Source organism: Oncorhynchus gorbuscha, linkage group LG02 (genome assembly GCF_021184085.1).
Source record: "Oncorhynchus gorbuscha isolate QuinsamMale2020 ecotype Even-year linkage group LG02, OgorEven_v1.0, whole genome shotgun sequence".
Taxonomy (NCBI): domain Eukaryota; kingdom Metazoa; phylum Chordata; class Actinopteri; order Salmoniformes; family Salmonidae; genus Oncorhynchus; species Oncorhynchus gorbuscha.
The window spans coordinates 70,480,117-70,600,244 of NC_060174.1; the positions used below are offsets into that span (position 1 = coordinate 70,480,117).

The following is a 120,128-nucleotide window of genomic DNA, read 5'->3' on the forward strand; positions in this document are numbered from 1 at the left end:
CTTCAACCACTAGAAACTGTGCGTACGCATGGTCTAAAGTTTGCAGGTGGATAAGCACATTCCCACATCAAATTCAGTTTTATAAATGCCAACTCCTGCATGAAAATACTAAAGCTGATCTACCCCCTAAAATAGATATTTTTTAACATATACGTGAGAATCGTTTACAAAACGAGGTCACTGGTAGCCAGCCATCACAACTAATCAGAGATGAATTGACACCATCATCGGACATCTGCCAACTTGGTCAAATCTAGCTAATTTATGCTAACCAACGTATAATAAGAAAAACAGAAGCCATTTACTACTGTGAGGTGTGGGTAAAATGCTGCATGATTATTTGCATCAAAGACTGGCCATTTGTTTTGGTGGCCATTTGTTTTGGAGCTGGCCAAACTGCCTGGCTGGTGCGCACCTGAATTAAAATGGTTCCCAGAACTAAACAAATGGTCCCCTAATGTGGTTTAAGCATGGTTGTGGAGCTAGAAAAACAACAACATTGTATGTTCTATTTCTTTTATTTATTTATATTGAGACTGTTCTGAGGGCAAAAGATGAAACTCAATATTAGGAAGGTGTTCCTAATGTTTTGTACACTCAGTATATTACAATATTATTGATATAGGCCTATACCCTACTATATTTATACTTTAATGCAGTCATCTCAGTTTCCGTTTGAAAAATATTCTTATACAGTGCGTTCGGAAAGTATTCGGACCCCTTGACTTTTTCCACATTTTGTTATGTTACAGTGTTATTCTACAATGGATTCAATTGTTACTTCCCCCTCATTATTCTACACACTATTCCCCATAATGACGAAGCAAAAACAGGTTAGGAAAATTTTTGCAAATATCACATTTACATAAGTATTCAGACCCTTTAATCAGTACTTTGTTGAAGCACCTTTGGCAGCGATTACAGCCTCGAGTCTTCTTGGGTATGACGCAACAAGCTTGGCACATCTGTATTTGGTGAGTTTCTTCCATTCTTCTCTGCAGATCCTATCAAGCTCTGTCAGGTTGGATGGCGAGTGTTGCTGCACAGCTATTTTCAGGTCTCTCCAGAGATGTTCGATCTAGTTCAAGTCCGGGCTCTGGCTGGGCCATTCAATGACATTGAAACTTGTTCCGAAGCCACTCCTGCGTTGTCTTGGCTGTGTGCTTAGGGTTGTTGTCCTGTTGATAGGTGAACCTTTGCCCTAGTCTGAGGTCCTGAGCACTCTGGAGCAGGTTTCCATCAAAGATCTCTCTGTACTTTGCTCTGTTCACTTTTCCCTCGATCCTGACTAGTCTCCCAGTCCCTGCCACTGAAAAACATCCCCACAACATTTATATATGAATGTTTCTGCTCAGTGTTTGAGATCAATTGACACCCTTTACTAAGGAGCATTGAGATGTATTCTAAACTGCAAAACCCTTACGCAACACTGCACTTTTACATACCAGGGTTGGCTGGCCTTCTCTAGTCACTCGTAGGCTCAGTCACGGGTTTATTTTTATTTACAAAGCCAATTTGGGTTTACTATTTCATTCAGCCCTTTTTATTGTTCAGAAATGTGGTGGAGACTGATTCCCTGACCTGTCAATGTTTTTAATTTCCTGTTTTATGATTGTTATACTCTTGTGAATTCTGTTTTCTTACCATATTACCTGTGGTTTTTCATGTTGTCTGTCTGTAATTGTGTAATGACTTGGTGCTGCCCATCTTGGACAGGACACTCTTGTAAAAGAGATTTCAAATCTCAATAAGCCCTTCCAAGTTAAATAATGGTTAAATAAAAAATGTAAAATGCTGCCACCACCATGTTTCACCATAGGGATGGTGCCAGGTTTCCTCTAAATGTGACACTTCGCACTCAGGCTAAAGATTCCAATCTGGGTTTCATCAGACCAGAGAATCTTGTTTCTCAAGTCTGAGAGTCCTTTAGGTGCCTTTTGGCAAACTATTAGCGGGCTGTCATGTGCCTTTTACCAAGGAGTGGCTTTTGTCTGGCCACTCTACCATAAAGGCCTGATTGTTGGAGTGCTGCAGAGATGGTTGCCCTTCTGGAAGGTTCTCCCATGTCCACAGAGGAACTCTAGAACTCTGTCAGAGTAACCATCGGGTTCTTGGTCAACTCCCTGACCTAGGCCATTCTCCCCCGATTGCTCAGTTTAGCCGGGCGGCCAGCTCTAGGAAGAGTCTTGGTGGTTCTAAACTTCTTCCATTTAAGAACGATGGAGGCCACTATACTTTTGGGGACCTTCAATTCTGCAGAAATGTTTTGTTAACCTTCCCCAGACCTGAGCCCAATTTCAAGTCTCATAGCAAACGGTCTGAATACTTATGTAAATAAGTCATTTGTTTTATATTTTTTATAAAATTGCAAACATTTCTCAAAACTTGTTTTCGTTGTCATTATGGGGTATTGTGTGTAGATTTATGAGGAACATTTCTTATTGAATCGATTTTAGAATAAGGCTGTAACGTAACAAAATGAAGAAAAAGTCAAGTGGTCGGTATACTTTCCGAATGCACGGTATGTCGTTTGTTTGTATCAACTGCAAAGACATTGGCAACTTTGTATTTGTAGTCAACTTTGTTTTGAAGTTATTGGCGGAGATCTATGTTTAGTGGAGATCTTCTGTGTAGAAAGTGACACAGGAGGGCAATGAAAGCATCCAACAACTCATTTAGCTGTTCTACTATTGGTCCGAGGCAGGTGTTTGATTACGAGTGTTTTCAAGTGCAAAGTTAATAACAACGGTTTTGGGAAACCGCTCAGAAATTTAACAATGCTCCTATGAACGATGAACTTAGCCTTAAGATCCTTTTGGGGAAACTGGGCCCAGATCATTATCAATTATACACTTAAGTGATAATGCCCAAGAAGCTGGTGTTTTGGAGGATATATTTGCACGGGTGTTGTTAGGCCCGAGAAGAAGTTGAGGGCCGGAAAACCGTGCCAATATGTCCTACAAACACCGGCTTCAAGGGCATTATCACTTTTATTCAACTGGTTACCAACATACAAATAATGATTGACATATTCTCATTAAAAACTTTATTTTGTTGAATTTATTCATACTATTTGATCTTTCCACAAGATATCGTCCCGACACAACTCTAGGGTTGCTATCCAAGCCGGCTGATCGTTCTATCGGTTCGTTTGCCAGAGACGCGATCCAGTTGTTCAATGCAGAGTTGCAGTGAAAAGATAAAGACAAGACAGATGCTGTGTTTTACTCTGAAGCCTGAAGGTTGATTTGATCATTTAAAAAAATCAGTTGTGTGTTCTGTACACATGAACGTGGCATGTTGAATCCCAACGGATCAATCCTAGATGCTTGCGTTGCAGAAAGCAAAGAAGAAAAAAGAGCAGTGACAGCCATGGAGCTAGCGGAGGAGCTGAAGAACTGGAAAAGCCTTCCGCTTCATTTAAGTCTCATGGATGGGAGCATTTTGGCTTCCCTGTCAAATATGATGACGGAAGAAGGGTGATGGACAACACCATTACGGTGTGTAGGCATTGTGCTACAAGAAAGCCGTATGATCATGGAAATACATCGAACATAGCCACACATTTAAAGCGTCATCACCCTGGTGTGTCAGTGATGGAAGCCAACTCAGCCAAGAGACAACTTCTCACCGCGGCATATAAGCAGCCCTTTGCTGCAGAATCAGCACGGGTTAAAGCCATCACCAAATATATTGGGATGTTTATCGCTGCAGACATGAGGCCATACTCTGTTGTGGAAAACAAAGGGTTAAAACGTTGGGTGAAAGTGCTTGAGCCACGCTAGAAAATCCCCTGGCGCACCCACTTCAGTATGAAGATAATGTCAGATCTTTATGAACAGGAAAATATCAAAATTGTCCACAAATGATCCAAGGCATCCTCTGTTGCCCTCACCACAGACGGGTGGACCTCCAGGGCAACGGAAAGCTATGTGACTGTGACTGCTCAGTACACCACAGAGGAGTGGGAGATGTAAAGTCCGGTGCTACAGACACACCCCCTCTATGAGAGTCACACAGGCACAAATCTCGTGCAGGTACTGCTAGGAGCAGTAGCAGAGTGAAAGCTAGAGAGGCTTCAAGAAATATCCCAATTACCACAGATAATGCCAAGAACCAAGTAAATGCAGTGATAGATGCTGGACTGGGGCCACAGATAGCTTGCTTTGCACATGTGATCAATTTAGCATCCCAAAGGGGAATCTCTGTGAACCAGATGAACCGCCTTCTTGGGAGGATCAGGAAGGTGGTTTCCTTTTTCCACCGAAGCACAACAATGTGCTTAAGACCAAGCAAGAAATGTTACAGCTACCGACCAACAAGCTCATACACCATGTCACAACAAGATGGAACTCCACTTATGACATGTTGGAGCGCTATCTTGAGCAGCAGGCAGCTGTATACTCTGCACTGACAGACAAGACCCTGAATAAAATAAAGACATCGTCACCTTGTCTGATGATGACGTGAAAGTGGCAGGAGGTCCTCCAGGTGTTCAAACCCCTCAAAACGGTTACAACCCTATTGAGCACTGAGACTGTACCGTCTGTGTCCATGATCCTACTTCTGAAAACAAGGATTCTACAATCCATGGCCCCAGGTGAGGAAGACAGCACTATCACTAGAGAGGACCTGAACCCCAGATACCTCCCTAATGTACAGGACTACCTTCAGGTTCACGTCCCTGTCTCCCATAGACCCTGTCCTACACCGGAGGACATACAGTGATCTCACCACTTAGATTGTAGCCAATGAATAGGTTTAAAAAAAAGTGAATTACTTTATTTATATACTGCAGTCTAATCTTAATCTATACTATTGCTATTAGAATCATCCATTTTTGATTTGGAATAATAATGGCTTTTATCAAATGCTATTGCCACAATTATAGTTTTATGAAATATGAAAATAAATATGTAGTTGAATAGATCAAGTCATTTTTTCTGCAGTGTCAAGCCACAGAGCCAACAAGAGCAGACTCAGAGGCATCTCCTCCACAAAATAATTTGGTCATGAAGGAGCTTTTTGGGGAGACCTTTGCGAGCAAGAACACAGGCAACACCATCAAAGAGGAGGTGGTGGCATCCTACAAGGCAGCATTCAGGTGGATCGGGATCTGCTTTGCTTTTTCTTTTTGAACTTTTCTTTGATGACGTGGATACAGGCTATTTTTTCATTCACTATTGTTCAAAGGAAAAATCGAGTATTGAATGTTTTATTTAAAGATTTTATTTCAACATTGAAAAGTTCCTTGCTCCAAGTGTTCTTTAAGTAATAGATGGAAATAGATGGATGGAAAGCAAAAAAAATGATCCGATCCGTGACTCAGAACCGCGATCCGATCCGTGAGTTTTGTGATCCGTTGCACCACTAGTATCTATAGATGCGACCCATTCATTCGTTCTAAAATGTTCCATTGCCATACTGGCAATGTTCTTATCCCTTGCTTGCTAGCTAGCCAACTACGGCTAACTTACAGTCACGTCAAACAGTGCAGCCAGAATAACTACAGTAGCTGCATTTGCATTTGTTGAAGCTGTTTTCTAGTCACATTTATTTGGAAACATCCATAACAATCAGCTAATGAGGCACAATTTCGCCTGGAATAGAAAATGTGCTCTCGCGTCAGGACACGGTTGTTCACAGGAGCGAGCCAACATCACAGCGAACACAAAAACTTCAAACTGAAGAAAAAGACTGCAAACTAGCTGCATTTTACCTTTTTCCAATTGACATTTCTTTATATATATATATATATATATATATATATATATATATATATATATATCCATAAAAATGATGCCAACTGATTCATGATTTAGACTGGCTGAGAAACGTTGCCTGACTGTCTCGTCCAGACTCCCGACACGTTCATTACTATGGGACAGATGGAGATGGAATTTGAATATTGAAACAATGTTGCAAATGTCAGAGAAACAGACTGCAATGTTTATACAAATCTCCCCTGCTGAAAACAAAATGTTATTCTAAAAGAAATGTGAGATGTTTTTATAGTGGAGATAAAGGTTATAAATTGCCTGGCTGGGCTGATGAGACAGTGGATTGTGCAGTCAGATGGAACAGAGTAAATAGGCATTTTAACGTCAGATTTAGCCGGTTATAACTTGTGGAATAGACACCGGCTGGAATGAGATTTTAACCAATCAGCATTCAAGAATCGACCAACCCGTTGTATAATTTAGTATAAAACAAATTATTGCGACCAAATCATCTGCTGGTGCCACCAACTGAAAAAGTTTGTAGCACAATTGCCACCAGTGGGAAAGGTTAATGTAGAACCCTGGCCCAGTTAAGCCCATTGAATGATATACTGTTGTTTAGTACTCATATTAACATGAACATGCATACATTCCTTATTTTCATACAGTCAATGATACGTTTACATTCTCCTTTTTGACTGTTCAATTAACGTTTCAACACCACAATTGAAACCAGTCGGTTCACTGTTGTGCAGCTCATTCTACAGCTGACTGACTCTGGAATGATGAGGACGTTTTCCTATGATTAAGAGAAAACTGATGAGAGTATCCTAATAGATAGGGAGTAAACCATACTGTCAGTGACAGAACACCAGCAGAATGTACACTGTGAAGGAGGTACACCTAGCAGCAGCCCATTGCAAAGCCATGCCCAGAATATACACAAATCTGTCTCACGCAAACTAGGTCCATCTTCCATAAAGAAACAAATGTCTATCATCTTCTTTTTTGAATCCTTCCACACTGAACACACTCATGAGCTCTGATTCTTACATAAGACCTTTAAGAGCATTCTTCCAGCTCTTCCACCAACATCTCCTTCAATTTAAATCAAACTACAAGGTTGCACAGGATAAGAGCTAGCACTCAACTGTAATTTGATGCTTCAGTTGACTCTCGGTGAGTAGCGTTACAGTAGTCTGATGTGAACAGCTGATCCATCTTGCTCAAGCCGCTGAAGAAGAGGCTGTACGCTAATTTGAATTGCCTTCATTCACTCTTACATAAATACAAATGCTTAACTAGGCGCCAAGTACATGGGGAGTTAGGCCATGACAGACATTCAGTACTTTTTTATTCAGTGACAGCCCCAAGTGAACAATGTACACTAGTCTCTATTTTAGCACATCATCGACTTCCAGAGTCTGTCGGGAGAACATCTTGACCCATCATCTTTACACAAAGAACTTAATGGAGGACTCCTGGCAGTGGCCAGAGTGCAGCATAGCAGGCCGGTAGCCTGGGACAGAGTGTCTGCCTGCACACCACGGAGAGAGGAGAGGCCAGCGCTCAACAGCCACAGCTAGGGACACAGCTATGGATACACAGCTCCAAAACAGGCCAGGAAGCACACTGACAGCTCTGAGGAAGATAGGAAAACAGAAAGGCCTGTGCAGAAGAATACATCTTTAGCACCCTGTAGTGTAGACAGTGGCTGAGGTCCAACAGACAGACCCTTGTTTCCATTGATTCAGCAGCTGGTCCCGGGCCCCTGATTATCCATTACATAATCTCATTTGGTCCAAACATTCATTGTTGATCCATTCAGAAACAGTTTGTGCTAGACAACACGCTGTGAGCACTGGACATCAGTGGGCAATATCTTAAACCCAGCAGTGACAAGTGTGTTGGAGGAATTGTGTAGTATTTGCTAACAGCTTCCAGCCTGTGGGGAAGGTTTTGGTATGCAAGCTAAATGCAAACCATCAGAGAGCGGTAAGGCGTGACCGCGTGCACGGACGCACACACACACACACACACACAGGTGACCTTCTGAAACCTGTCTGGCTGGTTTTCACAAAACAGGCTCACTTGTTGAGTCCTCAATCACTGACTGTACAGTATATGGCGCTGCATATTGGCTTCCATGTCCCAAGCAGACCTCACATAAAATGTCATCTGTTGATAGTGAGCGAGAGCCATAAGCAGGTTTACACTGTCCAAAGATCATTGCAGGTGTATAATGTGGAAGTACATGGGTCAGCTACCCACTAGGCACAAACTGATTGAATTAACGTTGTTTCAACATAATTTGTAAATGTATTGTGACTTGGAATCTAAGTGGAAATGACTTGATTTGAAAAAAAGTCACGGTTGTTTTGAGGGTGTCATTTCAACCACAGGATTATGTTATTGTAACCCATTTTTAACAGACACAAACCTTGTATAAAATAAATTGAATTTGTACCTTTGATCTTAAAAGTTACAACCACTAACAGAAAAAAACAATAGGCTCAGCAGCACCTCCTACTGGTGAGTCAATTTACAGCTATTCATTTGCTCTCCCAACCAGGGTTTTAACCAAGCCCAGCTTTGATATGTCACTAACTACTACAAATGTGCAATTGTGAGAATGATTAGAGAGATCTCTTAATAACTAAATATATATTCAGTGTTGCTGTCAAAGTCATTCCAAAGGGTAGGTTTAAAGTAACCATACTTTATATGTCATATCAGCAATGATACTATTTAGTCCAATAGAGCATTTGCAAAGTCATCATCAGCTATTGTCTCAATTCAACCCAGGGTTCAACTAAAAACCAAAAATACATACTGTATAGGACATGCATTTCAATCTTTGGTTGATTTCCAAGCAGTCCACCAGTCCCTGTGCCCAAGAACACAAATGAAAACTGCCTAAATGACTACAGACCCGTAGCACTCACGTCCATAGCCATGAAGTGCTTTGAAAGGTTGGTAATGGCTCACATCAACACCCTTATCCCAGAATCTCTAGACCCACTCCAATTTGCATACCGCCCAAACAGATCCACAGATGATGCAATCTCTATTGTACGCCACACTGCCTTTTCCCACCTGGACAAAAGGAACGCTTATGTGAGAATGCTATTCACAGCTCAGTGTTCAACACCATAGTACCCTCAAAGCTCATCACTAAGATAAGGATCCTGGGATTAAACACCTCCCTCTGCAACTGGATCCTGGACTTCATGACAGGGCGCCCCCAGGCGGTGAGGGTAGAGAGCAACACATCTGCCACGCTGAGCCTCAACACTGGAGCACCCCAGGGGTGCGTGCTCAGTCCCCTCCTATACTCCCTGTTCACCCACGACTGCATGACCAGGCACGACTCCAACATTAAGTTTGCCGAAGACACAACAGTGGTAGGCCTGATCACTTGCACCATGTACTTTACATGTAATCTCAACTTCAATTCAGGTCATTTGGTTGTGCACAGTGATAACACATTACATTGTTATATAAATAAACTAAATATCTGACATTGTATTCCTATTTGAACTTTGATGTGCTTTTAAAATGGTTGAAAGCGCAGTTATAACACATTTAGGTGACAACTAAACCAAAAATCAGACATTGTTTTTCCATTGAAATTTGGTTGTGCTTTTTGTATTGTGATAACACATTGGAAATTCACCAAATTTCTGTCTGTCTTTTTGAGTGGGTGAATAAATGTTGAAATTTCATTGATCGATGTCTGAACCAAATGTTACCCACATTTCCACTTTGAAAGGATGTGGTGTGCCCAGTGGGTACTAGATAGTGTTCTGGATCTAATTTCCTCTTCAAACAAATCCTATCCATTGTATCCATGCCAATAGATACATTTTTAAAGTGGCAATTATAGCCTGATCATCCTTGCACAAATAGAAGTTGCCAGCCCATATTCAACAAAACAGAGTTCTACTTCCACAGCACTGACTTGATCTAGATCTTATTATAACATCCTATTAATAGAGCTGCTGGTTGGTTCTAGGTCACACTCTCATGCTATCATTTCTTACTGTTTCAAATGGCATGTCTCTGACGATCATGGTCATGACCAGTCTTATCTGGGACATAGTGCCAGGGACGGGGGTCCCTCAGCTGGTTATAACCAACACACTCCATAGACCAATTAGACCCCGGCATCAATAGGCTCCTAATGTTCTCTGGTTGCGATGTTGTGTGGTGGGATGGGCAGTTTGAACACTCAGAACAAACAGACTGCACCATGTTGAGTATACACACCTGTTTCATGGTTCATTCCACACAACTGTTCCTGACAGTCTTGTTCCTGTGACAAAGGGAGTTCCACACTCCAGGAGTCATACACTCCAGGAGTCATACACTCATACACAGCTCTGATGTGATGTGTCGGTTCAGACCAAAGTCTTCTATGGAGGAGATAAGAGGTTTAGAATGGAGAAACATGGTTTGTATGGTCAAAGTAGAGCTATCTACCCCCTCTTGGAGTTGACTGGAATTGGTGAAACCTGAAAGGCAGCCAGTAGAACTCAATCAAGTTAACAACTCCATTGTCAGGTTAAAACAGATCTAAAACAGGAGGCATTTGGAGCCATTTTCACAAGTATATGGTGACTTTTCAAAAGTCTTAGTATAAAACTCAACCGGTAACACTTGTAAAAGTTTTACATTGATTCCCACTGCGGTCACATACCAAAATGTGTGGACTGTCACTTTGGATGAAAGCGTCTGCTACATAAATTGCGAAATATTTATGTTTTTGTGTAGTTACCTTTTCAATTTAACTGCACAGGCACATTTAATTGGGAAGGTTTTTGGGAAAGCCTTTCCATCTTCCAGAATAGCGTTTAGGCCTATTGTTAGCTCCGCAACATGTTTTACTGTTCCTTCATTGTTTGAAACCTGGACCTTTTACATCACATTATGAGGCATGTTTTACCTTGCTTCAAAGTAGCCTACACCCAAAATCCCACCATTAAAACATGGAGGCAGTCATCATATGCACTCTCCTGTTCTATTGGTTTTCAAATTGCATTTTGGAACATTTGCGAGCAATGGGACCTGCCGCGCAGGAATCTCAGCCCACATAGAAGCACGGGATTAAACTTCATTCAACTTTCTAGAGCAGTGGTCACCAACCGGTCGATTGCGATCGATTGACATTCTGTAAAAAAAACAAAAGATAATGCCTTGTGTTACTATTTTTTGTTTTGTTATTAGTCTCAGGCAGTTGGCGGTAGATGCACCTAATTCAGCTGCCCTGACAGCCGGGTAGGAGAACTGTTGCCATTTTGATCCATTTAATGGATCTGGAGGTACAAACTCTACCTTCCAAGCGGGTCCAGAGAGCAAATCAAGTGCACTATAAGCCTATGCTGGCCAATCGGATGGCTCACATGACCGTGTCTGCAGTAACGTAGCAGACATAAAAGCAAGCTACAGAAAAGTTGACACAGATTTCAAAACATTTAGAACCATGAATAGAGCGCCTCTCGAGATGGGCAGCGGTGTAAGGCGGTGCACAATTGGCCTAGTGTCGTCTGGGTTAGGGGAGGGTTGCCCGGCTGGGATGTCCTTGTCCCATCACGCTCTAGTGACTCTTTGTGCATCCTTGTGCATGCACACTGACTTCGGTCGCCAGGTGTAAGGTGTTTCCTCCGACACATTGGTGCGGCTGGCTTCCGGGTTAAGCGAGCAGTGTATTAAGAATCAGCGTGATTTGGCACTCGACCTTCGCCTGTCCCTAGTCCATTGCAGCAATGGGAGTTGCAGCAATGGAACAAAACTAACTACCAATTGGATATCACGAAATTGGGGAGAAGGGGTCAAAAGAGAGACTGTCAACAAATACAGCAAAGAGATGCTGTTTTACAAGTGAGTTCATGTTTAAGTTCTTACTTAGCACTGTCAGCACTTTGTATTCAACACTTTTATGGCAACTGCTTGGCCTCTGACCGCAAGGCACCACAGAGGGTATTGTGTACGTCCCAGTATATCACTGGGGCCAAGCTTCCTGCCATCCAGGACCTCCATACCAGGGGGTGTCAGAGGAAGGCCCTAAGAAATTGCCAAAGTCTCCACCTGGCAAGTGGTACCAGACCTCCAAGTCTAGATCCAAAAGTCCTGATCAGGTCAGGTTACATGAGACCACAACCCTACAGATTATCTCTCAACCCCAACAGAGGAGGAGAGATCTAGGGGTCTGAAGATGTGTGGGTTTTATGACCCCTCATGCCCCTAGTAAATCTCAGGCCACAGACAAATTCCTTTGTCCCGTTACTATGGAGAACCAGCCTCAGAACATTAAACATGAAATAAAAGGGACTTTGGAACAATGGTTTTCGTCAGCCACAATGGTGGTCACATGACGATAGATGGAATATGAAAATGTATGTCATATTTGTTTTGTTATTAAAGGTTAATAGATGACGTTATTACGAAAACATTGTAATGTGAAGAGTCTTCCTAGTATATGTTTGATGTTTATACATTGTACGTTGTGTGGAAAATGTCCAAATCAGAGGGAATGTTTTGGTAAAGATTAAATGTTAAGTTAGTTGTCTAAAATTGGATTTGAATCAAATCTAGACCTTGCCTCGTTAACTTGGTATGCCCAGAGAATTGCCCTAAAGGCGGTTACGCCCACTTCTGACCCAAGGGTATAAAACCTGTGAGTATAGAATTTACAGACAAGACTACGTGATCCATGCTGCAGCCAAAGGTCTAAAAAGTCAACGAACCCAGAACGCAACACAAGTTCTAATCAATAGCCTATAATGTGTTTTGTCTATGTGTATCTTTTATCATCATTTTAGCTTTTTAGTAAATAAATATTCAACTAAGATTGGTGTGGTACGAACTCATTGGTGAGACCCGGGTCCGTGCAGATTCACGGGCTATACGATGTTCAGAACGAGATTGGTAGAGGTAACTGGTTAATTAGCGGCTGTTGTGAAATCGATATTCTGATATTCTTTGAGCTAATTTGGGAAATAGAAACTCAATAAAAACTAGTTTTCCCATGGTGCCCCAGGTTAATGAGTTAATAATTGCTTGATTCGGTTAATCACGCAATTAGAAACTTTAACCATTCGATGAACAACAGTCGTCACATTAACTAATACAACGTCACGACATAACCATGCAAGAGATTTTGTTGAAGACAGAAAGCATCGGAGTAGGATTCTATTGCATTGACACACACTACTCAGTCCGTAATACCATGGTCAAAACATGTCGATACGACAGTAGCCAAGATGGGGAGAAGTTTGTCCATAATAAAGCGCTGCTCTGCCTTCTTGAAAACACTCGAAAAGGCAGGTCCTACAGGCCCTAGTTTTGTCGCACCTGGTCATGTGGTCTGGTGCCACAAAGTGGGACTTTGGAAATGTGCACTTGGCTCAGAACAGGATAGCACAGCTGGCCTTTAAATGTACATGGAGAGCTAACAATGATATGCATCAATCTCTCCTGGCTCAAAGCGGAGGAGAGATTGACTTCATCACCACTTGTTTTTATATCACCTCTCATAAAAGCAAGTGGTGATGAAGCCACCAAACTTATGGACAAACTTCTCCCCATCTTGGAACATGTCGTATCGGCATGTTTTGACCATGGTAGTTTACAATCCAGGCTTACTCCAAGCAGTTTAGTCACCTCAACTTGCCCAGTTTCCACATTATTTATTCCAAATTAATGCACCGAGCAGTCTGTTGACACTACTACACTAGCACACAACTCGGACACCCATGCATACCCACAAGGCATGGCACCAGAGGTCTCTTCACAATCCATAAGTCCAAAACAGACTGTGGGAAGCGCACAGTTCTAAATAGGACCATGACTACATGGAACTCTATTCCACATCAGGTAACTGATGCAAGCAGTAGAATCAGATTTATTTTAAAACAGCAGCTAATTCCTAATAAAATACAAATGAGCGTGTGCACTGAGAGCTGCATGTAGCCACGTGTGCACATTTTGTTCATATCCATTGCTAGTTAGTGAGTAATTAGCCCAGTTATAGATCATTTGTAGTCAGCAGTAGAGGAGTGATAGCTTCCTACAATAGAACAAAAACATATACATTGAGACATCTTTGAAAACCAAGTCAGGTAAGGAGCATTTTTTTGTCTTAAAAGGGGCCCTGTATTTTGAGACAGGCTTGAATAAGCTAAGTAGCCAATAGGCAGAGGGTAGCAGACTGTCTGGTTCTCATAATAGTGGTATGTAACTAATAATGCATTTTATTTTGTAAAGTGGTTTCTTGCATCAAATACCACAACATTTTCAGTCACCTCCTTGTTTGAAGGACACGTGGATAAACAGGTTAATGTCAAGCCCTGTTGGCCTCATGGAATGTAGGCCTACATTGAACACCACACATTGGCTGCTACTTTAGGCTGAATGTTAGAACAGCTAATTCCAAGTGAAAATGTTATGGGATTCATTTTCAACCGGTAAGCTTTCTCCTTGACTAAACTAGGCTCGTAAAATACTATTTTATTCATATTTCCAGATCACATTCCAGTTTGTTATTAAAGCACATGAAACTTCACATGTTCATGAAGGGATTTCTGCAACAATAAATAAATAAATACTGTGAAGTAGGTACCAGCGTCAAACGCCCACCTTCCTGAAACTAGTTACATTTCTCCTTTTCTGAAATATCCTCTTTGATATTGTGGGAGAAATGTCTGTGATTTCAATCTGCCGTGTATTCTATCCCACTCTCTCTTTTTGTGGGGAGGAAATGTCAAGTATTTCCTGAAGCTGGTGTGTGCGGTTGTCAAGGAGAGGTACCTTGAATTCTCTTGATTTTCTGCCATTATTCTGAGTAATTACTTCTTTACAGTTTTTTAAATAGCTTTTGTTCAATATTCACAAGTACACTATATAATAAACTCAGCAAAAAAAAGAAAAAAAGTCCTCTCACTGTCAACTGCGTTTATTTTCAGCAAACTTAACGAGTGTAAATATTTGTATGAACATAAGATTCAACAGCTGAGACAAACTGAACATGTTCCACAGACATGTGACTAACATAAATGGAATAATGTGTCCCTGAACAAAGGGGGGTCAAAATCAAAAGTAACCGTCAGTATATGGTGTGGCCACCAGATGCATTAAGTACTGCAGTGCATCTCCTCCTCATGGACCGCACCAGGATTTGCCAGTTCTTGCTGTGAGATGTTACCCCACTCTTCCACCAAGGCATCGGACATTTCTGGAGGGAATGGCCCTAGCCCTCACCCTCCAATCCAACAGGTCCCAGACGTGCTCAATGGGATTGCGATCCTGGCTCTTCGCTGGCCATGGCAGGACACTGACATTCCTGTCTTGCAGGAAATCACACAGAGAACGAGCAGTATGGCTGGTGGCATTGTCATGTTGGAGGGTCATGTCAGGATGAGCCTGCAGGAAGGGTACCACATGAGGGAGGAGGATGTCTTTCCTGTAACGCACAGTGTTGAGATTGCCTGCAATGAAAACAAGCTCAGTCCGATGATGCTGTGACACACCGCCCCAGACCATGACGGAACCTCCACCTCAATCCCGCTCCAGAATACAGGCCTCGGTGTAAAACTCATTCCTTCGGCGATTAACGCGAATCCGACCATCACCAGAGGTGAGACAAAACCGCAACTCGTCAATGAAGAGCACTTTTTGCAAGTCCTGTCTGGTCCAGCGATGGTGGGTTTGTTCCCATAGGCGATGTTGTTGCCCTCAGTCCAGCCTCTCTCAGCCTATTGTGGACAGTCTGAGCACTGATGGAGGGATTGTGCGTTCCTGGTGTAACTCGGCAGTTTTGGCCAACCTGTACCTGTCCCGCAGGTGTGATGTTCGAATGTACTGATCCAGTGCAGGTGTTACACATGGTCTGCCACTGCGAGGACGTTCAAATGTCTGTCCTGTAGCGCTATCTTAAGCATCTCACTGTACAGACAATGCAATTTATTGTCCTGGCCACATCTGCAGTCCTCATGCCTCCTTGCAGCATGCCTAAGGCACGCTCACACAGATGAGCAAGGACCCTGGGCATCTTTTTTTTGGTGTATTTCAGAGTCAGTAGAAAGGCCTCTTTAGTGTCCTAACTTTTCATAACTGTGACCTTAATTGTCTACCGTCTGTAAGCTGTTAGTGTCTTAACGACCGTTCCACAGGTGCATGTTCATTAATTGTTTATGGTTCATTGAACAAGCATTGGAAAGATCTGTTTAGTTATTTGGATTTTTACAAATTATCTTTGAACGACAGGGCCCTGAAAAAAGAATGTTTATTTTTTTTGCTGAGTTCATACACAAAAGTGGTTATTTCAGCAACACCTGTTGCTGAGTTGTATGAAATCGAGCACACAGCCATGCAATCTCCATAGACAAATATTGGCAGTAGAATGGCCTTCCTGAAGAGCTCAGAGACTTTCAACGTGGCACTGTCATAGGATGCCCTATAACAGGGGCTGAGTCACTGTCTTACTGGTGCTCTTCCATGCCGTCCCTGGGAGGGGTTCAGGATGGTAAGTTAGTGGTTGAAGGTTGAAGATATCCCTCTAGTGGTGTGGGGGCTGTGCTTTGGCAAAGTGGGTGGGGTTATATCCTGCCTGTTTGGCCCTGTTTGGCCCGAGGGTATCGTTGGATGGGGCTACAGTGTCTCCTGACCACTCCTGTCTCAGCCTTCAGTATTTATGCTGCAGTAGTTGATGTGTCGGGGGGCTATGGCCAGTCTGTTATATCTGAAGTATTTTCCTGTCTTATTCGGGGTCCTGTGTGAATTTAAGTATGCTCTCTCGCTCTTTCTTTCTTTTTTTCTCTCTCTCTCGGAGGACCCGAGCCCTAGGACCATGCCTCAGGCCTACCTGGCCTGATGACTCCTTGCTGTCCCCAGTCCAACTGGTCATGCTGCTGCTCCAGTTTCAACTATTCTGCCTGCGGCTATAGAATCATGACCTGTTCACTGGACGTGCTACCTGTCCCAGACCTGCTGTTTTCAACTCTCTAGAGACAGCAGGAGCGGTAGAGATACTCTGAATGAATGATCGGCTATGAAAAGCCAACTGACATTTACTCCTGAGGTGCTGACTTGTTGCACCCTCTACAACCACTGTGATTATTATTATTTGACCCTGCTGGTCATCTATGAACATCTTGGCCATGTTCTGTTATAATCTCCACCCGGCACAGCCAGAAGAGGACTGGCCACCCCTCATAGCCTGGTTCCTCTCTAGGTTTCTTCCTAGGTTTTGGCCTTTCTAGGGACGTCAGCACAAGAACTGTTCGTCCGGAGCTTCATGAAATGGGTTTCCATGCACAATGCCAAGCGTCGGCTGGAGTGGTGTAAAGCTCACCGCCATTGGACTCTGGAGCAGTGGAAACAGATTCTCTAGACTGAAGCTTCACCATCTGGTGGTCCGACAGACAAATCTGGGTTTGGGAGATGCCAGGAGAATGCTACCTTGCCAAATGCATAGTGTCAACTGTAAAGTTTGGTGGAGGAGGAATAATGGTGTGGGGCTGTTTTTCATAGTTCAGGCTAGGCCTCTTAGTTCCAGTGAATGGAACTCTTAATGCTACAGCATACAATGACATTCTAGAAGATTCTGTGTTTGACTGGCCTGAACGAAGCCCTGACCTCAACCCCATCGAACACCTTTGGGATGAATTGGAATGCCGACTGTGAGCCAGGCCTAATCGCCCAACATCAGCGCCCGACCTCACTAATGCTCGTGGTTGAAGAGAAGCAAGTCCCCACAGCAATGTTCCAACATCTACTGGCAATCCTTCTCGGAAGAGTGGAGGCAATTATAGTAGCAAAAGGAGGACTAACTTCATATTTATGCCTATTATTCTGGAATGAGATGTTCGATAAACGGGTGTCCACTTTCCTTTGGTCATGCGGTGTATGTGGTACATTTCCACTACAAAACTCATAAAAGGCCTTTTCAAAACCCTAAGCTCATTTTCAATTGACTAAGTACAACACAAAAATCGTCACCTTTTTACCAAAATTAAATCAGTGTTCGATCTACAAATACATGTTTCTCATTGCAACATATGTATAAAGTCATAATGCAGTGCTCACAATCTTTTCGATAAGATTCTCTTTTCTTTTGTTAACATACATCTGACTGCCTCCTGAGTGGCACTGTGGTGTATGGCACTGCATAAGTGTTGCAGCATCACTACAGCCTGGGGTTCAATCCTGTATCACAACAGGCCATGACCGGGGAGTCCAATAGGGCGGCGCACAATTGGCCCAGCGTCATCCTGGTTAGGGGAGGGTTTGGCAGGGCTCATCGTGCTCTAGCAACTCCTTGTGGCAGGCCGGGCGCCTACAGGCTGACTACAGTCATCAGTTGAACGGTGTTTCCTCCGACACATTGGTGCAACATTTAAAAAGAATGTGGCCTTCCCTGGTCAGTATTGATAATATTTGCTGCCATAGATTTTTATAGACACAGCTATGGACAACTGCTAAAGTGATGCTACAGCGTTAAACAACATTGCTGCCCGGAATTTAGCTGGAGCTAAACAAAGGAGACGAATTCACAAAAATAAATGTGAAATCTTAAAGAGATGGGCAGGGCTAAGGATTAAGAGGGTGTGAACAATGATGAATGGGCGTACACAAAGAAGAGCTCTCTAGCTAGTGTAAAATTCTCTACAAAATCTTTCAGCTACTTTTTCTCAAAAGTTGGGTTACAAGTTGATCAACTTTTAAAGTAGCATAACTTCGCCCAACTACAGTGTATGATATATCAGTTTGAAACTAAGTCTGTACTTTTTTTAAATGCTTTAAAAAAGTTTGTGAAGAAAAGCCCAGATAGACTGTTGGTAGTTCGGTGAGCTTTGTCATGAAACAACTGTAGTTACATTCACACAGTAAAAAAAAAAAAAATATTTTTTAATGTTTACATATAACAATAGAAAAGGGGCCAAGAATAAAAACAAATATGATGCTAAGTATATTACAATGTTCACAGTGCCTTTATGTGTAAGCCTCTGAGCATCTGGTTGCCAGGTGTGTGGATCCTGCCTGTCAAGCCTGCGGTGGTGGCTATGGGAGAGTAACGAGAAACACAACACCTTCACACTGCTTGTTTATGTGCAGTCCAGAGGCACAAAGTACATTCCCACCCAACCCCATCCATTTAACTAGCGGTGGTGACCTGGTCACACTGGCAATATGGACACATACATTTGAGGAATTGTGAAATCAAATGGACAGTGCCGTATTCTGTGCAGTTCTATTTTTAAAATGTAGACTCTAGGTAGACAGGAGTACAGTGCAATGTCCACATTCCTGGGCAATGCAGGAAGAAAGCCAACATTCCACACACCTTGCCAAAAGAGAAGGAAATGGACTTTGATACTATAAATATTCTCAAAATGACATCTAGTGGTACAGCAACCAGAGAAAAGATCCTTTCTTTAGCACTCAGCTAGAGATCCATCTACCCAATCCATTCTAAACTCTCTGATTAACACAACGTGATTGTAAATTCCCCCTCCAGCTCCTTTAACCATCTGCAGAAAGTCACACATTCCCAGCACAACTCCATACCAACCCACAGCTTGCTGTACAGGACCAAGAGGACAATGGACACAATAAAAGGGTATGAAAAGAGGATATGATCAAGTACAGCACATTATGTAAATCAGAAGACCAGTCCAGACCTGTTTGATGCTGCTCTGCTAAGTCTACTAAATCTGACAACAATACCCCAGTCAGGGGTTTATCTGGAGACTGAGTCAGTGGGGCATCTGTCTGTAGAGGGCATGGGCCTGCTGGGTGGTTGGTACTAAGCTTCTAAGCTAACCAACCCACTGCCCTGACCCAGCAGGGTGTGTGAAAGATAGGGCACACATCTGGGTAGAACATCGGAATTTCCTTAGTAGTGAACCAGGATACAGACTAATACATACTCTGTCCAGGGAGTGGCAAAGGCTCGGACTGGACACCCTTCTCACATTTAGTCAGTAGATTTGAGTGATTTTTCCCAGGCTTTTATTCTGACTCTTGCTGAAGCCCTGTGTGCAGCAGGCATTGGGCACCAGAATAACAAACCTTCTGGTGACTGACATGGATATGTACCACCAGTCTAATAAAAAGAAGCTGTGATCTTCACTTCCTCTTCACACGAGGAAGCAAAAACACTCCCATTCAATTTCACTTCCATTTTAGACCATGTATTATGAGTCAGCAGGATCCTTGAATTAGTGATGATGTTCCTGTATCTCTACACAACAAATGGACCGGATTAGGACCTAATCACCAGTAATGAAAAGTGGATAGTAAAATGTTGGGGAATCTTGTCATATACAGTAACTGCTGGAGAGGAGGAAAAGAGTAGGAATGACAGGAGTCCTACTCTGGTAGCCTACCAGAGAGACAGTAGAAAGACCTGCTACACGGGAACATGGGACAAGTGTGTCGGGTTTAAAAGGTTATATTTATGAACAGAGCATAGAGTATTGACCAAAAGTCCATCAAATCCTTATAAAAACCATGATAATATGCTTCTCTTGTAACTACTGCAGTGCAACTTGAACCAAAAAGTAATGTAATGAGATTGTAGACAACTGCAAACTGGGCCTTCACTTGTTATTGCAACAACATATGGCCATGGGGCTGTTGTAATCTTTGTGCCATTGTCCTTCAAACCCCCCCAGCTCTTCTTTGTTTGGAGTCAAAGGGGGAGGTGGGTATGGGATTACATACACCAAACACACACACACAGGACAGCGTCATCAAGCCTCTCCACTGAAGACAGCTCCTCACAGTTTTATTTCACCTTTATTTAACCAGGTAGGCCAGTTGAGAACAAGTTCTCATTTACAACTGACCTGGCCAAGATAAAGCAAAGCAGTGCGACAAACACAGAGTAACACATGGAATAAACAAACGTACAGTCAATAACAATAGAAAGATATGTATACTGTGTGTGCAGATGAGGGAAGGAGGTAATGCAATAAATAGGCCATAGTGGCCAAGTAATGACAATTTAGCAATTAACACTGGAGTGATAGATGTGCAGATGAGGATGTGTAAGTAGAAATACTGCTGTGCAAAAGAGCAGAAAAACAAAAACGGGATGAGGTAGGTAGTTGGTTGGATGGACTATTTACAGATGGGCTGTGTACAGCTGCAGCGATCAGTAAATTGCCTGACAGCTGATGCTTAAAGTTAGTGAGGGAGATATAAGTCTCCAACTTCAGTGATTTTTGCAATGGGTTCCAGTCATTGGCAGCAGAGAACTGGAAGGAAAGGCGGTGGATTTGGCAGCAAATATGTAGCGAGGGTCAGCCAACGAGTGCATACAGGTCGCAGTGGTGGGTAGTATATGGCTTTGGTATAAAAACATATATAAAACCAGATGGCACTGTGATAGACACCCGGCATACAGAGAGAAACATGTCACCCTCTCTGTGAGGGGTGGCCACCCTCTCTGTGAGGGGTAGCCACCCTCTCTGTGAGGGGTAGCCACCCTCTCTGTGAGGGGTGGCCACCCTCTCTGTGAGGGGTGGCCACCCTCTCTGTGAGGGGTAGCCACCCTCTCTGTGAGGGGTAGCCACCCTCTCTGTGAGGGGTAGCCACCCTCTCTGTGAGGGGTAGCCACCCTCTCTGTGAGGGGTAGCCACCCTCTCTGTGAGGGGTAGCCACCCTCTCTGTGAGGGGTAGCCACCCTCTCTGTGAGGGGTAGCCACCCTCTCTGTGAGGGGTAGCCACCCTCTCTGTGAGGGGTAGCCACCCTCTCTGTGAGGGGTAGCCACCCTCTCTGTGAGGGGTAGCCACCCTCTCTGTGAGGGGTAGCCACCCTCTCTGTGAGGGGTAGCCACCCTCTCTGTGAGGGGTAGCCACCCTCTCTGTGAGGGGTAGCCACCCTCTCTGTGAGGGGTAGCCACCTTCTGAGGTGACTGTGGAACAATGTAGTGACTTCAGAAATTATTCACACCACTTTACTTTTTCCACATTTTGTTGTGTTACATTTTAAATTCAGGCTGTATCACATTGACACTGTGTCACTGATCTACACACAATACCTCATAATGTCAAAGTGGAATTTTGCTTGTAGATTTTTTATTTTATTAATAAAAAATGTAAAGCTGAAATGTCTTGAGTCAATAAGTGTTCAACCCCTTTGTTATGGCAAGCCTAAATAAATTGAGGAGTAAAAATGTGCTTAACAAATCGCATAATTCAACCACAAAAAACAGGGAGGTTTTTCAATGCCTTGCAAAGAAGGGCACCGATTAGTAGATGTGTGAACAGACGCTGAATATCCCTTTGAGTATGGAGAAATTATTCATTACATTTTGGATGGTGTATCAAAACACCCAGTTACTACAAAGATACAGCTATCCTTCATAACTCAGTTGCTGGAGAGGAAGGAAACTGCACAGAGATTAAAACAGTTACAGAGTTTAATGGTTGTGATATGAGAAAACTGAGGATGGATCAACAACATTGTAATTACTTGACAATACTAACCCAAATGACAGAGTCAATAGAAGGAAGCCTGTACAGAATAAAAATATTCCAAAACATGCATCCTGTTTGCAACAAGGCACTTAAGTAATACTGCAAATATTGTACAATCCAGATGTGCAAAGCTCTTAGAGACTTACCCAAAAAGACTGTAATCGCGAACTCAGGGGTGTGAATACTTATGTAAATGACACATGCATTTAATTTCAATACATTTCTAAAAGCATGTTTTTACTTTGTCATTATGGGGTAGTGTGTGTAAATGGATGAGAACAAAGACCTATTGAATCGATTTTGAATTCAGGTAGTAGCCCAACAAAAATGTGGAATAAATCAAGGGGATTAATAATTTCTGAAGGCACTGCAGTACTGTGCTTACTGGTTTCCTAACTGAGAGGCAGGCATCCCTGCTGACGAATGCCAAACATGAGAAAACCCACTCAGTATGGGGCTGTACAGCCATGCTTCACATTCCCAGGTGAGACAAGTGTTGAAGGTAAACACTACTTTTCTTAATGACAACCTAATACTTAAACAGTATTTAGTCATCAACTGGATATACAGGTCCAGAAACAGAGTCAACTCTTCCTGACACACACAGTTCAGTTCAATGGAAGGGTAGTGATAAGAGTTTGATAGATTGCTGGAAAATTGTGTTTAGAAACTTATGATAAAAGCAGCACAGAGCATGTGCAGTGCAGTTTTCAACCTGTAAGAAAATAAGATACCCACACTTCCTCATTAGGAACTGGCCTTTTCCAACAGGCCATTCACAAATTCTCTCAGGTACAGACTCACAGTCATCAGCATTCAGCAGAGTCCACTGATATGTGGAATCTATTACTGGCAGCACCTTGGTTGAAAAGGTTAAAAAGGCAAGAAAAATTAAGTACTTACATCGAAGGCCTCCCTGCGCAGCCCCTCACTGCTCCTCAGCCAGCAGCGGCTCAGCTCACTCAGCTCCACGATGGGCTGAACCTTTAACCTCACAGAGTCCCCAGACTGACGGATCTTCTCCACGATCTCGTCCCGGCTCTTATTCTCCACGTTGTGCCCATTGATCTCCACCAACCTGTCTCCAGGCACCAGACCCAGCGCCAGGTCCTTGGTCCCGGCTCCAGGCTCAGCAAAGTGGACCACCCTCCGGTAGACCCCACCGTCAGACCTCCGGTCCAACATGGTGGTGCGGCGCAAGGAGAAACCAAAGTCTCCTGTGTTGCGGCGCTGCAGCTCCAGTTCCCTGGGCTCAGGCATAGGTGGAGCCATGACGCCAGGCAGTCGCAGATCTGCAGGGAAGGTCTTCTCCACCACTTCTGGGATGTGAACCTTCTTCCCAGCCCTGCTGCGGACCTGGGGATGCTGCTGTGAACCCTGTCTGTGGTAGGTGTCAAACACCTTGTCCTCTAACTGGGGAGATGGTTGAGTTGAGCTTGATGTGGAAGCCTCAGAGGCACTCTCCTCTTTGCTCCTCTGGGAGAAGGAGAAGGGCTTCATGATCTGGTCCACCTGGGAGTTCTGCTTGGCCAGACCACCGAACTTGGCCGCCCGCTCCTTCACAGAGATGCGATGGGGGTCCTGTCCCCCTTCCCCCTTGATGTCATCGCTGGAGCTGGCTGCACTCACCTGGCCCAGGTCCAGGACCATGCTGCCACGGTTACTGAAGCGATCAGCATCTAGATCAGTAAGGCTGAGCTCTGTGTTACTAGCCACCTTGATAGGGATGGGGCTGGAGATCTCCAGCTTGACCTTGGAGTCCCTCTTAGAGCCTCCTCGGTGGAGGTTGAAGAAGCCCCGCCTCTGGCTCATCTCGTCCAGGCTCGTCAGCTCTGCCTGGGACATCCTCTCCTTTTTGTCCTTCCTGTCTTTTTTCTCCTTCTTCCTCTCATCCTTGTCTTTCTTAATTAGATGGAACATATTTGGCTCCAGATAGCAACCCCCTCAAGGTTGGTTTGTGTCAGTTTACACCAGGGGAGGTTCCATACACAAGTGAAGTATCAGTTCACGCTTTTGACCCAGGTCATGGAAACATCTGGGTGACACTTTGAAATGTAATCAGAGGGGCCATGAGGAGAGAAGAGACAATCAAGTAAGTATTTGGCCAGGCCATTATAATCCAACAATCATCCAATACAATGGCAATGAGGTATCCTTACAGATCATGCCCATGGCTAGAGACGATGACTCATCACAGAGAGAGTGTTTGTTACCCGGGAATGTCTAGGCTCATTTAAAGTAGCTGTCCAGATTTCTATGAAATATGACCTATAATTACAATGAGTGAAATAGTTATTTCCAACGTATACGTTAACGGCCTAGTGCAGGCAAAATCATGATTGTCCTGTGTTTTATATACAGTATATCCACACTATGAGGTTGGAATGATACAGTGAACATGTGAAAATTATGATCATGCCCTTTTAGTGTAAGAGCTGTTTGAAATGACTACATTAAATTTGTGCCAGTTTTTGTGGGATGCAATTTTGGTCTACCAGGTGACATCATGTAATCTAATTGTAATCTAAGTAATCCCCATAAGTAATATTTTAGCATAACAGGGTCATAAACAATAACTAGTAATGCTGCGTACACCAAAGGAAACATCTTTCGTGTAAAAATATGTTAAATTGCTGAGGTGTAGTCACTTTTGAGGACATAAGCTACACAGTACAAATATGATATAAAATATTTGTATGTATTTCCTATTGAACAAAACTGTATGAATAAGGATTGAAGTGACCGACTTAAGCTTTCTAAATATAATCAAATTATAAAATGGCCAAGTGTAAGAGTTCACCTTCCTTATAAATATAAAATGCATATTTGTATATTTTCTAAAGGTCTCTCTTGATCAAAATGTCTGTCCCAACTGTTTTGAACGTCACACCGAGCTCTGGCTTAGTTTTTTAACAAGTTCAGGTAGCCATTTCTGTTTGTCATAGAGAGACAATATTAATATGAGATAAAAGGAGAGTTCCTTTTATCTCATATTAATATTGTCTATGACAAGCAGAAATTGTTTTTGGTTACCATGTAAGGATTGCAGACGTGTGCTTTGTTAGACTCTGGGAAGTAGGGTTCAGCCAGGAGTCAACATCTTGAATGTAATGGCAAAATGTAGCATTCCACCTAACTAGACATACCCAAAAATAACAGCTATTCATGTGTAATTACATGGTTCTGACATGCAAAAACTTGGAAAGACGTCTGGGAGATGAGGAAATGATCAGAAGACAGGAGTTACATAGTTCAGAATACACAAGATCAAGTAAACATTAATATATATATATATATATATCAAAGTTATCAAACAAACTTGGTTACACAATTGTTCTTTATTAAAGAAAAAAATAGAAATAAGCTGAACCATTTACAAAATGGCATTTCTTTTACATCACAGGTGTAAATTATTAGATTTCCCTTTCACCATTCTTGTGCATGTCGTGATAGTCTCTGCCAGGAAACAAAAAGCAAACTGGTATTTCGAACAGAAGATCTGGCATTTCCCCATTTTTCCCTCCTGTGTTTGGTTCAATGCTTGCAGTTCTTCCTTTTGGCATGTGTGTTGGATAGTGGCGCTCACCTTGAGTGGGGGGTCTTGTGATGGTTGTGAGGTTGCTTTGGGCCTCCAATTCAGCCATTTCCAACACCAGCTGCTCTCAGAAGTGTCAGGATTTGGCCAGGGTTGTTCCGGTTTTTGGTCACTAGATGCCCCCATTGTGCTTTTTGACCTTTTGTTTTTTCCTTGATCCCCATTATTATTTGCACCTGTGCCTCGTTTCCCCTGATTGTATTTAAACCCTTAGTTTTCCTCAGTTCTTTGCTCTGTGTTTGTATGTTAGCACCCAGCCCTAGTATCCTGTGAACTCTTGTTGATCCCGGTAGACTCTCTTGTGGAATTCTGTTTTTTGTTCTTGTTTATTTATTTTTGAGTATCTTTTGAGGCTTTTTATGCTATACTTTCCACCTTGTGGATTTACCTTTTTGTCTTGGAGGATTACCTTTGTTCTTGTGGAATTCCTTTTGAGGTTGTGGAGTTACATGTTGTCCTGAAGAACTTCACTTTTTACTTCATTAAATACACTGCCTCAAGTACTGCTGTGTCTGCCTCATCTTCTGGGTTCTGCCGACTATTCGTGGCTCAGTTGGTTAAGTGACTGTTTCTCACTCCGGAGACCAGGGTTAGTAGCCGGGTCCTGACAAGAAGGCCAACCAGGAAACGGGTTTGACCTTTTGCTTTGGCCATCTGCTTGTAGAGAATGAAAACATTTACTGTAGCAATGTCCACAAAGTGGTCAAAAAAAGTCTTACCACTTCCTGATCTTGTGGAGTAGCCTATCAGAGCATCAGATACGTTGACACCCCCCATGATGGCATTGTAGTCCTTCACAGAAATAGGGACATTCTCACCCATGCCCCATTGGCATTTTCCCCCCTCCTTGAGACATGGTTGTTATTGAATGCCTTATGCGGTGTGGTGAGCATGGTTACTCTTCTGGTGTCCTTCCATTTCACAAAACGCAGCTTGTTAGTCCTGATCCGACATAGCGTCCCTCTCTCCAATGTCTTTGTCATGTCGTTTACCTTAGTCTTGGGGGAAAAGATTCTGTTCGGATGAATGGTGCCACAGGCTCTTATTTTCTTGTTCAGGAGGTCTATGAAAAGTATGGAACTAGTATACAAATGATCCACAAAGAGCTTGTACCCACTGCCAAGTAAGGAGAAGTCCATCAGCTGCATGACAGAGTCATAACTAAGGCCCTTAGTTATGTGGGTGTTATCGCCTTGCCTTCATAAATGAAAAAGTTCCATGTGTAGTCGGAGGCTGAATCGGCTGGTTGACCTATTTGTCATATATTGCTTCAATGAGGCAACCATGCGCTCATCTATAGATAGATTTTGAGCAGGCGGGAAGTAAGTTTTGCATGCCTCCACCATGTCATGATAAAGGGGCTTGACTCTTGCAAGACGATTGCAGCCCCCTTCTTCTGGACATTCCCTGATCCTTTTGTGGGTCACTCATGTGAAGAGTACGGTTGATGGTCAAGAATCGGTTTTCACTCATGATGGAGGTGGGGAACTTGAACCGATAGAGTGGGGACTCTAGTTGTCAACTAGTCTTGATACATTTACCAGTCCAATGTAAATCACCAAGGAAATGTAGTTGTTCATGTCACCCCTGGTGACAGGTTTCCAGGACATCTTCCTTCCCCCTGCAGCTTCATGTCCCCATACTTGTTATTACTAATTAGCATCCCCGGTACAGAGGTGGTAAAGTAGAGCTGAAGCATCTGTAAGGGGGTATATGTTTCATCACTAAACTTTATCTGTACAGTGACTCACAAAGAAGGTCTGAAGAACACACACAATGCAAAGAGTAACACTTTGGAGACAAATGCAGAGGTGAGAACCACAAATAAACAATAGCCATGAGAGTTTAGTGGCCTCTCCAAAGTTACCAGGATGAAACTTAGAACAGCAAACAGTGAACTAATATGAAACATAGACAATAACTACTTTGGAATTATATAACATTGAAATGACTTGTTACATAGACCTATGTAAGCTAAATCCAAAGCACAAAAAGTAGACAACTTATAAAAAATGAAATACATATAGTAAATTAGCTATACAAAGTCATGAAAATAATTTGCTTACAGATCTAAAAGTGGATCCTTCTCGAAAGCAATCTTCGTCGGCCAAGTCCAAATCCTCATTGTTGTCCAAATCGCTCCCCTGATCTGAGTCCGACTCCAGTATTTTAATCAAAGCTTCTGTCTGTGTACTTATTCATAGCTGCCTTCTTTTAAGCTTCCTGTTCAATATTCTTAGTTTTTACCTTTTTATTCCCCCGTGGGAAGCCATCTTTTATGCTAAAGCGATGAAATCTGTTTACAATGTAATGTAGCGTGCTCGGTGCGTCTCATCTCTGAGCCAGGTAGCAATAGTTTGCATTACACATAAAGGTTCTAAGCCTTGCTTTGTTCCACCCAGGTCAACTGTATATCCCTGGAAAGCTTTTCTCATTGGCTACAAGACTGTCAAGGTGCCATAGTAGCCAATCCCCTGTGTAATGGATGCCTACAGATGTGCAAAGAGTCAGTCGGTGGACACTCGATGTTGCCATTAAGTCATACATCATCAGATAACATTGGCAATATGCTAGATTTGTTTCTGCCAACCTAATGATTAGCCCCATGTAGCTTTAGCTCAAACACAGACCAAATTGAAGCTTACCTTGTAAGATGTTTACTGTTTGGTGAAAACTTTGTGTAAAATAAACATTTTGATCCTCGGGGCTGGTGATCAATAACAGTAGGTCACAGACAGACATAAGATATCCTCATGATCTGTGGAGTCCCGGCTTTCAGTGTGTATGACTGTATTCTGTGTTTATTTTGTTTATGCTCACAACACTAACTGGAATGTAGGTCTCAGCCCACTTTAAATGAGGTCATCGGCTCGGCCTCCACTTATAAATTAGTATGTCCATACATGGTAGTAAGTCACAAAGATTTGAAGGTACAGATCAATAGCCAATATACTTAGCTTTCTGCAGACACCCTGCTTTTGCAGATAGGGGCTACCGTTCTCATACTAGACTATATTGAATAGGGTCCCCAAATATGGGGACTTTACATTTAAGAGGTTAATGGACAGTCGGAAGAGAGACTGAAATTGTAGGAGAGACACCCATCTTCAATTGGTGTCAGAGTTCACGTCATACTTCAGAAGAAATTATACCCATAGACAGACAATGAGCAGAGAGGAAGAGGCTAAGCGAAAGAAACGACCAAAAGGTTCATGGCTAGAATGAATCCAGCTTTTGTGAATTTATCATCAGATTTCACTTTAATTAACCAAGCAGGTTAGAATAATTAGGTTAACGTTAGAAGAAGGCCAAAACGCTAAAACACAAACAATAAAATGAACTTTTGATGTTATTTTGATACAAGCTGGATCCCTTCTAGCCATGAGAGGCCCAACTCCGCAAAAATCGGTCTTCTATAAGCAGGTGGCATTGCTAGGTTTCGTCCGGTACCCAAGTGAGGAGTTTTTGTATGGAGGTCAAAGAGAGTCAAATTTGGTCAACAAAAAAATTGAAATGTCTTATTTGCTACGTGAGGTTTATTTGATTGAATAGAAGTGGACTAAGTTTTGTACACTTCACCTTTTCCCAAAGTTTAAAAAAGGGTGCTGTTTAGAAGTGCAAGAGCTAATTGAGTTATTGCACATGCGCACTTCACAGACTAGATGTTCCCTAATGGAAATAGATGCTTGAACACGCTAATAGGCTCTCGTTAGCTCGTGCTTGGCTCTGCTTCTTGATTGTTCTGCCCGATATGATTCATTTGCTCCCATTGGAAACAACAAGTTGTGGTCTATCTTGGGTTAGTTGTATATCCAAAGATTTTTACATCTGTGTCCGTGGGAACCAATAACTACCGCTCAATGCAAGCAATTATGATCTACGGTGTACACAGATCCATTTATAAGCGAAAATGTCAGTCGGAACCGGTACCAGAACCACGCAGGTCCCCTAAACAAGGGACTTAATATTGGTTTAATAGACCAATAACAAAAGAGAGTTCCAAACCTCTTTTCCAATAACAGCACATTTTTGCAGTTACTTCCAATTTAAAGATACAGTATATTATGCTGGAATATAGAAAAGTACTCTCATGAACATGCAAGTAAAATTTAAAAGACCCAATGCAGTGGTTTAATATTAATATCAATTCATTTCCCAGTAACAATTTAGTGCCTAACTAATATATTTCCATTAAAATTGGCAACAAAAAAAAAAGCAAAAAACTCTTTCTCAAGTGAAAATGTTGCTAGTGTAACGGATGTGAAACGGCTAGCTTAGTTAGCGGTGCGCGCTAAATAGCGTTTCAATCAGCGACGTCACATGCTCTGAGACCTTGAAGTAGTAGTTCCCCTTGCTCTGCAAGGGCCGTGGCTTTTGTGGAGTGATGGGTAACGATGCTTCGTGGGTGACTGTTGTTGATGTGTGCAGAGGGTCCCTGGTTCGCGCCCGGGTATGGGCGAGGGGACGGTCTAAAGTTATACGGTACACTAAGACTGTCTGGGAGTGGTCTGCGTGGGGAGGAGAAAACTGAAAACAAACTTTTGTTGGCAGATGGATTTGGAACTCTTTCTTTTTGGTCTACTAACCAATTTACTGCATGGTGATATCACCATGGAAAGCCGAAACTCCCACCCATGCAAACCCGCAGTTTAGAAGGTCCTGTGTAGATTCTATTTTCAACCAGCAACTATCAGGAAATAACACTAATCAATGTTTTTCCATCGGCTGTTGTACAACATGATACAAAACATAGGAAAACAGAATTTTGACTGCACTTGGCCTTTAAACTGTCAGGGCCTGGGAGTGGGTCAGCTTTACACAGCAATGCATTTCAATGTGTCAATTAACTGTCAGTCACCAAGGGCTAGGTAGAAGCAACCAGACACCATTGTTGTAGCGAAGGTATCAAATGTGTTGGAGGCTGCCTTTCATTAAATAACAATGTTGCTGCTTTTCTGTCAGTAAACTGTTCAAAACCACTACACTTACAAATGATGTTCCACAATTTCAGGCAGATTACTGTGGGGTTTCCAAAACAAGTTGGTATGCTGATATGACTTCTGTAAGTTTCCATTGACGTGACACAAGTAATGTTCTTTCCAAGTTGTAAGTGGGAGGGAAAAGAGAGTGTGTCCCTGTTGACCCTTCATTGAAACCTAATGTGCCGAAGAAAAAGGGACCAGGGTTTCCGAAGTAGACTCCCTTTATACCGGTACAGTCCCAGTCCTGAGGGGCCAAAGAGTGTGCTGGCTTTTATCTCATCTTAATCAATTATAATCGCAAAACAACTGGGAACTCGGATATCTCCGACTTCCGACTGGGGAAAATCATTTTGAACGGTCATCCAACTCGGCATCTTTCTAGAGCTCTGACTTTCCAACCTGAAAATCACAGACGTCATGATTTGACCTTCCTTTATACCGAGTTCCCATTTGTCTTTAAAGCATCATATATTGGATCATGTATGGATCTTCATCTTCCAATCAGGTTGCTGAATCAGGAAGCCATTCCCTTCCTGACCACCTCACTCCAACCACGCCCTGCAGCTGAAGGCTGTCAGTGAATTAGTGGGGATAGCGTTCTCTTTACTATTGCAACACATTGATAAACCACACTTGACAAAAATAAATAAGACACTGCCATTCTCCAATTTACATGGGAATATCATTAAAGTTACAAACTAGGCTACTGACCCTCCTCCCCATGCGTCTCGTGCCGCACAGCACTGCTATGAGAAGCCGTCATGCATGGACAAATTTGACCACTATCTAAAAACAAAAAGATAGCCTATAAACTGAATATGAACAGTAGCATATATTATCTGCGATATGATTGCCTATAGCCTATGCGAGCCATATGTCTAGTGGGAATTACAAACAAATTAACATAAATGTAAGCACCCAGGGTAAAAACTGGTTGAATTAATGTTATTTCCACGTAATTTCAACCCCCCCAAAAATCTGTGATGATGTTGAATCAACGCGAAAAACTGATTGGATTTGCAAAAAGTCAACGAAAGGGCATTTCGTTTTTTTTTTTTACCTAACTTTTAACCTAAATCCAATGACATGGTGACACGTTTTGTTGATATCACGTTGAATTCATGTTAAATTGACAACTCAACCAATTGTAAATCAAAACTAGACGTTGAAAGGACGTCTGTGTCATTGGGCTGTTCGGTTATACCTGCAACAACATATTCCTGACAGAATGTCAGAATGTACATTGTTGCTGAATTATTGCCTACTCGTATCCAACACGGTGAAGAGTTTATTGTCGCTGTAGTCACAGCTTGGTCATAATGCGCTCCCTTTAAGCTGCTTTGCCCTCATTCTTTATCACACTGGTGGCTTCACATGACCAACAGTTTAATCGAGAGCAGAAAGATGTAGCATACACACCGTGGTCTAATTACAAAATAAAAACGAATATTAAGTTACTCACCGCTCAGTGATATGCTGGTTTAGTGTTGGTGAGCAGTCCGATAAAGGGTTGAGTAAGATTGTAAGTAGCTTCAGCAGTTTTATTGCAGTGTCTGCGGTTGCAGGGCAGTCCAGTCGATTAAGGCATGACTTAGAGTCAGCTGGTTTGCAGTGACCCCTACTGGCTTGTTTGGGGACATTAGACTATAGGGACAGAGGGATCATATGGAAGACCAAACGTGCCATAATTAGAATTAAATTAATAAATGCACACAAAAATAGATACATATATGAATAAATAAATGCACAAATAAATAGATAAATAAATGAATGATTGCACATATAAATAGATTAATAAAATACTTAATTAATGGTTGCACATATAAATAGATAAATGAATGAATGATTGCACACATAAATAATTATTTAAATAATTCATCCCATTTTCTTTCATTTTATTCATTTATATTATTTAATTTATTTATGTATTTCTTCCTCCAATATGACAACTAGGGGGTGTCAAGCAAACATATGTGGTTGGTATCTGAAACAACTCAATGCTTAGGCACATTGATCAATTGCATTTGCCTGGGCTGCATTCAATATGACAGAACATGTTAAAAGTTTAAAGGCCATGTTTCGCAATTACACTCCCCAAACAATAATATGTAGCGCATATAGCTATGTATCAATATGATATGTAACTTTTGTGGGGGAAATTGGACGTAAAATCTATTATATGCTGCTGTGCTGCACGTGCACCATAAAAACACACAAAGAAACATGCTTGTCATAGAAACCGATGAACAGTTTTGGAACACTGAACCATCGACTCCCTGCCTGCACCAGGTGCCTGTGTTACGAGTGGGTTGCTTTTGACAATAAGGCACCGGACTACAGCCATATAGTTTTGAACCTAGAAGAAGACTAAGAGACAAGATGGAGTCGACCGGGATGGGCGAGAGGAATGTCCAGAAAAGCATGATAAGGTCACGTTACTGAGTATCAAGCTAGCTAGCTTGGCTACAACTGATAATGTCGAGTTGGCTAGCTAGCTGCTTTTTACAGCCAGACTCTCAGTTTTACACTTAGGTAGCTAGTTAGATAATTAACTAAATTGCAATTGTCATAAACCATTATTATCTAGCTAGCTACGGTACCTAAATATATGTCAGATGTAAAGCAAGCAGGATTGTGGCATGTCAGAAGTAATACATGTTGACTAGCTCACGTTAGCTAGATCAATCAATCAATCAAATGTATTTGTAAAGCCTTTTTTACATCAGCCGATGTCACAAAGTGCTATACAGAAACCCAGCCTAAAACCCCAAACAGCAAGCAATGCAGATGTAGAAGCACATGACTTGGAAAAACTCCCTAGACAGGCAGGTTCCTAGGAAGAAACCTAGAGAGGAACCAGGCTCTGAGGGGTGGCCAGTCCTCTTTTGGCTGTGCCTGGTGGAGATTATAAGAGTACATGGCCATTAAGGCCAGATTGTTCTTCAAGATGTTCAAACGTTCATAGATGACCAGAAGGGTCAAATAATAATAATCACAGTGGTTGTAGAGGGTGCAACAGGTCAGCACCTCAGGAGTAAATGTCAGTTGGCTTTTCATAGCAGAACATTCAGACAGCAGGTGCTGTAGAGAGAGAGTCAAAAACAGCAGGTCCGGGACAAGGTAGCACGTCCGGTGAACAGGTCAGGGTTCCATAGTCGGAGGCAGGACAGTTGAAACTGGAGCAGCAGAACGACCAGACTGGAGACAGATCACTTATTAAACAATAGTAGACACTTAATTAATAAGCTAGCAGCTAGCTAACTATAGTTAAATAAATAGGAGCATGTTTCGTGATGGAATAAATAACTAATGTTCGCCTTAGCAATTGTTACTGAGATGAGAGTTGTAAATTCACTTGTATGCAATGTCATTTGCTGATAACTACTTTTTTGAGCCAAAGTGTACTTACTATGCCTGTGATACGTGGTTGTATGCACTAACTGTAAGTCACTCTGGATAAGAGTAAATATGTCATAGCCATTATAACAAAATGGCTTGGATACTTTTAATCAGATCTATTGCTGTCATTTAAAGACATAAATGTGACATAGGTACTTGAATCCTAAATACAGGTACCATTTTCTTTTGTTAAGCTCTGCAGATTTGTCATCTGATTTCTGGAGCCTGGTGGAGATGGATGCAACCATACCACAAGGCAGGGAATTTCTCTGCATCTAGGTTGAGCCATGCTACCAGCAGGAACATGGTGCATCCTGGCAGTAAGTCATGTTTGTCACTAACTTCTATGGTATCTGAAACACAAAGACAACACTTAGAGCTTATGATTCAAAAGGTGTAAAGTAAATGCAAGTCTCATGTCCAGGGTGAATACATTTTTATTAAAGTATACCCCCCCCCCCTGCCCTGGCGTCCTACCTGGTCGCATACCTGGTTGACCGGGATGCCAGCGTTGGACATCTGCTATGCCTGGGTCCAGGATGTCCCTAGAGGGGAGGGCTGACCGGCCTCTCTTCCAGGTATGACGACCGCGGCGGAAGAACATCTGGTCCTAATGTAACAGTATAACTTTAGACCGTCCCCTCGCGCGAACCAGGGACCCTCTGCACACATCAACAACAGTCACCCACGAAGCATCATTACCCATTGCTCCACAAAAGCTGCGGCCCTTGCAGAGCAAGGGGAACCACTACTTCAAGGTCTCAGAGGAAGTGACGTCACCGATTGAAACGCTATTTAGCGCGAACCACTGCTAACTAAGCTAGCCGTTTCACATCCGTTACACTAACGTATGCCAACATCTTCCTGCTCAGGGAAGAGTCGGGACAAGGGGCGATGGACCCATGGCAGAGCAAGGAAGGGTGTTATGGGCGTATTCGACCCACACTAGTTGCTGGCTCCAGGTGGTGGGGTTGTTTTCCACCATAATTTGCAAAAACATTCATTCATCATTTCCTACAATGTGATTTTCTGGGGGAAAAAAATCTCATTTTGTCTGTCATAGTTGAAGTGTACCTATGATGAAATTACAGGCCTCTCTCATCTTTTTAAGTGGGTGACTAAATACTTTTTTGCCCCACTGTATCTCACATGATGACCATTGGGAAAAACAAAACAGATTTTTTAACACAATGGCATCCTCATCTGGACTGAAGTTGAATGGCATTTGGTTCCTCATATCCAAATGACCATTATTAAGTTCATACTGTATGTAGGTGTAGCCTATATCCTTCTTTGTTCTTTGCCTGTTTTGATTATATTTGTATTTTCATACATGGAACAAAACACAACTGTTTATCCTGGAATTATTTTATTCAATAATCTACTCAATCATGATAACATTGCATTGTTTCAGCTCAGTCAGTAGGGCTGAATCTGTTGTGAAAGTCAGTAAGATAAGCAAAAAACAGCTCAAATCAGCTCAGTAGCGATTTTATACAGCATTGATTAATGGCAGGGATGAAAGATGCCTGGTACACAGTATTTAAAAGTCAATGACATCAATTAACACCAAACAGAACATCTTCATGACACCCCAAAAAAATGTGTGACAAAAGAAATCCTGGAGATCAAATTTACCAAACCAGTGTTTGATTATGAAATGAGCTCCCAGTTCTACAAGGCATTTATTTATTTTTTTGTGACCAACTTTTTATTTCATTTTTTCAGAAGGGGGGTTACAGGTACAGTACAGGTATAACAAGTCATATACACTATCAGTCAAAAAATCTAGAACACCTACTCATTCAAGGGTTTTTCTTATTTTTGACTATTTTCTACATTGTAGAATAATAATGAAGACATCAAAACTATGAAATAACACATATGGAGTCATGTAGTAACCAAAGAAGTGTTAAACAAGTCTAAATATATGTAATATTTGAGATTCTTCAAATAGCCACCCTTTGCCTTGATGACAGCTTTGCACACTCTTGGCATTCTCTCAACCAGCTTCACCTGGAATGCTTTTCCGACAGCCTTGAAGGAGTACCCACATATGCTGAGCACTTGTTGGCTGCTTTTCCTTCACTCTGCGGTCAAACTCTTTCCCAAACTATCTCCATTTAGTTGAGGTTGGGTGATTGTGGAGGCCAAGTCATCTGATGCAGCACTCCATCACTCTCCTTCTTGGTAAAATAGCCCTTACACAGCCTGGAGGTGTGATGGGTCATTGTCCTGTTGAAAAACAAATGATAGTCCCACTAAGCGCAAACCAGATGGGATGGTGTATCACTGCAGAATGCTGTGGTAGCCATGCTGGTTAAGTGTGCCTTGAATTCTAAATAAATCAGATACAGTGTCACCAGCAAAGCAGCCCACATCATAACACCTCCTCCTCCATGCTTTATGGTGGGAAATACACATACAGAGATCATCCGTTCACCCACACAACGTCTCACAAAACACGGCGGTTGGAACCAAAATCTCCAATTTGGACTCCAGAATAGACTCCAGACCAAAGGACAAATTTCCACCGGTCTAATGTCCATTGCTCATGTTTCTGTCCATTGCTCATGTTTCTGTCCATTGCTCATGTTTCTGCCCCAACAAGTCTCTTCTTATTATTGGTGTCCTTTAGTAGTGGTTTCTTTGCAGCAATTCGACCGTGAAGACCTGATTCATACAGTCGCCTCTGAACAGTTGATGTTGAGATGTGCCTGTTACTTGAACTCTGTGAAACATTTATTTGGGCTGCAATTTCTGAGGCTGGTTACTCAAATGAACTTATCCTCTGCAGCAGAGGTAACTCTGGGTCTTCCATTCTTGTGGCGGTCCCCGTGATTGCCAGTTTCATCATAGCGCTTGATGGTTTTTGCGACTGTATTTGAAGAAACTTTCAAAGTTCTTGAAATGTTCCATCTTGACTGACCTGATCTTAAAATAATGATGCATTGTTTTTATTTTCTTATTTGAGCTGTTCTTGCCATAATATGGACTTAAACTTTTACCAAATATTCTGTATACCCCCCTTAAAAATATACTTTAAGGAAAATGTTTTTATATACAGTACCAGTCAAAAGTTTGGACACACCTACTCATTCAAGGGTTTTTCTTTCTTTTTACTATTTTCTACATTGTAGAATAATAGTGAAGACATCAAAACGATGAAATAACACATTCTTCAAATAGCCACCCTTTGCCTTGATGACAGCTTTGCACACTCCTGGTATTCGCTCACTCACCTGCTCTCAAGATACCTTGTTAAAGTTACTAAAGTAATCTTCTAATCTTCTAATCTTCTCTTAGATTTTCTAGATATTAGCATGAGGTAAAACTGGTAGTGTAACTAAGAAGAATATTTTATGACAAAAACTGCCAACAAAACACTTTTGTAATAATAACTTGATAAAAAAAAATTTTTTAAAGTTTTTAAATGTTTATTTAAATGTATATTATATATGTTGAAATTGTGGCAAGTATAATTTCCTTTTGAAACCATTTCATTGGTTAAATTATAGATGTGATATGAATAGTTGGGTCGTTCAACAATATTAGTGCTTTCTGCATCACTTTGACATTCTAAGTAAAGGTTTTGCACAAATAAAAGCCTGTTATATTTAATGAAGTGCCCTGTAACATAGACCACATGGAAAATTAAATCAATCAGATTTTGTATATGAATTCAAGACTTACTAAAGTGCCTCTGTGCATCCTCTGTGACTTTTAGGAAGATTTTAAAGATTTTTAACCCACTTAACCACAACATTTCTCCAAGTTTTCACCATCATTATAAAGCCCTGGTTATGTTAGAAAAGTCATTTCTGAAGAGTATTATTTATTTTATGTCATTAGTGATTCATTTTAAGATTATATTTTTTTAGGTCAACCCTGTTATCTCAACTGGACTGTTTGAGTATGGTTAAACTATTCAAAAGAGACACTGAACATGATCTCATAGTCAAATCATTGTGTAAATGCCAGTTCTACTCTTTATGACCATTTTCTGGTGTTTTGTGGTGGAAAATCAAGCAGGTCCAGCATAACACATCAATCCTAATACCCCTAGGTAGGCCAGAAATGATTTAACAATTAAAAATTTTTGGTGAAGCTTGCATTCAATTGCCCCTCCCTGTTGCACACAACAAGCTTCCATTCCCCCTGTCACAAGGGGATTTATTGCTGATTTAAGATTAAATCACCACCCTGTTACGGTCAACCTTGTTACTTTATTTGGCACTTATTAGGCACATACTATAGTCGTTTGTTTTATGTAACCTACTGAAATGGGCAAATGGGTTTTTCATTAGGCTGTACATGTGCTCTTTATGATAGAATGTTAAAATTAGGTGAAATAAAACTTCTCATTTTTTTTCAATACTCAAACGGCACCTAATTGGTGGAACGACCAAGTCACCAAAGTGGTTACATATTAAAGTTGATCATTTCTACCCATGTACACACAGAAATGTGAGCACATCCAGTTTTCAATGCTTTTGCTGGCTATGGGTACTCCTATGGAATTTCTAAAGATTCACTGCAAAAGACTCAAAGGACTATTACTTTTGCAGTCTTACTGTAAACAACTGTAATCCATCTTCAGTTGATTGGAAGAAGCAAAATAAGAATATTCAACGGAAAGAAAAAATACACAGTTTGACAGTTCACAGCCAGGATTTCTTGCCTCTGCCTATTTTAGTTATGTTGGCCAGTTTGGCCTTAGTGCGTTCTTTCTCATCTGGGCTTCTCTTGGAGGTGCACTCTACTGTGGAGTCAGTCTCAAAGGAGATGGCCGGGGTGTGGGTGGGCAACACACCACTGCTCTTCTCCTGGGACATGGGAGGGGAGGTCTGCAGGACCACCCTGCCTCGTAGGGAGTGTTTGAGCTGCAGAAGCAGAGGGTTGTGGTTGTGATACAGGTCCACAAGTTCCACTGGGTCCCTCTCTGGCTCGCAGCATGTAGAGCAGGCAGAGCACAGCACACGGAAAATATAGACCCAGCCCAGGTAGTGCAGCTCCACAATGTTCAGGATGAAGCATCCCAGGCTGATGCTGAACATGAAGTTGAGGAAGATGGTCTTCTCCGTGGCACGAGACACAAAACAGTCAGTCCAGTTAGGACAGGGGTAGGTCTCACAGCGGAACAGTTGAGGCACTTCAAAGCCAAACAGGTAGTACTGGCCCACTAGGAAGGCTATCTCCATGATGGAGCGCAGCACCACGTGGATGATGTAGGTCAGCAGCACTTGGCTGGACAGCTCGGTGGGATCCTTCCCCACCTCCCTCAAGTCCTCCTCCTGCAGGCTCTGCTCCACATACCCCCCCTCTCGGGCGCCCCACTCCTTCTCATAGCAGGGGTTGAAGGAGCGGTTGCTGGCCTCCAGGGAATCCCCATCCTCCACCCCTACATGTTTGAGACTTTCACGTGCAGGAGGAGGCTTGGCGACCTCATGGATCTTCTCAGGCTCTAACTTCTCATCCTTGGCTATCTTGTGCAACACATAGACAATGTAGAAGATAGACGGTGTGGAGACGAGCACTATCTGGAAGACCCAGAAACGCAGGTGTGAGACTGGGGCGAAGGTGTCGTAGCAGACGTTGTTGCAACCAGGCTGCAGGGTGTTGCAGGTGAACTTGGACTGCTCATCGCTGTACACTGCGTCCCCCACCAGGGTCACCAGCAGGATGCGGAAGATGAGGAGCATGGTCAGCCAGATCTTGCCGATCACCGTGGAGTGGTTCTGAACCTCCGTTAAGAAGCGACCAAGAATGGACCAGTCTCCCATTTCTTAACCTGGGGGAACACAGATGAAAAACAAACAGCAGAGGCCTATGGTGTGTTGAACCCACCACACTACAATATTATGCCCCACAGGCAAATCAACATTTGTGCTACAGTCTTTGAAGGAGTGAAACATGGATGGAACCTGCGCATCTGCGGCGCTGATGTATTTCCTTGTAATTTATCAAGGTCTTTAATGAGTGAGCCATCAGCACAGTTTAGTCTCACTACTGAATATGAAGTGTCTATTGGGGGAGGGGCACATGCTAAGTCAGCAGAACCATGAAGCCATAAAACAGGTCAACACATAATATGTCATCCAACATCCCATCCTCCAAGAGGGGCCTCAAAATACTTTCACAATGTCACACAACATACTTAAGACACAGTATACTGTAGACTATGATGGAACATGTCTCTATGTGTTATGTAGATGTACTTGGCTCAATATACAGTATGTGCTGTTTAAATTAGGGATCTGGAATATTCTAAATAATATGAGAAAATGCTTCATTTGATACATGAAATGATTATGTAGAATGAGAAAATTAAATATAGGTTATTCTCCATAATACCAACACAACTCTTCATTATCCCTGACAGACTCCGCTCTTCATTATCCCTGACAGACACCCCTCTACATTATCCCCGACAGACACAGCTCTACACGATCCCTGACAGACACATATCTACATTATCCCTGACAGACACTGCTCTACATTATCCCTGACAGACACCACTCTTCATTATCCCTGACAGACACCGCTCTTCATTATCCCTGACAGACACCACTCTACATTATCCCTGACAGACACCGCTCTTCATTATCCCTGACAGACACCGCTCTACATTATCCCTGACAGACACCGCTCTACATTATCCCTGACAGACACCACTCTACATTATCCCTGATAGACACTGGTCTTCATGATCCCTGACAGACACCGCTCTACATTATCCCTGATAGACACCGATCTTCATTATCCCTGACAGACACCGCTCTACATTATCCCTGATAGACACCGATCTTCATTATCCCTGACAGACACCGCTCTACATCATTCCTGACAGACACCGCTCTACATTATTCCTGACAGACACACAAACTACAGTACATCATGAACTAATAAGAACAATACCTCAATAATTGTATAAATCTCAATCATTTGTAAATGTAGCCTACCCCTCCACTCAACCTATTCAATAACAGTCCATAGTGAAAAGGAAAACACTGACTGCAGACTGTCATTGTCCAAAAATAAAATCCTAATGAGTGATTACTGGAGGAACTTACCTTTGGAAAATGTATTTCTTTCCGATCCAAATCTGGAAAAATGCCAAAGCAAGCAATCTGCATAACTATCTTTGAAGTGGGTGCTGGTCGTTGGACGTTATGGAGTCTATTGAGCTGGATGAGGAGAGAATGGGCTGACCACACATATTCCCTAACTCCATCTGAAACACTCATTGTACTGTATGTGAACAAAGGCGTTCAATGTACAGTGGGACAAAGATTTAAATGCACAATGGGGGGCACCTTTTCTAAACAGCCGTTCAGTCAAGCACAGAGTTCAAAGAACGTGCTGGAAAAATTGTCAACAATACTAATTCGTAAATAGATATTTGTTTGCCTTTAAAAGTTAGAGCTGAGGAATTGGAATAAAAATAAATCATATGCGACTGCTTATACACCCATACCTACTTTTACTCTTCTTTACTTTAAAAGGTTATGTAATATTGTAACAGTATAATATTTACCTCATCTATCATAAATGCAATAATCACAAATTAACCAATAAAACTAAGAATTATTATTAATGTTATTAATGACACTGTTATTAATGAGGCTGGGTTTGGGTCAATTTGGTGTACAGCGCATTCGGAAAGTATACAGAACCCTTGATTTTTGACCCGTTTTGCTACATTATAGCCTTATTTTAAAATGGATGAAATAGTTTCTTCCCTCATCAATCTACACACAATACCACATAATAACAAAGCAAAAACTGGTTTTCATAAAAAGTTAAATATCACATTTACACAAGTATTCAGACCCTTTGCTCAGTACTTTGTTGAAGAACCTTTGGCAGTGACTAGAGCCTTGATTCTTCTTGGAAATTATGCAAACAGCTTGACACACCTGTATTTGGGGAGTTTCTCCCATTCTTCTCTGCAGATCCTCTCAAGCTCTGTCAGGTTGGATGGGGAGCGTCGCTGCATAGCTCTTTTCAGGTCTCTCCAGAGATGTTCGATCAGGTTCAAGTAGGCCACTCAAGGACATTCAGAGAGGTCATTGTCATTGTCCTTTTGGAAGGTGAACCTTCACCCCAGTCTGAGGTCCTGAGTGCTCTGGAGCAGGTTTTCATCAAGGATCTATCTGTACTTTGCTCTATTCATCTTGCCCTCAACCCTGACTAGTCTCCCAATCCATGCCGATGAAAAACATCCCCACAGCATGATGCTGCCACCACCATGCTACACCGTAGGGATGGTGCCAGGTTTCCTCCAGATGTGATGCATGGCATTTATGCATTTAGGCCAGTTCCATCTTGGTTTCATCAGGCCAGAGAATCTTCTTTCTCATGGTCTGAGTCCTTTTAAGTGCCTTGGCAAACTTCAAGTGAGCTGTCTTGTGCCTTTTACTGAGGAGTGGCCACTCTACTATAAAATCCTGATTGGAACTCTGGAGCTCTGTCAGAGTGACCATCAGGTTCTTGGTCAAATCCTTGACCAAGGACCTTTACCACGATTGCTTAGTTTGGTCGGGTGACCAGCTCTAGGAAGAGTCTTGGTGGTTCCAAACTTCAACCATTTAACAATGATCAATGGAAACATTATGCACGTGAGCACATTTCGAGTCTCATAGCAAAGGGTCTGAATACTTATTTAAATAAGGTATTTCTATTTCTGTTTGTATACATTTGTAAAAATGTCTAAACATCTGTTTTTGCTTGTTCTTGAAGAGAGGTGCATTCCATATGGTTTAGTCTGACGGTAAGAAGCACGCTCTCTCCTCTCACCTGTGATAACACTTCCTGGTCACCTGTAGACCTGTGACCAATGACCTATAACCAACATAGAGATGGAAAGAGGTCTCAACTTTGTATCTGTGCCATTACCACAGACACAAATTAATAATTATGTCTAAACCCCACCTCTTTCTAAAATGTACTTTTTCAAATTTGATTTTAAACCAAACCCTAGCCTTAACCGTAACCACACAGCTAATCTTATGCCTAACCCCAACCTTAAATTAAGACCAAAAAGCTCATTTTAGTCTTTATTCATTTTTACGATAGACTTTGTGGCTTTGGTAACGAGTGACAACCATGTTAAAGTAGTCCGATTCTTCTTCTTTTATGTTTGAAAGAAGTTTAAAGCTAATATTGGTTATGTACCGTCACCTGCAGTGCTGGAGTCCTGAACCAGATCACACGTGTCATTAATTTATTGTGGCCAGTAGATGGCGGTGATATAGCTTAAAGCCATTTACAAATCATAGCAGGACATTGCTCTGATCATTGTCTGATTGCTCCCAACTAATTACTGTATATATGAATGGACCACGCCATTGACACCATTCATTCCTATATGAAGACACAATTAATTTATCCTTAACTTCTTCTTTATGAGATGTTTAAATAATCAGTTCAAAGACATACATCTGGAGTATTAGAAACTATAATTAGTACCATGATTGTCTTCAAGAACGGCTTTATCTCTTGAGAGGGGGCAGTCGTTCTCCCCTGCTCCCAACCCATTGTAATCCCCACCCAGTTGACTACTGTGCTGCATGGCTATGTCCATGCAAAAATGGGTCGTATCCAAGTTGATATCTCTATGCATATAAACCCCCTCCCTGACACCCAAAAGTGCTTATTACATTTTGAATGCTTAGCAGGACAGAAAATGGTCCAAATCACACACTTATCAAGAGAAAATTCCTGGTCATCCCTACTGCCTCTGATCTGGCGGACTCACAAAGTGTTGGAGTGAGTGTTGGAGTGTGACCGTGGCAATCTGTAAATTAAAAAACAAGAGAATTGTACCATCTCATTTGCTTAATATAAGGAATTTTTAATTATTCATACTTTTACTTTTGATACTTAAGTATATTTTAGCAACTACATTTTGATACTTAAGTATATTTAAAAACAAATACTTTTAGAAAGTGACTCAAGTAGTATTTTACTGGGTGCCTTTCACTTTTACTTGAGTCATTTTCTATTGAGGTATCTTTCCCTTAACTCAAGTATGATAATTGAGTACTTTTTCCTCCACTGCTATTTTATACATATAAATTGGATGACATATTCAGCAAATTACCAGCAGAGGGAGTTCCCTTTGAATCCATTTGCCCATTCACTGTGTTGGTGGTACTCAAAACATGTATAACTTCAGAAGTAGCAGAGAGCCCCACACTGGAAATGTAATGTACTTGTAGAGTATATTGGACTCATCATTATAGTGTCTTAAAGAAGGCCTGGGTAAGAACAAAATATTTTAAATTCCCCAACTTTATTCAATTATTTCTCAATAACACTTTTGGATACAGACTTCAAAGGTACAGTTGAAGTCAGAAGTTACATACACATAGGATGGAGTCATTAAAACTTTTTTGTTTTTCAAGCACTCCACACATTTCTTGTTAACAAACTATAGTTTTGGCAAGTCAGTTAGGACATCTACTTTGTGCATGACACAAGTAATCTTTCCAACAATTGTTTACAGAGAGATTATTTCACGTATCACAATTCCAGTGGGTCAGAAGTTTACATACACTAAGTTGACTGTGCCTTTAAACAGCTTGGAAAGATCCAGAAAATGATGTCATGGCTTTAGAAGCTTCTGATAGGCTATTTGACATCATTTGAGTCCATTGGAGGTGTACCTGTGGATGTATTTCAAGGCCTATCTTCACACTCAGTGCCTCTTTGCTCAACATCATGGGAAAATAAAAATAAATCAGCCAAGACCTCAGAAAACAAATTGTAGACCTCCATAAGTCTGGTTCATCCTTGGGAGCAATTTCCAAATGCCTGAAGGTACCACGTTCATCTGTACAAACAATAGTACGCAAGTATAAACACCATGGGACCACACAGCTGTCATACCGCTCAGGAAGGAGATGCGTTCTGTCTCCTAGTGATTAACATACTTTGGTGCAAAAAGTGCAAATCAATCCCAGAACAACAGCAAAGTACCTTGTGAAGATGCTGGAGGAAACTGGTACAAATGTATCTATATCCACAGTAAAACAAGTCCTATATCGACATAACCTGAAAGGCCGCTCAGCATGGAAGAAGCCACTGCTCCAAAATCGCCATAAAAAAGCCAGACTACGGTTTGCAACTGGACATGGGGACAAATATCGTACTTTTTGGAGAAATGTCCTCTGGTCTGATGAAACAAAAATATAACTGTTTGGCCATAATGTCCATTGGGGGGAAAAGGGGGAGGCTTTCAAGCCGAAGAACACCATCCCAACCACAGGGGTGGCAGCATCATGTTGTGGGGGTGTTTTGCTTCAAAACATTATAACACAACGTGCACAAACTGGTTGAATCAACCAAGTCTCGACGTAATTTGCCAATGTATTCTGAATTCGAATCTACATTGAAAATACATTTTGATTTGAAAAAAGTCATCAAAAAGTAATCAACTGTTGTTTTGAGCATGACATTTCAACCACAGGATTATGTAATCATGGTAACTACATTTCAACATAGACAAACCCTGTGTAAAATATGAATTTGTACCTTTAAAACAACAGCAGATTTTCAAAGTTACTGTATAAACACTATCAGAAAACAAAACATTGGCTTGTCATCATCTCCTACTGGAGAACATATCTATGTAAAGCTACCTTTTGGTCTTTCATCCAGGTACTATATCTGCTCTTAGCAACGTGGGTGTATTTACATACTCTAGTGTTGCTTTCAATTGTTTGGGTTACACAAAAACAGTCCACGGGAAGGCAGAAGTTAAATAATATTCTATTTCTACCTACAGGGCTGGTGGGCAGGTCATTTGGTTGTTATTGCAGGGGGATTTGAGACCAAAAAGAATCGTATTATTAAACAGACTTGTGGGAGAAATGTATTTTGACATGAGATAAGCAGAGATGAAGTGGGTTACTTTAAATGGATTAAAAATGAAAAGCTGAAATGTCTTGAATCAATAAGTATTCAACCCCTTTCATGGCAAGTCTAAATAAGTTCAGGAGTAAAACTTTGCTTATCAAGTAACATAATAAGTTGCATGGGCTCCTATAACATGATTTTTTAATGACTACCTCATCTCTCTATCCCACGTATACAATTATCTGTAAGGTCCTTCAATCGAGCAGTGAATTTCAAACACAGATTCAACCACGAAGACCAGGGAAGTTTTCCAATGCTTTGCAAAGAAGGGCACCTATAGGTATAAAAAATCTGACATTGAACATCCCTTTGAGCATGGTGAAGTTATTAATTACATGTTGGATAGTGTATCAATACACTCAGTCACTACAAAGATACAAGCATCCTTCCTTGCAGACAAGCTAAATGACTTCTATGCGCACTTTGAGGCAAGCAACACTGAAGCATGCATGAGAGCACCAGCTGTTCTGGACAACTGTGTGATCACACTCTCCGTAGCCGATGTGAGTAAGACCTTTAAACAGGTCAACATTCACAAGGCCGTGGGGCCAGACGGATTACCAGAATGTGTACTCAGAGCATGCGCTGACCAAATGGCAAGAGTTTCATTGAATTTTTTAAACTGTCCCTGACCGACTCTGTAATACCTACATGTGTCAAGCAGACCACCATAGTCCCAGTGACCAAGAACCCTAAGGTAACCTGCCTGAATGACTCCTGAACCGTAGAACTCACATCTGTGGCCATTAAGTGCTTTGAAAGGCTGGCCATGGCTCACATCAACATCATCATCCCAGAAACTCTAGACCCACCCTAATTTGCATAACAACAGATCCATAGATGACGCCATCTCTATTGCATGATCGCACCTGGACAAAAGGAACACCTACGTGAGAATGCTATTCATTGACTACAGCTCAGCGTTCAACACCATAGTGCCCTCAAAGCTCATCACTAAGCTAAGAAGGACCCTGAGACTAAACACCTCCCTCTGCAACTGGATCCTGGGCTTCCTGATGGGCCGTCTCCAGGTGGTAAGGGTAGGCAAAAACACATCTGCCACGCTGATCCTCAACAAAGGGGCCCCTCAGGGGGTGTGTGCTTAGTCCCTTCCTGTGTTCCCTGTTCACCCACTACTACGAAGCCAACCACGACTTTAACACCATCATTAAGTTTGCTGACAGCACAATGGTGGTAGGTCTGATCACCGACAACGATGAGATAGCCTATAGGGAGGAGATCCGAGACCTGGCGTTGTGGTGCCAGTGTAACGGATGTGAAACGGCTAGCTTAGTTAGCGGTGGTACGCGCTAAATAGCGTTTCAATCGATGACGTCACTTGCTCTGAGACCTTGAAGTAGTAGTTCCCCTTGCTCTGCAAGGGCCACGGCTTTTGTGGAGCGATGGGTAACGATGCTTCGTGGGTGACTGTTGTTGATGTGTGCAGAGGGTCCCTGGTTCGCGCCCGGGTATGGGCGAGGGGACGGTCTAAAGCTATACTGTTACACCAGGACAACAACCTCTCCTTCAACTTGATCAAGACAAATGATCTGATCGTGGACTACAGGAAAAGGAGGGGCGAGCACGCCCCCATTCACATCGACGGGGCTGTAGTGGAGCAGGTCGAGAGCTTCAAGCTCATTAGTGTCCACATCACCAACAAATTACCATGGTCCAAACACACCAACACAGTCATGAAGAGGGCAAGAGGGCCTATTTCCCCTCAGGAGACTGAAAAGATTTGGCATGGGTCCTCAGATCCTCAAAAAGTTCTACAGCTGCACCATCGAGAGCATCCTGGCTAGTTGCATCGTCACCTGGTATGGCAACTGCTCAGCATCCAACCGCACGGCGCTACAGACGGTAGTGTGTACGGCCCAGTACATCACTGGGGCCAAGCTTCCTGCCATTCAGGACTTCTATACCAGGCGATGTCAAAGACTCCAGTCACCCTAGTCATAGACTTATCTCTGCTACCGCACGGCCAACGGTACCAGAGCGCCAAGTCAAGGTCCAAAAGGCTCCTTTAACAACTTTTACCCCCAAGCCATAAGACTGCTGAACAGTTAATCAAATGGCTACCTGGACTATTTTCCATTGACCCCACCTATTTTTTTTACGCTGCTGCTACTCAGTTTATTATCTATGCATAGTCACTTTACCCCTACCTGCATGTACATATTACCTCAATTTCCTCAACTAACCTGTACCCTCGTACATTGACTCGATACCGGTACCCCCTGTATATAGTCTCGTTATTGTTATTTTATTGTGTTACCTTTATTTTTTACTTTAGTTTATTTAGTTCATATTTTCTTAACTCTTATTTTTCTTAAAACTACATGTTTGGTTAAGGGCTTGTAAGTAAGCATTTCACGGTAAGTCTACACTTGTTGCATTCGGCACAAAATAACATTTAATTTAATTTGAATAACCATTGAGCACAAATGTATTGCTCTGACAATGTTTAACGTCAGATTAGTTAACAAGTCTGTACTGAAAACAGAAATGAACTATTATTTCTGGAACATAACCTCCAGGCAGGGATGTATTCTAGTAGACCATCTAAATGTGGAAGAGTCACTGCTCGGGCAGCTCCAACATTATGCTATAGGCTATAACTGGAGGTATTTCACAGCTGGTACTTACAGGGCATAGGTGGAGAGAAAGAAAAAACTCCTGAGGCTAACCTATATGAAATTAATACTTGGGGTAGCCTTTTAAAATACTCTAGGGGAGATTGGGTCATATAGAAGGTCATTGTTGCTATTCTCTAGATCATTGCCATGCTACCCTGCTGCCAACATACTTGGGATCAATGAGTGAATGAGGGCTCCAGAGGGGAGAGGTGTTTAGCGTGAGTTATACGGATACAGAAGCCAGTGTCACAAAGCCTTACGATCAGGAAGGCAGCCAGTGACACACACATCTCTTACATTTTATTTTATGTAATTTTAACTCAGTTGCTGGAGAGGGAGGAAACTGCTCAGGGATTTCACCATGAGGCCCACTGTGACATTAAAACAGTTACAGAGTTTAATGGCTGTGATAGGAGAAAACTGAGGCTGTATCAACAACATAGTTACTCCACAATACTAACCTAATTGACAGAGTGAAAAGAAGGAAGCCTGTACAAAACATGCATCCTGTTTGCAACAAGGCACTAAAGTAATGCTACAACAAATGTGTCAAAGCAATTAACATTTTGTCCTGAATACAAAGTGTTATGTTTTGGGCAAATCCAATACAACATATAGTGGTGGCTGCATCATATTATGGGTATGCTTGTAATCGTTCGGGATTGGGGAGATTTTCAGGATTTAAAAAAATACAAAATGGAACTAAGCACAGGCAAAATCCTAGAAAAAACCCTGTTTCAGTCTGCTATCCACCAGACACTGGGAGATGAATTCACCTTTCAGCAGGACAATAATCTAAAACACAATGTTCCTGGCCGAGTTACAGTTTTGACTTAAATCTGCTTGAACAACTAAGGGAAGACCTGAAAATGATTGTCTAGCAATTATCAACAAACAATTTGACAGAGGTTGGAACAGGTTACTGGATCGAATCCAGGAGCTGACGAGGTAAACATCTGTCGTTCTGCCCACTGTTCCCCTGTAGGCCGTCATTGTAAATAAGAATTTGTTATTAACTGACTTGCCTGGTTAAAAAAATGTTTAAAGTGTTTTTATCAAAAGCAATTACTTGTGCATGTGAGAACATAGAATCATACTCATTGCATGCTTAATATGGCCTAGGCTACGTCACTTTTGTTTTGAGCCGACTTCGCCATGGACTTTGAACGGGGCACCTGGCTCATGCCCGGTTCAAAAAACTAATGCAACCCGTAGTCTGACGACTCCCGCTTAAATTATTCCGCTGCTTTGCCGTTCGCTACATACTTTCATTGCCGAGAATAAACTAACGTCCGTCGATGTAGTGTAGCGTTTGACCGGAGTAAGGTGTTTGTGTAACCAGGCAAGGTAGCCCGTACCAGTTAGTCGAATACCCTCACTGATCAACTCTACCATTTATTTAATGCCCCCTCACGTAGTTATATATTGTATTTAATATATGTTGGATATTCATTCTATATAATTACTATTTATGTGAATCCTTTGTTGTGCTAAAAATAAGTGATACACTTTGATATGACAACTACAGTACTACCCCCCCCCCCCCCCCAAAAAAAATGCTTTAGAAGTGGAACAGTCCAAGGGTTACAGGAAGTTGTAGCAGCTGCCATGTTTGGCTGCTTTGTTCAGGTTTCTTGAAGGTTTCCTGCAGATTTTTTAAAAAGTGTTGCAATGGAACCGAGCTGGAGTACATTTCTATTTCAAGTAAGTACCTTTTGATACCCGAAAAGTACGACAATTGGCGGAATAACTAGCAAACTCAAGACATTTATGGTTTGACGTTTTTCAAATGTATAATTTTAGGTAAAGCTACCCAAGCAAAACAATGGTAAATAACATCCAGGCTTCCAGCTGTGAGGTAGCTAGGGCATGACGCTAAGATAAATCAGTTATTTTCGCTTTCATTTTTTTGTACTACTATGGTGGTAAATATTTTTTTTAAACTTAATGATCTAAATAACTTAATTATTATTTAAGTTAGCTTGTTAGATCAACGCCGGCAAACACCAGGGATCACTCGCAGGCTCCAAGAACGCCACCGTTACGAGCCAGCCAATCTGAGTCTCTTGTTTTTAGTTGTTGCCCCGAACCATTGATGTTTTTTTGCTGTTTGATGGTGGGAATTTACTTCATAAACAACGTCTCCATATAGCTAAAATATTCGTCCAGAGATCACTCGAAAACGAAAAATACTTTACCGATTGACTTCCTTACTATTTCGCTAGTCAGCGTTGAACTTTTCCCTTACCACCTCAAGTCGAAATAGCCAACTAGTTAACTAGCTTAGCTAGCTAAACATTGTGACTGCGGGTAGAGAGATAATTCAAACTATGCACGCATGAAAGCAGTGTTGTTGCCCCATTTATTTCAGTGTGCGACATCCTGATTCAGTGATGGAGATTTCAATCTATAACGTCACTGTATACTTATATCCGATATAGCTAGACGAACTAACGTTAGAAGTTCAACTAAATTGTTCAACATGGGTAACTGGTCACATTTGTCTATTTTTGTCTTTGGCCTGCATTCAAGCAAATGACTTCTCTTACCAGTTTCCATTACTAGTCTACATCATACTCGCTGCACCAACTTGTATCGTATTTGGTTTATCATAAAATAGGACATGTTCTTTTTAGTGTGCATTCAGTCAAATGTTGTCCCCAGTTTAGTTTATACAGCTACTGCGTGTTTTGGCAAGAAGCTATAAACACAGGCATAACCTACAACTGTGGCAGTGAGGTGGTAAAAAAATCGATAGATACATCGGGATATTATTTTTAATGATAGTCAAAACTATTGGATATTTCGTAGTATAATTGTTGTACTAGTTTGCTGTGCCTGCACCAAAATTCCAGAATTTTTCCTTAAACTTTTCTCTATCTTCTATTTTAAATAGGGAGCAAATGTGTTTTCATCACTTATTTTGGTGACTGATAAACGTTTTCTAATGGCTCTCTTGTCCCTCTGCAATATGTTTGGAACATGGAATTGCAATAAATTCACTGTCAAATCGTGATACATATCGTATAGGCACTGAAGTACTGTGATATCGTTTTGTGAGGTCAGTGGCAAGTAGCAGCCCTAATATGTGGTGGAATGATTTTGATGAGTGCTTGTTTTTCAACAAATTAAGGTCAAGGAAACATCATAGCCTGGGATGTTATACATTAGCTGACTTCTTGTGTTTTGTCTATTGGATCCTTAAGGAGAGTTGTGGCAAGCTCCACAACAACAAAACTATTCAACCCATTAGGCCTACACATATATGGGCCTACAATGTGGCATTTCAAGTAATGGTGTTCAAACTGCTTTCAACCTGAATATAACATTCCAGATGGCTGATATACAGTTGAAGTCGGAAGTTTACACTTAGGTTGGAGTCATTTAAAACTCTCATTTCAACCACTCTGCAAATTTCTTGTTAACAAACTATAGTTTTGGCAAGTCTGTTAGGACATCTACTTTATGCATGACACAGGTCATTTTCAATTCTTTACAATTCTTTCACTTATAATTCACTGTATCTCAATTCCAGTGGGTCAGAAGTTTACATACACTAAGTTGACTGTGCCTTTAAACAGCTTGGAAAATTCCAGACAATTATGGCTTTAGAAGCTTCTGATAGGCTCATTAACATAATTTGAGTCAATTGGAGGTGTACCTGTGGATGTATTTCAAGGCCTACCTTCAAACTCAGTGCCTCTTTGCTTGACATCATGGGAAAATCAAAAGAAATCAGCCAAGACTTCAGAAAAACAATTGTAGACCTCCACAAGTCTGGTTCATCCTTGGGAACAATTTCCAAATGCCTGAAGGTACCCTGTTCATCTGTACAAACAACAGTACGCAAGTATAAACACCATGGGACCACGCAGCAGTCATACCGCTCAGGAAGGAGACAAGTTCTGTCTCCTAGAGATGAATGTACTTTGGTGCAAAAAGTGCAAATCAATCCCAGAACAACAGCAAAGGACCATGTGAAGATGCTGGAGGAAACCAGTACAAAAGTATCTATATCCACAGTAAAACGAGTCCTATATCGACAACCTGAAAGGCCGCTCAGCATGGAAGAAGCCACTGCTCCAAAATCACTATAAAAAAAGCCAGACTACAGTTTGCTACTGCATATGGGGACAAAGATTTGTACTTTTTGGAGAAATGTCCTCTGGTTTGATGAAACAGAACTGTTTGGCCATAATGAACATTGTTATGTTTGGAGGAAAAATGGGGAGGCTTGCAAGCCGAAGAACACCATCCCAACCGTGAAGCACGGGGGTGGGAGCATCATGTTGTGGGGGGGGGGGGGGCTTTGCTGCAGGAGAAACTGGTGCACTTCACAAAATAGATGGCTTCATGTGGAAGGACAATTATGTGGATATATTGAAGCAGCATCTCAAGACCTCAATCAGGAAGTTAAAGCTTGGTGGCAAATTGGTCTTCCAAATGGACAATGACCCCAAGCATACTTCCAAAAATGTGGAAAAATGGCTAAGGACAACAAAGTCAAGGTATTGGAGTGGCCATCACAAAGCCCTGACCTCAATCCCATAGAAAATATGTGGGCAGAACTGAAAAAGTCTGCGTGAGCAAGGAGGCCTATGAACCGGAGTCAGTTACTCCAGCTCTGTCAGGAGGAATGGGCCAAAATTCACCCAACTTATTGTGGGAAGCTTGTGGAAGGCTACCTGAAATATTTGACCCAAGTTAAACAATTTAAAGGCAATGCTACCAAATACTAATTGAGTGTATGTAAACTTCTGACCCACTGGGAATGTGATGAAAGAAATAAGAGCTGAAATACATCATTCTCTCTACTATTATTCTGACATTTCACATTCTTAAAATAAAGTGGGGATCCTAACTGAACTAAAACTGGGAATTTTTATGAGGATTAAATGTCAGGAATTGTGAATAACTGAGTTCAAATGTATTTGGCTAAGGTGTATGTAAACTTCCGACTTCAACTGTATGTCCTCGTTATGGTATCACACATTTTATACTTTAGATTATAAACATTCCTTGCAGTTGATCTCCCCCAGTGGCAAATGGCTCCACCTTGAAAAAGACATTATTTTGAATGGGAGCTCAGATTATTGGAGCGATTAAAATATTTACTCTCTGGGCAAGCTCTTAGCCCTGTTTCTGCTTTGAAGTTATTACTGTAATTGTCCCAGCTAACTTCTATTTCCAACGTTCAGACATGTGTAGCTGTTGCTTGCTAATTGTAATGGGCCCAGAGCCTGTCTAGGCTAAGTGGCAGTTTGTCTCCAAATACTGAGTACAGTGCAGCCATTTTGCTGAGTTTGGGATGGTGTTTGTGTGATGTGGTTATGCTAATGTCAACAGTCATTGATCATTGGGTGTTAGGAAGTGACACATGGGATGAAAGTTAATGCAGCACTCTTGCTGATTTCTCGAACACAACTGCTAGTGGTCATGAATCATTGTGTCTTGTATGTCATTTTCACATTCAGTGAGATTAAAGGACTTTTTCCTCATCTTGTGTACAGTGCAGCAAACCAAAATACTGTGCTTAGCGTAACATATGATTACTATGTCAGTTGTCTTTTATGTTTAATTGATTCATAAGCATTTTTATGCACATGCAATAACCCTGTAGGCGACCAATAACATTTAATTTGATCCTATTCCTACCAGATTATTTCGCCCATATGGAGCAGCACTGTTTATTTTGTTGTCTGAGTGAGCGTTGTCTTTTATGCTATCTCATCAGACTTTGAACCACCGTTTAGTCAAACGGTAGCAGCTGGGGGCCAGTGGGTTCAACTCTCCATCACTACTCAAGAGCAGATGGGAAAAATCTTTTAATTTTGATTTCCCATTTTATTATTAAAGTGGTGCTTGACAAAGGTAAGGTTAATGTGCTCTCTGAGAGAGCTAAAGTACTATAATCCTTTATTACTCACCTGCAACGGCACAAAATACAAGATTTGTTTGTGTCACTGGCTGCCTTGTTCCTGACAGAAAGGCTTTGTGACACTGGCTTCTGCATCTGCATGACTCACACTAAACACCTCTCCTCTCTGGAGCCCTCATTCACTCATTGATCCCAAGTATGTTGGCAGCAGGGTAGCATGGCAATGATCTAGAGAATAGCAACAATGACCTTCTCCTATATGACCCATTCTCCCCTAGAGTATTTTAAAAGTCTACCCCAAGTATTCATTTCATATAAGTTAGCCTCGGGAGTTTTTTCTTTCTCTCCACCTATGCCCTGTAAGTACCAGCTGTGAAATACCTCCAGTTATAGCCTATAGCATAATGTTGGAGCTGCCCGAGCAGTGACTCTTCCACATTTAGATGGCCTACTAGAATACATCCCTGCCTGGAGGTTATGTTCCAGAAATAATAGTTCATTTCTGTTTTCAGTACAGACTTGTTAACTAATCTGACGTTAAACATTGTCAGAGCAATACATTTGTGCTCAATAGTTATTCAAATTTAAATCATTTTATTTGTCACATGCTCCAAATACAACAAGTGTAGACCTTACAGTGAAATTCTTACATACAAGCCCTTAACCAACAGGGCAGTTCAAGAAGTAAGAAAATATTTTCCAACTAAAGTAAAAAATTAAGTAACTCAAGAATGATGCTATATACATTGGGTACCGGTACCGAGTCAATGTGTGGGGTTACAGGTTAGTTGAGTTAATTTGTACATGTAGGTAGTGGTGAAGTGACTATGCATAGATAATAGACAGCGAGTAGCAGGTTATTCATCAATGTTCTTCAAAAAAATGTTTGCCGATGTTTACTGACACCTGCCATTTTCAACTGGTGTACACTTCAGCTTAAGACATGTAGCTAGCTAAACAAGGAACCTAGCTAGATAGACAATGTGTAAGATCACACACACGTAACGTTAGCTAACGAGCCAGCCAGCTGATGTTAGCTAGTTAAACAACAATGAACATAGTGTCAAATCATGTCATTAATACCCTGCATGAATCTGCTGGGATCTAACCAACCGGTTCTGGGATACAAATAATAATTTCATACCTGTAACGTTAGCTAGTCAGCCAGCCAGCCAGCTAATGTTAGCTAGCTAGCAGCACACACACGCTTGAAATTAAATAACGTTCTGTCAAAATTTGAAATGTGTAATGTCTGAAAGTCTAGCGTTAACTACCTACCTTGTCCATCATGCATTGATGTATATGGGAGTGTCTCCCTGTCATGGATGCCATGCTACTGTTGCCCTTAGTTTGAAGATGTAATCTGGAGACAGGTGTTTTCTCTGATTCTTTAGCTATCATACTCTTATTACACTGATTTCAAAACTCATCCTCCAGAAAGTGGAGAGCAACACTTATGCAGCTCCACTACACAATACATTAGGCATAGGCCCACCCACATGGGAGCCATGCCCAGCCAATCAGAATTTGTTATTCCCCACAAAAGGGCTTTATTACAGACAGAAATACTCCTCAGTTTCATCAGCTGTCCTGGTGGCTGATCTCAGACGATCCCACAGGCTAGGAAGCCGGATGTGGAGGTCCTGGGCTGGTGTGGTTACACGCGGCCTGCGGTTGTGATGCTGGTTGGATGTTCTGCCAAAATCTCTAAAACAACATTGGAGGTGGCTTATGGTAGAGAAATGAACATTTAAAATCTCTGGCCACAACTCTGGTGGACATTCCTGCATTCAGGATGCCAATTGCACGCTCCCTCAACTTGAGACATCTGTGGCGTTGTGTAACAAAACTGCACATATTAGTGGCCTTTTGTCCTCAGCACAAGGTGCACCTGTGTAATGATCATGCTCTTTAATCAGCTTCTTGATATCCCACACATTTCAGGTGGATGGATTATCTTCGCAATGGAGAAATACTCACTAACAGGGATGTTAACAAATTTGTGCTCAACATTTTGAGTGAAATAAGCTTTCTGTGCGTATGTATAACTTTTTATTTCGGCTCATGAAACATATGACCAACACTTTGCATGTTGCGATTTATATTTTTGTTCAGTATATTTCACATGGAATTAAAAGCCAGTCGCCAATCAGTACTGTTAGTCTTTTTCAGAATCCTTTATTCTCCCTGCCTTCCAGTTTGATGTTATTTATGTTGGAGTGACCTTAGTCTTCAGAGCACATTTGTATCAAAATGGTCAGTGGCATGAAAGCACAGCAGGCTGCAGGTCAAGGACCTCTGTCTTTGGGCCAGGCTGTCTGGATCAGTGGGTCAGAGACAGGCGGACAGAAAGAGGGCTAGAAAATGATGACTAATCCTGGAAGGTATCGAGCGTGAGCAGGTGCGCAGACAATAGGGGCCGGTGGGCACGGTGGCTTTCTTTCTGAGCTACCAGGTCCCCCTGGGTCTGAGAGCGCGACGGCTTGTCTGGGCTGAGGCTTGTCCGGGCTGAGTGTGTATGTGTGTGTGGAGAAATGCAGCCCCTGTCCCATGAATACAGGAGCCAAATCAGAGAAGATGCGCGCACACACAAAGACTTCCTGTTGGGCACTGGGTGCATCTTTCACAATAGGGCAGATGAAGTAAGGAGGAGAATGTGGGATTTGTTTTTAGTTTCTCATATGTTCCCACTCCCCTCTTAGCTGGCCTTGTTGGCTGGATGGCTGAACGTGAAAGGGAAGGGTAGGATATTTAACCTTGCCCTTTTGTGCTCTTTGCGGAAGAGAACATGGTTGTCTTAATTGCAGCATCCCCCCCACCCCCTCTTTTTTTTCAGTTGGTCACTGTAAGACGGGTGGGTTTGTCTGTCTCCAGACAGTTATGTTTATTTTGATGAAACAACTGTGAATATAGTTTCAACGTATTTCCCCCAGCATCACCCATATCATAAATCTCTCAATAGAACAAGTGCGGGTTCCAAATGAACTGAACCTTGCTTGGATTATCAGACTACGCAGGACAAGTAGTCAGGTAGACCAAGGTAACTACAGGCCTGTATCTATTCTGGGAGTCCTTTCCAAAGTCCTGGGGCCTAAATTAATAAACGTTATGTAAATTTCACAGTTTCCATTTCTGAAGTCTGTGTATGTATAAAATATAGAGATTTATGAACTTGGTGCACGCCATACATACACATGTTTCCCATTATAAATTTGACCGGTCTGTCATAAAACTGCGTGCATTAGCGAGTATTTTAAATCCACCATTCACCTTTTATGGTAACAATAACGGCCTCTTATTTGCTGTATAATTTGGAACTGTTGTCATTAGGCCACGGCATGCTAAATACCATGTGTTGTTTAATATTTAGTTTTATCAATAGACTATTGGGTTTCAATGAGTATGTTTACATTGTCGTGGTAATTTCCTGTATTACTAAACATTGAGAGAGCAAACCACACACAAGTCAGTAATATTATAAAGTCCATCTTTAATTATGAGCTTCACCATAGCCCTTTTTGACTCTCAGATCAATTCAGTGTCTATAAATGAATTCTCAGAGTGCTTACAAAACAATTCTTAGTATCATTTATAGCCAAGACACACCGCTCTCAACTTGCATGACGAATAACAGATCTTAGGAACATTGCAAAGGGCCTTTTACTTAAAAGAGGAGTATCCCATCCAGACAGCATTAGCTATAAATTATCGTTCAGTTTGGTCTCTTTAGATGAGATTCTAATCTCGTTCTTGGTACCACTTAGGACCAAAACATTACCTCATCCAATGGCATATATCAATTGTCAATTCTAGATACTCCCGTCTCAAATACAACCCTCCTGGACAAGCTCACGGAGAGGAGTGAGCCTCTAGGTCAAGATGAGGGGACATACAATAGTTAGACACATTCCCATAAGACAAGCCTCCATTCTGTCCTCCTCCCCTTCTTATATTCTTCATAGCATCACATGGTTTAGCAGATACATTGACATACGAAGACATGCCTGACCTCTCCCCTCTCTGTGCCCCAAGTGACTAAGCCCGAGCTGAGAAGGGATAACTGCAACTGCCAACAGTATAGTCCAAAAGAAGACATTCCAATGACAAGAATAAGATAAATATTATCTTTTATCTATGTTACCTAACTATTTCTGATTCAGCCACGACAACATGCACACTAATACTTTTCTGAGCAATCTTTCAAATTATTAGGACGTGTAATCACCTTGGTTGGTGTTCCAGCTGTGTGTTTGATCTGCGTAAAGCCAAGAGTGTGCAAAGCTGTCATCAAGGCAATGGGTGGCTATACTTTATACTTTTTAAGAATCTCAAATCTCAAATAGTTTTATTTAACACTTTAAAAAAAAGGTTACTACATGATTCCATATGTGTTATTTCATAGTTTTATTCTATAATGTAGAAAATAGTAAAAATAAAGAAAAACCCTTGAATGAGTAGGTGTGTCCAAACTTTTGAATGGTACTGTATATTTTAAGAATATAATGGAATATATAATTCAATTTTTGTTTCTCTTAGAATAAAAACCTTTGAAACAGTTTTAGTAAGTTATAAGCTACGGTCCAGTTGCAGCTTTTTCTGACAAAGGCGAAATTATTTTTTTTTTTTTGATTGTGTGTGTGACAAAGGATGAGCAATTTCTTATTAAACAAACACTCAAATAGGCAACAGAAGTAGGAACAGCATAGGGCTGAGTGACTCACTCATTCCTGGCTTTCGTTCAAAATAAGTTATTATAATGCAGAGTTAAAGACAAATTATTTCTGATTGTCGTTAGCATGCATTCTCTCCTCACTGCAGCTCATTTTGTTTTAAATTATGTAGATTATAATAAATGAATGTTTGTAGGAGTTGATGTGTTTTTTGCTAGGGCAAATCTGGTCTGTGATATTGAGTTAGAAATGTAAAACATTAGAGTACTTAAGCATCGAATACATTGCAAGTTTTCCTTTTTCGGGTTATTAGGCTACACTTTACGGTAGGACTCAACTCTGACTGCAGCACCTATCTGTAGTATAAACTGTGTCACATGTTTTTTCTCACACCTAGCCAACCTATTAGACTGTCCTTTTGGAAGTTAATGGAGGTGTGAATGTTTGTCAGTCTCTCCCACCGCACGAGTCCTACATCAGGCAACAACAAAAATGAGCTGGCAGGTGGTCCCGGAGTTGAGTAAATGCAGTGGCGCAATTACACCTGAATGTGGACTGACGATTTTCGAAAATAGGATACTTGTGCCTTACAGCCCGTCACATAAACGAAGAGTGGATGTTCTACAGTGCCGCTCAAACTGCAGAAAACATAAGGCCAGCTATTGTGAAAGAATACTTGTGCATCTGGTTGATTTTTTTTTTTTTCACTTCAAGAGCCCTACTGTCCACCTGGTAATTGTGTGGTTTCAAAGGATATAGCGTCACCTTGAGATGGATGTGTGGTTTCAGAGAGAAGTCAGCTGCGAGCCTGCGACCAGGCACGGTGGATGACATCCTTTTCCTGCACAGCAATTTGAAGAAATCCAGTGATGAATGGACTGTTTTTGGAGTTGTTATAGTATATTTATTTGTCTAATGTTAGACTCTTTAAAGCAATTTGAGTTGTCAGTGTGCTGCATTGCATTGTGGAAAGATATGAATATATATATTCTTAATTCATGGCAGGGTTTCTTTTTAGCCAAATGATGAACAGACATGCAGACAATTTAATTAATGCAGGAAAAGAGAAATAATAGCCTACTGTCTGTAGTCGTAAAAATAATTTTGCTAAATAAGTTTATATTTTGTTGGGTAATGGATCGGCTCTCGGAACTCATTAAGAGATGGATTCGATCTTCAATATAATAATTCAGAAGGTTAAACCCATAGGTTTTAGGTTGTGTGGTGGAGAGTGATGCGGGCACTGGAGATGTTAGGTCTGGGCAGGCGGTGGTGTGTTCTTTTTTTTTTTTGTCTAAAAAGACTAAATACAATCTTACAGAAAAATGTAAGGAAAAAGCTTGCAACACGCATCTGATTTATTAATTATGAATAGGATTTATTTGATTTTGTGGTTACAATGAATGTTAACAATGTCAGAAATAATTGAACACATACACCATGAGCAGATGAAGTTGTTCAACATTTTTTTTTTTAAGGCAATTTTTTTTTTTTTTTCCTTTTCTCCCCAATTTCGACCTGGTCTCAACGCTGCAACTCCCCAACAGGCTCAGGAGGCGAAGGTAGAGTCATGCTTCCTCTAAAAAAATACATGACCAGCAAAACCGCACATCTTCACAAAACATATTTCTACCCTGCAGGCGCGACACAACACATGCCGTACCTTTGTCAAGCTTCTTCTGTTGGCACTCCAATATGTCCCATAAACATCACATATGGTCCATTTGGTTCGATTTAATTCCGTCAATATATATCCAAAATGTCCATTTATTTGGTGCGTTTATCCAGAAAAACACTGGTTCCAACTTGTGCAACGTGATTACAAAATATCTAAAAAGTTACCTGTAAACTTTGCCAAAACATTTCAAACTACTTCGTTTTGAACAGGGCTACTTCTTCATTACACAAAGGAAAACCCTCAACCAATTTCTAAAGACTGGTGATATCCAGTGGAAGCGGTAGGAACTGCAAGAAGGTCTCTTAGAAATCTGGATTCCCAATGAAAACTCATTGAAAAGAGTGTCCTCAAATAAATATCTGAATTGTTTTTCCTCTGGGTTTCGCCTGCCATATAAGTTCTGCTATTCTCACAGACATGATACAAACCGTTTTAGAATCTTCAGAGTGTTTTCTATCCAAATCTACTAATAATATGAATATCTTCTCTTCTGTGGATGAGTAGCGGGCAGTTGAATTTGGGCATGCATTTCATCCGGATGTGAAAATACTGCCCCCTGTCACCAAGAAGATTAGCAAAATGCATCGGGAGAGGAAGGCAATGTTGGTAGTTTCCGGTTTATCGTCCCAGCTCTATTACAGTACACAGTTGTTGCGTGGTATACTGGTACCTTGGTAATATCACGATACCGAAACGTCATACGGATACCAACATTTTAGAATACCGTAGTACAGTTTCATATGATTCTGACATTTTCATCCCTACTGCTCTAAAGAACCTGCTGGTACCGGTTATAAAATGTTTTGTCAGTTTGTTTATAAATTCAGTTGAATTGAAGTAACAGCTACTAGTCTCTTGTATGCACAGGTACAATATCCACTTAACTTTTATACTCGTAGCAGCTGTAATCAGCCAGCTGCATCCCCTACCAGCCCTCTCACCTGCTTCCCCCCGTCCACTCTTAATGTCTCTTCCTCATCAGTTAAAGTGTGTATATATATAAATATATATATATATTAGCTGGGATGTAGAAAGACGCAGGTGAGTCTTCTGTTGGTAGGTTTGTACATTGGAGCAACCCGTAAAGCGAGCTATGTTGATGTAGCATTGCATCACCTGTTGTAACCAAGAGCACAGACCTTTCTGAGTAGACTTTGAGTTCACTGTCATGCAGCCTCAGTGTCGGATAGGGAAAGTGGAGCACCGCTTCACGACAGCCATGCTTGCAGCTTTACAGTAAAGACAACGACTTCTCTAGTCTAAACTGTTAAAAACATATGACCCATATTACCAATTTTTTTTCTCTCTTTCTTTTGGGAGTAGCGTGCATTTTACACTGAACAAAAATATAAATGCAACATGCAACAATTTCAGATTTGACTGAGTTACAGTTCATATAAGGAAATCAGTCAATTTAAATAAATAAATTGGTCCCTAATCTATGGATCTCACATGACTGGGCAGGGTTACAGCCATGGGTGGGCCTTGGAGGGCATAGGCCTACCCACTTGGGGAGCCAGACCCAGTCTGGTTGTCTGTGGTTGTGAGGCCAGTTGGACGTACTGCCAAGTTCTCTAAAACTATGTTGGAGGCAGCTTATGGTTGAGGAATGAACCTTCAATTATCTGGCGATAGCTCTGTTGGACAAACCTGCAGTCAGCATGCCAATTCTGTTTGGTGCTAACGTTTTAAGTTGGGACTAGTGTGTGTATGCATGTTTGAGAGAGACTCTGTTAACTGAAGCGTAAAGAAGGTTTCATGCCGTGTTTTCCTCTTACTGACACAATGACATGCATGTCATTATGCATGTACAGTGCATTCGGAAAGTATTCAGACCCCTTAACTTCCACATTTTGTAACGTTACAGCCTTATCCTAAAATGGATTAAATTGTTTTTTTTTCTCATCAATTTACACACAATACCCCATAATGACAAAGCAAAACAGGTTTTTAGAAATGTTTGCAAATGTATTATACATTTTTCTTTAAATATCACATTTACATAAGTATTCAGACCCTTTACTCTGTACTTTGTTGAAGCACCTTTTGGCAGCGATTACAGCCTTGAGTCTTCTTGGGTATGACGCTACAAGCTTGGCACATCTGTATTTGGAGCTCTGTCAGGTTGGATGGGGAGCGTTGCTGCACAAATATTTTTTTAGGTCTTTCCAGAGATGTTCGATCAGGTTCAAGTCCGGGCTCTGGCTTGTCCACTCAAGGACATTCTGAGACTTGTCCCGAAGCCACTCCTGCGTTGTCTTGGCTGTGTGCTTAGGGTCGTTGTCCTGTTGGAAGGTGAACCTTCACCCCAGTCTGAGAACCTGCTCCAGTGCTCAGGACTTCATCAAGGATCTCTCTACTTTTCTCCGTTCCTCTTTCCCTGGGTCCTTATTAGTCTCCCAATCCCTGCTGCTGAAAAACATCCCCACAGCATGATGCTGCCACCATGCTTCACCGTAGGCATGGTGCCAGGTTTCCTCCAGGCGTGAGTTTGGCATACAGGCCAGAGTTCAATCTTCAAATCAAATTTATTTGTCACACCCAATCTTGGTTTCATCAGACCAGAGAATATCGTTTTTCATGGTCTGAGTCCTTCAGGTGCCTTTTGGTTTACTTAAAGTAGGCGGTCATGTGCCTTTTTACTGAGGTGCTTCCGTCTGGCCACTCTACCATAAAGGCCTGATTGGTGGAGTGCTGCAGAGATGGCTGTCCTTCTTGAAGGTTCTCCCATCTCCACAGAGGAACTCCGGAGCTCTGTCAGAGTGACCATAGGGTTCTTGGTCAACTCCCGGACCAAGGACCTTCTCCCAGATTGCACAGTTTTACCGGGTGCCAGCTATAGGAAGAGTCTTGGTGGTTCCAAACTTCCTCCATTTATGAAAGATGGAGGCCACCGTGCTCTCGGAGACCTTCAATATTGCAGAAATGTTTTAGTGCCATTCCCCAGATCTGTGCCTCAACACAATCCTGTCTCTGCGCTCTACGGACAATTCCTACAGCACGGTCTACAGCACTGCATCTCAGTGCTAGAGGAGTCACTACAGTCCCTGGTTCGAATCCAGGCTGTGTCACATCTGTGATTGGAAGTCCCACAGTGTTGTCTGGGTTTGGCCAGGGTAGGCAGTCATTGTAAAAAATAATTTGTTCTTAACTGACTTGCCTAGTTAAATAAAGGTTTACATTTTTTGGGGTTTGCTATTTTAGTATTAAGTTCGCTGTCTATCTAGGTGGTTAGCTTCTTCCAAAATCAAGCATTCACTCTTTAACCTCTTGCTCCTACCTGACACGCAGGCGTCCCATCTAGATATCTGGAAATGCAAATGCACTACGCTAAATGCTAATAGTACTAGTTAAAACGCAAACGTTCATTAAAATACACATGCAGGGTACTGAATTAAAGCTACACTCGTTGTGAATCCAGGCAACAAGTCAGATTTTTTAAATGCTTTTCGGCGAAAGCATGAGAAGCTATTATCTGATAGCATGTAACACCCCAAAAGACCCGCAGGGGACATAAACAAAATAATTAGCATAGTCGTCGCTACACAAACCACACAAATAAAATATAAAACATTCATTACCTTTGACCATCTTCTTTGTTGGCACTCCTAGATGTCCCATAATCACTATTGGGTCTTTTTTATTATTAAATCTGTCCATATATAGCCTAGATATCGATCTATGAAGACTGTGTGATAAACAAAAAAAAATAGCGTCTTATAACGTAACGGCATTTTTAATTTAAAAAAGTCGACGATAAACTTTCACAAAACCCTTCGAAATACTTTTGTAATGCAACTTTTAGGTATTAGCACACGTTAATAAGCAATCAAATTGATCATGAGGCGATGTAGAGGACTGGCCACCCCACATATGCTCTCTCTAATTCTCTCTTTCTTTCTCTCTCTCGGAGGACCTGAGCCCTAGGACCGTGCCCCAGGACTACCTGACATGATGGCTCCTTGCTGTCCCCAGTCCACCTGACTGTGCTGCTGCTCCAGTTTCAACTGTTCTGCCTTATTATTATTTGACCATGCTGGTCATTTATGAACATTTGAACATCTTGGTCATTTTCTGTTATAATCTCTACCCGGCACAGCCAGAAGAGGACTGGCCACCCCACATAGCCCGGTTCCTCTCTAGGTTTCTTCCTAGGTTTTGGCCTTTCTAGGGAGTTTTTCCTAGCCACCGTGCTTTTACACCTGCATTGTTTGCTGTTTGGGGTTTTAGGCTGGGTTTCTGTACAGCACTTTGAGATATCAGCTGATGTACGAAGGGCTATATAAATAAATTTGATTTGATTTGATGTATATTCTTTAGCTTTCCGTCTGGAAATAATGTCCGGGTAAATCTCAACCAAAATATCCGGTCTGAGACCTGAACAAATGGCTTGTCTCTTCTTCGTTTGACCAAGAAACAAAGCCTAGGCAAATGACAAGACTGTTGACATCGTGTGGAAGCTGTAGGTATTGTAACCTCAGCCCCATTTATTGTGGTTCGCCTTTATCAATGGGTTGAAGTGGCGGATGGAAATATATTTCCATTTTCAGTGATCAGATTTTCCTGCGCTTTTCGATGAAACACACGTTCTGTTATAGTCACAGCTGTGATTTAACCAGTTTTATAAACGTCTGAGTGTGTTCTATCCACACATACTAATCATATGCATATACTATATTCCTGGCATGAGCAGCAGGGCGCTGAAATGTTGTGCGATTTTTTTTTTAACAGAATGTACAAAAAAAGTAGGGGGTAGGAGTAACAGGTTAACAGTAGAGCATCCCCTTCTGGATCAAGAGCCTTGCTCTTTAATATTTGTGTGTGCAGCAGACTGTGAGTAGCAATTTTGAGTTACTTGTATGACTTTATAAGCTGGAATGTCATCTGTTCTGAAAATAGTTTAGGTCAGACTGAAATGTTTGCTATGTGCTCGTTAGCATTTAGTTAGCATTCTCAATGGGATTTTACATGTACTTGTTAGCATTATTAACCTTCGGATTACAGAGGCTGTGTGGTTAGAAAATAGTGTTCAGTGGCGGTATTACTGAATATCCTGGTATGACAATCTGGATACCGCCCAAGCCTACTGTTTAGTTCGCACTGAAGCTGAGGAGACAGGCAGACAGACTAGGTTTTCCAGCACTGCGTGTGATTTTATTTATTAATGTCAGTCGACGTGGGTAACTTCCAGCTTTGACGTCACTAACCTTTTCCCACAGCGGGGGACCTCGGCCTGCTGTGCAGTACAACCATGTGCTCTTATAACTGAACTGCCTGATTTTAGCAGCACATTAAGGCCCCTCCCCTCTCCGCCAGCTCTTTTCTAATTGGGCTGCTTTGGGTGGTGGCTGGACGTGGCGGTTCTCTATTGGGGCGGGTTTCCTCTGTGTTTGTTGCAATGTGACAGAGATTCACCGCTGTGGTTAGATGGGAGGCTTCCTGTGGCACTCACTCTTACCTGGTGTCTGTCCTCAGCTTCCTGAAGGGTGGCTTGACTTGCACATCTCCAAAGCCACGGAGTCACACCACTGAGAGGTTCTCGCTCCAACCCTAATCAAGAGCACCTGATTCTAATAATTAGCTAGTTAATAAACTGAATCAGGTTAGTTACACTTCGGGTTTGAGTAACAATCTACATGAGGATAGTTCGTTAGCCCTGGTCTAATGAAAACCAGTTTCTTATTAATTTATTAATTAGAATTTTTCTGTCAGTTCTTCAACAGTTTATTGTTTTGAGGAGCACTTTTGTAATGAATTTCATTGTAACGTTGAGCTACTAGCTGGGGGATTCCCACGAAACCCGCACTTGACCCACCAAAAAGTACCATCAAAAATAAAACATTTCCAACATAATTCCTCTTGGATCACTAAGATTAGCATCTGTATTTATCTATTTCATAATTATTGTGTTTATTGATCAGATATGATATATTTTCCACTACGACCAGTGCAACAATTCTCATTTACCGCAAGTCCCAAAAAATAAATTTCAAATGTAAAAACATATATTGTTTATGTAAAGGCTTGAGTTAAACAGAACACTGATAGGAATTCCTTTTAAAATTACATTAAAATGTTGTAATTTCTCAATACCACAAGAGAAACTTTTCTGATTATAGTTGTTTTTGTCATCACTTCATGTTAGTTTTATGTACACATATTTGGATAAAGAACAAGATACACCACAGATTAAGCCAAAATTACTAAACTATGCATTTTATTTTTCTGAAAATGTCCTTAATTTTGGTGCATTCTGGGTAATGGTGAGCTGGTTTCAGAGATGAGACTGCATGTTTCGGACTGTTGCGTAGTTTTCTATTGGAAGAACTGCACTGAGTTCTATTAGAGATTCAGTAACCCAATAGATCAAATTGTTATTTGTTTATCCCAAATTACTCTCATAATTCTAAAATCACTGATCTTAATACAATTGACTAAAATACAACTTATTTTAGCGTAAGTATTTTCAAAAGTCAAATGTGGACTTAAGCATAAAAAGTGACTTTTTATAGAAACGGTTATTTCTCCAGGTAGTATTGGTATATTAGGATGTGGATATGTGTGGTTCTAAGGTACTTTAGATTCATTTCTAAATTGAATGGAATCCTTTGGGCAAATGGCATAACATGACCTGCCTATAAAGTATCTAAATATGTGAGGTATGGACCAAGACTGTAATGGGAAATCAAACAACAATATAGGCAAGTGCTAAAACAGTCACAATGAGGGAAATCCTCCGTTAAGAGGTGGGATTTCTCTTTGCTGAAACATTCTAGATTGTGGCTTTAAGTCAATTTAAAATGGTGTTTATACACCCATATTTCTTGACAACCTCTGTTAATCATCAGTTATTTGAATAAGTAATCTATACTGTAGCAGTGGTTCTAGTAAATTAAATAAGCAGCACCGCACAACCATTGACTATACATTAGAATTGACTTATTCTCATTACCGAAAAGGACCTAAAAATTATGCAGTAATGAGATGTGTTTCCAGTAAAGAGAGGCCCTTAACTTAATCTGCAAGTAGTAGGAGACAGCCAATGAGTCAGCAAACAATTGACTTCATCGCTAAAGCTCATTCATTTCTAGGCCTGTGGCGGTCATGAAATTGTCAGCCGGTTATTGTCATGCAAAAGTCTACCGGTCTCCCCATAATTGATCGATAATTGGCATAAAAATGTTTAGCATCTACAGGCCTCCTCATGCAAATCAAATCAAACTTTATTTGTCACATGCAACAAGTGTAGATCTTACCGTGAAATGCTTACTTACAAGCCCCGAACCAACAATGCAGTTCAGTAAAGAGTTCAAATATTTACGAAATAAAATAAAATGAAAAAATAAATAACGAGGTTATACAGGGGGTACCGAGTCAATGCGCGTAGGTACAGGTTAGTTGAGGTCATTTGTACATGTAGGTAGAGGTGAAGTGACTATGCGTAGATAATAAACAGCGAGTAGCATCTGTGTAAAAACAAATGGGGTCAATGTAAGTAGTCTGGGTGGCCATTTGATGAATTGTTCAGCAGTCTTATGGCTTGGGGGTAGAAGCTGTTGAGGGTCCTTTTGGTCCTAGACTTGGCAGTCCGATACCGCTTGTCTTGCGGAAGCAGAGAGAATAGTCTGACTTTGGTGACTGGAGTCTTTGACTATTTTTGGGGCTTTCCTCTGACATTGCCTAGTGTATATAGGTCCTGTATGACATGAAGCGTGGTCCCAGTGATGTACTGTGCCGTACACCCAGTGATGTACAAGCCGCTGATGCACGGCTTTGTAATATACACCATCAAATCAAAGTTTATTTGTCACGTGTGCCCAATACAACAGGTGTAGGTAGCCTTACAGTAAAATGCTTACTTACAGGCTCTAACCAATAGTGCAAAAAAGTTATTCGGTGAACAATAGGTAAGTAAAGATACACACAATATTTATTTTAGTCAGTTCGAAATAAACGTATGAAGAAAATGTATTTCAAAAGAATAGGCTTGTTAATTTAGCTGACAAGATATCCTTATGTCTCATGCCATTATTTAAAATCTGATTTTATAGTAAGAAGCTTCACAGCTGTTCTCTCAAGTGATCATATTTTCACCAATCAGACTGTTCTCAAATGAATCTAATCTTAACAAATTGTACATATTAGTATTGAATTAAATGGCCCATTTATCAAAGGGGCAGGGGGGGGATACATGCCATCTGTATGCATTCAAATAGCGAATGGAGGCCACACGCTTTCCGCCAGTCAGTTTTGTAGGCTACATCATTTTTCATAGCAGAGCATGTGCTTCATATGAGTAGCTGATGAATAAATGTAAGAACACTTCATTCACTCCCAGCATCAACCACTGTTTGAGGAGCATGATCTTGCTGCCTGTCAGGTGATATTCCATCCGCACTCTGTATGCCATAGGCTCTCCATGTTTTTTGCAACAAAACATATTTCTCTAAACTGTTGACAGCCCGTCAGCGTGGTCGAGAAAGGAATAAAGGAGAGAGCAGTTGAAACGCATGGTGCTGAGATTCTGTATAGCTTAATAGCGTCACCCAATTCATTATGGAAATGTTAACAATGCCCTGTTACTAGGCTATTCAAGATCAAATACAAATGCACTAATTGTAGGCTTACTGTAAGCCGCCCTGCACAATCAATGAACCAACAGCATCGCCTAGGGCTATACAGTGCATTTGGAAATGTTACATAAGTAATATAACATAAGTATTCAGACCCTTTACTCGGTACTTTGTTGAAGCACCTTTGGTAATGATTACAGCATTGGGTCTTCTTGGGTATAACGCTACACACAAGCTTGGCACACTTGTATTTGGGGAGTTTCTCCCATTCTTCTCTGAGAATCCTCTCAAGCTCTGTCAGGTTGGATGCGGAGCATTGCTGCACAGATATTTTCAGGTCTCTCCAGAGATGTTCAAGTCCGGGCTCTGGCTGGGACACTCAAGGACATTCAGAGTCTTGTCCCGAAGACACTCCTGCGTTGTCTTGGCTGTGTGCTTAGGGTCATTGTCCTGTTGGAAGGTGAACCTTCACCCAGTCGGAGGTCCTGAGTGCTCAGGAGCAGGTTTTCATTAAGGATCTCTCTGTACTTTGCTCCGTTCAACTTTCCCTTGATCCTGACTAGTCTCCCAGTCCCTGCCGCTAAAAGAATATCCCCAGCATGATTTTGCAACCACCATGCTTCACCGTAGGGATAGTGCCAGGTTTCTTCCAGATGTGACGCTTGGAATTCAGGCCAAAGAGTTCAATCTTGGTTTAATCAGATCAGAGAATCTTGTTTCTCTTGGTCTAGGAGTTTGCCAAAAGGCACATAAAGGACTCTTAAACTGGCTGTCGTGCCTTTTTATGAAGTAGTGGTTTTGTCTGGCCATAAAGGCCCTATTGGAGTGCTTCAGAGATGGTTGTCCTTCTGGGAAGGTTCTTTCATCTTCACAGAGGAAGTCTGGAGCTCTGTCAGAGTGGCCATCAGGTTCTTGGTTACCTCTCTGACCAAGGCCCTTCTCCCCCGATTGCTCAGTTTGGCTGGGCGGCCAGCTCTAGGAAGAGCCTTGCTGGTTCCAAACTTCTTCCATTTAACAAGGATGGAGACCACTGCGTTCTTGGGGACCTTCTATGCTGCAGAAATGTTTTGGTACCCTGCCCCAGATCTGTGCCTCGACACAATCCTGTCTCTGAGTTCTACGGACAATTCCTTCAACCTGATGGCTTGGTTTTTGCTCTGACATGCGCTGTAAACTGTGGGACCTTATATAGACAGTGGTGTGCCTTTCCAAGTCATGTCCAATCAATTGCATTTACAACAGGTAGACTCCAATCAAGTTGTAGAAACATCTCAAGGATGATCAATCGATATCGGATGCACCTGAGCTCAATTTTGAATCTCAGAGCAAAGGGTCTGAATACTTATCTAAATACTTTATTTTAAAAATATTTTATTTGTAATTAAATGTCAAAGCTTTTCTAAAATCCTGTTTTTCGCTTTGCCATTATGGGGTATTGTGTGGAGATTTTTTAAAATTGTATTTCATCCATTTTAGAATAAGGCTGTAATGAAACAAAATGTGCAGAAGGGGTCTGAATACTTTCCGAGTGCACTGTACTTTCTCTCCCGGACTCATGGATAGAAAGTCTGGAGCGTAGCATAAGGTAACCAGTCCATCCAGTATGCATCATAATACGGTCCACACTCAAATGTGTTTACTAGAGTTTGTTTAAATTTGGAGTATTGGCTAGACAAATTATGCACCAAAGACAACTTAAATCTATGTTTTTGCATGTTTTCCAGCTGTGTAATATGCGGTAGGCTATGTATTGTATTACAGCATAATGATCATTTTAATTCAGGCTTTTCTTTCGGGCTTGGGCTCATAAGCCTATGCATAAGCTCTAATATGCTATAGGTGTTTTTGAATTCATCACATTAGAAAGCATTGCCCATTTTGTTGTGTTAGGCCTTGAAACAACATCCACAACCATGTTTCAACCTGCTGTTGAACTTCTGATCATTGATCATCACAGTGAGGTACATTTTAAAAGTAAGAGACGCCTACTGTTTTGATGATAAGTGTATGCTGTGCTTTTCAATTGTGACATCAATGCAAACAGTGGTTAGAGGAACAACAGAACCTGGAGTACCAGGCTATTAGGACCTGATGGTAGTTAGCAAGTTGGGTAATACCAAAGCATGTCCAGAGTGCATAAAAGGAGATTACCATGTCACATGGAATTTTACTGCGGTCATGACTCATGACCATCCGGTGTGGCAGTAATATGGTCACTGCAACACCCCTATGCATGCCTCTATGTTCGTATGTTAATGGATCTCTCAAGTTTTTCCCAATTTTAGTTATTTTTGTTGTTTTCGCTAACAAAGATTAAGTGTCGTGAAGGGGTTGTTTGAGAATACAATCCTTATTCTGGAGTTATAGCTTCTAAATGAAGAAATTAAATGAACTTGTGCTCCTCCAAGGACTACTTCTTTAGATCAGGAGTCTTAAACTTTTTCAGTCTGGGACCCAAATGAGAAATTCTGTGTTTTCCTGGGACCCAATCTTAGGAAAATATGCAAGTACACATAAATAACGTTACATTTCATTGCCCCTAAGCCTAAAACATATGCAATATAGACAAAAACAAAGAACAAATGTTTATTTTCTCGTATTAAAACACTCTTACATATCTGTCTACATTGGAACTGTTACTGTTAAAATGCAATAAATAATTTCATTCTGAACTGGAATAAACAGATTAATCACATCACACAGATGTGGACCCGAATACACACACAGTCCTAATGAGAGCATGTCTATTCTGGGCTCTGTTTTTGACAGTGTAACACTGAGGTTATGCTCAGCCTTGAAACAGTTTCTGTACTTGTTTTTTAAACTGGATCAGAACATCTACTGCGTTCTCAGTCAGGCAGGAGACTACTTCCTGCTGTAGATGAACAACCCAGAACTGTGTGAGTGTGCCTCAAAAAGCATCTCGCTTCAATCAGTTTATTCCAGTTAAGAATAAAAAAATATGATTCTATTTTAACAGCAACAGTTCCAACCTAAACTAGTTTTCAACAATAATTTCTACAGTGAAATGTACAGCGGGCCCGATCATTTCTACAGTGAAATGTACAGCGGGCCCGATCATTTCTACAGTGAAATGTACAGCGGGCCCGATCATTTCTACAGTGAAATGTACAGCGGGCCCGATCATTTCTACAGTGAAATGTACAGCGGGCCCGACCATTTCTACAGTGAAATGTACAGCGGGCCCGACCATTTCTACAGTGAAATGTACAGCGGGCCCGATTTTAAATAAAAAAAATATTTAAAAAAGAATAATCTTCATCTGTATTGTTACTTAAGGCTGCACATCCGTAGCTACTTTGCTTTGGTGAATGTTAGTGATTTAGCTGTGTACAAGGCCAGGGGATTGTTTGAAAAACTCTTAGTTAGTACTCCCTTATTTCTGCTTATCAACACCTGTTATAAAATGACAACAATGTCTTGCTAGCTGACTAACTTTTCCACTGTCAAATCACTGTTTCCTGAAGCATTCTGCCCTGTTCTGAAAGAACTTCCTGGGTTTACCATCATGCTGTGGATGTTTGGTCAGGACTTATTAATTTGTTCGTTATGAGACTCATTACTACTAAACTCTTCACCACACAAAACACACTGTGGGCGCTCCTCGTTGTACATTTGTATGAAAGAGAAATTCATCACTGTATATTTTTTTGGTTCCTGACAATTGAGCTCCGTCAACTTGTGGCTAGCATGAGTCCATTTGATGACGGGTGAGTGATGGCGAGTGGGGATGCGTAGTCATTGGCAGATGGCGCATCATCTGCTGCTGAACGACAGCGCTGCATCGTGTGTGTTGCAGTGATCTTCAAGAAATCTGCTGTAAACAGCGAAGCACACGGGCAACTCCCTCTCACTCACGCAGCTGGCAGACTGAGCAGAGACCTCTGCTAAATAGACTGCGCAGATGCACTTGACCAATAGCCATTACACGGGAGACGATGCCATCCTGTCTGATGTTCAGACTCTGCTTGCAGATGTAAGAGATCTGTACTGCTCTTCCCCCTTCACTGTTGCTCCAAGCAGAGGAAATGCATCAAAAGTGTGAAGGCTTCTGCCTTAAGCCCATACACGCCCAGTGTACATGTTGGACACTAAGTATGCTGTCTCCGCTTGAGGTCGCCCGATTAATCGGAATGGCCGATTTAATTAGGACTGATTTCAAGTTTTCACAACCATCGGAAATCGATATTTTTGGGCGCCGATTTGATTATTTTTTTACACCTTTATTTAATTAGGCAAGTCAGTTAACACATTCTTATTTCAATGACGGCCTAGGAACGGTGGGTTAACTGCTTCGTTCAGGGGCAGAAAGACAGATTTTCACCTTGTCAGCTCGGTGATCCAATCTTGCAACCTTACAGTTAACTAGTCCAACGAAATAACGACCTGCCTCTCTCTCGTGGCACTCCACAAGGAGACTGCCTGTTACGCAAATGCAGTAAGCCAAGGTAAGTTGCTAGCTAGCATTAAATTTATCTTATAAAAAACAATCATAATCACTAGTTAACTACACATGGTTGATGATATTATCTAGCGTGTCCTGCGTTCTCTGACTGAGCATACAAGTATCTGACTGAGCGGTGGTAGGCAGAAGCAGGCGCGTAAACATTCATTCAAACAGCACTTTTGTGTGTTTTGCCAGCTGCTCTGTGTTGTGCTTCAATCATTGCACTGTTTATGACTTCAAGCCTATCAACTCCCGAGATGAGGCTAGTGTAACCAAAGTGAAATGGCTGGCTAGTTAGCGCGCGGTAATAGCGTTTCAAATTTCACTCGCTCTGAGCCTTGGGGTGGTTGTTTCCCTTGCTCTGCATGGGTAACGCTGCTTCGATGTGTTGCTTGTTCGAGCCCAGGGAGGAGCGAGGAGAGGGACAGAAGCTATACTGTTACACTGGCAATTCTAAAGTGCCTATAAGAACATCCAATAGTCAAAGATTAATGAAATACAAATGGTATAGAGGGAAATAGTCCTATAATAACTACAACCTAAAACTTCTTACCCAGAATATTGAAGACTCATGCTAAAAGGAACCACCAGCTTTCATAATGTTCTCATGTTCTGAGCAAGGAACTGAAACGCTAGCTTTCTTACATAGGACATATTGCACTTTTGCTTTCTTCTCCAACACTTTGTTTTTGCATTAAGTTAAAATAAGTGTTAATTCAGTATTGTTGTATACATTATTTTTTTAATCGTCCGATAAATCGGTATCAGCTTTTTTGGTCCTCCAATAATCTGTATCGGCTCTGAAAAAATCATCGGTCAACCTCTAGTCTCCGCCACCTTGGCCTGGATGAGGTCAAGGTTCTTGGCAGTCTGGCGAAGTACACTTCCAAGCAGGGGCTTTGGGATGGAGATGCAATATGGCAGTCGTGCCAACATATCTCATCAGCCACCTGGTGGAAGGGACTTTGGATCTGAGGCTCTTTCCCCTGTTGCTTCCATCATCCTCCAAATCCCACCAACATCAGCCGCCTCAACTGGTCTTTGTTTGGGAACACACACCAAAGCACACAACAGGCTGACCAATACAAGAGTTGAACAATTGGTGGCCATCAGTTTGAATTTGAGGCTTTTTGAGCCTGATAACGAGCCATCCTCAACAAGGTTGGAAAGTGACAGTGAAGATGAGGCCTCAGAGTCTGATGTTTAAGAGGTGGACATTGTGGAGGTCCAAGGAGAAGACATGGAAGCCGGAGAGGAAGACAACCAAATCTTTAGTATCTAGACTCATTTTACAGATGTATGTTGAAATTGTTTTTGGGAGATGCGCTGGATCATTCAATATTCCCTTTTGTTGTTCAATGACATCATCCCATGTGATGAGTCAAATTGAATTAAAGTTCAATTCGTAACTTTTTTTTCTAATGGAAGGATTTAATCATTTGTAATTGTCTTCTTATGATAAGGTTACATGTTTGTTTCTGTTTCCATATGATAGGGTAAATATATCCAATGCAAAAAACATCTACATTTTTAAATTGTATAAATATTAATGTGCATATATTCCCGTTAATTCCCACGGAAAGTTCCCCAAAATGTGCAACCCTAATCAAGGGTGAAATAAAACATTTATTTAAAAAATGATTGGAGTTTTTATAGCAAGTGTTACGGTAATGAGAAACATTTCCAGTGTTTTCATGTAATACGTATTATAATTGAATGTGGACTTCAACTAGTATCCACGTTTTATGATTTAAGGACAAACACCATGTATGTTATTCAAATAAGTTTTTTGTTTTATAATATGACCAGAATTGAATGAGAATTTAGGGTTGAAAATGTACAAAATTCAGGTGAAACTAGAATGTATTTCAAATAAGGCACTGCTATAAACTAGGCATCTTACTCTTCAGATTGATCGTTAATAGTTGCAGATGCGTCAGAGTTTTCTAACTCCATTTGCTACTGCAGTGGTTCGAATCACCCAGTATACCAGGGCCTTGTCTGGCTGAGCTCATGCCCAGGATGCTGCTGTATTTTGGCAGGCTACTTTTACAGTCACATGAAGAGTGCACCATCATGGCGGGGGATCATTTTTCATATATGCTAGCAGGTTTGGATTCCACAGCAGGAGCAGCAGCAGGCTGCTAGTGTGCCTCCTCACTAATGACAGAGCCAGGGCCTATTTTTGTCCCTGTAAAACACCAACAGTCACTGACCCTGCTTATTTTGCGTGATTCATCGAATAGATGCCCCAGACATCAATACTGTGGCTTGGTACAAAGGTGATTGTTTATACGGGACTTGGATGTCAATAGATTACAGTAGCAACTATGTGCAGTAAAGGACTTTGGAAAATTATATTCCTAGTTGCTGTGGTTTTAGACTAGAGACCAGGGTTGTTGTGGCAATTTATCTGGTTGAATGTTTTCAGGTTTTCCAGTACATTTCCTCCCGTTGTATTTTCTGCAATTTTCAGCTGACTGAAGTCCCTCTTGCATGTCATTAGTCATTCAGCAGAGTGGCGGTAGTGCTGACTGCTATGTTCTGTCCTCTGTGGTCTACTCTGCGATGCCACATGCGCCAAGAAGGACTGTCTATTTTGGTGTTGCTTCCGATGCAATGGCTTTTGCCTCGCAATCACACCTGCAGCCAGCCACGCTTTAACTCTCCAACTCTCTACAGCCTCACTTCAGCGGAGGAGCTGTGAACTAACTCAAAGGGCACAAGCTCTGTATGAAATTGAATAACCACCACACAGAGTGTGTTCAATCTCCATGTGTTGTGCAAACTCATGTAGCTTCTAGGCCCAAGCTATGGCTGAGGTGGACGAGTCACCAAAGCAAAGCCGCCCCAGCAGCACTGGAGTGTTTTAAGATGTAGCCTTTGAATGGCATTGAGATTTTGCTGTTCCTCATAGTTGTTGCATGTGAATGGCTCCCAGATTAGGCTATTCCCAGTAGGCCATCTAATAATAATAATAATAATAATATATGCCATTTAGCAGACGCTTTTATCCAAAGCGACTTATCTAAGACAGCAACACAACACACAGAGAGCCTAATGCTAAATTAATTTCCTCCCAAACTAATATCCCCACCGCAAGAGCGCTTATATTAAGGAGGAATGTGAAGATGTAGGCTAATCTCCAAAAAGTGTCAGGTTACATAAAGGAGAAAGGCAGGGCTACAAGGACGTGAAGTGAATGTGGCTGTTTTGAGTAACACAAATCAAACCTGAACTTTCAGTGAGCTATCTCTTACAGCTAGCCTGTAGCAGACAGCAAGAATGGCCCATGGTAGTTTCAACCTGTAATTCTACCCTGTCTGTTCCAACATGGAGGCCACCTGCTACACGTTCAGACTACTAAATACTGTAATATTGTGTTGATTGAAAATTGAACTTATGTTGATCTGTGTTTCACCTTGCTCTGATGTGATGTCTCTACAGCAGGCCAATGAAGCCCTCCACCACCAGCACCAGGTGGCCCAGAACAGCCTGCTGCCACTGCTCAACTCTGGGAGTGAGCCGGTGGACCAGAAGCCTGTAATGCCCATCCTCCTGGACCAGAAACCCCCTGCCAGTGCCGCCGAGCTCCTCAAAGACAATGTGGCCTGCGGGACTGGCAGCGGCAGGGGACCCATGCCCGTAGTAAAGAAGGAGCACAAGAGCAAGACACCCTTCATCTGTGGCTACTGCAACAAGGCCTTCCGTGACAGCTACCACCTGCGTCGCCACGAATCCTGCCACACGGGCGTCAAGATGGTGTCCCGGCCCAAGAAGACAGCTCAGACAGCCCCCACCATGGTGCCTCTCATCTCCACCCTGCCCAGGGAGAATAGTGGGCAGCCCTCCTACATATCCACCATCGCAGGCATCCTCACCACGGCCACCCCCTCTGTGTCTTCAGCCTCCAGCATCATGTCTCCAGCCTCTATGATCAATATACCCCAGCAGAGCCAGCCCAAAAGGCCTGCCAAGCCAGTGAAGAAGAACCACGGCTGTGAGATGTGTGGCAAGGCCTTCCGAGATGTCTACCACCTGAACCGTCACAAGCTGTCCCACTCGGACGAGAAGCCCTACGAGTGCCCCATCTGCCAGCAGCGTTTCAAGAGGAAGGACCGCATGACCTACCACGTGCGCTCTCACGACGGTGGAGTCCACAAGCCCTATGTCTGTTCCGTGTGTGGGAAAGGCTTCTCCAGGTAGGCCCCAGGTCCAATCATGCACATTCACAACCACTCGCCAGCTGCCATACATTTCAAGTATAAGTGCTTGCTATATATTACAAACTCAACTAATTCAGATCATGTAGGTACACGTTTGTTAGTCTACACATTCTATAGAGTGTTAGACAAGCATTTATAGAGACACTCTCTATCTCTGTGCATGACCATCAGTTGCTCGATGTGACATTAACGTGGTGCACGTCCCATTTGGCTGCTGCCCTCACGGATTTATACTAGCGTTGAATGCTCTTGACTCGGTGCCTTTGTGGTCCCCAGCATGTTTAAACAGTCACGCTTTAGAGTGCAGTTCAACTCCAGCGTCCAAAAGTTCCCCCCTGTGAGGACAGGCATGCAGGCAGAGAGGAGTGAGGCAGGGGGAGGGGAAAGGCGGCTTTGATTTGTGCGTCATGCTGTGGTTCCCGCCAGCTCGTCAACCCTTCCCCAGGGAATGCCATTTAAAACAGACCGAGGAGGCAGGGGCCTGGGATTTCCTCTTTTACACACACACACACACACACACACACACACACACAGCGGATCCCATTCTGCTCCTGTGCTGCTGCTTAAGGCCGTTACACACTTTACTCAAACGCAGCGACGGGTGTCGTTTTCTATAGTTCTACGTACTTTTGTGCGCCCAGAATGTATACCATGCGCCATCACTCTGTTTGCGTAGGGTGTTTAGTGCCCTTTACAGGGCCCAGTTTGTTTTAAGTCTAACCCACCTGGAATGACTGTTCATTCCATTCTTTCCAGGCATAGCCAACAGTGGCCGTGTAAGATTTCCTCTTTCAACATTTACTGCAACATCCACTCACTACATCCAGCTATGCGTCACTAGTAATCTGTGGGCGTGGCAAATTGACTTCGCTTTCCAAGAAGCAAAGGGCTCCTCTTACAGCTAGTTTAAAACAGTACTGTAGCAATGAGGTGTGTGCAGTAGGCTACAGTATAGGCCCAATACATTATTGCTGCATATTGGCTTTGCTTTATTTGCCCTGTTTGTTTGCTGGGCTGATGGTGTCTGCATCTGATGGTCAGTGTAGGGAAGGACTAGCAGACGTCCCTGGTGTCTGCATCTGATGGTCAGTGTAGGGAAGGACTAGCAGACGTCCCTGGTGTCTGCATCTGATGGTCAGTGTAGGGAAGGAGCAGCAGACGTCCCTGGTGTCTGCATCTGATGGTCAGTGTAGGGAAGGAGCAGCAGACGTCCCTGGTGTCTGCATCTGATGGTCAGTGTAGGGAAGGAGCAGCAGACGTCCCTGGTGTCTGCATCTGATGGTCAGTGTAGGGAAGGAGCAGCAGACTGAGCTCTCTCTTTCCACCGCTGACACTGACCAAAAAGGGACATCAGTCTTCCAGCTGATGGCGAAACTCATGTCGCGCCGCATTATTTCTGCCTCATGCACAAATTCATGTTAGTTCTATGAACGGAGAAAGTGAAATATTCCTTGATATAAAATAATTTTCGCAAATTGATAAACTTTCCTGCTCATTCATTCATTACAGCTGCAGTGTTGGTTGTAGTGTGAGTGGAAGTAGTAAGAATATACATTTTATGGCATTGTATTGAATAAAAAGTGCTGACAGTGCCGAGCAAGAACTTAAACATGAACTCACTCATAAAAACAACTGTTCTTTGCTGTATTCATTGAGTCTCTCTAATCGTATTATTTTTATTATGATTTTTTTAATCTGTCGACTTTGCTTTAGTTTTCTTTTACGCCTGCTATATTACGGCAGACACGGTAATCTGAGTCATCCGATTGGCCAGCGGTAGGCCTATAGTGCACTTGATTTGCTCTCTGGGCCCGCTGGGGAGGTGGACACATGAAATGGTTCAAAATGAGAACACTTCGCCTACCCGGTGTGCATTGCAACGGAACCGGGTAATCGAGTACATTATTAATCACGTACAACTAATCGTTCGAGTTTTCTCTACAATATTATAACCTTAATGTGCTTTTACTTAACTGATTAAATTAGGGGGGAAATGGTTTTATTCAATTTCTGTTAAAATGCTAAGAGAAAGTAATACAATTCCATGTGAATTCACAATGCAGATGGTCTGTCGTGCTTCCTGCGGAGAGAGAAAATGTTATAATTTATGATGCTGCTGCACTTGCTTTTCACGAGAGGGGCGCGTGCAGCTTTTTGTTGTCGTCCAATCACAAGTCATGTGGCAAGTTAAGATTTCAGTACTGGCTCCGAAGCAGCATGTGTATGCTACATGTTGTGTCTAGAGTTGCTAGGGCAACGGGCCTGCCTGCTCTGCTCGGAGAACAGGACGAGAGCATCAAGATGGTGGCAGCTGTACGAATAACTCATCCAAAGGGCTTTGACTTCTCAAACACAGCAGAAAGCTAACACAATATTATGCCCCATCTTAATTCAGCCACTCACTTAGATCAAATAGCAAGCTAATCTTAGGTGTGTGTTTTTCACACAGGAAAACAATCAAATAAAAATAAATTTCACCTTTTATTTAACCAGGAAGGCCAGTTGAGAACAAGTTCTCATTTACAACTGCGACCTGGCCAAGATAAAGCAAAGCAGTGCCACTAAAAACAATAGTTACACACAAACAAATGTACAGCCAATAACAGTAGAAAAATCTATGTACAGTGTGTGCAAATGTAAAAGAGTAAGGATGTAAGGCAATAAATCGGCCACTGAGGCAAAATAATTACAATTTAGCATTAACACTGGAGTAATAAATGTGCAGATGATGATGTGCAAGTAGAGATACTGGGGTGCAAGAGGATAAGTAACTATATGGGAATGAGGTAGTTTGGTGTGCTATTTACAGATTGGCTGTGTACAGTGATCAGTTTTTCCAGTCATTGGCAGCAGAGAACTGGAAGGAAAGGCAGCCAAAGGAAGTGTTTGCTTTGGGGATGACCAGTGAAATATACCTGCTGGTGCGTGTGCTATGGGTGGGTGTTACTATGGTGACCAGTGAGCTGAGAAGGCAGGGCTTTACCTACAAAAACTTATAGATGTCCTGGAGCCAGTGGGTTTGGCAACGAATATGAAGTGATGGCCAGCCAACAAGAGCATACAGGTCACAGTGGTGGGTAGTATTGGGCTTTGGTGACAAACCAGGTGGCACTGTGATAAACTACATCCAGTTTGCTGAGTAGTGTTGGAGGCTATTTTGTAAATGACATCGCCGAAGTCAAGGATCGGTGGGATAGTCAGTTTTACAAGGGTATGTTTGGAGGCTTTGTTGCGAAATAGGAAGCCGATTCATGATTTATTTTTGGATTGGAGATGTTTACAGTCTAACCAGACACTTCGAATATGTGGACAACTACAAATACCTAAGTCTGAACCGTCCAGAGAGGTGATGCTAGTCGGGCGGGTGCGGGCAGTGATCGGTTGAAGAGCATGTATTTCGTTTTACTAGCATTTAAGAACAGTTGGAGGCCACGGAAGGAGTGTTGTATGGCATTGAAGCTTGTTTGTTAGTTATCGAAAGTAAGGCGCAAAAACTAAACTTAAGAATGGGAAGCATAGAAATAGCACACATAGAATTTGGTCAGATCACCCAAAAGTTATATTACAGCTTTAAATGTTTTAACATTGAAACGTTAACACCCCTAGATTAAATAAGACATTTGTTTGTTGTGACCATTGCTAGTTTAAACTTCAGCTTAAAAACAGCTTGGTTGTATCTCCTCCATTTTTTGATGTTGGGAGTTGGTAACATTTGGAGGTGTTTCCATGCTTTGGACCAATCAAAATCAACTTGATACTCGTGTGTCATTTTCATCAACAGATCTGTGGTTTTGTATTCCTCTAACCCAGGTCAATCAACGATGCGGGGCCGTTTCTATGGCGGTTTAAAGGGAAAGACTCATAAATACACCATGAAAACTGGAACAGATTGTCTTCGGGGAGGGTAGATATTTATACTTTGTAAATTAATATATAGACCCAATTTTGTTTTGTAGACAGGTTTTTTATCTAAATTAAATTGGCTGTCACACTAACCTGCAGCCACTAGCTAGTTTGTCAGTTGACATTTTGAAGTTGGCGCCATTCTGCCCGCGGAGCAGTGTCTTGTTTATTTTGAGCAGCGTCCACTTTTTGACCATGGCTGTAATGACATTGTATTCACTCTAATCATGCTAAATTCTGAGTAAATTGTCTGTAACTTGTTAACCATATACGGTAGACATAGGATCTTGACTATTGTTTTTCCAATGTAATTCTCTGTTTTACTGAACACTTCTTTATGACCATTGAATGAAATAATAATTTTATGGGTTGGGTGAACACCCTACACCCTGCTCTCTGTCCAAACTGGAATCTTAGAGCTGGGCAGTTAAGGGAAGAACCCGGCTTGGTTCCAACACAGTGACGCAGAGGTTTATCAGCATATTGAAAAGTGAGGTCCGGCCAGCAGAATAACGTAACTCTGAGTCACTGTCAGACAGCCAGCCAGGTCTGCAGGCGCTCCCTATCTCTTCTTGCGCCCCTCTCTTCTCTCTCTCTCTCTCTCTGTCTGTGTGTGTGTGGTGTGTGGTGTGTGTGTGTGTGTAAGCTGCTGTCCTCCTCGGTTAAAGAAGAGAAGTCATTCTGGTTCACAGCACCTCTGAAAAGATTCCACTTGACTCATCTCCTTTGTAACAAAACCACTACCAGTGTGAAACTGTCTCACTTTGGCCCAGCTGTTAGTTTTAGAGTTCTCCACACCATTCCTTATGACAGTGATGAAATGATTTAGCTCCTAGCCTGTCTGCTGTTGTCCAGGTTTTCAGTCAAACTAATGGGAGCTGCGATGAATGGGATGTGTGAACAGTGGAGTCTCACTGGAAAGGTCAAAAGTTAAGAAACAGACTGTTGTGTGTCTATTAATATTCTACAGCAAGATTCACTTTTTTTCACCTCTCTCCTCCAGGCCAGACCACCTGAGCTGCCACGTGAAGCATGTCCACTCCTCAGAAAGACCATTCAAATGCCAAGTAACGGTGAGAGAGAGAGCTGTACTGTGTGGCCTTATTAGGGCCACTTGTCTACAGCTCATTATTGACAACTGCATTTCTGTCAGCTAGCATGAACTCTCCCACTTTGCACTTTCTTCTCTGCCGGCGCTGACAGTACTTGTTAGTTTCCAGCATCAAAAGGAATGATGATAACTGTGCCCAACAAGTGTCTTTAAAATGAGCCGTAATTGCAGTCGGTTCATGACACCTTACTCCAGTAGGCTCTGCCCTGTGGCCCCAGTAGATATTTATGATGATCTATAAGCCTTTATAGTTGGATATGTTCCTTGCAGTCTGAATGATGAAAGCTGGCTGTGTTAGATAAATGATTAAAGCTGCACTTGGCACAAAGCTGGGTGGCACTATGAATAGTAGTGTGCCTCTGGCCTGACCTTATGACCCTGTTCTCCTCTCCTCCCCCAGGCCTGTACTTCTGCCTTCGCCACCAAAGACAGACTGCGCTCCCACATGATCCGACATGAAGGGAAGGTCACCTGCAACATCTGCGGCAAGATGCTGAGTGCAGCCTACATCACCAGCCATCTAAAGACACACGGCCAGACCAACTTTAATTCCTCTAACAAAGGCAAGTCACGTTAGCCCTATCTCACCAGCCCCCCCCCCCCCCCCAACTCAAACTGTCTTTCTAATTTAATAGATTTTATTGATTTAATACTTTATTGTCCCTTTAGGTGAACAGCAGCTCCTGGCATACACATACACACAAAATCAAAAAACAGGACAAAGCCAACACAACTTCACTTATGGACAAGACATACGTTTGATCATGTAGTGTATGTGGACACCTATTCGTCAAACATCTCATTCCAAAAATCATGGACTTTAATATGGAGTTGGCCCACCCTTTGCTGCTATAACAGCTGCTACTCAGCTGCTACATTGGGGCGGCAGGGTAGCCTAGTGGTTAGAGCGTTGGACTAGTAACTGAAAGGTTGCGAGTTCAAATCCCCGAGCTGACAAGGTACAAATCTGTCGTTCTGCCCCTGAACAGGCAGTTAACCCACTATTCCTAGGCCGTCATTGAAAATAAGAATTTGTTCTTAACTGACTTGCCTAGTAAAATAAAGGTAAAATAAAATTGCTGCAAGGACTTGCTTCCAGTCAGCCACAAGCATTAGTGCGGTCGGGCACTGATGTTGCGTGATTAGGCTTGGCTCGCAGTCTGTTCCGATTCATCCCAACTGTGTTTGAGCAGGTTGAGGTCAGGGCTCTGTGCAGGCCAGTCAAGTTCTTCCACACCCATCTTGACAAACCATTTCTGTATGGACCTTGCATTGCATGGGGGCATTGTCATGCTGAAACAGGAAAGGGTCTTCCCCAAACTGGTGCCACAGATTTGGAAGCACAGAATTGTCTAGAATGTCGTATTCTGTAGTGTGAAGATTTCCTTTCACTGGAACTAAGGGGCCTAGCGCGAACCATGAAAAACAGCCCCAGACCATTATTCTGCCTCCACCAAACCTTACAGTTGGCACTATGCATTTGGGCAAGTAGTGTTCTCTTGGCATCCGCTAAACCCATATTCATCTGTCAAACGGCCAGATTAATTGTGATTCATCACTCCAGAGATGGCGTTTCCACTGCTCCAGAGTCCAATGGCGGAAAGCATTTTACCACTCCAGCCAATACCTGGCATTGGAAATCTTAGGCTTGTATGGAGTTCCTTGGCCATGGAAACACATTTCATGAAGTTCCCGACTAACAGTTCTTGTGCTAATGTTGCTTCCAGAGGCAGTTTGGAACTGTGTTGCAACAAAGGACAGACAATTTTTACGTGCTTCCCGTTCTGTGAGGTTGTGTGGCCTATCACTTCGTTCCTGAGCAGTTATTGCTCCTAGAGATTTCCACTTCACAATAACGGCACTTACAGTTGACCGGGGAAGCTATAGCAGTGCGGAAATATGACAAATTGCTGACTTGTTGGAATGGTGGCATCCTATGACAGAGTTTTTCAGTAAGGTCATTCTACTGCCAATGCTTTTGTCTATGGAGATTGCATGGCTGTGTGCTCTATTTTATACTCCTGTCAGCAACGGATGTTGCTGAAATAGCCAAATCCACTAATTTTAAGGGGTGTCCACATACTTTTGTATATACATTGCATTTTGTACCACCATAGCAACACCCACCTGTAGCACACGCGCCAGCAGGTATATCTCTCTGGTCACTCCCAAAACCAATTCTTCCTTTGGCCGCCTCTCCTTCCAGTTCTCTGCTGCCAATGACTGGAACGAACTACAAAAATCTCCGAAACTGAAAACATTTATCTCCCTCACTAACTTTAAGCACCAGCTGTCGGAGCAGCTCACAGATTACTGCACCTGTACATAGCCCATCTATAATTTAGCCCAAAAAACAACCTCTTCCCCCTGCTGTATTTATTTATTTAGCTCCTTTGCACCCCATTATGTCTATCTCTACCTTGCACATTCTTCCACTGCAAATCTACCATTCCAGTGGTTTACTTGCTATATTGTATTTACTTCGCCACCATGGCCTTTAAAAAAAGAACTACCTCCCTTCTCACCTCATTTGCCCACATCGTATATAGACTTATTTTTCTACTGTATTATTGACTGTATGTTTGTTTTACTCCATGTTTAAGTCTGTTGTTGTATGTGTCAAACTGCTTTTCTTTATCTTGGCCAGGTCGCAATTGTAAATAAGAATTTGTTCTCAACTTGCCTACCTGGTTAAATAAAGGTGACATAAAATAAATAAATAAAAATGACGCCACAAGCTTGGCACACCTGTATTTGGGGAGTTTTTTTCCCCCATTCTTCTCTGCAGATCCTCTTGAGCTCTGTCAGATTGGATGGGGAGTGTTGCTGCACATCTCTCCAGAGATGTTAGCTCGTGTCCATGCCTGGGCTCTGGCTGAACCACTCAAGGACATTCCCGAGACTTGTCCCGAAGCCACTCCTACGTTGTCTTGGCTCTGTGCTTAGTTGTTGTCCTGTTGGAAGGTGAACCTTTGCCCCGTTCTGAGAACCTGCTCCAGAGCGTTCAGGACTTCATCAAGGACCTTTCTGTACTTTGGTCTGTTCATCTTTCCCTCGATCCTGGCTGGTCTTCCTGCCGCTGAAAAAAACATCCCCACTGCATGATTCTGCCACCACCATACTTTACCGTAGGGATGGTGCCAGGTTTCCTCCAGACGTGAGGCTTCCGTCTGGCCACTCTACCATAAAGGCCTGATTGGCGGAGTGCTGCAGAGATGGGAGAAATTTTCAGAAGGACAACCGTCTCCACAGAGGAACTCTGGATCTCTGTAAGTGTCCATCGGGTTCTTGGTCACCTCTCTTACCAAGGCCCTTCTCCCCAGATTGCTCAGTTTGGCCGGGCGGCCAGCTTTAGGAAGAGTCTTGGTGGTTCCAAACTTCTTCCATTAAAGAATGATGCGGGCCACTGTTTTCTGGGGGACCGTCAATGCTGCAGACATTTTTTGGTTTCTTCCTCAGCCTTCACACTGTAACTATGTTTATTAATCTGTGAATTTCCATTTGTGAAAGTGCTGTATTTGAGTTGTGGTGATACAGGCCGTTAGTCAACATGTTTGATTCTCCTGTGGCTGTGGAACATGAACCATGTTCATCCCATCTGGAGAACACTGCATTACACATGAATCACTGCTCAAATGGTGTAGTCAATAACAAAGTATAATCAACATTTCTCAGATTCCTGTTTGTTACTCAGACAGTCGACGCAACAAGCCTTTCCCTGGCCACTGAAGGGAAAGCCCTTAGCTGCTATGATTATGCACTCTGCATTAGCTGCCATCTGAACGAGCACTGCCACTCTTCTCCCACGGGTCCACAACACAAGGCAGACATATACAGCACAGAGAACTCTACAAATAGGATATTGCTTGTCACCACAGTAATCCTATGACCCGTTCCGTCCTTTCCCTAAGGACGTAGGCCAGGGTGTGTGCCACTTCTGGTGTTTGTACCAACCTTGCCCACCTGAGGTGGGGCCTGTAGAGTGCACTGAGTGACACCCTGGCCCTAGCGCAGCAGCCTTGGCTGGCCTGCAGACAACCTTTTATAACACCTGTGTGTCTATTTCTGAATAGGGGACTGGCAGTGGAACTCCTCAGGGGGACAAAAAGGTAATAATAATAATGTAGCATTGTGTGAAAACCAAACCTTACCCCAAACCCCCTGCCTGCAACCCAAGATTACACAGTCACATCACACATACAAGTATAAGGCAAGGATAAATCGATGTTAGGATGTGGGTAAACTCCCAAAAGGGGGGCAGCGGTGCATTTCTGCCGAGAGCCAAATGTATATGGGAAAACGCTGCATGATAGTATGTCACTTCATTTACAAACATTGCATCATTACATTCCACAGAAATTTCTGTACACTAATTTTACAACTGTTTTACTATACCATGTACAGCAAGAATGACCGCTAGAGAGTTTTATTTTTACTGTTTAACCTATACATGATTTACCTGCTTCAGTATTTCTTTAGAAAAGCATGCATTTTTCGCATTAAAGAAGTGTGAAATGGATATTGCTATTATGGTCAGTTTTAGTTTAATTTGTGCTGCAGGTGAGTCAAGGCAGTAAAGAGAAGAATGCTGAAGGTGTATACTGCAGAAATACTCTGTATACTGCAAAAGAAAATCTATGCAAAATAGTCAAGTACAGACCGCATTCCTCCCTCTGTTTTAATGGTGGGGAATAACCAGTAAGTCTGTGTGTACAGGTATTTGTTTGATTTAGCAGTGAACCTTAAACACTATCCTCTATCCCATTCTCTAGACAGTAATGATGTCCACAACTCTGCCTCAGCCACACCTGTAACAGGCTCCGCCACCATCACCACGATGAACCGGGGGAAACTCCATCAACAACCCCGTCACCTTAGCGTCGCAAATGAACATTTCCACCAACACGGTGAACGTCAGCCTCCAGCACCCAGTCACCATCACTGGACCCATCAACATCGCCTCGATCAACATCCCTACCACGGCACACATGAATATTGCCCACCCTCTGGCCATCAGCACCCCAATGGCCATGACAATGTCCGGGCCCCTCAACATCGCCATGAGGTCCATGGAGAGTATGCCTTTTCTGTCCCAAGTCCTGCCTTCGTCCCCACCCTGGTAAAAAAAAAAGGTGGAGAGAATTAGGCAAAACGAGATGATGATGCCTCCTCCTTACCTCCATCTTTCCCCAGCCCACTACTCAGACCTGGAAATGAAAGTTTAGCCTACTTGTGCCGTGCAGCGGGAGAGACCCTCCCTGTCACATGGCTCCAACCCAACCGATGCTACATCACAGAAAAGGGAACCAGAACAGTTGTGTAGAAGTTAGGTTGGGTTTTGTCTTATCTGAATTACTTCAAAATTAGATGTAGTGAGTCGAAGTGTTCTACAGTGATGCCTACATTAGTCGGGATAGGATGAACAAGAGGGGGAGGACTCCTCAAGTCTCGCTAAACGCCCATACCTTTGCAATTGGAAGATCGTTTTTAAAAGCACTAATGCAATAAGTATGAATTGCTGGTTTTCTAGTTCCATAGGTTCTCTTACAAAGCCAGTGGGTGTTTCTTGTTTTTATCTATAGCCTGCTAATCAGTATTTAATATTTTTAGGAGAGCAGTCAAACGAAAGGGACAAAGACTTCCATTTGGACGGAAGGTTATTTTTTCACAGCTGTGAAACTTTGTTTTTCAAATAAGAGGTCTTGAGGTACATGTTAATGTATTCTCACCATCAATAATTGAATCTGTATTTTGTTGAAGTGGATATCTGGAAATTGTCCCTCTTGACTGCTAAATATATGTACAGTTAGTTTTTTTTTCTCTGTGTTAGGGATGGCAGAGGTGTGCTTCTTTTGTTTGGTCATCAGTTGACGTAAATTGTTTTACACAACCTGAAAGAGGACTGAATTGCACTGAAAGCATATCCCATGTGTCACTTAACTGCAGTATTATCAATGATCAAATTGGAGTGTTAGGTAACCAGCCTACATAATAACAGGGCCATCTAGTGGCTTGCAAATGCCATTGAGGAAATTGTCCTGAAGTTCACAAATGTGTATTTCTTTTATTATTATTATCACATTGGTGATGGTTTATAGTTTTGTTACAAATATTTGATACCCTTTTTAATATTGGTTTTGATGATCCTGATAGTATGGACATTCTGCTCAGATAACACACTGAGAGTAGCCCTGTAAACTTTTTGTTTTATGTTATTGAATTCACATCTAACAAACTTGATCCTTTTCTCATGTTACCTTGTAAATATTTAACCATATACCTTTTTTTGCTAAAAGAAAATGTAGAAGTCCTTAAGACTAGGGATCTAAGAACTCTTTAATTTTGTGAACATAGCTGTCCATTTTAATAATCATGTCAGCAAACTATACTTTCAATCAAACATCCATTTTCTCCGCCTGTCTCATGGTGATTTATGGATGAGGTGACGGATGTATTTAGAACAAAACACTAATGGTTTTTGAGAAGTGTATGAAAGTAATGTACTACTAGATCATGTTGTAGTGTGATGCAGACAATTTAGTTGAGCCAACATGGCCTCGGCAGCACATCTCAGGCATTGAGACCCATAGATTACTAGATAAGACGTTCTTACTTGGCCATATCACTTTTGCAAGGTTTCTGTGCTGTGTGAGGTATAGTATTCCCTGAAAGATCACACAAAATGCAGGCACATTTTTCCCACAAGTTCATTCAAAGAAAATCCAATGCTGAGCGTTTTCTTGTGCATTGAGTAGATTAACTATAATTTCATGTTCTGTTTGCCAAATTTGATACATTGAGGTTCAAATAAGGTAATATTTTGAATGGAATATTTCATCATTTTAAACTAGAAGAAAATAACAATGATTTGGAAATGATTGGACCTCTGTGAAGGCATTGAATGTATATCTTTGTACAAAACTATTTTAGTTCTGAGAATGTCAGTTACAATAGACATGTGAAAGATAACCTTTTTATAAATATTTTGTATTAGAACATTAACAATGGTAATTTTGTATATACCTATGAAGACTAGGCTTTCTGATTAGCAGAAAGGTAAAACATTCCTACATTTTTTTTAATGTATGTTTGAAATTATTATGTAAACATGCTCAATGTTTTATGTGCCTTTTTTTATTTGGATTGTCTAAATAAAATAAAACATGATGGGTGGGCTTTGTGGCTGTGTGCCATTTCCTGGTGAGTGAGCCTACACTCATACCCCACAGTAGTACAGATGTTCACACACTTTTTTGACAACAGTCGTGTTTCCTCTTGTCAGATTGCTTTGTGCCTTTTTTGGCTTTTAGGCCATTTGGGGCCTTGTTCTGTGATTTGAGACACCAAGGGGCTGCCGAGTGGCGCAGTGGTCTGAGGCACTGCATCTCAGTGCTTCGATTCCAGGCTGTATCACAACCGGCCGTGATGGGGAGTCCAGTAGGGCGGCGCACAATTGGCTCAGTGTCGAGTTAGGGTTTGGCTGACGTAAGCAGTCATTGTAAATAAGAATTAGTTATTAACTGACTTGCCTAGTTAAATAAGGGTTTTTAAAACAAAAACTGTCCAGTTTACCAGACACAGATTAAGCCTAGTCAGACAACATTTTTCAATAGAGATTCACCATTGAAATTGCTACCTAGTCCAAGTCTAAGCTTTGTTTGTGTGTTTGTGCGAAACCTGATGGGTTTGATGCTCTATTGAGTTACTGATGATGTGTGAATGACCTTTCCAGTCTTTATTGCCTGCTGCAGAATAAGTTACTACTGTTTTATTCAGGTCAATTGCCCACTCATTTTCAGCTGATCCTCCTTTGATGTGTACACAGTTCAAGGTGGCTAGATGATGCTCCCTATTTAAAATGGTAAAATATTTGAAGAGATAAAGGAGATTAGTCTTAAATATTGCATATTGTTTTCATTTAGAAACGATCTACAGTATTTGGTTAGTATATTCAGTAGACTGATATGTAGGCCAACATTCTGCAGTGTTGCAGTATTATGCTATCTCAGCTGACCATCAACAGCTAAAATTAAATTAGAGTTTAATTGCTGTAAACGTTCTTGATATTTATCTGAGAGCCTGTCATAGCTTACACAACCAAAAACCCAATTTCATTCAAGTGTGACCATTCTTAGAGGCTCAGTTTAAATTGAATTGTGAGTACCCCAAATGAAAAACAAGTGTGGGAAGAAGGAAGCAGGTGTTTTTTGTTTTGAGCCTTTTGTCTGTCTCCTCTCCAAAAGAGAATGAATACAACTATTTTGGAGTGAATCTATTATGAATTAACACATAACACCAGTTAATAACATATAACAGCAAAAATATGGCGATTACAATTTTGCTATGCTTCTCATTTTTAAATATTGTTTATACATAAAATCAAATAGGACGTAGATTGCATAATTGCTGTTTTCCCCTATCCAAACATACTTACAAACGTGTAATAAATAAGAACCTGCCCCCACTGATAAAAGTATCTTTGTTGCCTTATGTGCAATTTTCATATTTCTCCGCTAGGCTCCTCTCTTGCGCCATCTGTCTGAAGCCCAAATACATGGGTCAAGCAAGGCTATCCGCGCCCAACTGTATTTGCGTGATGGCTTGACGGTCGTTGAGAGGTGGTAAGAGGGAGACGACACTGGTCACCGTCAGGACCATCAGTCAATGGATGACAGCACAGCATTCAGTCGCAACCACAAACTTGCGCCAAGAGAAAACACCACTTTTGGTCAACGTTTACCCTCGACCCTCGGGTAAACCAAGAATTGTTTTTTAATGTTGATAATAGGGACGGGGTGGCTAACGTCATTTTTCTATCTTCAGATGTTCGTCCGCTCTTCACCTGGTAAGGGGGTTTACATTTCACACATCAAAAATGTAGCTTACAAACCCTATCTAGCTACATTTCAATTGCGCAAACGTTCAAATGTGTCGCTTTATGTTTTAAATACTAATACGCTATTCAATGTTAGGTATCTTATAGATAGCAAGCAGCAACATGCAAACCTGTAAAAAAAAAATACTATCCGTCAACTCGTCAGCTAGTTAGAAGATAACCAACCAGCTAGCCTGTCTGGTAAGGCGGGGGGATGAGAAGTCGCGTACTTCACTGGTCCACGGTACTAATTACTTGCTATCAGGGATTCTTGACGTCGTCCCATTGAAGTTGAAATTTAAGAGCGTTAAGGTCAGGGTATGGACATCCCAAGGATTCTAGATAGTACTAACCGTGTTTCACTAGCCATATAGCTGGGTGCACCACCGGCAGGAGCAATCGCGGGGTCTTTGATCTTATGCTGCTGCCTTTGCCCACCGAGGGCCGCAGGGTCTCCTGGCTCAGGTGTCAATGGCCGGGGTTAATTATGTTTTAATAGCAGGTGCATCTGCATGCTATAATCACCTATTTATCGTGTTATCTCTGGTTACCAGATTTGTCATTCCCGCCGCCTATTGTATTCTTGTAATACATTGTGTTTCAGAAAGCACTAAATAAATATTTGAATGTGTATAATTTTGTGTATAATGTATAATTTTCCCAGAGCTATATATTTACAGTATGGCTCTGGACACAAGATCACACCATGCCAGCGTAGACCCATTATTCTGTCAATTCTCACATAGAAACTATTAGGGATCAATGAAATAAATATGTGTTTGTTAGGGCCAGGATGATATCACAATATTCATTAGTTTCATTTAACCAGGCAAGTCAGTTACGAACAAATTCTTATTTTCAATGAAGGCCTAGTTCAGGGGCAGAACAACAGTTTTTTTTTTTTTTTTTACCTTGTCAGCTGGGAGATTTGTACTTGCAACCTTTCAGTTACTAGTCCAATGTTCTAACCACTAGGCTACCCTGCCACCCCAACTGCATGCCACTGAACCTTGAGAGTAGAGGTCGACCGATTATGATTTTTCAACGCTGATAACGATTATCGGAGGACCAAAAACATCCCATACCGATTAATCGGCCGATTTAAAAAAATAAATAAATACTAATAATATATATATTAAAAAATATATGTATTTGTAATAATGACAATTACAACAATACTGAATGAACACTTATTTTAACTTAATATAATACATCAATAAAATCAATTTAGCCGCAAATAAATAATGAAACATGTTCAATTTGGTTTAAATATTGCAAAAACAAAGTGTTGGAGAAGAAAGTAAAAGTGCAATATGTGCCATGTAAGAAAGCTAACGTTTAAGTTCCTTACTCAGAACATGAGAACATATGAAAGCTGGTGGTTCCTTTTAACATCAGTCTTCATTATTCCCAGGTAAGAAGTTTTAGGTTGTAGTTATTATAGGAATTATAGGACTATTTCTCTCTATACCATTTGTATTTCATATACCCTTGACTATTGGATGTTCTTATAGGCACTTTAGTATTGCCAGTGTAACAGTATAGCTTCCATCCCTCTCCTCCCCGCTACCTGGGCTCGAAACAGGAACACATCGACAACAGCCACCCTCGAAGCAGCGTTACCCATGCAGAGCAAGGGGAACAACCACTCCAAGTCTCAGAGCGAGTGACGTTTGAAACACTATTAGCGCTCACCCCACTAACTAGCTAGCCATTTCACATCGTTACACCAGCCTAATCTCGGAAGTTGATAGGCTTGAAGTCAAAAACTGCGCAATGCTTGAAGCATTGCGAAGAGCTGCTGGCAAAACGCACTAAAGTGCTGTTTGAATGAATGCTTACGAGCCTGCTGGTGCCTACCATCGCTCAATCAGACTGCTCTATCACATCATAGACTTAATTATAACATACTAACACACAGAAATACGAGCCTTAGGTCATTAATATGGTCGAATCCGTAAACTATCATTTCAAAAACAAAACTTTTATTCTTTCAGTGAAATACGGAACCGTTCCGTATTTTATCTAACGGGTTGCATTCCTAAGTCTAAATATTGCTGTTACATTGCACAACCTTCAATGTTATGTCATCATTACGTAAAATTCTGGCGAATTAGTCCGCAATGAGCCAGGCGGCCCAAACTGTTGTATATACCCTGACTCTGCGTGCAATGAACGCAAGAGAAGTGACACAATTTCACCTGGTTAATATTGCCTGCTACCCTGGATTTATTTTAGCTAAATATGCAGGTTTAAAAATATATACTTCTGTGTATTAATTTTAAGAAAGGCATTGATTTTTATTGATTTTTATTTTTTATTTCACCTTTATTTAACCAGGTAGGCAAGTTGAGAACAAGTTCTCATTTACAATTGCGACCTGGCCAAGATAAAGCAAAGCAGTTCGACACATACAACGACACAGAGTTACACATGGAGTAAAACAAACATACAGTCAATAATACAGTATAAACAAGTCTATATACGATGTGAGCAAATGAGGTGAGATAAGGGAGGTAAAGGCAAAAAAAGGCCATGGTGGCAAAGTAAATACAATATAGCAAGTAAAACACTGGAATGCTAGATTTGCAGTGGAAGAATGTGCAAAGTAGAAATAAAAATAATGGGGTGCAAAGGAGCAAAATGTATTAATTAATTAAATACAGTCGGGAGAGGTAGTTGTTTGGGCTAAATTATAGGTGGGCTATGTACAGGTTCAGTAATCTGTGAGCTGCTCTGACAGTTGGTGCTTAATGCTAGTGAGGGAGATAAGTGTTTCCAGTTTCAGAGATTTTTGTAGTTCGTTCCAGTCATTGGCAGCTGAGAACTGGAAGGAGAGGTGGCCAAAGAAAGAATTGGTTTTGGGGGTGACTACAGAGATATACCTGCTGTGTACTACAGGTGCTATGGCTATGGTGACCAGCGACCAGCGAGCTGAGATAAAGGGGGGACTTTACCTAGCAGGGTCTTGTAGATGACATGGAGCCAGTGGGTTTGGCGATGAGTATGAAGCGAGGGCCAGCCAACGAGAGAGTACAGGTCACAATGGTGGGTAGTATATGGGGCTTTGGTGACAAAACGGATTGCACTGTGATAGACTGCATCCAATTTGTTGAGTAGGGAATTGGAGGCTATTTTGTAAATGACATCGCCGAAGTCGAGGATTGGTAGGATGGTCAGTTTTACAAGGGTATGTTTGGCAGCGTGAGTGAAGGATGCTTTGTTGCGAAATAGGAAGCCAATTATAGATTTAACTTTGGATTGGAGATGTTTGATATGGGTCTGGAAGGAGAGTTTACAGTCTAACCAGACACCTAAGTATTTGTAGTTGTCCACGTATTCTAAGTCAGAGCCGTCCAGAGTAGTGATGTTGGACAGGCGGGCAGGTGCAGGTAGCGATCAGTTGATGAGCATGCATCTAGTTTTACTTGTATTTAAGAGCAATTGGAGGCCACGGAAGGAGAGTTGTATGGCATTGAATCTTGCCTGGAGGGTTGTTAACACAGTGTCCAAAGAAGGGCCAGAAGTATACAGATGTTTATGGTTAGGTACACATTGGAGCAACGGCGGTCCTTTTTCGCGAATGCGCACCGCATCGATTATATGCAACGCAGGACACTCTAGATAAACTAGTAATATCATCAACCATGTGTAGTTATAACTAGTAATTATGATTGATTGTTTTTTAGAAGATAAGTTTAATGCTAGCTAGCAACTTACCGTGGCTTCTTACTGCATTCGCGTAACAGGCAGGCTCCTCGTGAGGCAGGTGGTTAGACCGTTGGACTAGTTAACCGCAAGAATGGAATAGGAATTGAATCCCTGAGCTGACAAGGTAAAAATCTGTCGTTCTGCCACTGAACAAGGCAGTTAACCCACCGTTCCTAAGCCGTCATTGAAAATAAGAATGTGTTTTTAACTGACTTGCCTAGTTAAATAAAGTTGTAAAAAAAAACGGCAAAATCAGCATCCAAAAGTACACATTTCCGATTGTTTTGAAAACTTGAAATCGGCCCTAATTAATCGGCCATTCCGACTAATCGGTCGACCTCTACTTGAGATGCAAGCATAGTCATAGTGGCACTGCTTAGTGTCTTTTCAACAGTCTCCTTATTCTTATGTGAAACCAATAGGGCAGAATCATCTGCATACAGGAACAGAGGGCATGAACAGGCAGAGTCCATGTCATTTATGTAGAGCAAAAAAGCAAAGGCCCCAAAACACTCCCTTGGGGGACACCACAATTTATCTCATTAGCATCAGACAGCGGCACGCCCACATACACATCAGTTAGGTATGAATTCACCCATAATAAGGAGTCTGTGCCAAAACTAATTGCTTACAGTTTGTGCAACAAAATATCATGGTTCACAGTATCAAATGCTTTTTGTAGGTCAACCATTACTATATCACAGAAGTTTCCCTTGTCGATTTCTTGCTTGATCAAATCATTCAAGTATAGTAAACGTGTCAGTAGAATAGGATTGTCTAAAACCGAACTGAAGGTCATATAAAATGTTATGGTCATCAATATGCTTTAGGATCTGTTCACAGATTCACTTATTTCATAAGGTCCAATACGATCAGCAGCATCACACAGAAATCTAGCCTGGATGTTATACAGTCCTGTAGCTTTCTGTTTGTCAAGGTATTTAAGTCTTTGTAACATCTGAGGTTGAAACCTGGGAAAATCCAAATTGTCCTTCGGAGATGCCCTTGGCTGAATAGGTTTGAATAGGATGGTTGGAGTTGGCCAACATGGTTGCTGGCAATGGTGGTGAACAATTCATTAAAATGATCAGCCACCTGTGCTCTGTCAAAAGGTTACAGTACCATTGATGTTCAGTCCAATGCTGTTTGACTGGTTTTGGCTTGCAAGTGCCTAGATCCTTGAGAGTAGAATCCAGTAGAATCACTCCAGAGTTAAGTAAGCCACAATATGCAGTACATATATTTGAAGGATCTCATTAAAGTAACTCTGGTCTGGAGGTCTATACAGAGCCGCTAACAAAATTGGTTTGCTCTTAGGTAAAATATATATCTAGCCAAACAGCTTCCATGCGATCATGGTTTAAATCAGTTCTCGTGTCAAAACTAATGTCCGCTCTGACATAGATGTACACATCCCCTTCTCTCTGATTTCTGTCCTTTTGGGTAATTAGGAAGTTTTCTCTTTCCGGCGAGCAAGCAAATCTCATCTATTTTTTGGCAGTAGACTGCATACATTAAGATGTAGACCAGTGATCACCAACCTTTTCTGATTCAAGCTCACTTCCCTAGTCAAAAAGCAAGCTGAGATCTACTGCTCAGATATTTGTTTTTACATTAACCTCACACAGTTTTGTAGGAATGAAGTTTGGGCAGTAGGTCTAATACATTATCACAGCATATTGGCTATATGATTGGCCTGCCAATATTGTTAATCAGACCATATTATATTTCAAAACTCAAGCTTTGATAACAAAATACATTAGTTGGTTTAGCACTTGTGAGGCACTGTGGAGCATGAATTGAAATCATTTGCTTTTTTATTTTACTGGACTGATGGAACCTGCATCTGATGGTCAACGAGGTCAAATCACGACATCAGTGATCTTCAGGTCGAAAAGTCGAAGTTCTAGAAAGATCCCCGAGTTTCCGACTTGGAATTCCGAGTTCGATGACCATTCAAAACTATTTTTCCCAACTGCCTCTCACAGTCCCTGCTTTCTCCTTCCTTTCCTCCGGTGAGACTGACCAGAGAGAGGGGACATCGTCTTCCACCTGATGGCGAAACTCGAGTCGCACCGCATTTGTCTCATGCACAAATTCATGTTGTTCCCATGACCAGAGAAAGTTTAATATTCCTTAATATTAAAACCGACATGACGAGCTGCTAATAATAATAAAACGCAGGGCTGTTGATACTTGGCTACTCATTCATCATGGAAGCTCTGTAGCCACGGTGATTTGAGCTATCCGAATGGACAGAGCAGTAGGTGCACTCGATTTAGTCACAGAATTGCCGGTCCGCCGGGCAGGCGTAGGTTGTCTTATGGGAACACTTTTCTACCCGGTGAGCAGGACTTTTGAATCAAGTGCACTTACCGGCAACAGCTCAACACGATTTTAAAGAAGGAGCGCAAGCCTTTATCGTTTGATGGCTTTTCTACAGAAATATTTGGTGATCGACCGGTTGGCGACCACTGATGTAGACAATGCCAACCTCTGTGGGCGAGGGGCTTGACTCTGGATGATGTTGTCATCTAGAGTCACACGTATTTATTTTCCAACCTATAGCACACAATATTTTACAAACAGCAGGTTTTTAGAGGACCAGTGTTTTAATTTTTGCCATGAAAATAATATTGGGATACTTAATGTGGATGCTGCCATGATTACGGATAATCCAGAATTAATTGTGAATCAAATGAGTGAGAAAGTTAGACGCACAAATATCATACCCCGAAGACATGCTCACATCTCACCACTACAATAACAAGGCAGGTTAGCATTTTTCTAATGTTTTGTACACTATATTGGTGAATAACAATACAGTGGTTTGATTCATCTAAAAAGTTGCCATATACAATTGTTCAACCCATGAAATATTGGAAGGTGAGTAAAGTGTACAGTAGTTGTTTAACAGTATTCCTATGAATCTGTCCTAATAATCCTCACTAATCATGGAACTGTGAACTGTGCTAGGCTTGGGTGATATACTGTTTATACCGTATACTGGACTATTTTTGTCATGCAGGTGAATGAGGACCCAAAAGCGACTTGGCGAAAACAGAGTCTTTAATCCAGTAAAGTAATTCTACAAACATAAGACATAATTCCACTCGTAATGACGAGAACAGACTGGAGACTCGATCAAGAACTGCAGGTTGCCTCGGGAAGGCACTTGAACCTAGCAGACTCAGACACCTGCTCTCCACGCAGCATCTGAGGGAAACACGACACGACAGGGCGATACACAGACACAGCACGGTGAACAAAAGACAAGGATCCGACAGGACAGGAACGGAAAACAAGGGAAGAAATAGGGACTCTAATCAGGGGAAAAGATAAGGAACAGGTGTGGGAAGACTAAATGATTGATTAGGGGAATAGGAACAGCTGGGAGCAGGAACGGAACGATAGAGAGAAGAGAGAGAGGAAGGGAGAGAGAAAAAGGGGAACGAACCTAAAAAGACCAGCAGGGGGAAAATGAACAGAGGGAAAAGCAAAATGACAAGACAATCTAAGACAAAACATGACAGTACCCCCCCACTCACCGAGCGCCTCCTGGCGCACTCGAGGAGGAATCCTGGCGGCAACGGAGGAAATCATCAATGAGTGAACGGTCCAGCACGTCCCGAGACGGAACCCAACTCCTCTCCTCAGGACCGTAACCCTCCCAATCCACTAAGTATTGGTGACCCCGTCCCCGAGAACGCATGTCCATGATCCTACGTACCTTGTAAATAGGTGCGCTCTCGACAAGGACGGGAGGGGGAGGGAAGACGAACGGGGTGCGAAGAAAGGGCTTGACACAGGAGACATGGAAGACAGGATGGACGCGACGAAGATGTCGCGGAAGAAGCAGTCGCACAGCGACAGGATTGACGACCTGGGAGACACGGAACGGACCAATGAACCGCGGAGTCAACTTACGAGAAGCTGTCGTAAGAGGAAGGTTGCGAGTGGAAAGCCACACTCTCTGGCCGCAACAATACCTAGGACTCTTAATCCTGCGTTTATTGGCGGCTCTCACAGTCTGTGCCCTGTAACGGCAAAGTGCAGACCTCACCCTCCTCCAGGTGTGCTCACAACGTTGGACAAACGCTTGAGCGGAGGGAACGCTGGACTCGGCAAGCTGGGAAGAGAACAGAGGAGGCTGGTAACCCAGACTACTCTGAAACGGAGATAACCCGGTAGCAGACGAAGGAAGCGAGTTGTGAGCGTATTCTGCCCAGGGGAGCTGTTCTGCCCAAGACGCAGGGTTTCTGAAAGAAAGGCTGCGTAGTATGCGACCAATCGTCTGATTGGCCCTCTCTGCTTGACCGTTAGACTGGGGATGAAACCCGGAAGAGAGACTGACGGACGCACCAATCAAACGACAGAACTCCCTCCAAAACTGTGACGTGAATTGCGGGCCTCTGTCTGAAACGGCGTCTAACGGGAGGCCATGAATTCTGAACACATTCTCGATGATGATTTGTGCCGTCTCCTTAGCGGAAGGAAGTTTAGCGAGGGGAATGAAATGTGCCGCCTTAGAGAACCTATCGACAACCGTAAGAATCACAGTCTTCCCCGCAGACAAAGGCAGACCGGTAATGAAGTCTAGGGCGATGTGAGACCATGGTCGAGAAGGAATGGGGAGCGGTCTGAGACGACCGGCAGGAGGAGAGTTACCCGACTTAGTCTGCGCGCAGTCCGAACAAGCAGCCACGAAACGGCGCGTGTCACGCTCCTGAGTCGGCCACCAAAAGCGCTGGCGAATAGACGCAAGAGTGCCTCGAACACCGGGATGACCAGCTAACTTGGCAGAGTGAGCCCACTGAAGAACAGCCAGACGAGTGGAAACAGGAACGAAAAGGAGGTTACTAGGACAAGCGCGCGCGACGCAGTGTGCGTGAGTGCTTGCTTAACCTGTCTTTCAATTCCCCAGACTGTCAACCCGACAACACGCCCATAAGGAAGAATCCCTCGGGATCAGTAGAAGCCACAGAAGAACTAAACAGACGGGATAAGGCATCAGGCTTGGTGTTTTTGCTACCCGGACGGTAAGAAATCACAAACTCGAAACGAGCGAAAAACAACGCCCAACGAGCTTGACGGGCATTAAGTCGTTTGGCAGAACGGATGTACTCAAGGTTCTTATGGTCTGTCCAAACGACAAAGGAACGGTCGCCCCCTCCAACCACTGTCGCCATTCGCCTAGGGCTAAGCGGATGGCGAGCAGTTCGCGGTTACCCACATCATAGTTGCGTTCAGATGGCGACAGGCGATGAGAAAAATAAGCGCAAGGATGAACCTTATCGTCAGACTGGAAGCGCTGGGATAGAATGGCTCCCACGCCTACCTCTGAAGCGTCAACCTCGACAATGAATTGTCTAGTGACGTCAGGAGTAACGAGGATAGGAGCGGACGTAAAACGTTCTTTTAGAAGATCAAAAGCTCCCTGGGCGGAACCGGACCACTTAAAACACGTCTTGACAGAAGTAAGAGCTGTGAGAGGGGCAGCAACTTGACCGAAATTACGAATGAAACGCCGATAGAAATTAGCGAAACCTAAAAAGCGCTGCAACTCGACACGTGACCTTGGAACGGGCCAATCACTTGGACCTTAGCGGAATCCATCTGAATGCCTTCAGCGGAAATAACGGAACCGAGAAAAGTAACGGAGGAGACATGAAAAGAGCACTTCTCAGCCTTCACGTAGAGACAATTCTCTAAAAGGCGCTGTAGAACACGTCGAACGTGCTGAACATGAATCTCGAGTGACGGTGAAAAAATCAGGATATCGTCAAGATAGACAAAAACAAAGATGTTCAGCATGTCTCTCAGAACATCATTAACTAATGCCTGAAAAACAGCTGGCGCATTGGCGAGACCAAACGGCAGAACCCGGTACTCAAAATGCCCTAACGGAGTGTTAAACGCCGTTTTCCACTCGTCCCCCTCTCTGATGCGCACGAGATGGTAAGCGTTACGAAGGTCCAACTTAGTAAAGCACCTGGCTCCCTGCAGAATCTCGAAGGCTGATGACATAAGGGGAAGCGGATAACGATTCTTAACCGTTATGTCATTCAGCCCTCGATAATCCACGCAGGGGCGCAGAGTACCGTCCTTTTCTTAACAAAAAGAACCCCGCCCCGGCTGGAGAGGAAGAAGGCACTATGGTACCGGCGTCAAGAGACACAGATAAATAATCCTCGAGAGCCTTACGTTCGGGAGCCGACAGAGAGTATAGTCTACCCCGAGGAGGAGTGGTCCCCGGAAGGAGATCAATACTACAATCATACGACCGGTGAGGAGGAAGGGAGTTGGCTCGGGACCGACTGAAGACCGTGCGCAGATCATGATATTCCTCCGGTACTCCTGTCAAATCGCCAGGTTCCACCTGAGAAGTGGGGACAGAAGAAATGGGAGGGATGGCAGACATTAAACACTTCACATGACAAGAAACGTTCCAGGATAGGATAGAATTACTAGACCAATTAATAGAAGGATTATGACATACTAGCCAGGGATGACCCAAAACAACAGGTGTAAAAGGTGAACGAAAAATCAAAAAAGAAATAGTCTCACTGTGGTTACCAGATACTGTGAGAGTTAAAGGTAGTGTCTCAAATCTGATACTGGGAAGATGACTACCATCTAAGGCAAACATGGGCGTAGGCTTGTCTAACTGTCTGAAAGGAATGTCATGTTTCCGAGCCCATGCTTCGTCCATGAAACAACCCTCAGCCCCCGAGTCAATCAAGGCACTGCATGTAGCACCCGAACCGGTCCAGCGTAGATGGACCGACATAGTAGTACAGGATCTAGATGAAGAGACCTGAGTAGTAGCGCTCACCAGTAGCCCTCCGCTTACTGATGAGCTCTGGCCTTTACTGGACATGAATTGACAAAATGTCCATCAAATCCGCAATAGAGGCACAGGCGGTTGGTGATCCTCCGTTCCCTCTCCTTAGTCGAGATGCGAATACCTCCCAGCTGCATGGGCTCAGTCTCTGAGCCAGAGGAGGGAGATGGTTGCGATGCGGAGCAGGGAAACACCGTTGACGCGAGCTCTCTTCCACGAGCTTGGTGACGAAGATCTACCCGTCGTTCTATGCGGATGGCGAGAGCAATCAAAGAGTCCACACTGGAAGGAACCTCCCGAGAGAGAATCTCATCTTTGACCACTGCGTGGAGTCCCTCCAGAAAACGAGCGAGCAGCGCCGGCTCGTTCCAGTCACTAGAGGCAGCAAGAGTGCGAAACTCTATAGAGTAATCCGTTATGGATCGATCACCTTGGCATAGGGAAGCCAGAGCCCTAGAAGCCTCCCTACCAAAAACTGAACGGTCAAAAACCCGAATCATCTCCTCTTTAAAGTTCTGGTAATTGTTTGAACAATCAGCCCTTGCCTCCCAGATAGCTGTGCCCCACTCTCGAGCCCGGCCAGTAAGGAGTGAAATGACGTAAGCAACCCGAGCTCTCTCGCTAGAGTATGTGTTGGGTTGGAGAGAGAACACAATATCACACTGGGTGAGAAAGGAGCGGCACTCCGTGGGCTGCCCGGAGTAGCAAGGTGGGTTATTAACCCTAGGTTCCGGAGGCTCGGCAGGCCAGGAAGTAACAGGTGGCACGAGACGAAGACTCTGGAACTGTCCAGAGAGGTCGGAAACCTGAGCGGACAGGTTCTCCACGGCATGGCGAGCAGCAGACAATTCCTGCTCGTGTCTGCCGAGCATGGCTCCTTGGATCTCGACGGCAGTGTTACGAACGTCTGTAGTCGCTGGGTCCATTCTTTGGTCGGATCCTTCTGTCATGCAGGTGAATGAGGACCCAAAAGCGACTTGGCGAAAACAGAGTCTTTAATCCAGTAAAGTAATTCTACAAACATAAGACATAATTCCACTCGTAATGACGAGAACAGACTGGAGACTCGATCAAGAACTGCAGGTTGCCTCGGGAAGGCACTTGAACCTAGCAGACTCAGACACCTGCTCTCCACGCAGCATCTGAGGGAAACACGACACGACAGGGCGATACACAGACACAGCACGGTGAACAAAAGACAAGGATCCGACAGGACAGGAACGGAAAACAAGGGAAGAAATAGGGACTCTAATCAGGGGAAAAGATAAGGAACAGGTGTGGGAAGACTAAATGATTGATTAGGGGAATAGGAACAGCTGGGAGCAGGAACGGAACGATAGAGAGAAGAGAGAGAGGAAGGGAGAGAGAAAAAGGGGAACGAACCTAAAAAGACCAGCAGGGGGAAAATGAACAGAGGGAAAAGCAAAATGACAAGACAATCTAAGACAAAACATGACAATTTTGATATACAGACGGTATGATTTTCAATAAGTTCCTTCAGAAAGTATTCATACGCCTTGACTTATTCCACATTGTGTTGTGTTACAGCCTGAATTCAAAATTGTATTTTCTCACCCATATACACACAAGGCACGATAAAAACAAAGAAATGTTTGCAAATGTATTATACAGTTATTTAATGTACATAATATTCACACACATGAGTCAATACTTCGTAGAAGCACCTTTTGGCAGCGATTACAGCTGTGAATCTTTTTGGGTACGTCTCTAAGAGCTTTCTACACCTGGATTGTGTAATGATTCGAATGGAAGGGGGAGCATCATAGTCCTAATGAACTATTCACTGCCAGAGAGTAGGCCATACTGCCAACAAAGTCTACCATGTAGCCTACACTGTCAATGATACCTTACCTCAGGAGGAGGATTTTGAGGTTCCTGTAAGAGATCCCATCTTTTCATATTGATTGGCTAAATCCAAAACATCTAGACTAGGCCTAGCTAGCCAAATATAATATTTGTGTGTAGGCCCACCTATCACCACATGTTGTCCATTGTGTCTGTCTTTCATCACAGAGATTTATCAAACAGTCCTTTGTCTTCTACCGGTAGGCCCTATCAGCTCAGGGCCTAAACCAGCAGGCATTAGTTATGGGTGATGTAAGCAAGCCCTATGCTGCATGTAATTCACAAGAGCAAAGCAGTCCTCCCCTGGCTCCCATATCGGTAAGCAGCTACAGTAGCCTAAATGAGGACAAAGAGCTGTGGTGGTTTGTGGTGCTAAATATAGCTGGGCGCTATAGGTTCAGATTAGTGTTGAATAGTGAAAAGTGAGGAATCGGTGTGTGGGAAATATCATTCAGCCAGCTCTGAGAAGATTGATTTGACACCAAGGGCTCCTGACCCCCTCCCCCCCACCAGACAGCTCACTGGCTTTAATTGATGTAGGCCTATTTTATCCCAGATAAGTATCTGGAAGAAGAGCTTGACCAATGATTCTGATTGTGAATCTGTTGCTGCCAGTCAACCCTGTCTTTCAGTCAGTTCAGCCTAACATAAATTGTGCTGAATGGAAAGTAGGAATGTAAAGATAGTATTTTTGTATGTTCAGTGTCTGGCCTCTACTGAACTGTGGCACTTCTCTGTATCAGATCATATGGTGTGCCATGACATCTAGAAAAGTGTTTTTGAGCAGAAACTTTTAGAACTGTTAGCAGGCAATCCATAGGCCAGTGCAGAGCAGTGTGTCCTTGGTGCAGCACTGTGATTCACAGGTTCACGTCCCACTGCCCTATTTCATTCTGAGTGCTCCATTATGTTTTCAAATGACCTCCCCTGTCAGGGCAGTACGATCTAGAGCAGGGTTATGGGACAATCTGCCTGCTCTCCTTGTGCTCTAATGCAGCAGCGGTGTACCAGGTTCAGTTCCACCACCTGGTCCAAGTCTCAGACCCTACTAGCATTTAAACAACTTGATCCAGTGCTTCTGTGAACTCTTATTATCCCTAATCTGACACTGTCTAATGCCTACTGACTGACTGTGATGAGGTCCTGCTGGGCTAGGCTGACTTCATAGTCACACCTCCTGGCCCAGGTACCTGGCAAACAAACTACCGCATGGCGGTGTGGAGTGTTGACTCTGGCAGCCTGATTAATTCAGCTCCTGTAACCTACTTAGGCGGTGCATGTATCAGCCCTCTGGGTCACGATGCAGTTGGCAGCGGGTGGTGCCTCTGCCCTTCCCTGGCACTGGCTGACTCTATTCTGGTGCCTGGGGACACAAGCGTTGCCGTGGGAATGCAGATGCCTAGGGTGTCGAGGTCGGGAAAGTAATGCATTCAGACAGCGCCTCTGCCTGAGAGGGACCCAGCTGATTGGAGAAAAAAAGATGGAGAAATTGAAATATGATGACATTGTTTGAGCACTATGAATTTGGAAACTACACACTCGACATGGTTTAATGTGCCAATAAATTAGCACAATCTACTTATTCGTTTTTTCTAATTACCGCCGTCTTGGAGCTAGTCTTGGGATCATGTATACTGTGCTAATGCCGACACAAAAAATAAAAATAAAGTAACAGAGCATTGTACAATACGGCGAACTTAGCAAATGAGGCATTTGTGATAAGAACATGGGGGCTGCCATCTTTATGCACCTTCGCTATTGTAACGCCGCCTTCTTTCTGTGTGTGTGTGTCTTCAAAAAATGTGTAGCCTTTTTATAACCTCCTTGGACACACTATTGCTCGAGTGGAACTCCTCCATTTGCACCGCTGCTCATTGTGTTGATGCCTGTCTGCTTCATTCTGTTCCTGTTCCCGACACTGCAGGTGCTGGAGGGATGTGTGGGTTGGAAGTGTTAGGACACATCTAGTCCACCTCTGCTCAGAGAGAACACATCTAGTCCACCTCTGCTCAGAGAGAACACATCTAGTCCACCTCTGCTCAGAGAGAACACATCTAGTCCACCTCTGCTCAGAGAGAACACATCTAGTCCACCTCTGCTCAGAGAGAACACATCTAGTCCACCTCTGCTCAGAGAGAACACATCTAGTCCATCTCTTCTCAGAGAGAACATAGCGCTGTGTCTTCCACACACTGCCTGCCTGGGGAGACCAGCCACCACATCCTCAGAGCATTGGATGCAGCTGGATCAAAACCAGAGGAGAAGAGAGAATGGCTTTCTGTGGTGCTGTGATGATGAGAGGATAACGGGGCCAAGCACTGAGGGCCCTGAGGTGGACAGGCACAGTTGAAGCAGCAGGCCAGGGTTGAGCCAGGCAGGCAGTGGGCACCCACCGTCCAGGGACCAGGAGCAACCATTTCTCGGGTGGTGTGGCCGGCGCGGAGGAGGGGCGCCGTGCGGAGGCTGGAGGCACTCTGGATGATGACCAGCCTGTTCCGCCGCCGCAACAGTGGTAACCATGGTGATGTGGCGTCACACAGCGACAGCCCAATCCCAGCTGAACTCAACAACGGTAATCCCAGTGGGGGTGGGCGAACGGTGCGGCGTCTGGAGTTCAACCAGGCTATGGAGGACTTCAGGACTATGTTCCCCAGCATGGAGCAGGAGGTGATAGAGTGTGTGCTGCGGGCCAACCACGGAGCCGTGGACTCCACTATCGACCAGCTGCTCCAGATTAGCCTGGAAGGACACGGCTCGGATGACGGCTCCGACTCAGAGGACAGCATCCCCCCTGAGGTACGTCTGCATGGTGGCAGGGGCGCTGGTATGAGAACTTGTGAGTAGCCCAGATAAAACTAAATGAACACAACCTAAGACAGTCTGAGACCATAGCATGTCATGAAATATATGTCAAGGTTGTCAGCTACTTTTTCACCCAATAGTAGTCATTCATTCACACACCTTATTTCCCTGTGTTTTGCCTCTTCAAACCAGATGGTTGTTCTTGGGGAGGGAAAAGTATTTTTAATGTTGCTCTTAATATGCTTTTGTCGTGGGTGACATGCATTTCTCTGGGGGGCAGGTGATTATGCACTGCTATTGTGGATAGAAAGCTTTGATAAAGTGCCTAAAGCGATCTTCAAAAGCTTGACAATAGCTAGAGGTGCACACTTTGGTCTCTCGTGCAATGGGGTGACTGTTGTGGACAGCCAAGACCAGCCATTCCTTTGGAACTCCCTTGGTGCTGATACATAAACTATTGCTGAGTAGTAACAAGATTGTATCAAGTGCAATATTGGACTGGCAAGCTGTTCACTTTGTATTTGATTAAATTACTGCAGGCCTCTCAGTTTCAGCCATATTGAGTGTTTTTATTAGCCTTTGTCCACTCTGGCTGTATTCCACCATGCACCACACAGGTTATGAACTGTTTGTTTATTTCCCCCAATCATTCTGAAAGACTTGAGGGAGAAAGAGGTAGATTAAGAGCTACACTTAAAAATTACACTGAATGTACAAAACATTAAGAGTGCTTCCTAATATTGAGTTGCACCTCCCATTTTGCCCTCAGAACAGCCTCAATCTGTCATGGCATGGACTCTCCAAGGTGTCGAAAGTGTTCCACAGGGATGCTGGCCCATGTTGACTCCAATTCCTCCCATTGTTGTGTTAAGTTGGCTCGATGTCCTTTGGGTGGTGGACCATTCTTGATACACACGGGAAACTGTTGAGCGTGAAAAACCCAGCAGCGTTGCAGTTCTTGACACTCAAACCGGTGCGCCTGGCACCTAAACACCCCATTCAAAGGCACTTCAATAGTTTGTCTTGCCCATTCAGGCTCTGATTGGCACACATACACAATCCATGTCTCAATTGTCTCAAGGCTTAAAAATCCTTCTTTAACATGTCTCCTCCCCTTCATCTACACTGACTGAAGTGGATTGAACAAGTGACATTAATAAGGGATCATAGCTTTCACCTGGATTCACCTGGTCAGTCTGTCAGCCTATTCTACCTAACATGCTAGGCTGTTTTAAAAGTAAAGTTAATTTCAATCAACCATTTATTAAATACAGGATTAAAGAGTGCTGTTGGTCTAGTTGAATTAAACAGCTCAATACCAAGTGCTCACAATGCCTCTAATTTAGGGCAGAGAGGCTGTGCTGTAATGCCAATGAGTAGTTATAATACAGATTCATAATTAATTGAATCTGCTCTTTGAAGTGTCCACATGTGCCATCTGATGGGATTTTCAAGACCTTTTAGAACATTCTCAATGGTTCCCCTGACCTCTGACCCTGTAGATCTTGGAGCGGACGTTGGAGCCGGACAGCTCTGACGAGGAGCCCCCGCCGGTCTACTCTCCGCCCTCCTATGACATGCACATCTACGACAGGAAGTACCCAGATCAGGTCCTGCCCACAGCATCACCACCACCCAGGCAAGAGAAGAAGGGGAGGGAGAGAGGGCTCAGGGCTGTCTGCGTGGCTCTGACCTCATTTCATCACTTAAAGGAGAATGATAGATGGCTGGGATAGTGTGAATGAATGAATGCATTTTCTCTTATACCATCATTTACATGAGTGATGAGATGCATATATTCTTCGTTGTTGCTTTCTCAATATCTAATACATGATATGGCTGCTCAGCAATTCATGTTGTGAGTGCTTTGAAAGCCAAGAGGTTCGTGATACATTGAATGCTCCACCTGCTGTCTAATGAATGCTACTGCATTAGCTATGAAGTCCATGTTCTGTACTGTGCCCTAACTTGAGTAGAGCTGTAGACATAATGCTAGTGACACTTTTGTTAGATGTAGACAATCTTATGTGTGCCAAGGAGGGAACCTGTGAGAAGAAATAAGAGAAACAGACAGGTTTATGCTAGACCGATCCTTTGAAGATGACCAAAACACGTCATTATTGATATGTACTCTTATAGAACATAGCATTGGGACTAACAATATCCTTTCCCATCTCTGTGCCAGCTTTGATGCCAGTCAATCCCGTCCCTGCCAGCCCCCTCCTGGTCCACACCCTCCTGCCAGTCAAAGGCAGATTGGAAGTTACAGGAACTGGAACCCACCGTTACTAGGCAACCTCCCTGATGATTTCCTCCGGATCCTGCCTCAGCAGCTGGACAGTCTGCCAGTAGGTAGATTTATGGGTCAGCCCCTAATGGACCATTAACCCACACTCCCATCACTTACAGACCACTGCCTGGCGCTCTGCTCTCATGGCCAACTGGCTGGATAATTACCAGCCTTTGCAACAGACTGCACATGAAGAAAAATACAGTTAAACTATTTATACAGATTCAATTCCCTGGTAAATCCCCCCATTTTTTAAAATTATTTTACAATTCATGGTGCAATTTTATTCAAAGCTGAAGCATTTCCACATAGGACTTTGACACGTCTAACATTGTTCTCTCTGGTCCCACCCTTGCTGCAGCGCTCTCACAGCAGCCTAACGCCGACTAGTCTGACCCAGCCCTCCTGCTCTTCCTCCCTGTTGTCCATGACGCAGCAGGTTGAGCCTGGGGCTGGGGCGGCGGCCAGGGCAGGCCAGGTTGGCATGGAGACAGACCAGGAGAGAAAGCTGAAGCAGTACTTGGAGGATGAGCGCATAGCCCTCTTCCTGCAGAACGAGGAGTTTATGAGGGAGCTGCAGCGCAACCGCGAGTTCCTCATCGCCCTTGAGAGAGGTGTGCATACACATACAAACGTTTTTAAAAAATGCATCATTTGCAAAGGTCTTATACACTACTTAGTGATGATATCACTATGCTTTCATCCCCAGCAATCAAGCTATGAAGAGTCAGTAAAAGAAGGTCTCTGTCATGGCAGTGCTTTTCTCCTCATTCCCTCCACCTCTTCTCTAGTAGTGCATGAAGGAGAGCTTGTCAGCTCCTGCTACATGCCTCCATGCTTTTAACTCCATTGATGCTGAGACATCGGCTCCCTCTGTTTTTAGATCGGCTGCAGTATGAGTCAAAGGCATCCAAGTCCCATCATTCACCAGCTTTCATGGGGACGTCCACTCCAGGTAGATATCGTTCATCTGCACTCCATAGCATTTAGCTCCATTCTCGTTCTGGCTCAGTCTGAGACTGTCCAGGTTTCTTCATGCAGGGCCTGTGTACAGCGGGCTCCTGCAGTGAAATGCCTTATTTTCAAGGCACACAGAGAAAGTGTGACTTGTTGTGCATCTCAGTTGTTGTGTGTGTCTCTGTGTGCATCCCTGTCTGTCTTTCTCTTGTGCTCGCATGTCTTTGTGCGTGGTCTATTTCACGCTGCTTGTCTGTGTTCTAGGAGATAATTGTGCCTCAGGCTCTGGGGAGGCCTGCACCAATGTTACAGATGACGCCTTGTTCCGTGACAAACTCAAGCACATGGGCAAATGTAAGAACACTCAATCTGTCGCTCTCTGGGCCATAACCAAATCATTTTCTCAATGTGTGTGTCTCTATCACTTCAAAATTCAAAATGTAATTAGAACTTTCCATATTGGGCATGTGCAGTTAGCATGACGTGCTTCTAGCAGTACGTGGAATTGTAAATGATGGATGCTGAAGGACATGACCCTTTCACAGTCTGTGCTATAGGAAAACCAACTTTCCTACCGTCTCTGCACTTGAATGAGATGTTAATAAGATGTTTTTTAAAATATATAATGATGTATTCATGGACATATGCTTTTTCAAATCAGAACAATCATATTCAATTTTTAAAAACGTTCTATTTGATCCTGTAATCCTCCACAGCTACGCGAAAGAAGCTTTTTGAAATCGCTAGAGCTTTCTCTGAAAACACCCGAAGAAGAAAAACAAAAAGGAGGGCCCTCATGAAACATCATTCGTATCCTTCCACTTCAACCAGTGGTCCCTGCCACCACCCATAACCCCCCCCCCTTTCCCTAGTCTCGAGAAATCGACCCTAGGCAATAGTGACTAGGGTCTGGTTTCAATTACGGACTCTTTTGGTATAGAGGAACTACCTTACTATTACTATCCTCTTGAATAAAATACTAAATAGTAGCAAGTAAGTCAAAGATCACAGAGGTTATTTTTAATGAGTGCATTTCGCAAGTGGCTAGTTTGCATCAACAACCTTCATTAAAGCCCTTGCAAAGGTTTTGCCTGCAAACTTTGGTTTCAAATCGTGACGTTCTGGCATGTCTGCATTGTGATTTGTTGAGAGGACCCACCCCAGACATTTTTCCCCCCTTATTGAAGTTGCCAAAAGAGTAGGTCATTGAAACCAGATCCTGGCCTAGGGTCGGGTTTACAAGACGATCCTCTCTCTGGCAGGCCTCCATGCTCAGGAGTCATTGCCCAATGGATCTTTTGTCCTTGCCAGAAGTGACAGTGAGGTTCAAATGAACTGAACAGGTGTGCTTGCATTGTACAGATGTAATTAACAATCCCTCAGAGACTTCTCTGCATGTTGATGAGTGGCTGTAATATCTGCCTTTGTTTCTACTGTTGATGTCATTTGGTTTGAGTTCCAGGGAAAGTCCCATTTAGTATCCAGTTGGCGGGTCATATGCTGGTCTTCATCATATTTACATTTTAGTAATTTAGCAGATGCTCTTATCCAGAGCGACTTACAGTAGTGAGTGCATACATTTTCATACCGTTAGGGCTGTGCTGAATTAGGAGGTCCTTTCATGGCCTTGACTCTGATCTTGCATTCATAGTATTGTGTATAAACATCTGCCTCTCTCCTTAACATCCTCTACCAGACTGGGTAATGCTGCCTCCACTGCCAACCTCTTGGAAGATGAAGAAGCTGGATGCCTGAGTGGTACATTTATCCATGTTGTTTTAATATCATTCTAATCAAAAACCTAATTGAATCGTATGAGGCATGATTATTCGATTGTTTCACTTAGGCCTAGTCCAACTGTAAACAGGGAGGTGAATTCAGTCCGCATGCTAGTTTGTATGAACCTAACTCATGTGTCTGTACAGAGGAGGACAGCATGCTCAAGAGACCAGGCCCTCAGGAAGAGGAGGTGCCCCAACAGGAAGTGTTATCATGGTGAGAGAGCAGTAACACTGCACACAAAAAAACATACTAATTACTATACCTTGAAAAATTGAAATTTTTCATCTTTTGGATTTCCTCAACTAACCATTATCTTAACTATTTCTTTGACAGAGTTGTCATATAGTTTTGTCTGTGACAATGGAAGAACAATATGGCTCACACTCTTCTTGACCTGAACCAGCCTGTCCCAAGTCCCTTGGAATATTACTACCTTCAGATGAAATTTCCCAGTTATGAAGTCGTAAGTCCTGTTTTAGAAGTCAGAGCAATTCTTCCTACCAATGAGATTTCATCTAGCACGATGAGCTAGCTAACATTGCGAATGATAAAGTTAGCTAGCTTGCTTAACTTTGACAATATGGTAAACTAGCTATTATCCACATTGATAAGTTTGACAGCGTCAAACATTAATTTGCTTTATCATCTTATGGTTGATGATCAGTGATGAAGCGTCACAACTCTTAAATTGGTTATCTTCTCTGACTTTCACTCTTGGAATTCCAACATGGGAGGGTTGTTCAAGTGCTTATTTCCCAGTCGGAACATCATATTTCCCACTTCAGTAGCATTTGAAGGCAGCATATTGCTCTTTTGATTTCATGTTTCAGAAATCATCAAACTAGCTAGTTAGGCACTTTTTAAAAATATTTAAGTTATATGTCTAATGTATTGTTATTGATGGTGAATATTTAAAAAATGTTATGATTAGATTTAAAATGTTGAAATTATTCCTGAAAATTGCTGGGTGATACAGTAAAGGCACAGTGAAAGCTGGAAATGTAATTCTGATAGGACTCAGGACCCTAGTGCATTTTACTCTCATATGAATGGATTTGAACATGTCTAGCTCCGGAACATTCAAACAGTCCATTTCTGGCCCCATGTGAGTTTCTTTGTGTGCAACAGTGAATGTTCTAGTTTATGCTTCCCCCAATGCAATTATATTCTCCCAATCTGAGACTATACTCTCTACCAAATTGTCTGCCTTAAGGTTCAACAACAAGGTCCAGATAGGAACATTTCCCCTATTGATCTAATGGTACAGTTGAAGTCGAAAGTTAGGTTGGAGTCATGTAAAACTCATTTTTCAACTACTCCACAAATTTCTTGTTAACACATTATAGTATTGGCAAGTCGGTTAGGACATCTACTTTGTGCATGACACAAGTCATTTTTCCAACAATTGTTTACAGAGAGATTATTTCACTTATAATTCACTGTATCACAATTCCAGTGGGTCAGAAGTTAACATACACTAAGTTGACTGTGCATTTAAACAGCTTGGAAAATTCCAGAAAATTATGTCATGGCTTTAGAAGCTTCTGATAGGCTAATTGACATAATTTGAGTTCATTGGAGGTTTGGATGTATTTCAAGGCCCACCTTCAAACCCAGTGCCTCTTTGCTTGACATCAGGTGTAAATTAAAATAAATCAGCCAAGATATATGTGGATATAACGAAGCAACATCTCAAGACATCAGTCAGGAAGTTAAAGCTTGGTCGCAAATGGGTCTTCCAAATGGACAGTCACCCTCAGAATACTTCCAAAGTTATGGCTTAAAGACAACAAAGTAAAGGTATTGGAGTGGCCATCACAAAGCCCTGACCTCAATCCTAAAGAAGATATGTGGGCAGAACTGAAAAAGTGTGTGCGAGCAAGGAGACCTCCAAACCTGACTCAGTTACACCAGCTCTGTCAGAAGGAATGGGCCAAAATTCACCCAACTTATTGTGGGAAGCTTGTGGAAGGCTACCTGAAAAGTTTGACCCAAGTTAAACAATTGAAAGGCAATGCTACCAAATACTAATTGAGTATATGTAAACTTCTGACCCACTGGGAATGTGATGAAAGAAATAAAAGCTGAAATAAATCATTATCTCTACTATTATTCTGACATTTCATGTTCTTAAAATAAAGTGGTGATCCTAACTGACTTAAGACAGGGAATGTTTATGAGGATTAAATGTCAGGATTTGTGAAAAACTGAGTTTAAATGTATTTGGCTGTGTATGTAAACTTCCAACTTTAACTGTATATTCCCAGAGATGACTAATGTAGGGGAATACTGTTTCCAGTGTAACCAGCGAGCCCTGGTTTGAATCTGAATCTGGACCTTCAGTGTAACAGTATCCATGAGTTTTCACCTTTAGCATGCCTATGCCTATTTAGTAAGTTTATAAAATAATTCATTTACTGTTTCTCATGTACATTATTAGAAACACTATGAAGTTCCTTCTTCTGTTTGTGGCCCCTACATCTTTTTTGCTTACAGTAGAGCAGTTAGACCTTCAATTGTGAGTTGAGGCTTAACTGTCACGGTTAACTCTACTTGCAATTTTCATATTCTACCATTTTCATTCTAAATTAATTGTCTTTTTCAACCACATGTGTTCTTGCTGGTGAATATCACTGCTATGTCTCTCAGAGTATACCTCTTTGCACCTCAGAACTTTTACTCAAGTGGTATGTTTTTGTTATTTAAAGAAGAAGAAATTATGTCTATTATTTGAAGATAACAGTTTTACTCCTGTGTTGCTTGTAGCTACTTAGGAAAGGAAGCTCGAGACTATCACACTGATCCAATGGCTTTATGTGATCCTACTGTAAATGAGACCAGTAAGACTTGATAGAAGTTTTTATATTTTGTCTTCCATATTATTTTTTGGACAATACCAGTACTTCCTGATATTGCTCACGCTGGTTTAGACTTGTATTTATTAAGTGCATTTAGAAATTAGTCAGACCCCTTGACTTTTTTCCACATTGTTATGTTGTAGCCTAAAGATCTAAAAGATCTAAAATTGATCAAATTGTTTTTTTCACCTCATCAATCTACACACAATAACCCATAATGACAAGGCAAAAACAGTTATTTAAAAAATGCTCCCGCAAAATTATACAAAATTGAAAATGGAAATATGACAATCTCTCTGATCTCTGTACTTTGCTCCGTTCTTCTTTCCCTCGACCCTGACTGGTCTCCCAGTCCCTGCCTCTGAAAACGTCTCCACAGCATGATGCTGGCACCACCATGCTTCACCGTAGGGATGTTGCCAGGTTTCCTCCAGACGCGATGCTTGGCATTCAGGCCAGAGTTCAATCTTGGTTTCATCAGACCGGAAAATCTTGTTTCTCATGGTCTGAGAGTCCTTTAGGTGCCTTTTGGCAAACTCCAAGTTGGCTGTCATGCAGTTGTGGAAAAAGTACCCGACTGTCATACTTGAGTAAAAGTAAAGATACTTTTACTTGGTGGTTCCAAGTAGAAGTCAGTCATCCAGTAAAATTCTACTTGAGTAAAGGTCTCAAAGTATTTGGTTTAAAATATACTAACAGTGGGGCAAAAAAGTATTTAGTCAGCCACCAATTGTGCAAGTTCTCCCACTTAAAAAGATGAGAGGCCTGTAATTTTCATCATAGGTACACTTCAACTATAATAATATTATTATAACTATGACAGACAAAATGAGGGGGAAAATTTTCAGAAAATCACATTGTAGGATTTTTAATTAATTTATTTGCAAATTATGGTGGAAAATAAGTATTTGGTCAATAACAAAAGTTTATCTCAATACTTTGTTATATACCCTTTGTTGGCAATGACAGAGGTCAAACGTTTTCTGTAAGTCTTCACAAGGTTTTCACACACTGTTGCTGGTATTTTGGCCCATTCCTCCATGCAGATCTCCTCTAGAGCAGTGATGTTTTGGGGCTTTGCTGGGCAACACGGACTTTCAACTCCCTCCAAAGATTTTCTATGGGGTTGAGATCTGGAGACTGGCTAGGCCACTCCAGGACCTTGAAATGCTTCTTACGAAGCCACTCCTTCATTGCCCGGGCGGTGTGTTTGGGATCATTGTCATGCTGAAAGACCCAGCCACGTTTCATCTTCAATGCCCTTGCTGATGGAAGGAGGTTTTCACTCAAAACCTCAAGATACATGGCCCCGTTCATTCTTTCCTTTACACGGATCAGTCGTCCTGGTCCCTTTGCAGAAAAACAGCCCCAGAGCATGATGTTTCCACCCCCATGCTTCACAGTAGGTATGGTGTTCTTTGGATGCAACTCAGCATTGTTTGTCCTTCAAACACGAAGAGTTGAGGTTTTACCAAAAAGTTATATTTTGGTTTCATCTGACCATATGACATTCTCCCAATCTTCTTCTGGATCATCCAAATGCTCTCTAGTGAACTTCAGACGGGCCGGGACATGTACTGGCTTAAGCAGGAGGACACGTCTGGCACTGCAGGATTTGAGTCCCTGGCGGCGTAGTGTGTTACTGATGGTAGGCTTTGTTACTTTAGTCCCAGCTCTCTGCAGGTCATTCACTAGGTCCCCCCGTTCTGGGATTTTTGCTCACTGTTCTTGTAATCATTTTGACCCCACGGGGTGAGATCTTGCGTGGAGCCCCAGATCGAGGGAGATTATCAGTGGTCTTGTATGTCTTCCATTTCCTAATAATTGCTCCCACAGTTGATTTCTTCAAACCAAGCTGCTTACCTATTGCAGATTCATTCTTCCCAGTCTGGTGCAGGTCTACAATTTTGTTTCTGGTGTTCTTTGACAGCTCTTTGGTCTTGGCTATAGTGGAGTTTGGAGTGTGACTGTTTGAGGTTGTGGACAGGTGTCTTTTATACTGATAACAAGTTCAAACAGGTGCCATTATTACAGATAACGAGTGGAGGGCAGAGGAGCCTCTTAAAGAAGAAGTTACAGGTCTGTGAGAGCCAGAAATCTTGCTTGTTTGTAGGTGACCAAATACTTATCTTCCACCATAATTTGCAAATAAATTCATTAAAAATCCTTTCTATCATAGTTGAAGTGTACCTATGATGAAAATTACAGGCCTCTCTCATCTTTTTAAGTGGGAGAACTTGCACAATTGGTGGCTGATTAAATACTTTTTTGCCCCACTGTAAGTAATCAAAAGAACAAGTATAAATAATTCCAAGTTCTTTATATTAAGCAAACCAGATGGCACCATTTTCTTGGATGGAATATGAATGACATTCTTCCAATATGCTGTGATAGATCCCATGTTGCTCAGTTGGTAGAGCATGATAGTTAGTCTTGTCCCATCGCTGCAACTCTCGTATGGAATCGGGAGTGGTGAAGGTCGAGAGCCATGCGTCCTCCGAAACACAACCCCGCCAAGCCGCTGATTCTTGACATACTGCTTGCTTAACCCGTAAGCCAGCCGTACCAATGTGTCTGAGGAAACACTGTACAACTGGCGACTGAAGTCAGCTTGCAGGCTCCCATAAAGGCCTGATTGGTGGAGTGCTGCAGAGATGGTGGTCCTTCTGGAAGGTTCTCCCATCTTCACAGAGGAACTCGAGCTCTGTCTGTGTCCATCGGGTTCTTGGTTACCTCCCTGACCAAGGCCCTTCTCCCGCGATTGCTCAGTTTAGCCGGGCGGCTAGCTCTAGTAAGAGTCTTGGTGGTTCCAAACTTCTTCCATTTAAGAATAATGAAGGCCACTGGGTTCTTAGGGATCTTCGATGCTGCGTACATTTTTTTTGTGTCCTTCCCCAGATCTGTGCCTCGACACAATCCTGTATCTGAGCTCTACGGACAATTCCTTCAACCTCATGGCTTGGTTTTTGCACTGACATACACTGTCAATTGTGGGCATTATATAGACAGGTGTGTACCTTTGCAAATCATGTTCAATCAATTAAATTCACCACAGGTGGACTCAGTCAAGTTGAACAGACATCTGAAGGATGATCAATGGAAACAGGATGCACCAGAGCTCAATTTCAAATCTCATAGCAAAGGGTCTGAATACTTATATAAATAAGGTATTTCTTTGTTTAAAAAATAAATATATATATATATAAATTAACAAACATAAAAATAACAGTTTTTGCTGTATCATTATGGGGTATTGTCTGTAGATTGAGTTTTTGTATTTAATCACTTTTAGAATAAGGCTGTAACGTAAGAAATTCTGGAAAAAGTGAAGGGGTCTGAATACTTTCTGAATGCACTGTATGTAGCTAGATATGTATAAATTGAAATGGTTTAAACGATTTACGATCTTGGGGATGTCACTACCATAAACTATGTAGATATGCCGTAGGTAGCAAGAAAATAATCAATGCTCAGGGAATCTTACTCAGCCGCAATTTTCTTGTTGTGTTTCACCCTCTTCTCTGCTATTTACCCCAACTGATTAAACACAGCTGAAAATATTCTGATATGTTCTGATATTATGTGCCTAGTATGGTATAGTCCTTGTGGGGGGATTTTCTTTGGACCAATTTATAATTGGTTTTGTTATTGCATTCTCTAGCTATACAAGAGAGAGAAGATACAACTCTGTTGGCCTTTTCTGGAATACAATTCAGTACAAATGGCAAGACTTTTCAATATCAGTCCTACCCTAAAGAAAATACTGTTTTAGCAAATGCAATTTAGATGACAATGTCTTCTTATCAGACCACAAACCTAATTATCACCATGTCTAGCTGTAGCTTCCCTCTACTTTAACAAAGGTGAACTTGTAAATTCTAGATTACTTGGAAACTCTTTATAGATTGTGTTACACTGAAATATGATATGTTCTAGCTATACCACAACTAGAGGGTTACGTGTTCTCATGTAAGCCAGGATTTCATTTCAGTCTGAGCATTTTTTTATTTGGGTTTGCGTGATTGTTTAATTATTCTATTGTCCTGTGTGTTGGTCAGGGGGCACCTGCGACTTGGCATAATGATATTTTCTTCCATGTTACCGTAGCTCCCTCCAAAGGATTGCGTGTTACATGAATGTACAGTATAGAGCCAATGTTGATTAAAACATGAACCAATTAGAGTGCACGTCTTTGGGCTTGTTATCCTGAATGACTCACCATCAACCCAATCAGAAGACAAAATGTATTTAATGCTAATTTGTGATTCTTATTGTACGCATTATACTGTATTCCTCTATTTTCCTATTTGAAAAAGCATATATGCTGGAAACTTATCAGCCAATTACATTACAATTCATGTTATCAAATGCAGGTTGAAGAAAAATGGATGTTAATGCTTTTTATGACTTATACAATTGATTTGTATCTGTGAGAGACATGCTGGTGTAGATCTAGAGAAATGATCTAATCTAGTATAGTATAATCTCTTTACTTCTCAACCTAATTCAAAAATAGGAAAATATACACTTCTGTCTTTTGCATTTTCAAGATAACTTTCATAAACAAATATTTTCTTATACTGCTTTTGTTTGCTACGTGAATAATACAGTTGTGTTATACCCCGTGTTCTTGGTCTTTTTCTGTGTGACAGATGTTAAATCAACATAGAACTATAGTAGGGCATGTTATATCTGATGTATGTTGTATGTGCCAGTGTGTGCTCCCATGCTCTGTAGTTTAAAGACGAGTTCCCAGAATATAACATTGTGAGCGGACATTCTTTCCCTTCCCTCTATTGTCTCTGTTTCCTGTTGCTCCTCATTAAGTGTGAATGAAGAATCTGCCAGAGTTGCCTCATGCCTAAGTATCTAGATGCCTAATTTAAAGGAAGTG

The 120,128-nt window shown here is 42.3% G+C and overlaps 3 protein-coding genes and 1 pseudogene across 7 annotated transcripts in view; 2 read left to right on the forward strand and 2 right to left on the reverse strand.

Annotated features, from left to right (window-relative positions):
* The window catches only part of LOC124008521 (unconventional myosin-XVIIIa-like), a 123,473-nt gene extending 91,089 nt beyond the window's left edge, over positions 1 to 32,384 (reverse strand). For 3 of the 4 annotated variants that reach the window (XM_046319896.1, XM_046319888.1, XM_046319870.1), the window contains exons 1-2: positions 32,245 to 32,384; positions 23,109 to 24,250 (exon numbers count right to left, since the gene is read on the reverse strand). In XM_046319896.1, the coding sequence (XP_046175852.1) occupies positions 23,109 to 24,125 (1,017 nt within the window). In that variant the 5' untranslated portion in view covers positions 24,126 to 24,250; positions 32,245 to 32,384. Of the gene's footprint in view, positions 1 to 23,108; positions 24,251 to 30,789; positions 30,940 to 32,244 lie in introns of those variants that run through there. The other variant, XM_046319879.1, reaches the window with a different exon arrangement.
* A 4,598-nt stretch (positions 32,385 to 36,982) lies between these two features.
* LOC123994105 (gap junction delta-2 protein-like) lies at positions 36,983 to 41,388 on the reverse strand. 2 transcript variants are annotated; one of them, XM_046296614.1, is made up of 2 exons: positions 41,255 to 41,388; positions 36,983 to 39,972 (listed from the first exon to the last, which is right to left on the reverse strand). In XM_046296614.1, exon 2 carries the CDS (start codon positions 39,962 to 39,964, stop codon positions 38,843 to 38,845), a length of 1,122 nt encoding a protein of 373 aa, XP_046152570.1. In that variant the 5' UTR covers positions 39,965 to 39,972; positions 41,255 to 41,388; the 3' UTR covers positions 36,983 to 38,842. The 2 variants fall into 2 exon arrangements, with proteins under 2 accessions (XP_046152570.1, XP_046152578.1); XM_046296622.1 differs by having other exon boundaries at positions 36,983 to 39,966; positions 41,255 to 41,313.
* An 8,936-nt stretch (positions 41,389 to 50,324) lies between these two features.
* LOC124008548 lies at positions 50,325 to 90,424 on the forward strand (annotated as a pseudogene).
* A 1,447-nt stretch (positions 90,425 to 91,871) lies between these two features.
* On the forward strand, positions 91,872 to 113,702 carry LOC123994119 (CUE domain-containing protein 1-like). Its single transcript, XM_046296633.1, has 11 exons — positions 91,872 to 92,094; positions 106,470 to 107,341; positions 108,850 to 108,957; positions 109,564 to 109,695; positions 109,999 to 110,251; positions 110,521 to 110,592; positions 110,859 to 110,948; positions 111,311 to 111,404; positions 112,291 to 112,352; positions 112,520 to 112,589; positions 112,710 to 113,702. Coding segments are annotated over exons 2-11 (1,200 nt in total). The 5' UTR covers positions 91,872 to 92,094; positions 106,470 to 107,023; the 3' UTR covers positions 112,711 to 113,702.
* The last annotated feature ends 6,426 nt before the right edge of the window (positions 113,703 to 120,128 follow it).

Excerpts from the sequence above, each read along its gene's own strand:
- LOC123994119 (XM_046296633.1), top strand. The coding sequence starts at position 107,024 with ATGATGACCAGCCTGTTCCGCCGCCGCAACAGTGGTAACCATGGTGAT. Across the intron at positions 108,958-109,563 it reads ACAGGAAGTACCCAGATCAG|CCCCCTCCTGGTCCACACCC; the intron begins GTCCTGCCCACA and ends CGTCCCTGCCAG. Across the intron at positions 112,353-112,519 it reads AGAAGCTGGATGCCTGAGTG|AGGAGGACAGCATGCTCAAG; the intron begins GTACATTTATCC and ends GTGTCTGTACAG.
- LOC123994105 (XM_046296614.1), bottom strand. The coding sequence starts at position 39,964 with ATGGGAGACTGGTCCATTCTTGGTCGCTTCTTAACGGAGGTTCAGAAC.